The 144,179-nt window shown below is 37.5% G+C and overlaps 2 protein-coding genes across 2 annotated transcripts; one reads left to right on the top strand and one right to left on the bottom strand.

Moving 5' to 3' along the window:
• The first annotated feature begins 4,931 nt into the window (after positions 1 to 4,931).
• Positions 4,932 to 8,937, top strand: LOC149237372 (uncharacterized). The gene is made up of 3 exons (XM_089369252.1): positions 4,932 to 5,030; positions 5,770 to 7,145; positions 7,191 to 8,937. Exons 1-3 carry the CDS (start codon positions 4,932 to 4,934, stop codon positions 8,935 to 8,937), a joined length of 3,222 nt encoding a protein of 1,073 aa, XP_089225378.1.
• Positions 8,938 to 24,917: 15,980 nt separating this feature from the next.
• Positions 24,918 to 94,374, bottom strand: LOC149237371 (eukaryotic translation initiation factor 2 subunit beta-like). Its single transcript, XM_089372636.1, has 9 exons — positions 93,792 to 94,374; positions 73,562 to 73,670; positions 73,113 to 73,168; positions 72,936 to 72,990; positions 72,632 to 72,726; positions 62,286 to 62,431; positions 36,286 to 36,428; positions 26,086 to 26,171; positions 24,918 to 25,339 (listed from the first exon to the last, which is right to left on the bottom strand). The coding sequence occupies exons 1-9, from the start codon at positions 93,876 to 93,878 to the stop codon at positions 25,262 to 25,264; spliced, it is 855 nt and encodes a 284-aa protein (XP_089228762.1). The 5' UTR covers positions 93,879 to 94,374; the 3' UTR covers positions 24,918 to 25,261.
• Positions 94,375 to 144,179: the final 49,805 nt, after the last annotated feature.

The raw sequence follows: 144,179 nt of genomic DNA, 5'->3' as shown, positions 1-144,179 counted from the left end.
TGAGTACAAACAGTTGAGATCACTATGGATTTTGTTTCGAAAATAGTGAAAAAGGAGTAATTTCTTGTTTAATGTAGGCATCTTGGTTTTGTTTTCCTTCCTTGGCTAATTGACTTGCCACTTCTTCTAAGTGCTGGAGCAAATTAAGTTTTTGTTCTTCGTTTATAATTTATCTTATGAATTCAACCATAAGAAGGCTGGAATGGTAGTGTATTGCCTTGTTCATCTATCGTCATTCTTTCTTCTAATGAGAAAGACAATTCTTTCAAGCCATTCGCCTTCAAAAATGCAATATCAGATTTCATGGCCTTTTCCTCTTTTCCATTATGACCCAAGCCTTCATATTCATCTACAATGGGGCTTATGATTCCTTAACTTCTTTTGCCTAACTCTTCACCATAATATCCCATATGTCTTAATAGTTTAGAACCAATGCCTCTAGTATCTTTTTCAAAACCACCCAAGTGCTCTAGTGAAAGTTATATGGAAGGTAATCTTAACAAGGTTGTCTTATTCATGGTGTTTGCCCCAAGAGTAGAAATGGAAGGTGGCTTTGCTTCCTAATGCTCTTAGACAATCGCTTAGAGATTTATTGATTCCTCCTCCTCCTCTACAAAATCTTGTTGTAGTTAAGTCATCATCTAAGTAATCATTTCCTCCTATTAATTGTCTAATTACATGACCTTCTCTCCCATGGGTACAAATTAAATTGTTCTCTTGTCCTAATATACCATAACCACACTTAGGGAGTTTTGGAATTCAACAAATTTCTTATTTAGCAATGGCGGAAATCTTCATCTTGCTTCACCTCTTAGTCCTACACTTGACAGAATAGAATTCGCTCACCCTCCTCCACCGCATGATTCTCCAACACTTGGTCTTGTACCACATAGACCAGCATCCCCTCATCCTCCTCCACCACATGATTCTCCATCAACTAATCCTACACCAAACAACCCAAGTTTCCCTCATCCTCCACCACCACATGATTATCCACCACCTGGTCCTACACCAGACTCACCATCATCCCCTCATCCTCCTTCACTACATGATTCTCCACCACATGGTATTGCACCAAACCATTAGTATCCCCTCATCCTCCTACACATGCTTTTTTAGTTTGACCATACATCATTCCACCTCCTCCTCCTCTCATGTCTCACTAACTATACCATTTGTTGTTCCACCTCCTCCTCTTCTACATTTCATTGATCCACCCACTACTCCCATACCCCCGCCCCAAAAATCCTCTCCACGTCTACTACATATCTAACAATATATATTCATGATTTTTTATGGGATAAGGTCACATCGAGTGTTATACCTCCTAATGGATACTTACTTCATACTCTCTTTTCATTTACATCAATATTTTATATGGGTATAGATAGACTTACTATGTTTGATACCAAAGGCACTAATTTCTTTGGAGTTTGTGACATACCTAGCTCGTAGTTGTATTGCACATGTATATTGATTGCTACAATTCTAACTTAAGATGTATATATTACATGTTTATTGATTTTGATGAGATGTATATATTACATGTTTATTGATTTTGACGAGATGTATATTTGACATGTATATATGTATGTTGCTCATGTATATTATGTTTTTTCACATCATGGCAACATTGTTGTTGCTTAATTTAGTAGGCTAATGATTAGCATTGTTAATGATTTCTTCAATTTTAAATTAAATTTTAAATACATTGGTGATTTAAATTTATGATTGTCATTTAATGTTTAACTTCAGTTTTATGAAATTGTTTAATTAGTGGAGTTGTGATTGCAATAACTTATAACTATTAATGTCATATCATGTTTAACACTTCTTAAAGGTGAATTGTTTGTTGTACAATAAGATACAATATTATGATTGTCATATAATTTTTAACTTCAGTTTTATGAAATTGTTTAATTAGTGGAGTTGTGATTGCAATAACTTATAACCATTAATGTCATATCATGTTTAACACTTCTTAAAGGTGAATTATTTGTTGTACAATAAGATACAATATGTTCATTAAACATAATAAAATGATTCTATCAACGATTACACAATTTGATTAATTATTTAAATTATTTTTTCTATTAAATGTTATTTCATAAATTAACCCATATTTAAACTAGATTTTTTATTAATATTGATAAAATTAAATTGTATGATAATATAAAATATTTTCAAATGAATAAGAAATTATAATTTTAAACATTGAAAATACAAAGAAGCAAATAATTTCAATGTTAAATATTTTCTTTTAAGCAAATAATTCTAATGTTAAATTATAAATCTATGCACTATTTTGATTTATAAAAGGTTTTATGAGTAGGTAGATGATTAATATTATTATTTAATTATTTGTTTTTAAAATAAAATTGAAATGTATCACTCATTTAAATTTAGAGTTGTTGGAGCAGACTTCAAAGAGTAGAAAAAGATAGAGGAGAGAGGATGGATAGGGTTTGGAGGTGAGGGTTCCGGGCGGAACCGCGATCAGGGCACGGTTAGGGGGTTTACAGACAGTTTCCGTGCGCAGGAGCAGGTGTAGGAAAGACAATCTTGTTTTGACTGGCAGCTGGAGGTTGAGTTTTTCGCTTATGCGGTCAGCTGGGAGGTAACATATTCACAGGAGCTGCTAGATTAACCTTTTTCTGTTTGCGACAGTATAGGTCAAGGGTTTGCGCTGGCACCTAGACTATTTCTGGTGCCATCCTCGGAACGGCATCCATAACCATGGTTAATCCAAACGAACTGGTTGATTTGGACCCAGAATTGTAGGACATTTTATCAGTTTGGGGGAAGGAACCTACAGCCCAAAATGTTGAACGGTATTTCGGGGGTTACGAGCTATCAAGGCTAGAACAGCCTCCTCAGGTATCTCTGGAGACTAAACCCTCTTTCATGCAGCTCAGTAAGGAAACTGACAGAAATGCTCTCAGGATTCGAAACCAGACATCCTTCCAGCAGCCGGTCAGAGAGGACGCGGCGGAGAGGGCGTCAAATGTTGCTCATTTTCTTGGTAACAGGGGAAAATCTGTTTCGGGCCGGAACTTTCTCTCATGGGGCATCGAAGATATAGTAAATTTAGGGATTGCTTTAGGGCTTGGCAAAGCAAGGGGCTCTGGAAAGGATTCTTCGTTTTCTAGGGTTTCTCTTTCAAGAGACCCTCCCTTTCCTAAAGAAAGCATAGCAGGAGGTTTCGAAGGCCATATCGACAGTCAAGCGGGTGAGCCGGGAGGAATTGATGGTTCGCTGGTCGGTCAACAAACAGCAGAAGACCCCTTCCTCGATTCCTCAGTCCCAGTTCAGTCTCGGCCGGAGTTAGAAATCCCTTCGGTTCCGACCCAGGAAGAACCAGAATGGAACAGTGCTTTCGAGGAAGTCAGGGTCTCTGCCGAAGGAATTAGGAAAAAAGGAGAGAAAAGAAAAACCCAAAGACCGATTGGATCTCAGGAGTTGGAAGGAAATTTGGTCCTAGGTATGGAGGTCTCAATTGAAGAAACCCTAGGAGTAGCAGAATGCACCCTGGTCGGCAGGGCGAGAGGCAAGAAACTCTCGTCAGGGTTTTTGCAAGCATGGGGAGAACAACAGTTTGTTTCTCACAAACCCCTAGGTTTTGAGGCATCCTGTTTAGCTAAGGGATGGTTTATGCTCTGGTTCTAGGATATGGAGGCAGCTGAATGGGTGCTTGAAAGAAATTGGACCATCGGGAACATCCCGGTTCTATTGAAAAAATGGAGCCCCCTCTTTGACGCTATTAGAGAGAAAATCGACGTTTTTCCAGTCTGGGTAAGGGCCCCTGGCCTTCCTTCGTTCCTCTGGACTGAAGCAGTGTTTAAAGCCATTGGAAATAGATTGGGCTCTTTCCTGGAAGCCGACATGTCATTTCTGGAGACAAAGAACAGAGCAATGGCCCGCATTCTGGTGAGCCTAAACCCTAACAGAGGTCTTGCCCAAAAAATAAATTTGCAGTATAAAGATTATGTATTTGAGAAGATTTTGGACTACGAGCACTTGCCCTTTCGGTGCCATAGGTGCCATGAGTATGGGCACCTTGCCAAGGACTGTCCACTGTCCAGGAGAAGGAGGCGGTTTCAGAGGACCTCAGCTTTCCGGGAGCAGGATTTCTTTCACGCACATGTTCCTCAGGAGAAGGAAGGCTTGGTGGAGCAGATAGTTGAAGAAATGGAGACAGAGGGGACTTAGAAAGAGCCATCGCCCGAAGATCCTCAGCTCCGAGAACCGGCCAAGGTTATAGAATTGCAACCTGCGGAAGCACAGGAGGAGACCGTAAGGGATTCAATCGCTGATCAAAATCCTGCCAAAGAACCTGAAAAGGGTATGGGTTCAGATCTACCTCCTTCTCCTCTTCAATTTCCAGAACATAATTTTGAATCTCTGCATAAAATGCCCTCTCTTTCTCACAATCAAAAGGAAGGCTTAAATGAGAACAAAGACACTTCAATGGGTGAACCTGATATTGAAACTATTTCGGCTGCCATGCCTTCCCTCGATTTGAATTGTGAAGATGTTTGGCCTCCTCTTGTTCCCCCGGTACCTCACACCCCCTGCCCCTATAACCTTAGATCCTTGGGAGGAAAGCCTGGGTCGTCAGGATCAGTTGGAGGTTTAGGGCAGTTGGTCCCTCAAGGTTTCTCCAAAAATAAGAGAGGAAGAAAATCAGATTTATCTAAGGCCAAATTAAAAGCAAAATTGGATGTAGCTGATGGAAAACAACACTCAATTCCTGGGGTTCTTAGAGCGGTGCAGACCCCTGAATCCGTTATCAAATGATTCTGTCTTCTTGGAATTGTAGGGGTTTGGCCAGTAAACCTAAAAAATTGGCCCTTAGAGATTGGATCCAAAACTCTAAATCTGAAATTCTTTTTCTCCAAGAGACTCTTGGAAAAGGAACTGAAGTGGAAACAATGCTAAGTGCTCTCCTGCCAGGGTGGAAATTCTCAGCAGTGGATTCATCGGGCCATTCTGGAGGTCTTGCAATTGGGTATAAAGAAGGGAGAATAAAGGTAATAAATCAATGGGGGACGAAGCATGTAATGGGCTTGGAGATTATTTCCCCCGACCTCGCTCTTCCCATTTCAATTGTAAATATTTATGGCCCCTGTCAAGGAAGGGAGATATTCTGGAATGACTTGATGGCCAAATCCTTGATGAAGTCTTCTTTGTTGATTGTGGGAGGCGACCTAAATTTCTCAATAGGGAGAGCAGAGGCTTGGGGTCCATCGGCCAGGGAAGACCCCTTGTCGGACTTTTTCCTCAATCTCCTCTCAGAAAACAATCTCATTGACCCCTCCCCGATCAAACTCAAGCCAACCTGGAGGAACAGAAGAGCAGGGGAGGCTCAAGTAGCCAAAAGATTGGATCGTTTTCTTTTATCTGAAGATTTAATTTCAAAGGTCCCTATTCTCAGACAGTGGGTTGATGAGATAGGTAACTCTGATCATTTCCCTATTTTTTTGGATCTCTCCTTCCCCCCCCCCAAAGCCTCCTGCCCCCTTTAAATTCAATTCCTCTTGGTTACAAGATCCTTCCTTCAATAAGCTCTTCAAGGAAACTTGGATTCATCCGGATAGAAGCGCAAGAGAGGACAAAAGTTTCCTGTTTATGGAAAATCTTAAGAGATTGAAGAAAGCAACTATCTCCTGGGCAAAGGACAGGAAGGTTAAATAGAATGAAGAGCTGATCAGGATCAGGGAGGAACTAAAGAAATTGGAGAGTACTAAGGAGGATGGATATATTTCGTAGGCTTCTAAGGATAGAATCCTCCATCTGGAAAAACTTCAGAACCAAATCCTCTTGGACAAGGAAGAGGAATGGAGGCTCAAGAGCAGGGCAATATGGCTAAAAGCGGGTGATGAAAACACCAGTTTTTTTCATAATTATGCCAAAGGAAGAAAATCAGCAAACACCATCTGGAGTCTTAAAGACGAAGAAGGAAGGGAGGTCAGTACTTTTTCAGGCCTCTCTGGTTTAGGACAAAGACATTTCCAGAGATTATTCTCAGATTCGGGAGAGGCCACCATAGCAGAGGTTATTAGAACTGCGCAATGCTTTCCAAGATTTGTCGAAGAGGGAGAAGTAGAAGAATTATCAAACCCCGTATCCAAGGAGGAGGTTGAAGCTGCTATGAAAATTATGGCCAAGGATAAAAGCCCCGGGCCTGACGGGTGGACTATAGAACTCTTCCTCTTTTTCTTCGATTTAATTGGTTCTGAAATCACTGATGTAGTAGAAGAATCAAGACAGAAAGGAGAAGTCTACAGCCCTTTCAATTCAACTTTTCTAGCTCTCATTCCAAAGAAGGACGATCCGGAGAATTTTGAAGACTTCAGGCCGATCTCCTTATGCAACTGTATATATAAGATTATTGCAAAGGTGATAGCTATTAGAATAGTTCCTATTCTGTCAAGAAACATCTCAATGGAACAATTTGGGTTTTTAAATGGAAGACAAATACACGAAGCCATTGGAGTAGCACAGGAGGTATTACACAATGTCAGACAAAAGAAAAAGAAGGGTGTGGTTCTTAAAATAGATCTCTCCAAAGCCTATGATCGAATCAATTGGATTTATCTCCGGTTGCTTCTAACTCATCTGGGCTTCAAATATTCTTTCATCAATTGGATTATGGGTTGCATCTCCAATGTCAGTTATGCAGTTCTTATCAATGGAGCAGCTTCACCTTTTTTCAGAGGTCAAAGAGGCTTAAGGCAAGGTTGCCCTTTATCTCCTCTTCTATTTCTTCTAGTGGCAGAAGGGTTAAGCAGGTTGATTCATAAAGCTAGAAGAGAGGAGAAGGTAAAAGGTATCGAGGTAGCAATAAATCTTTTCATCACTCATCTCCTTTTCGTTGATGACATTTTGATTTTCTCAAATGGATCGTATAATGAACTTAAGGAACTAAAATGCATATTAGATCTTTTTCTGAAAGCTACTGGCATGCAGATAAATTCCAGGAAGTCTCAGGTTTCTGTGGCAGATATTGACAGAAGGGAAAGAACCACGTTGCTTAATCTATTTCCTTTCCAATATCAACCTCTGGATTCCCCCCTCAAATATTTGGGGTTTTGGTTAAAACCGGAAGCATACAAGAAAGAGGATTGGAACTGGCTTATAGCCAAGTTAGAAGCCAGAATTTCTCATTAGAGTTTCAAATGGCTTTCCAGAGCTGGTAGACTGACCCTCATCAAATCTGTACTGTTAGCCATTCCAGTATACTGGGCAGCCTTAACCTGGGTTCCTAAAGGAGCGTTGGAGAAAATCAGAAGGATATGTTGTAGATTCTTGTGGGCAGGCTCAAAAGAAAGTTCAATTCTTCCCTGGGTGGCATGGGATAAGTTGGCTAGGCCAAAAGAATGGGGAGGTTGGGGGTTAAAAAGGCTCCCTGAGTTTAGTCTCTCTCTGGCAGCTAAATCAGGATGGAGATTAATCTCATTGGAGAACTTATGGACAAGGGTGGTCAAAAGAAAATACATAGACCCAGTCTCTTTGGAAGATTGGATAAGGAGCCAGGAAAAGATAAAGAAGAATGTCTCAGTCATTTGGAAAGCCACGGTGGAGGCATTCTCAGTGATTGAACAAGGGCTGGCGTGGAAGATAGGAGACGGAAGACAAATAAGGATTGGCAGGGATCCCTGGGTAGGTTGTAATGAAGCCTTTGCCTTATCCCCAGGCTTACTCAGACATTTAGGAAGTAAGGGCATTTTAACTCTAAATCAGGTGGAGAAAACAGGCCATTCTACTATATGGGGACAGGCTTGGAAAAATGATGAAGAGCTAGGAATAAACATCAGGTGGAAGAATGAATGGTGCTCTTTCATTCCAGAACTCCATCTCTCCAATGTTAGGCTTAAAAATGAACCATACTTGCTGATTTGGGCTCAGGGGGAAACAGGTGAATACTCCCCAAAAGACGGATATAATTTCTTAATGCAAAAGAAAGGTTGGGGAAACCCTGAATGGTGGTCAAAACACATTTGGAAGTTAAAATGCCCAGCAAAGGCCAGGATCTTCTTTTGGTGTATGCTAAAAAGGAAAGTTCCAACTTGGGACATTTTGCGAGCCAGATACTTGGTTGGGCCAGGGAGGTGCCCCTTGTGTAAGATAGAAGAGGAATCAATAAGTCATATCTTTATATCCTGTGCAGAATCAAAAAATATCTGGGGGGAGTTAATCAGATTGCTCAACTTTAAGGCACAGTGGGGGATTGAACCCTTGGAAGAAGCTTGGAGTAGATGGTGGCAGAACTACCCGGAGGGGAACATGAGAAACCTCCCTCTTATCTTCTTTTGGGGGGTGTGGATAGCGAGGAATAAAAGTCTGTTTCAATACAAAGACACTCCAACATCTGTCGCAGCTATTAACTGTGCAGCCATTTACTCTGCCATCCCTATCCCTGAAGCAAAAAATCCCCACTCACATCACAAGCCTGTTATTATCCAGGAGGGCATGCCCTGGGCTTTTTTCGACGGAGCATCTCAAAATAACAAGGCCGGTGCAGGATTGTGCATTCATCTGAATCCTGATCACTCTCTAAAAGCATCTGTAGGTCTAGGTTCTGGCACTAACAACTTTGCTGAGCTGTTCGCCTTGCGCCTTCTTCTTTGCTGGCTTCTTCAAAGAAACATCTTCACAATTCAAATTTTCGGAGACTCTTTGAATGTCATAAACTGGGTTAATGGGAGTGCTATATGTCAAAATCAAATTCTGAAGATCATTTTAGAAGAAATATTGCATTTAAAGTCATCATTTAACAGTTTTATCATCTGCCATGTCTACAGGGATAAAAACGAGGAAGCAGACCAGCTTTCTAAGACTGGTTTACAGCAAGCTCTGGGAAGCTGGTCAATAGTTGAATTAAGACAGGGGCAGTCCTTTACCTCTGTTCGGCCTCCTTTTGCTCCTCCACAGTGATCGCGGCTCTATATTTCTTTTTGTTTCTGGTTCATGGGCACCACTGTTTATACTTCCAGCATCTTTTTCTGTTATATTTCGAGTATTGCAATCAGAAAACTCTCTTTATACTTTTCATAACAGCATGATTTTGTGAACTTACAGCCATGTAAGGGGTTGTTTTCCTTCTCTGAAGGAGACCCTAAAATATTTCTGTTAACTGTTCTAAGCCTCCTGAAGGGAGGAAGACATGATAGTTATTATCAGACTTCTATTACAGCAGTATAGGATATATTTCAAACTTCTCAATCAGTCAAGAAAGACTGAGATTTTTTGTGTTTTTAAAGAATGACAAATCAGCAAGCATCTGAATCATCAGAAATGCTAAAAGCATATGCAATGTAACTTTTTATTTTCTTAATAAAAATTTCGCTCTTTTCTTCGGGAAAAAAATAAATAAATAAATAAAGTTGTCATAAAATGTTTATTTTTAATTTCATGAAATCATTTAATCAATTAAGTTGTGATTGCAAAAACCTATAATCATTAATGTCATATAATGTTTAACTCTTTTTCAAGTAGAATTTTGTGTTGTGCAGTAAGATACAATATGTTAATTAAATATAATTAAATGGTTCTATCAATGGTTGTACAATTTTTACCCGACTGAGGTATTGAAAACAAAACCAATGGACAAGGGGGTAAGCCTGCCACCCTGCCACCTTACTTACATTAAAGAGGGGAGGATGGCATGGCCCTAACACCCCATGCACTCGCACGTTCCAACAAACTCAACATCCCATCACATTAAGATGTCATCCTCCACTTCCACTAGGCACTCTTGCCTTCATTGTCATTACTTTGTGTTTTTCTACTACATATGTGATGACTCCTAACAGTGGGCGGGATGCCTCCACCATGATGTTGGATTTTTTCGTCAAATGGTTTATGGAGGCCCAGACCCCCTTGGCTCGGAACCTCACTACACCCATCTTTTGATAAGTTTTTGAGTCTAGAGCAAGGGAATGGCCGCAGGCATTTCCAGTTTGGGAATTTGCAATGTCCAGAGGAGCAAGGTGTGTCGATAATAGCACTCCAAAACCCAACAGGGCATCAACACAAAGGTAAATCATCCTATGTCCAATCTTTGCAAGTTTTCCATCTTGATTTTCCCTGCATGGTGGAAGTATGTTTATGGTTTGTGGGGTGTCTTAGTGGCATTGAAACCTTTTGGTTTGTTCTAGTTAATTTGGTTTGTTGCCCTCACATAGAGATATGCCCCAAACCAGCCTCCTATGTTACTTATGCCTCATCTTGTCCCCCTAGTCAACTTAAACACAAGCCATATATCTACTTATGGTTTTGCCTTGGTTTAGTTTGGCTAGTTTTGTTGATCTAAACCTCCTCTAGGGGTTTTCCAACCTTGTGCCCTGTCTTCTTCTAAACATTATGCCTTACCAGCGTATGTGCTCTCACTGATGATTTGAAGGTCATTGCCCCTCAGGTAGAACTTGTGCTCAAACCCAATCCTAGTCAGTGGCTGTTATATTTCATTCTACTACACTTGAAATCTAGACAGAAATCCAATAGATGGTAGCTTTAGCCTCTACTGGCCATAGGAATTTTCTGATTTTGAGATTCAAATTGAAGTTTTTAGCTAGTTTCCAAACCTTGGCCACACCAGGGGACATTGCAACCAATATCTTAATTCCATCACCCTCCACTGGAAAATGAAGATGCTCCTAGGTTGAGTGGTCAAAGAAAAATACAAGGATGGTAATGAAATCATTGCATGCCTAAATAAAATCTAAAGAGTCCAACTCCACAAATGCCCCTACTTGGTTAGCCTTGATGTTTGCCTAGAACATATAGAAGGTTACCTTTAATGTGGCCCCAATAACATATTTTGGAAAATGATGCTCGTTTAGTCTTCCTAGCTCATGTTTTGGTTTCAACAATTTATTTTCTTGTACAATTTAATGTATGGCCACTTGTAACTGGCAGATGACATGTAGTATTTTTTATACTATTTTTAGACAATTTCTTAGTTAGAGATTTTTTATGTTTTGGATACAAGTTAGTTGCCCTCGTCGTTCTCGGTCTAGTTTCCCTTGTGGAATATTACAACAATGAGTAGGCAAAACTATGAATTATGTATGACAGTAATTTTGAGGCAATAGAAGATGAATCTTCCTTTAGATTCAAAATGTTGATCATATATGAACAAACACTATGGGTTATCATCGGAATTCTCAACCTACGTCAAATGTTACATATTTTTGTATAAGCAAATAATTCTAATGTTGAATAATAAATATATGCACTATTTAAAAATATATATATACAAAAATACAAAAATAAAACAACTTTAATGTCAAACAATTTTCCTAACAATAATATAATTATAAAAACAAACAATGTAAACTATCAAATGGGAACCGTACCAAGTACTCATTTTTTTGAGGTAGGAAAAATTCATTTAATTTTGAAAAGTGTGATTTAGAACACACCTTTTTTAACATATTTTTGACACTTGAATTTTTTTATGTATCAAGTATAAACATTTTTTTAAATATCAGTGATTTTGAAAAGTGTTGATGCAGCATCAACCGCTTTTTTTAAAGGATTTATTTTTTACATTTTAATGTATTAACTGTGAATATTTTTTTTTAAATGTTGGTGATTTTCATGCAGATTTTGAAAAGCATTAACATTTTTTATTAAAGCATATTTTTGACACTTTAAATTTTCTACGTCCGAAGTATGCACATTTTTTTTAAATGTTTATTATTTAACCATTTTTCAAATTGTGTTATTCCTCTTCTTTTTTTCATCCTAACATGTTTGTTTTTTAAGGGTTTTCCAAACATGTGTTTTTTGTTTTTTTTTGCAATGTTTTTTTACAATAAAAAAATCATAATTTTTGTGCAAATTTAAAAAAATAATAATAATAATAACATTAATATTTTGAGATTAGGATTTGTTATATATCGTTAATTAATATTTCAATACACATAAAATAATTGTCACTAAAAAATAATAATTTTAAACACTTGACAAAAATACACATTTTACACACACATATATTACATATTTCAAGATCTTTTTGCTAAAAAAGACATCTTAAATAAAATATTTTTATAAAAAAATTCAATAAAAAAGTTGGACAAATAACAAATTTTAATAAAAAATTATGAATTTTCTATTCAAAGATTAGACATTTGAAGTTTTTTTTCCCAAAAAAATCATTTAGATAAAATTTAAGTAAAAATAACCAAAAAAATGTTAAAAAAATAAAACACACAATTTTATAAATAAAATCCTTTAAAAAAACATTAAAAAAATGGAAAAATAAAATTATAACAAAAAAACAACATTAAAAAAAAAAAACAAAACAAAACAAAAAAAACAAGAAAAAAACACACACACACACATTAAAAACAATTTAAAATAAAAAAACACACATTAAAGAGTTTCAAGCTTGATCCAGATGACAAGCTTGTGAGCTTCGATGTGGTTTCCCTCTACACTAACATCCCTATCAACGAGGCCGTCGAAGTCATCAAGCGCATCACAGATCCTGATACGGCTTACTTAGTTGGTATCTGTCTTACTTCTACTTCCTTTTCATTTGAAGGGGAATTCTATGAACAAACTTGCGGTGTCACCATGGGTTCCGCCCTCTCCCCTTTGGTAGCTAATCTATCCATAGAGGATTTTGAATCAAAGGCCTTAGCTTCTTCTCGTCATCTACCTAAGAATTGGAAGAGGTTGTGGATGACACTTGTGTCATCTAGTCCCATGGTAAAAAATAGTTGGAACTATTTTTCCTCCATCTTAACAATCAATCTAGTTCCATAAAGTTCACTATGGAATTTGAATGTAATGGTAATCTGCCCTTCCTTGACGTGCTCCTCTCAAGGAATGATGTTGGCGCTTTTTCTCATCAGGTATTTCGTAAGAAAACTCATACAAAACAATATCTTCATGCTAATTCTCATCATTTCCCAACTCAAAAGCTTGGTGTTCTCAACACTTAGCGACTAGAGCTTTAAGAGTTTCTAATGACAACCATCTCAATGAAGAGAAAGCACATCTCCTAAGTGTTTTCTTTAATTATGGGTATAGTAGACACGAATGTAATAAGGCTTTCCTCATAGCTGAAAAAGATCCTAGTGCTAAAAAAGATACCAAGGATCCATTTTCTGGTGTTCATCTTCCTCTTGTCCAAGGGACCACTGACAAGATTATGAGGATCCTAAGGAAGCATAAGGTGGCTTCAACCTTTAGGCCTTTAAATACCATCTGGAGCTCCCTTAGATCTGTAAATGACCCAGTGGACCCCAAGAATATGAAGGGTGTTTACACTATCCCATGCTCTTGTGGGACTCCCTACATTGGTGAGATTGGTCCATCGATTAATCAAAGGATTCGTGAGCATGCCGCTAACATCAAGCATGGCAGGACCCGCTCCTTTGCTTTCACAGAGCATTCAGATAAACCTAAGCATCACATCTGCATTGAGGAGGCCCAAGTCGTTGCTAGGGTTAGTCATTTCCATCATCATAAATTGAGGGAGACCCTAGAAATTGAAAAAATACCCAATAATTTGAATAGAGATGATGGTTGGAAAATTAGTAGAAGTTGGGTCCCTGTCCTATCCTCCTAGTTTTTTAGGCTTTTTTTGAGGATTTATTTTATTTGTTTGTTTATCTATGTAGGTATTGGTGTCATTTTTATAGTATTTGTTCTTGATTTATTCTTCATTAGAGTTTATTTTCTTGATCCTTCGTATTTTTTATGTATTTTATCATCTTATTCGTTCTTAACTCCTTTTAGTATTTTTGTTATTTGTTTAATGAACCTCAACCCCATATTTTATTGTTGACCATGTTTTATTTATTGATTACTTTTCTTTGAATATATATATATATATATATATATATATATATATATATATATATATCTTTTGACTCATGTATATTTTTGTTTTATTTTATTTACTTTTCCATTAATTATTTTTAATTAAGTTTATTTTATTTCCATTAATTATTTTATTTATTAAATGATTTTGTCTCATTTATGGTCTTCACTCCTTTTTAAAAAATTTGACTTCCCTCCTTGTTTACAGTTTGACTCTTTCTTTCTTTTTTAATTTAAATATTATTTTTCAAATACTAGCGATTTAATATAGTGGTTACTTATTAATATTTGTTTTTAATAAACTAATATCATAATTTAAATACTATTTTTCAAAAACTAGTAATATTCGGTTTTAATAAATTAATTTAAATATTATTTTTCAAAAATTAATCATTTAACATAGCAGTGACTTAATAATATATGTTTTTAATATATTAATAAATTGATATCATAATTTAAATATTATTGTTCAAATATAGTCGTTACTTTATATTATGTCTCTACATTGCTCTCTATTTAAGCCTTTGTCATGGTCTGTCTCTTCATCTGGTCCTGATGATGAACCACACTTGTTGGTTCGAAACGTGTTGGCCAAAAAATTCTCTTATGTGATTTCTACCGAAAGACTTTGCTTATATATATATATATATATAACAAAAAAAATGTAAAAGTAAAAAATAAAAAATAAAAAGCCCCATGGACCATGGGCAGCAGGCAAGGGTGATTCCGGGAATCGTCTACCCCGCCTAGTGCCCATGGGGCCGCTGCTCAAGGTGGAAAGAAGCTCGTGCAACTCCTCCCAGCCCAAATCAGCAGCCCATGCAACTCCTCTTTATGCACAAGCCAAGACTCGTGGGACCTCGATTATTTTATTTTATTTTATTAATTTATTTTAATTAATTTTTTATTTTTTATTGACATTTTAAAATGTTTTTAACCTATTTTTTTATTACTAATATTTTCCCAAAAAAATGTTTTAATGTTTTTCTTTTTTAATGTTCTTATTATTTTTTATGTTTTTAATTTTATTTAGGTACTATTTATTTCTTTATTTTAATGATTTTTGTTAATTATCCAATCACATACTATTTATTATTTGTTTGTTTTTTATTTATTTTTTTCAGTTTTTTTAATTTTTTTCTTAAACTATGTCTTTTGAAATATTTATTTATTTATTTTTATTTTATTTTTTTTGTCTTTTATAATTTAATTTTGTTTTTTAATTCCTAATCTTTTCCAAAAAAATGTTTTAATACGTTCTTATTATTTTTTATGTTTTTAATTTTATTATACTATTTATTATTTATTTGCTTTTTTATTTTTCAGTTTTTTTTTGTTTTTTTGCTTGAATTATGTTTTTTCCTTAAATCATGTTTTTTTTAATATTTTCTTCTTTATTTATTTATTTTAATTCATTTCCTTTTTTAACTTTTTTGTTTTTTTAACCATTTTTATGTTTATTTTTTTCCATATATATACTTTATGTTTTTAATTTTTTTATGTTTTAATATATATTTTTATTTACTTCTTATTTTATTTTATTGCAATTTTTTATTTTTTTTTTTTATTTTTCATTTTTATTTATTTATTATTTTCTTTTTTTCTATAGGTTTGTTGATCTAGCAACCCAGTCTCATTATGCGTCAATTTGATAGTTAATTTTAAAGTTAAAAAAAAAATTATGTTTTAATATATATTTTTATTTACTTCTTATTTTATTTTTTTGTGTTTTTTGTTTTATTTTTTGTTATGTTTTAATTTTTGTTTTCTTTTATATTTTTCGTTTTTATTTATTTATTATTTTCCTTTTTTCTATAGGTCTGTTGATCTAGCAACCCGATCTCATTATGCGTCAATTTGATAGTTAATTTTAAAGTTTTTGTTATAATGGATCGAGTTCACCCCCACAATGTCAATTTCATGGTTGGTCTTTGAGTTTTCATTACAATGGGTCGAGTTCGCCTACACTATGTATCAATTTGATTGTTAATTATAAAAAAATTGTTGCGATGTGTGAAGCTGTGTTAGGCTAAGATTTTCAAATCGCTATACTTCTAGCATTTAAAAAAGAAATTACTCTTGGTATAATGACTTTTTCATTCAGATGTTCATTTTTAAAGTTTTTTTAATCATAAAAAAATTTCATAATACCATGGTTGAAATATGTTGAGAACTTAATGTTTTTTTAGTCATGATCTTTGGGTTTAATTTCATGGTTGAAAATTTGTCAAAATCTTAAGGTTTTTCTAAATCATGATATATTATATTTAATGTTATGGTTGAAAACAATTACAAGTATTTTTTCTTTAACACCATGGCTGAAAATTGTTGGAATTTTAAGGCTTTTTAGAAACGTGATATTTTATCTTTAATGTCATGCCAAAAAATCATTGGAATTTTAAAGCTTTTAAGAGACGTGATATTTTATCTTTAATGTCATGCCTGAAAATTGTTAATTTTAAGGTTTTTCAGAGTCATGATATATTTTTTTTAATGTCATTTTAAAAAATGTTGAAAATTTACCCTGAAAAACAAAAAAGATGTTATTCGAGCATCAATCATTTTCATTTTCAAGGTGTTTTTTTACGCAAAAAATTGGGTTTAATTGGATTTTACTATAGTTTTTAAAAAATATTGAAAATTTACCCTTGGAAATAAATAAATAAAAAAGAACAGCAACAACAACAACAAAACATCAGTCCCATATTATGCTTTTTCGTGTTTTTTTGGGTTTTTGCCTAGAGTTCTCGTTTTGAGTTTACATTTCTTGTTTGATAGTTTACTTTGTTAACATTGAAACATGAACAATCAAACAAATATTCTAATGTCAAAAAAATTCTACCGATCAAAAAAATTAGTGGAATATTGAAAATTCAAAAAAAAAAATAGTTCTAGTTTCAAATATGCAAAAAAATTCTAATATCAAACATTGAAATCTCAAAATCCTAAAAACAATTTGAATGTTAAATCTTCAAACAAGAAAACTATGTTAATGTCAAACATTGAAAACATAAAGAAGATTAGATAAAATAAGATAATGCTATTAATGCCCATCGAATGAATAAAAGAGTCTGTCAATGACAATGAAGAATACAATATGGGAGTGCAAGTGCATATCCTAATGTCATACATTTAGAAAACAAAAACGATATTAATGGCATTTAATATTAAATGTATGTACTGTTTAAAGTACACAAATACAAGCAATTAATTACAATGTCAAACATTAAAAGAATAAGTGAATAATTCTGCTCCTAATGATTTCCAACAAACAAACAACACTAATATCAAAAATTAAAAAACACATACAAAAAACAATTCACATGTTATGATTTTCATAAACGAAAGCAGTTTTAAGGTCAAACATTGAAAACAAAAACATTCGACTAATGTTAAACATTTTCGATCAAATGATCAATTTTAATATAGAAAATTAAAAAGCACAAACAAGAAACAATTCACATTCTCAAACAGTAAAACATTTTGAATGTCAAACATTGAAAACAAAAAAATGATTTGACTAATGTCAAACATTTTCAAACTCTATCAATTTTAATGTTAATATTGAAAAACAAAAACAAGAAAACAATTATGTTGTCCCATATTTCCAAAACAAGCATTTAATGTCAAATATCTCCAAACAAGCAATGAAGTCTAATGTCAAGTAATAAATCTATACATGGTTCAAGTTACACAAACATGTAACCAATTCTAATATCAAAGAAATTTTCAAACAAGTAACAATTCTAATGACCAAACAATTTTAATGTCAAACATTAAGTCTAGTGTCACACCGATATTGCAAATAAGTCTTTCTTTTTCCTTCATCGTTTCCCTTTTGCATTCGACCTTAAGAAGGATGGAATGGAAGTCTATTGCATTGTTCCTCTATTGTCACTCTCTCTTCTAATGAGAAGGACATATTATCATGTCCTTTGTCTTCGCAAATGTGAACTTAGATTTTATGGCATTTTCCTCTTTTCCATTGTAACCTAAGCCCTCATATTTTGACTTGATATGCAACTACAATGGGGCTTATGATTCCTTGACTTCCTTTGCCTAGTCCTTCACCATTGTATCCCATTTGTCTTATGGTTTAGAACCAATGTATTCAGTATGTTTTCCAAAATCAACGAAACGCTCTTGAGAAATGCATATGGAATATTACCTTAACAAGGTTGTCTTGGTCATGGTGTTGGCCTCGGTAGTAACAATGGAAAGTGGCTCTGCTTTTTTATAATTTTTGACAATCACTTAGAGCTTTGTAAATTCCTCCTCATCCGCAAAATCTTGTAATAGCTAAGTCATCATCTAAGTAAACATATCCTAGTAATTGTCAATGAAATGACCTTATCTCCTAAGTATATAAATTGAACTTTGCTCTTGTCCCATTCTACCATAACAACACGTAGGGAGTCTTAACATTCAACAAAATCTTCATCCTGCGTCTCTACCACTTGTCTTGCACCAAACAAACTAGCATTCCCTCATCCTCCACCACTTGTTTTTACACCAGATCAACCAACATCTTCTTATCCTCCTCCACCACATGATTCTCCAACAATTAGTCTTGCCCCAAACCAACTAGCATCCCCTCATCATCCACCACCACATGATTCTCCACCACCTAGTCATGCACCAAACTCACCATCATCTTCACATTTTCCTCCATCGCATGGTTCTCCACCTCACAACTCTACACCGTACACATTGATATCCCTCATCTTCCTCCACATGCTTTTGTACCTAGACCATCCATCATTCCACCTCTTCCTTGAGTCTCACCAACTGGACCATTTGTTGATCCACACACTATTGTCGCCCTCCCCAACCATTGACCCACACCTCTCCACATCTATTACACCTCCAACACTTGATATTTAGGATTTTTTTTATAAGATATGGTCACATCAGGTGTTATACTTCATAACGGAAACTTATTTCATACTCTTTTTTCATTTGCATCTTTATTTGATAAAGGTAAGGATATACCACCTACATCCAGTACTAAAGGCATTCATGCCTCTAGCACTTACGACATACCTAGCTAGCACATGTATTGCACATGTATATTGATTGCTATATATATATAAGATGTATATTTGACATGTATATTGCTCATGCATGTTATGTTTTTTCACATGATGATGATCATGTTCTTTAATTTATAAAATGTATTATGAGTAGATTGATAATCGACATTGTTAATGATTCCCTTATTTTTAAATTAAAAATAAGATTTGTAACACTCTTAAAATTTAGAGTTGTCATATAATGTTTTAACTTCAATTTTATGAAATCATTTAATTGATTGATTTGCAATTGCAAAAACTTATAACTATTAATGCCATATAATGTTTTCTTTTTTTCAAATCTACAACTTTTTGCTATGTTATTATATTGTAAATAAACTCTAACTATTCTACATTGTCAACAAAATGCATGTGATTGGAGACTTATAATAATGCTTTTTGGTATGTTTTTCATCTTCATATTGATCACTTGCATTCAAACTAATAGCAAAGTGTCCACACTCAAAGAAGTTGGATCCAATGATGTAAACCAAGAAGTTTTTCATCATTGGGCAAGGTTTAATTCCCATGAGGACCTAGCCTTGAAGCCATGGCGACACCTTGAGATAATGGTTGAACATGTAGTTGCACACAGAAAAACCATATAAAAATGTTCTCATTACCCCTGCACATATCAATGAATCAAATCCCACCCCCGTGTCCTTTGCCCCTAAGGTGTGAATCAATTGAGAATAGGGTGCGCCATTAAGGCACTCCTTACAACGTTGTTGGTTCAAAGTTCAACTAGCTCATTACCATGTGTGGGATCATGTGGATGCACTTGGAGGTTATAGTGGTAGCGGTTGGAATTAACCAAGCCTCATGCAAGTACAAGCCCCACCTAGTTGTTGATTTCGCCAATCAAAACATAGTGATAATAACCATGTCATCTACCTACCATTCATTTTCATGTTGAGTCTACAAAGGTGGTTAACATTGCTCACAAGCTTCACAAACTGTGATGAAAATCAAGAAACTCACTCAATAACCATCAAGGTTGTGTCAATTCTTGTACTATAGAGTTGACAATATTGATCCATTAAACTTCATCCAAAAACCTAACTTCCATATCAAGTAATGATCATATGATGTTGAAGTTAAGGTTAGGGCTTTACCACTCAAATTCATGTCAAAAATAGCAATGTTTTATGCCTCATTATTATTTTACTAATTTTGAAACATTTAGTTACAAATTAATATATGTAAGCAATAGTTGATTTTCCCATCAGATTAATATTCCCAATCAAAATCTCTCAAGAAACCCAAGGGATGTTTCCCTATATTCATAAATTGTATCTTTATTAAAATCATTAATGTATATCAATGCACATAACTCAATGAAATTCGAACCAAAGACATGCTTGTGTGAAACTAGCCAAATACCCAACAACATTAGGGACTACTAGTTATGCTAACCCCTTAGGCTTCAACAAAACAATATATGTAAGTGATCACCATTTCCCCAACATAGTTTAAATTTTTAGGAATCATAATCATCTAAACTTTGCACCGTTGTCATGATTTGCAAATCGATAACAAGTTCCACCATTGCCATCATTTACAAGTGTTAATGTTAGGGTTCATGTTTGTAGGGGTGCAAAAGTCAAGGTATTGGTAGTGTTTTTATGATGATTCTAATTCAAAATTTGCAACAACATTGCCCTACAATATTGTTAAGGCAACATCCAACTGCTTGCAATTTTCTTCTTAAACCAATTTTGGAGCTTGCTCGCGTGAGCACTTGTTGGGGACAATTTTGTTCTCTGACTATGCTATCAAATTTGTCTACATAGGGTTCACAGCAAAATCACAACTCAAAATTGTGCCTTGCCTTGCCTTCTCTACTAGCAATTGTCAATGATCCTCCCAAACTACCACTAAACTTATTTCACTATTACAACCTCTACTACAATTTCTCGTCGCAATTAAACCTTTACTACAATTTCTCATCAAACTTATCGTTGCTTGCATCGTCATTAGACAACTCTACTTGACAATGCAAGCAACGATAAGTCCGCTTTAATAGAGCAAAGGATTCACTACTAGCAATGAACGGCTAAAAAAGGAGCTAACAAAATATAGCCTACATGATACAAATAGTATACAAACAACGAATTATATTTGACAGAAAACTTATGACCACTAAAATTTGCTCTATGGGATAAGTACTCCTTTTGTGCCTCGTAAAGATCATTTATAGTGATGCTTCATCAAGATCGTCTATAGCGATGTGGAAAATATATACAAGGAAACTTGAATAAGATAATAAAAATACTTATAAATTGCACATTGTAATCCACTTGGTTCTCACCCTATTGTGCAATTAGGGTTAATCTATCTATAAAAATGTTACAATATTGTATGAAATTGTAACTAGGATAGGGATTTGTTTATACACGTTATAATATTGTACTAAAGCATAACTTGGTTTGACTTGAAAAGTGCCTGATTTATGATTGTCAAATCCAAAACAAAGCATGTCCAAACCATTATTGTAAACCCATGTCCCATTTACATATCCATGCAAAAAAAAAAAATGTTGCACATGCATGTGAAACAATATTAAAAATTTACACTTCCTGAAGGGGGTGCTTTGCACAGCCCACGAAAAATACCAACCATCTCGTTGCCACCACCTATCCATGAACACAATTTGGGGACAAATGGCAAGAGTGGCAAGAGGAGATCGGTTGTAACATGCATGTTTGATGGCTTTGGTTCTACCTACCATTATGGATCTATCGTGGCTCACCTCAAGCTCACAATATTATTTCACTATGTCCCTACAGCTTCGTCCCGCCATAGTCTTATCAAAGATGGACAAGAAACTTGGGCATTTTTCTGGGCAATCTCCCCTTTCTAGTTCATCTCTCTACCTTTTTATGTGCATGATATTTGACAATAATATTTTTCTATGGCTTTTAGTAAGAATCTGGTGTCGAAAGCCCTCTCTCTAGAGCCTTCACCTATCTTCCCCCAATCCTAAATTCTTATTTACCCCCTACTTTGTCAACTCTCACTCTTTGCTCAAGCTTTCTCTCGATGGCATCCAAGGAGAAGTCTGCTTTTCTATCAACCTAAGATCCCTCGCTCACCCCTCTATTACCTCCGTCATTGGTCATTCAAGATCTAGCTCCAATGTACAAGGACACAGGGGTCAACATGGCCACCCAGTCTCTCATGTCGTAGAGGCTTCAGCGGTGGTTTATTGGAAGCACACCCCACTAACGACTTGTGCTGAAATAAATATCATTGGAGCTAAAACCAATGAAGCTACCTCTGTGATGACGACATTGAGTCTCTCATGTTGTAGAGGCTTCAGCGGTGGTTTATTAAAAGCACACCCCACTAACGACTTATGTTGAAATAAATATCATTGGAGCTAAAACCAATGAAGCTACCTCTATGATGACGACATTGGGAAAAATGAGGGACATGTACTCCCATATACAAGCAATGCAATGCAAGATGTAGAAACACCAAATCCCTACAAATTGTGGACCTATATTGATAAGTCAATACCATTATCAGAAAGTTCCGGTAGAAAGATGCACAACAAAAAGTTTTGTTGTGTCTGCATGTTCTCCAATTGCGGGTTGAGAAACTAGATCCCAAAGTTTAACGAAAAAAATTGTTGGGCCGAAGTTTGCAGACGCAAAGGAGAATGCTAACATCGCTAACCCAATACTTGTTGACTCACCCTCTGCTTGATATGCACAAGTTCTTACTATTTTTGTTTATGTATATGAACAACACTATTGCTTTCATATATATATATATATATATATATATATATATATATATATAGGAAGTAAGTCTATCAAACACCTCTAGTGTTTTTATATGGCTTTCTAGTTTAAAAGATATTGTTTAGCTTTATCCATAAAAGACTTGTACTAAAGCTGCTAGTCTGGTTTCCCTAGTAACAGCCCAGCAACATATAGTTTTTAACAATGCCTTCCTCAATCTAATAAGCTATATATATATATATATATATATGACAGTTCGAGATCATATATATATATGCAAAAAAAAAGACGACACTTCGAGATCATTGTGTCCCCTCTTCATGTATTTCATATATCCCACTTTAAACAATCCACCAAGCCCAAAATACATCACTGACCTTTGGCATTTAAACCAATTTCATATATATATATATATATATGGGTGTTAATATTCTTTGTTGCCAAGCAAATAATAACTTAAATGAAGTTTAACTATTCATTAGGTCAATAATAAGATATGTAATATTGTATAATTGTAAAATGGTGCACTGCTATTATAGTAGAAATTGGATATAAACTCTTACAATCTAAATGTGCAAAACATTTGGATCACCTCTACACCGAAGAAAATGACAAACAAAAACATGGAATTACTACTTTAGTAGAAATTGGCTATAAAATTATAAACAATTACGATCTAAATATGCAAAACATCTGGATCACCTCTACACCGAAGTGCATGGCCAACTAAAACTTGGAATTACTAAAAGAAGTGCTCGTATAAGCTTACACACAACATTCCATGTGGTCTTATAAGCTTACTTACCGATTGTTTACATGCAAAATAAGAAAGTGCTCTTATAAGTTTACATACGCTAATTTTCAAAAATTAACTTTTTTTCAAACCTTTTTAACCGCATTTGACATATAAGTTTGAAGTACATAATACTTCAGCCAACTCACTAAGTTCAAATATATATAGATAAAAAATTTCATATCAAAGAAAAATCCCTTAAACAGACATATTAATTGATCAACCATGACGCTAAAGTCCATCAAGTCATTTGCCCCGAATATCATATTTTGTCAAACATGGTAAAAGATAAGCCGCCACATCTTTATAACTACCAACAATGCAAGTTTTGCATGACTTGCCCCGAATATCATATTTTGTCAAACATGGTAAAAGATAAGCCGCCACATCTTTATAACTACCAACAATGCAAGTTTTGCATGACTTGCCCCGAATATCATATTTTGTCAAACATGGTAAAAGATAAGCCGCCACATCTTTATAACTACCAACAATGCAAGTTTTGCGACATTATTCAAATTTATTACATCAGTGACCTGAAATGAGCACGACTGTTGAACTCCTTGCCACAAAAGCCACGAGTACCCTCATTGCTTTAATTTAGTTACTTCAATAATACACTTGCCCAATAACAAAAGCATGTTGCTCCCAATATCTATGATGATGCTCGCATATATAAACTTATCCATTACGTAGAATATTAAGGCTCGTGCTTAAATTTATCTCGTAAAAGCAAAGTTCTAGATAAACTTATATCAGTAAGTTCCACCATAGAATGAAAACAGGTTCGTAAAGTTCTAAGCTATTGTTCACACAAAAAGGTTGTCAAGCAACTGTAAAGTCTATAAGGCGATAGGTGGTATAACATATTCAACAAACACTTGAGAAATGCTAAAAAAATGACACCCATGAGCGCACAACAAAAGCTGGATTTCCATCTGCAGAGTAACTTCACATGGCAAATGATGATAAATCCAAAACAGATTTTCTTCTGAGCAAAAATAAACACCGTCAAAAGTCCTGTCAAACCCGATCATCAAGCAAAAAAATAAAAATATTCCTTTCCAAGACCTGCAAAGCCAAAAAATGAATTCCAATAACCAGACAATATGAACTCATACTCGAGGAAAAATAACGAAAGAATAAAAGAAAAAAATATAATCAGAAGATTAATGTGTCTGTGCACGATTTTGTTGGTTTCCAACATGAGGTCCATTTCCATAGTCCAAAAGAAAGATTTCGTTAAAACGTTAAATTAACTGGCACTGTCCAAATTTGAGCACAACGTTGAACTTGCTACTAAAGGGTTAAAACTTGTCAGTGAAGATTTTTCATCCAATGCAACCTCAAAATGAAAGTTCTCAGTGAACATCTTACTAGTTTCACACTCTAGTAAGATAATTCTTGTTATCATGTTACAGAAAAATCCACACAAATGAACTAGTATCATGTGGAAAAGCATACTAACTGTTTAACTGAGTTTTTCACACACAGGCTTTATTAGGTAAACAACCGCATTAATGAAAAACATGAATTCATCCAAAAACTTTCAAGAAAGTCCACTGCTTTCCCCAAAAGATTATTCTTTTTACATTTTCTCAACATTCAATGGAAAATTACCACTTAGAATTCTTTTTAACTCAATTGAACTGCTATAAAAGAACATGCAGAAGTACCAAATTCTAATGCAAACAATTACCAAGGACAGATTTTCAAAATTATAATGCAAGCCAGTTCTCGATTTAGGTACAAGGATAAAGTGCATATAGTGACACTGCAACAATCTTTTCAACCTTTAAACTTCAGGTTTATGTGCCAGTTTTACGGCGTGCAACACGAGCAACAAAACCAGCCTTGATAGGTGCCACAGAGCGTGAACATCCACACTGCATAGTCAAGAAAACATTAGAAGTCACAATCTGAGGTCTGCAACAACAGTCCTATCTGACCCTTCATCTTTCTATTTGATCCTTTCTGCTATATAAAAAATAAATAAATAAATACTGCAATATATAAAAGTTTAAAACTAGGAATATAAACTAACAGGTGCAAATCAAAGTTTCACACTATGAAATGTGCACTCCAATAGGAAAAGATTGCCACAACTGGAGTGGATGTGCCACGTGCAATACTTCCATTGTTTATGATTTGCCATTTATTGCATTTTTAGCTTGTTCTTCAATATTATACATACTATGGGAATTAAAATAATGACACAAAAGCATGCTTTTTATTGACATGACAGAAAAGCACGGAAAAATAAAAGCAAACGAGAAAAAAACTTGGCTTTTAATCATTTGTATTTCAAAAGAAGAAGAAAAACCTATTCAATAATAGATGTCAGAGAGAATGTGGTGTTGACACCAGAGGTACTTGGAGGCAAGTTGAAATGTCACCATATAAGAATTGGAAATTCCCAAAATCATGTACCCAAACTTGATCATAAACGTGAATGTAAATTTTAAAAAGCATATTGAAAGAACACCGAACTTAATCATAAACGTGAATGTAAATTTTAAAAATCATATTGAAAGAATACATTAAACATATTCCTCGCATATAGTTTTTTGAGTCAATGTTCAAACTGATTGCACAAGAAACATCCAATAAGCATTCTGGTAGCCAAGGTTACCTGTTCACAACGAAGGAAGAAAAGCCGATTCTCCTTTGAAAGGATAGTATCTGGACTCTTACAACCATTGCATATCACATACTCATCTGTGTTACATAAACAATCAAATCTTGTTAACAAAAACAATAGAAAGGGAACCCATAGGAACACATAGGACTTTCAATAGCATAACTTTATCGTCAACAGACTAAACAAAGAGATAATATTATACAAGATTCAAGAAAGGAAGACCAGAGTAATACAATACAAAAATATCATGGCTGATCACTGACTTATATGATATGTATAACTGAAAATAATTTTATGCTTTAAACTGGATATTTCATGCCTCTCTAAGCAATGCCCTCTAAAATGTTAACACCATAACCAAATTAAGAGGTGCATGTTGTCCTCTTAAAAATTCTTTGCTCGGCAATTGAATCGAGTCCATCTATTTATGGCCATCTTGCCTTTTTCTCATCCTACAGTCATACCATTTATTTTCCCCAACAAATTAGTCTTCAGCCTAAATATTTCTGTCATTTTTAAGCCACTAATAGTTATTGAAAACTGACACCCAAAAAAGTCCAAAACGCATGTCCTTGACAACCTTCTATAGGAATGTGTGATGCACAAAAATATGCAAAGTTTGCCACTAGGTTTTTCATGGAGTTCAGGATTTGAAATTTGTATTTCATTGTTTACAGAGTTGTTCACTTCAAAGAGTGCAAGCCTACAGAACAAGAGCAATAAACTCTTGGATGTTTGTCAGTCAATGAAGGCCTGTAATAGTTTCAATGAAAAGTTTATACTGTCTAGTTTTTCAAACGGCCCACAATATCTAAATGGTAGTGCTAGCTTGGCAAAACACCCAACTTTCAAGGAGCTCATTTTTGGTTTTACCCTAAAGTCCCAACATTAAATTGCCAATAATTTTTTACTAATCTACATAGTATTTCCAAGTATCTTGAGCTACTCTCAAAATTTGTTTAATTTTTGCAACATGCTCTTCCATTTCTTGGAGCAATTCTGGTCCATATGTAATTCTATCTGTGGGATTATCCCAACATATTGGAGTATCGCATTTTCTACCATATAGAACTTCAAATGGCCTCATGCATGAGGCCCCTTGTGTGAAAACTTCCAAACTCGACCAAGTGAAGATAATCTTCTCACTTTGATGGTTTATCCATCACATACATGTGAAGCATAACCACAAATCCCCAGTTTACCCTTTCAGTCTGCCCATCAAACTGTGGATCGTATGTTGTGATGAAAATCAGCCATGCGCCCAATTCCTCAAAGAAACTCTTTCAAAACTTTGAGGTGAAGTTCAAATCCCCATCACAAATAAGCCTTGGATATCACGCACAATCTGGCTACATCTTTTACAAAGATATATGCTTTGTCAGCTGCTTTATGTGTGGATCTATCTAGAATGAAATGAGCAACTTTAGTTAATTTGTCAACTACCAGTGATAAAATCCAGAATTAACACTACCCATTTTGTTTTGGAAGGGATATCAGCCGCAACAACCCAATTAAATGTTGATGTTCAACCCTGAATTGTACTCAGCAACAAATTTCTTCATCCCCGGCCAATAGTGTTGCTTTAGCATTGTTGAATTGTTTTTTGATAGCCTAGATGGCTGGAGTATGGTACATTATGCATCACATGCATAATGATCTTCCTCAAGTCTAGAGGCTTGGGAACATATGTTTTATCCATGCAAAGGGCAATACAATCATTTCCTATATGATATCCCTCAATTTTTGTTGTAAATTTTATTGGTTCAACCCCTCCTTTACCCGAAGATAATACCAATCTGTTGTGATTTGTGAGGGATTTAACAATTATCTTCCTCAAATCGAATTTGCATATGCTGATTGTTGATATTTACATTGCATGCATGTTTCGATTCTGCAACCTTATTATCTTTCTGTTTTATACGTTTGAACTTTGATATCAAGATCAAAATCAAAAAAAGAATGATAGCCATGTTGCTTGCCTTCCATTCAAATATGGTTGATCAAATCATTATGATCTATTCTTAGCTCAAAATCTTTCAACCATCGAGCAGTACCTCCACATCTTCAAAGTGTGACTGCATAATTTATCTTGTGCTTATTTAATTCTAAGATTGATGGTATACAACATGACCATTCTATGTAAGAATTCCACCAATTCCTTCTATACAAGGATCTATGCATACAGAAAAGTCTTCATTTGGATCAGCTATTTTCAATATCGGTGCACTTGTTAGAAAGTTCTCTAATAGTTGAAAACTTGCCCCACATTGTTGTGCCCATTCAAGCTTCCTCCCCTTTTTCCAAGGGAGGTGATTGGATATGCAACTCAGTAAAATATTTAAATGAACCCTCGGTAGTACTCCGCAAGACACATAAATGATCTTATTTCAGAAATATTCTATAGAGTGGACCAATCCATTAAACTGGTAGATCCCAATCCGCAAATAACACCACCATGTGTCTCTACAGGAACAGTCCACTCAATCCATCAAAAATAAATTTCCATAAAGTCTTCCAGAAAACCCACTGAAGGGGCCCACAAGAGTTTAGAACCCTACAATAATGATAATCCAGAAACCCCCTCCTGAAAACCATTCAGATTCCCCACCTAAAACTTCAGATTTGTTCAGATTAGAGGTTAAAAAAGTGCTCGTGCAAAAGTACCAGCATGAAACAGCCACAAGAACCCTAAAACATCCATGAAATAGGGCTAAAGAGAACCATCGAAAAGAATAGTCCAGAAAGAAAACCAGTATAGCAGCCTGCAGGTGCTTCCTACCACCCAAAAATGTTTCTGAATCAGTAGAAAGCAAATCTGAAATATATCAGGAAGAAAGCCCTAATGTTGGGAATCCAAAACTGTGCAGAAATTCTCAAATCAGTAGATAAAAAGGGCCAAAACAACCCTAAATCTAAGTCACCTGACACGGGGATTTGTAGGATTCGAGATTCGTAGTGGTGTCAGATTCGGACACGTTGACCCCCCGGAACAGGACACGTAGGATTCATTATATATTATTTTATTAAAAAAATATATATATATATATATATATATTAAAAATTAGATATTTCTTACACAAATTTTAATTAATGATACAAATTTATTGATTTCAAACATAAATCTTCATCTATAGCATGCATAGTACATGCAAAATTCAAATATATGTCAGTGGTACTGGTCACATAAATCATGATTCATAATTCATAACTGAAAGACAACTTACAACTACAAGATAGTAAGATAAACACACTGACAACACATTTCTGTTTAAAGCAAAGTGATAAATATCTCGAGGCATTGAAATCTAATATTGGTGGAGAGTACAGCACTAATGAGATTGACTCGTTTTGCAGAGAGCATGGTATCAAGTGGAAATTCACAATCTATGAGAATGTGATTGTGGAGGCATTAGGTCGATTTTGTTTATGTTTCTAATCAATGACCTGGGATAAAAGGATTTAAATTACCCCAGATTTTGCAATGTGGGGCAAGCCTCAATAGCATGTTATTTCACATAAAAGTTGTAAACCATACACATGCCCAGAAAAGATATGGAAACAAGAAAACCAAGTCCAATCAAAGAGAATGTGAAACATTCTATTGAAAATCTGGATGATACATGTAGAAAAGGAAAAATAGAAACCACCATTATTGACTTACAAATAAAACGGCTATCTTGTGATCCTATAGTTGAAAGATTCCTCAATCAAAACTTCTTGTTCAGATAACTTACTTGATTGACATCATCATGAACAAAACCTTAATAAGTACATCCTGAATATTTACTCAAATCCGACTTCCACTATACATTTAGGATTTCTAGTATACATCTAATTGTGTTACACTATATCTTGCTAGAAATAAAGGGAATGCAACCAGCAAATATCTTCCAAAAGATGGTCCGGACAAACACAAGTCACTTTTCCGCCAAACGAATCATGTACACGTTGTCAAAAATCGGGGCACGCTGGTGAATTTCATGACACACTTGGGATTCAACATGTCCTGATAGGATTCGATGTGTCATGTTTTTTGGACACGTTTTTCGGGCGAATCGTGTCCAACACGCCGGATTCGGACACGTGGCCCCTATATAACGAATCCGGTTACTTAGCCCTAAATGTGATGCCCTTCTCCAGCAACACCAAAACTCAGTAGGTTAAGCACAATATTCCACTGTAAATTCTCATACTTGCAAGAGGGAAACCAATAACCTGAAATAAGTGAAGATAACAGCCCTAGGATAACACTCTTCTTATAAAGGGAAAAAACCCTAAAATAAGTCTACTAGAGAGTGAAATCAGCCCAAGTTTGGAGAGACAGTAATTGTGTAAGGAAGTGGAAGTCCACAGCAACTCAGTAAAATATTTGTATGAACCCTCAGTAGTACTCCACAAGACAGATAAACAATGTTGCATGAGTTTCTAGAACGTGGGAACATTGGGAACTTGGGTACGGGTGTCGGGAACAGCTAGAGGTTTCCCCAAAATTTACAGGAAACAACTAATTAGGAGCGGTAATATTATATAATAATAAAAAATTAAAAATATAGAAATATAAAATATTTTTTTAATTATATAATTTATATAATGATCAAAATTAATATTGAATCAAAATATTCAAATATTAAAATCAATTTAAATATATAATCTCTCATATATAAATATATTCTCTAATGTCTCTCTCCCTGAGTCTCCCTTTTATATATATAAAATATTAAAATGTCAAGTTCATTATCAATTATTTGACACATGACCAGTTTTTGAAACAATCTGGCTTAAAAATACAAAGGAACAGTTTTACATATGTTTCTCTAGTTATTCTTAAGAAAAAAAGTAAAGCAACTCTAATGTTTAAGCATTGACTGCCACATACAATATGTTAGAAAATTATATATTACGGAGCAATGGAACACATAAAAGATTGCAGAAATATAAACACAGAAAACGCATAAAACAAGAGAGACACAGATATACGTGGTTCACCCAGTTTGGGCTACATTCATGGAGAAACAGCCAGTCCTTCTTTTATTATATTATCCAGCAAACTGAAGAGATATAACCTACAGCAGATCTGCTGTAACACCCTCTTCACTCTCAATCTTCTCTCTCTTCCTCAATCAAAATACAGAGATACATAGACGCAATACAATTCCCTCATATATAGTGAGGGGTTGCCTTCTAGGGAAAAAACCCTAAACTAAACATAACTTCTACCGTCAAATCATCCGCCTAATGAACGGCCCAGATTGACTAAAAATTACTAGACTTTTACAAGGCAACTTCTCATCTATTTTTGGCGGGTGTACAATCTTCCTAGGGTATACATCCGGTTGAAACCTTTGAATACAGAAGATAATCAGGCTCCACACCCAACAATCTCCCACTTGGAGACTGATTATAGCAACTCCACCGCTGCTTCATTTGCTAGACAATGACTCCACTTTGGACTTGGCTATTTCTCATCTTCATCATACTTGAAGACCAATTGAAACTGAGCAGATTCTCAATTTCTCCCTGGTTACAACTTTTGTTAACATATCTGCAGGATTCTGGCTAGTGTGTATCTTTTCCAGCTTCAACTGTCCATCTTCCAATGCTAACCGTATGAAATGGTACTTGAGCTGTATATGTTTAGTCTTGGAATGAAATGCAGAGTTCTTTGCAAGATGTATGGCACTCTGGCTGTTACTGTATAACCTGCCCAACTCCTGTTTCTTGCCCAATTCTCCAAAAACCTTTGTAACCAAATCATTTCTTGACTAGCCTCTGTAGCAGCAACATACTCTACTTCTGTTGTTGAAAGTGCAACAACACTTTGGATTTTTGAAACCCAACTGACAGTTGTTCCACCTACAGTAAATACATATCTTGTAGTACTCCTCTTGTTATCTCTGTCACCTGCCATATCTGCATCAACATATCCCTGTAGAGCAATGTTTGAACCACCAAAGCATAATGCTTGATTTGTGGTACCTCTCAAAGACCTGAGATTCCACTTCACTGCCATCCAATGTTCTTTTTCTGGATTGTTCATGTACCTGCTTACAACTCCCACTGCATGTGCAATATCAGGCCTTGTGCAGACCATTGCATACATTAAGCTTACAACTGCTTGATGCATATGGAACTTTAGACATATGAGCCATTTCTTCCTGAGCCTTGGGACACGCCTCCTTACGTAATTTGAAATGGCTAGCCAAAGGTATACTAACTGGTTTTGCATTCTGCATATTAAACCTTTTCAACACCTTTTCTATGTACTCACTTTGAGACAATATTAATTTGTGATTCTTCCTGTCTCTGGTTATTCTCATACCAAGGATTTGTTTTGCAGCACCCAAATCCTTCATTGCAAATGAGTTTGCCAATTTTCTTTTGAGCACATTTATCTCCTGCATGTTAGAACCTGCAACAAGCATGTCATCTACATACAATAACAATATAATATAGTTGCCATCATTTTGCCTTTTGAGATAAACACAATGATCAGAGTGACACCTAGTATAACCTTGTTCAGACATAAACCTGTCAAATTTTAGATACCACTGCCTTGGAGCATATTTTAAGCCATACAAGCTCTTCTTCAACCTGCACACTAGTTTCTCCTTCCCTTTTACCTCATATCCTTGTGGTTGCTGCCTATATATCTCTTCCTCCAAATCCCCATGGAGAAAGGTTGTCTTTACATCTAACTGCTCAAGATGCAAATCTTCAACTGCTACTAGACTTAAAATAGTTCTGATTGAAGTCATTTCAACAACAGGAGAAAATATTTCATCAAAATCAATACCTTTCTTCTGTGCAAACCCCTTCACTACAAGTCTAGCTTTGTACCTTTGTTTTCCTCCATCTTCTTCCTTCAGCGTGTAAACCCATGTATTCTGCAACTGGCACTCGTTCTTAGGTTATAAGGTAACTTTGAGCCCCCTGTGTTGGAAATTCTCAGTAGTCAGAGTTGTGAGGGAAGGTCTGATATAATTGGTTTCCTATCCGTGGTCTTCAGTGGTAACTTGAGCTATTTTCCTTTTGTCACCCCATGGAAGTATTTGGTTCAGAGCTATGTCACAAGGTTCGTCGAACTTTAACCTTGAGGTTCGAATTTTGGCGAACCTTAAAAAAAAATTGAGGTTCAACGAACCTCATAGTCATTGACCAAATCGATAGATCAAAACTCATAACTTCCTATCGCAACTCAAGCTTGTAATTTATCCTTGTAGTTTCCATGTCTGTGATAGAATTTTTGATGTTTATTGATGTTGATTTCTTACTATTTTATCGTATAATTCATTTTAAATTAATATATATATAGACGAACCTAATGACGAACCTCATCAAAACATTCAAACTCAAACCGAACCTAATCATTGTTGAACCCGAACTCAAACCCGAACCATGTGACATTGGTTCAGAGAAATTTCAAATTCAAAGTGTATCTATGGCATTGTCTATGCACTAGGTATTGGGGAAGAAGCTCTTTTGTTTAGTTTGGCATCTCTCACATCGGGAATCTATCATTAGTAATCTGGATGTGGCTCCTTGTCCCTTCATTCTACACTAGTCTGTTATTTGTTGCACTCTGTGGATTTGGGTTGGCTAGGTTTACCTCTGCACAAAGACTATTGTGGTTATTTTATCAGCCTTTTCTACATCATGAACTCCTCTTCATCCTCTAATTCCTCGTCTGGGGATTGCACTTGCTCCCAGTGTTTATTAGCCCATGAAGCTCTACAAAGGGCTGACGATGAACTACAAGTAAAATTCTGTCAAATGTATCATGCTCGGGTTGAACAAGAAAATCGTATTTTTGCTCTTCAGCAACATATTTTAAGGTTGGAAGATGAGGCGAACGCACTCAGGTTAATCATTTCTGTTAATTTTTGGTATGTTCTATGCTTAGAGAAATTTACTTCAATTTTTCATATTAGCCCCATGACAATATTCAGATTAGCAATCACATCAGCATGATAGTAAAGTGTAGATAGAACATAAACATAACCAATAGAAGACAAGCCAAGACAAGAGGACACAAGATGTAGCACCAGCCAAGGACAAACCCCAATGTGGGGCAACCGTTGATTAATTCTTCTTATATTCTTCAATAGTTCAGCAGAGAGAAAGAGATAGAGTACAATGATTTGAAGTCAATACTTGACTTGCCAAATAGGAGATCAAATATCTTCTCCGTGACGATGACACAATGAGGTTGCAATTCTGATATCAAGGGCTGAAGATATGCAGCAGATGATAGGCCTAGAACAGCTCAACCAATTACCCAAAATACTGAGGCTTTCCTTCAATAAGACTCTCCTTCCTTCGTTGCTTCACTGATCATGACAAGGCTGCTAATATGGCACCCTTCATATGCTGCAAGGACTGGTGCATTTCATGGCAGACCTGGTCACTAGTTAGGGCACAAGCTCTCAGTGCCACAGCACCTTAAACAGACCCCACAGTCCACCTTTTGACTGCGGCTAGCCTTCATACAGTCCCTCCAACCATACGCTGCCTTATAGGGCTGCTTACCTTCTGAATGTAGTTCCTAAAAGGCCTCCAACTGCTGGCTATGGCCTGCGGCCTAGCCCAGCAGTGGACTGTAGCTTAGGTCCCTTCAATCAGTGTTCCAATCAGCCCTTAAACAATGGTCCCTTGCTCCTCCTTTAAGCGGCTTCTACTGCCCTGCAAATCGAGCTCAAGACCAACCTTATCATGCCCAAACAACCTTGCATTAGACCACGCTGTCACCTACAGCAATGTGGCTTTAACACTGATCCTTCACGCTGTTGAGATACTCCTTTTTGCTGCGGCTAGGTCCACTCTTCTTGTTGCGTCTTAGGGTCCCTTTCAAGCTAAGATTAGGGCTCTTCTAACTGCGGTTTGAGGCCTTCTTATGCTGCTGATTAGGGCCTCACAAACTGCAGCTAGGTGAGCTGTGTATAAGGCCTTTTCATGACAGCGAATAGCAGCCTTTCTAGACTGCGTATGTGACCCTCTTGACAGCAGATTAGGGCTGCTGATTAGGCCTCTTGTTGCTGTGGAATAAGGCCTGCGGTCAGGACATTAGGGCACCTCCAAGACAGCAGCTATACATTCTTTGTGACTGCGGCTAGGGCATGGCTAGATCTCCTTTTAGAAGAGCAGCTAGACTTCCTCCATCAACTGCGTATAGAACCCTTCGTCCACTGCGTCTAGGGCTTCTCCCTCTTGATCTCTCTAGCCACCAAACCCAAACGAGTGGAGAGAGATCTTAGGAGAAGTGTGTATGTGTAAAATGACTTGAAGACCTCTTCTATTTATAATGAAACGTTGAGGATAAGTTGGGGTAATTTGGCTGCTGACCGACCTTGACAAATTGTCAAACAACATAAATAAATTTTGACAAATTGTCAAATAACATAAATAAATTCATATCTCCATGAATACATGTCGGAATCGGATGATCTTTAGATCAATCCTACACCTCTCGACGAGAGGAATCCAAGAAAAATATCAGCCACCATAAATAAGATAACCCATATGGAGTTTGGCCCTAGTTGCCAATTTTAACAATTTCAGACCTCAAGCTTGCCAAAGGACCTTCCACTATGCAAGGTCAGCCTCTGGAACCTGCATACAAGTCAGTTATAGACCTTAACATGCCAGCTCTTGAATCTGATTGATCTTTATGCAAGGAAGTTTTGGTTTTCTTTTCCAGACAGCTTATATGAAAGTTCCTCTCTGTATCAATTTTGCTGTAATAGTATTGATAGGAAGTATCTATGTTGTAAGGAGTCTGTAGCTAGTAGGCAACAGATGAAATTTGGATTCTGAACCGATGTACTCCCCATGTATTTGCTGTGACCGGGCGCAGATTTAATCTAAATGTTACTCATCTATTATCAAAAAAAAAATTACTATACATTTATCTGGCATACCCAAACATGATTATATTAGGGACATGACCCCCATTCTACTGAAAAAGTACCCATACCTAGCAAGTGAAAGAGGGAAAATAAGGTATTTCATGTTTTTTCCAAATTGCAACAAAATATGCTCATGACAGGCAGAATAAGAAAAGTCAATGAAACCCAAAACCAGCATTAACTTCTTTAATTATGAATACGTGAAAAAAATTTTACTTTACTTTTCTTTAGGCATCCAAATCTTAAATTTTCCGCTCAATACAAGATGGCATAAGTCAAGGACACTTACTGATATATCTTCTTAAAATACCCTCAAAATTTTTAGGGGCGAATCTTCCCTTAATAACCAACCGTTGTTGTCCGTCAAGAGAACCGCTTGTTCCCATTTCTGCAAGCAAGAATGTCATCACATGTTCTGGCTGTCTGTGCATCCTGAAAATCAATAAAACAGGAGTCCAGATGATATTAGGAGGGTAAAATTTAATTGCTAGGCAAAAATGTCATGAAATAGAAAGTTGAATTATAGGATGAAGCATGAAAACACTTGCACACATTACACCTCAAGCACATGAAATAGATGAATGGCACTTCAAGCAAAAATATGTAATTCACAAAATTCGATAAATTAATTAAGCTATAAAATTAGATAAATTGATTAAGCTCTGGAATGGTATCATTGTTTCATATGGCATATTATATTTAGCATAGAAGAGAATTATTTTTTTAAGTCATGCAATGCTAAACAAGCTACAGTGAGAACATAGGTGGCCAACAAGCATGAAGTATTTTCAAGCCCTGAGCCTCACCAACTCGAAATTGAAAAAAGCAACACCCCTCTTCATCGCTTTGAAGATTGTTTCTTACCAGTAATAATGCACCAGATCAAACAAATATATATTCCTGCTTAAAACCAAAATATAGAGTTTCCACATATTTCAACATAACATCCCAGAATCCTCAGTTGCTTTCTGACATAGATGCATCTTAAGACAGCAGAAAGTCTCTAGTTTGGAAAAGTAAACAAACAACGTAACATGACAATATCCAACCAAAAAAAGATCAAATATTTCTTGGAAATGTGCTATTCCTCTAAAATAGAAATGAAAATATGTCTATTTCCTCGAAGGCATGCATCCATGAAATTGACAGGAATCATGTCATCTCCAGGAAAGCTTTGATATCAAATCCCTCTCAAGGTACATTACCACCCTTATGTGCTTAGGAGTATGAGTAATCACAGAGAATGTAGCTTTATAGTATCTAGGACAAAAGAACTAGACTGAGTGACTTTAGCAGGCATAACTGAATAAACAAAGAAAAAGAAAACAGAAACTCTACCGGGATCCCAAAACCCTGTCCAACATCATCTGAATAGAGCATTATAACATGACAAATGAATATACCTCTGTTACACAGGAACCGCTCCCAAGAGTTGGGAAACCCGTTCCAATGGTTCCCGCGTTCCCGGGAGCCTTGGAACCATATGGGAATGTTCCCTTTTCAGCAGGAGCTGCTATGGGAGATTGGGAAAGTTCCGAGAGCTTTGAAGACTGTTTTTTTTGGAGTTCCCGCGTTCCCTGGTGTTGGGGAATACAAAGCCTGTAGAGAAATATGCTGAACTGCCCACAAAACATGAGCCTAAGTTGAAACCTTCACAAGAAGAAATGCCAAAGATATCTTTAACATTGATATCCTTAATTGAGAAACTGGAGCAATCTCTTGATGGGTTAAGGAAGTGTGTGGCACCTCGATGTAAGGGCGATATCTGGGATGTCATGTTGATGAGTATTTCTTTTGTTGTTTATTTATATATATGGCAGAAGAGTGTGTGTGCACATTGTATGTGGCAGTCAATGATTAAACATTAAGAGTTTCTTTACCTTTTTCTCTTAAGAATAACTAGAAAAATATATGTAAAATTGTTCATTTGTATTTTTAAGCCAAAATGTTTCAAAGACTCGTCATGTGTCATAATGAACTTAACATTTTAATATTTTATATATATAAAAGGGAGAGACTCAGGGAAAGAAACACCCAAAGAATATATTTATATATAAGAGATATTATATATTTAATATTTGAATATTTAAATTTAATTTAATATTTGAATATTTAGATTTAATATTAATTTTGATTATTATATAAATTATATAATTTAAATATATATATATATATATATTTTTAATTTTTTTATTATATGATATTACTGCTCCTGATTAGCCGTTTTCTGTAAATTTTGGGGAAACCTCTAGCCATTCCTGACACTCGTACCCAAGTTCCCAACGTTCCCACATTCCAAAAACTCATGCAACATAGGAATATATACATCATTCATAGTGGAAGCATCACAATAAGCTTGCTTTCAAAAGCTATTATCATAGAGCCTTCAATTTTTGATGTATAGATATTAATAAATAGAAATTTGTCTATAACTATTTCTCGTGGATCAAAGACAAAAATATCGCAAAGATATATATCCATTGACCTGCATTGTTTTCTTTCAAGAGAGGAGAAGAAACTGACAGGTAAGATAACATAAGATATTTTATTAATGGCCAACAAATGATGACAAAGGTAGGTCAAACGAACCAAGGCTGCTTGGAAGCAGGAGCAGGAGCAACAATTTTCGGAAGCTTCAGGGTCAAGAGTGATTTTGGGAGCATTTTTTATATAATATATATTTTTATATATTTTGATGTACGTAGAATGATGAATTAGTTATAAAAAAACATAAAAACATGGATTAAACCATATAACATCAATCATCTAGTTGTTATAATCTTCATCAACCACAGATCCACAAGAAACAACATCTCGAATCTCATTAACCTTAAAAGTTTCAAAATTCAATATATAATAGTTGTCATCACTAAAGTTGTACTTGTAAGTTTCTAACAATTACCAAACTATAACAAAGAATATCTAACATGAAATGAAACGTTTCAACTTTCCGGAAGCATCATATTCATAATTCATTACCAATGAGTTATAATCGTCAACTTCAAACTTCAAACTTAGAATGTCATATGTTGTTTACGAAAAATACCATAATAAATATGAAAGAGTCAATAGTTATAAAAAGTACTAAAAACTTGAAAAGACAAGTAAATCTACTATCTACTAAAATTTCTAAAATTTCTTCTTGCCACGAGAAACTTCTATTTTTTTTTCTCGTGATCTATGAACAATGGGAGCCTCCTCCCACATAGTCAGACAACCAGGTCCAGAACTAGAAGGCACATGACCTCCACGCAATGTTGCAGATGGAGGTGGCAGCAAAGCTAGCGCAATGCGAGCATTGCTAGTGGATGATGGGGGTGGCATGGCTGTTTAGACTGTTGTTGTTGCTCCATCCTCGTCATCCAAAAGTTCTCCTTCCAATTGTTCTAAATGTAAGGCTCCATCCTCCAAATTATCCTCCTCTGAGTTGTTGTCCCAAGTGATATATGCTCTATCAAATTGAGCCCGCTCACAATAATCTGACAACAACCTCAAGTTGTAGTGTACATAAACCAAGCTTTCTACCCAGCTTTCTTTGAGGCAGTTTCTTTTGACATTGTGGATGAAGCTATAAGTGCTCCAACACCTCTCTACAGAAGAGTATTAACCACCTGAGATGCACTTTAACTGCCAATTTTTCCAAAGGTACCCCGAAGCCATACATGTTCCACCCTTCAACAAGATCCAATCTATCTCTATCATCAATTGCATGTAAAGAACAAAACACTCAAGTTTGACTAAAGTATGTGCTTAATTCTCCACGTTGTCTAGCATACTCCTCCCTATCAGGGACCAACTTGTCTAATGCTAGAATATACCCATTTTGTACCTCTGGATCTGTATGGGGTTTTCTCCTAACCCAACCCCTAGTTGCAAGTTTGGCCAACCAATATGGAGAGTAGTATTTTGGGATAAGGACATACACCAAGGCATGGAGTGGAACATTAAGATTATCCCACATTTTGACCACATGTTCGTGAATATAATCATAAGAGATCGAATCTTTCAGTTCAACAATATTTTTTATTTGCCCTATCATGCTATCCATCTGCTCATACACCTCCCCAATCACCAGTGCATTTTTATCTACAAAACAAACCATGTTATAGATGGGCTTGGTGAACTGCAAAACATTCTTAACACCTGCCCAAAACTAACCATCAAGAATGGTGTCCTCCACCTGTTGAAAATATTCCCTGTCAGATGTAGTTGCAACCCTATCCTTTAATACAGGCCATGATTCACTTGATACCATGCAAGCCAATGCTTCTCTTACCTTCAAAAGGTGCCTAAAGGTGAGGTAATAGCTAGCAAATCTAGTCATTGCAATCTTCAATGGCTCCAACCTTGAGTGACTGCGAAAAAGGCCATGGGCATTGCTATGATTGGTAATATATCTTATCATTTTCTTGCCTTTCTTGTACAATGAACAATCCATTTGTATTGAGGTTCCTTTAGCTTAATAATGTCATGCGTCAAAAGGTTCAATGTTTGAACCAAACACCCAAACCAAAAATTAGAAGCATTATCAGTAATGACCTTGACATTGTATGGACCAATAATTTCAATTGTTTGAATTAATGGTTCTGCAATGTTGATGTCAGTCTTGAACTTCCCTAAGTAGTCCTTAGATGAAAGGAAGAATACACCAGACGCAGGCACACCAAGAACACTTATCAATGGCTTGCCTTTTACATTTGTCAAACCATCAAATACAATGGATACCCCATATTCATTCCAAGCATTTGTGAATTTACCCAAAGGATTTTTTTATTTTGGCCTTTTCCCAATCAAGTCCCACAGTTCTAGCTCTGTCATATCCAAGGCTCTTGCATCCTTTAAGGGCATCATTATGTTGAAATTTGGTACCGGAGGACAGGTGGTTCCCTTAGGCTTTGATCTTTGGCCTAGGGAAAAGTGTCCAAAAGAATTTAATTTTTCTCCTAAAGTGACTTTATAATTTTATAAAGTTAAATCTAATTTAAAAGTGACTTTAAGTGATAAAGTTACTAAGTCTAATTTTAAAGTGACTTTTATAAAGTCAATGAAAAATTAGAAAGGAAAAGTGACTTTGGAAATAAATGACTAAGTGGGTCTTTATTAAAGTGGGGTGAATTAAAAAATAGAAAGTGAGATTTAAATGAGCATTTAATCTCAGCCATTGATCTAAATCTATTTCAGCCACTGGATTTAGAGATCACCCAAAAGTCACTTGGATCACCCAAAAGTCACTTGGGGTTATATTAAGGGAGGAAAAGGAGGAAAAGATCATTCAATTCAATTCTTTCATGAGCAGATTGAGAAAAGGAGAGCAAGAGAGCAAGGGAGATTTCTGGACAGTGAGTTGCGGAGTATCAGCAGCGGTGTATCAGCAGCTGAGTTGCAGCAGCCGTGTTTCAGCAACGGTGTTTCAGCAGCGGTGTATCAGCAGCTGAGTTGCAGCAGTCGTGTTTTAGCAACCGTGTTTCAGCAGCGGTGTATCAGTAGCTGAGTTGCAGCAGCGGTGTTTCAGCAACGGTGTAATAGCAGCGTGTTTCAGCAGCGGTGTAACAGCAACGTGTTTCAGCAGCGGTGTAACAGCAACGTGTTTCAGCTGCGGTGTATCAGCAACGGTGTAACAGCAGCGATGTTTCAGCAGCGGTGTGACAGCAGCGGTGTGACAGCTGCGGTGTATCAGCAGCAGTGTGACAGCTGCGGTGTATCAGCAGCGGTGTAACAGCTGCGTGTTTCAACAGCGGTGTATCAGCAACGGTGTAACAGCAGCGTGTTTCAGCAGCGGTGTATCAGCAGCATGTTTCAGCTGCGGTGTTTCAGCGGCGGTGTAACAGCTGCGGTGTTTCGGCAGCGGTGTAACAACTGCGGTGTTTCAGCAGCGGTGTGACAGCTGTGGTGTAACAGCCGGGGAGTTTCAGCAAGGCTGAGATAAGTTGTAAAAGTTTGCTTGCTGATTTTTGCTGAATATTTCTCTTATTGTAAAAAGGCATTTTCCAGAAATAAAGAAGAGCTCTCAAACTGGTTTTCCCCAAGAGTTGTAGGGGGTTTTTCCAGGGTCACATTGACCAAAAATCTCAGTGTTTAAATGTGTTTTAATGAATGTTTATTACTGTTGATTTTTATTTCTGCAATTTTCAGCATTCTGTAAAATTTCCAGAATTTGTGTTTTCAGCATATTTATTTTTTCCAGCTTGTTAAATGTATGGTTATAGGAAAGGGCATTTAACTATATGGGAGAAATAAAGAGAAACTGAAAACCGGGGAAATGAGAAATTTCTACATGGTATCAGAGCTTGAGCGCTGAAGGACAGTTTGGGACAGCAAAAGGAAAAATTACAGCTGCTGATTTTTCACTCAGAAAATTCCAGCAAGCTGATTTTTTTCATAAACCACAGTTTTACCTTTACTACAGCAGTGCTATTTTTCAGTTTTAGGACAGCAAGATGTCATTGGGATTGAGGGTGGAGGATAGGTTGGATGGGCATACAAATTACAGCGTTTGGAAGGAGAGAATGCAGAGTATCTTTGAGGAGGCAGAAGTCTGGGATATCATGGTGCATACCACTCAGAACCCTGTTGTTGTGCCTACTGATGCTACTCAGTTGACAGCTTATAATAAGAAGAACAATAAGGGTAAGAGGTTGATTCTAGACGGAATCAAAGACCATTGCATTCCTCATGTGAGAGGAAAGAGCAATGCCCATGAGATGTGGACAGCATTGTCCAATCTCTACCAGAGTACCAATGAGAACCGGAAGATGGTCCTGAAGGAGAAGCTGAAGAACATCAAGATGGGTAATGATAGTGCAGCTGGATATCTCACAAAGATTACTAATGTGAGAGATGAGTTGGCAGTGATTGGAGAGGCCATTCCACCCACTGAGTTGGTGCGGATTGCAGTGAATGGCCTCCCACGTTCATGGATGAACTTTGCTGATGGGGTTTATGCACGTGAGACCCTTCCCACATGGGAGAGGTTTTGGGATGATTGCATTCAGACAGAGATCAGGAAAGGTCAGCTTGGGGCAGCCAAGCCAGTTGAGCAGGATGAGGATGTAGCACTAGTGGCAGGAGGCAAGAAAGGCAAAGGGAAGAAGCAGGCTTCCACAAGCAGTGGTGGGGGCAAAGGCAAAGGTAAAGGTAAACAGGGGAACACACAGAAGGACTATTCCAAGGTGAAGTGTTGGAATTGTCAAAAGATGGGACACTATGCAGTTGTGTGTCCGGAGAAAAAGAAGAAGAAGGGGAAGAACCAGGACGTGGCAGCTTCAGCAGAGATTGAGGACTTTGCAGGTCGTTTTGACCGGGAGTTTGCGTTCACTACGTGTGAGTCCTCTAGTGCGGGATCACTTGCCACACAGGTTCAAAGGGAGCATGCTTTTCTCTCGATTAGCAGAGCATCTTCGGGTATCTGGTATGTGGACAGTGGGGCTTCACGTCACATGACAGGAGTCCGTGTGTACTTCTCAGAGCTTTCAGAGAGTGGCACTGATATTGAGGTAGTACTCGATGATGACAGAGTTGTTAGAGCAGTCGGGGTGGGGACAGTGACATTTCAGAGGGAGTCCAAACCTCCCTTGAAAGTGTTAGATGTTCTTTATGTGCCAAGGATGAGGAAGAACCTCATATCTGTCTCAGCTTTGGAGGACAAAGGTTATGAGGTGCTGTTCAGGGGAGGACAGGTGTCGATGTATCCCAGGGGCACTCCAGCTGATTCAGCTAGAGTGATAGGTGTACGCCATGCAAAGGTGTACAAGTTTGCATTCCAGCCCCTTTTGGCATTGAGCAGTAGTACCGACAACAGATCTAGCAGTTCTGAGCTGTGTGAGATTTGGCACCGCAGGATGGGACATATGTATCATGGAGCCTTGAGGACATTGCGGGAGATCAATACAAGTGTGCCAGATTTCAGTACTGATCACTTTGATACTTGCAGAGGTTGTGCGATGGGCAAGTTTTCCAAATCCCCTTTTCCCAGCAGTGACAGCAGAGCGACTGGGATACTTGATTTGATTCATTCCGATGTGAGCGGTCGGATGTCTCATGTTTCCTTGAGTGGATATGAGTACTATGTTTTATTCATAGATGATCACTCCAGGAGGACCTGGATTTATTTCTTGAAGACCAAGAGTGAGGTCTTCAAGAGGTTTCAGGAGTTCAGAGCTCTTGTGGAGACACAAACAGGTCGAAAGATCAAGTCCCTGAGGTCGGACAATGGAGGAGAGTACACCCTTGGATAGTTTGTTGACTATTGTGCGAAGGCAGGCATTAGGAGGGAGTTCATTGTTCCTTACAACCCCCAGCAAAACGGGGTTGCAGAGAGGAAGAACAGATCCATCATAGGGGCTGCCAAAGCCATGTTACATGATCAGGGGTTGCCATTGTTCTTGTGGGCAGAGGCCTGCAACATAGTTGTTTACTTGCAGAACAGGAGTCTGCATCGTGCCTTGGGGCAGATGACTCCGGAGGAGGCTTTCTCTGGGAAGAAGCCTGATATTGGTCATCTTCATATCTTTGGGTGCATCACATACTCCTATATACCCAAGGAGAAGAGGACCAAACTAGAGCCCACCACAGAGAAGGGTATCTTTGTGGGCTACAGTGAGACCTCAAAGGCCTTTCAGATTTACATTCCTGCACAGAGGAGAGTTGTTGTCAGACGGGATGTGAAGTTCGAGGAGGACAGGGCCTTTAGGAGGTCACAGGAGTTAGAGTATCTGGATCAGCCAGACCCTCAGCAGCAGTTGAGTCAATCGCAGGGATCCAGTGGGCAGGGATCAGGAAGATCAGGAGGTACATCTATGAGGATGTCAGGTCCGTCAGTGAGCAGTGGCTCACCGAGCCAAAGGGGTGGTGCTCCGGGCAGCATGCAAAGCAGTTCACTAGGGAGTCCACTGATGGACAGTTCACACGGTACCTCAGCTTCTACAGGTTCAGGGGCAGGCAAGAGGACAGCAGACAGACAGTCAGGAGTTCAGGCTCCTGATGATGATGAGGAGGAGGAGTTTCATTCTCCGGTGGGAGAAATGCGCTCAGGGAAGAGGAAGCCCAAGTGGCTTCAGGACACCTTGAGAGATGCCACATCTGTTGCTGAGCCGAAGAGGCCGGTCGGAGAGAGTAGACCACCTGAGAGGTTTTGTAGCTATATGGCGATGGTTACCAGCATCTTTGACTCTGAGCCTTCTAGCTATGAGGAGGCAGCTAGCCAGCAGGTCTGGAGAGAGGCCATGCAGGAGGAGTATTCTTCTATCATGAAGAATGATGTTTGGGAGGTGGTGTCGAGGCCTGAGGGAAAATCCGTGGTTACTTCCAGATGGCTTTACAAGGTAAAGCATGCTGCAGATGGCAGCATTGAGAAATTCAAAGCGAGGTTTGTGGCTAGAGGGTTCTCCAAGGTAGAGGGAGTTGATTATGAGGAGACCTTCGCTCCCGTGGCTCGATATACTTCGATCCGCTCCATTATATCGATAGCAACAGAGATGGGTTGGAAGATCCACTAGATGGATGTGAAGACCGCATTTCTCAATGGCTTCATACAGGAGGAGGTGTACATTGAGCAGCCACAGGGCTTTAAGGTGCATGGGAAGGAGTCCCATGTGTGCAGACTGAAGAAGGCCTTTTATGGCCTGAAGCAAGCTCCCAGAGCTTGGTACTCCAGGATAGATACATATTTGCAGGGGAAGGGTTTCACAAAGAGTGAGGCAGATCCGAACCTTTACTTTATTGTGATTGGTCAGGAGCCTCTCATTCTGGTGTTGTATGTGGATGACTTGGTCATTACAGGTGCAGAGAGACTCATAGAGCACTGCAAGAGAGATCTTGCGACGGAGTTTGAGATGAAGGACATCGGCTTGATGCATTGCTTTTTGGGTTTGGAGGTGTGGCAGGAGGAGGGGCATTTCTTCCTGGGGAAGGGGAAGTATATTGTGGACATCCTTAGCAGATTCCACATGGAGGATTGTAGACCCATGTCGACACCAATGATCACCAACTGGAAGAAAATTCATGCTTCGGATTCCGAGTTGGTGGATCCCACATTGTACAGGCAGCTGATTGGTTCCTTGATGTATTTGGTCAACACTAGACCAGACATCTGTTTTTCAGTCAACACGATGAGTCAGTTTATGTGTGAGCCTAGGAAGGTTCACTGGGTGGCTGCAAAACACATTTTGCGGTACTTGCAGGGGACAGTGGATTATGGCCTGGACTACAGGCAGGGAGATGGAGTGAGATTTGCAAGATACACTGATTCTGATTGGGCAGGTTGTGCTTCTAATAGGAAGAGCACTTCAGGGTGCTGTTTTGGGTTGGGTTCAGCAGTAGTGTCATGGTTCAGCCGGAAGCAGCAGTCAGTAGCACTGAGTTCAGCAGAAGCAGAGTATATGGCAGCCAGTCTAGCTAGTTGTGAGGCTATCTGGTTTCGCAAGATGTTGTTTGGCTTATTTGGTCAGCCGTTGAAACCTTCAATGATTTACTGTGATAATCAGAGTTGCATTAAACTCACAGAGAATCCAGTATTTCATGACAGGTCAAAGCATATCGGAATCAGATATCATTTCATCAGAGACTATGTTCAGAAGGGAGCTGTGAAGCTTGAGTATATTTCCACTAATGAGCAGGTTGCAGATATTCTTACCAAAGCCTTACCACGGGGCAAGCATGTCTACTTCAGAGACAAGATGGGTGTGGTGAGGAACACCTTCCTCGGTAAGAGGGAGTGTTGAAATTTGGTACCGGAGGACAGGTGGTTCCCTTAGGCTTTGATCTTTGGCCTAGGGAAAAGTGTCCAAAGGAATTTAATTGTTCTCCTAAAGTGACTTTATAATTTTATAAAATTAAATCTAATTTAAAAGTGACTTTAAGTGATAAAGTTACTAAGTCTAATTTTAAAGTGACTTTTATAAAGTCAATGAAAAATTAGAAAGGAAAAGTGACTTTGGAAATAAATGACTAAGTGGGTCTTTATTAAAGTGGGGTGAATTAAAAAATAGAAAGTGAGATTTAAATGAGAATTTAATCTCAGCCATTGATCTAAATCTATTTCAGCCATTGGATTTAGAGATCACCCAAAAGTCACTTGGATCACCCAAAAGTCACTTGGGGTTATATTAAGGGAGGAAAAGGAGGAAAAGATCATTCGATTCAATTCTTTCATGAGCAGATTGAGAGAAGGAGAGCAAGAGAGCAAGGGAGATTTCTGGACAGTGAGTTGCGGAGTATCAGCAGCGGTGTATCAGCAGCTGAGTTGCAGCAGCCGTGTTTCAGCAACGGTGTTTCAGCAACGGTGTATCAGCAGCTGAGTTGCAGCAGCCGTGTTTCAGCAACCGTGTTTCAGCGGCGGTGTATCAGCAGTTGAGTTGCAGCAACGGTGTTTCAGCAACGGTGTAACAGCAGCGTGTTTCAGCAGCGGTGTAACAGCAGCGTGTTTCAGCTGCGGTGTATCAGCAGTGGTGTTTCAGCTGCGGTGTAACAGTTGCGGTGTTTCAGCAGCAGTGTGACAGTTGCGGTGTATCAGCAGCGATGTAACAGCAGCGTGTTTCAGCAGCGGTGTATCAGCAGCAGTGTAACAGCAGCGTGTTTCAGCAGCGGTGTAACAGCAGCATGTTTCAGCTGCGGTGTATCAGCAGCGGTGTAACAGCTGCGGTGTTTCAGCAGCGGTGTAACAGCTGCGGTGTTTCAGCAGCGGTGTAACAACTGTGGTGTAACAGCAGCGGAGTTTCAGCAAGGCTGAGATAAGTTGTAAAAGTTTGCTTGCTGATTTTTACTGAATATTTCTCTTACTGTAAAAAGGTATTTTCCAGAAATAAAGAAGAGCTCTCAAACTGGTTTTCCCCAAGAGTTGTAGGGGGTTTTCCTAGGGTCACATTGACCAAAAATCTCAGTGTTTAAATGTGTTTTAATGGCTGTTTATTACTGCTGATTTTTATTTCTGCAATTTTCAGCATTCTGTAAAATTTCCAGAATTTGTGTTTTCAGCATATTTATTTTTTCCAGCTTGTTAAATGTATGGTTATGGGAAAGGGCATTTAACTATATGGGAGAAATAAGGAGAAACTGAAAATCGGGGTGGGAAATGAGAAATTTCTACACATTAATGGCAACAACCATTTCACGCCAATATGGTGAGCGGATAACATTGAATGGTATTCCACATGCAAAGAGAAATCGAAAAATTATTGCATCCACGTCATCCACACAACCTTGATCAAGGAAATATGATATTGTTCTACGCCTCAAAGCGATGTTTGTGCTTGTGGATGCAAATCCACTACCATGGGTGGATGTTGATGGAGTTCTTGCCCTATGTGTGCTAGTGGTGTCATGTTCAACCTTTGATCTTTTTTATTTGTAATGTGTTTCCTCCTCTCCCCTTATATATTTGGCCCTTTGTTGTGTTGGCACACTTGTACAAGTTTTGATTCCTATTTACTTATTTCCATCCCATGGAATTTTCCCACATATATGCTTTCTGGCATATATGTGCCCTATCTCCAATTTCACCCTTATAAATGCCTCCTCAGGAGTCTTGTCCCCGAATATCTGGTGAGGACTCCTATTTTGCACATTCACTATTGTGTTACACGCCTCTACCCAAAGAAACATAGAGAGCTCCTAGTCATGTAGCATAACCTTAGCAAAACCAATAATGGACAAATTCTCTCTCTGCAACCCCATTCTACTAACGGTTGTATGAGACTATCATCCCCCTCTTGATCCCTACCTCATTACAAAAATCCTTGAAGTCATTAGAGGTGTACTCTCCCCCATTGTCTCACCTCAAGACCTTGATCCTCTTATCTATTTGGTTCTCTACCTAGGATTTGAACTCCCAAAACCGACTAAAGACTGCATCCTTTGTCTTCATGAAGAAGATCTAGGGTATACTAGAATAGTCATCAGTGAACGTGACAATATTGTGCTCCATGTATTGATGTCATTGACATCAGTTCACATACATGAGTGAATGAGATCGAAAATCCTCTTTAACCTACTTTGGCTACTCAGAAAAGCAGCTTTGGCATTCCTGCCAAGTGCACACCCTCTACACACGCCCTACAAGTTGAAATTTGGGAGGCCACTAACAATCTCCCTCATAATTGACAACGACATGTAGGGCAAGTTTCCCATTCTTCTATGCCATAGCTCACACAAGTTATCATTGCCATGTACCAATGCCCGAATAGGGTTTCCCGTCAACTTGCACAAATTGCTCTCGCTAACCTTAACGGCCATTGTTATGTCTAGGCTAGACTCTTTTGGACAAATGAGCACCTACCCATCTTAAACATAATTACATAGGCATTGTCTAACTATGCTACGCTTCGTAGTTTGTGGACAAAATACAATGAAATAAATTTTGGTCAAATCATGATTTTCTATTGTTTAACATGTGTTTTTAAATGCAAAAATGGATCCATCGCTCTGAAAAACCTTGGGTCACTCACATTGTGAAGAGTTCACAATTCAAACTTGTGATTCCAACACATCCCTATCGAATTTCGAGCAAATTCAACTGGAAAAGCTCCAAAACATAGAATAGATAGACCACAACTAACTACCAATCCTCTATCCTCAATCACTAAGATTGAGAGCAAGTTCTTCAATCTCGATAGAAATAGCACATCCTTGGCTTCCAACGTCTCTCCTAATCCTAGCTAGAACTTAATGGTTCCAAGTTCCAACCCCCTTCACTGCATACTTAACATCATTCCCAAGCTACATATGTAAATTAGAGTCACTCTTTGTCAAAACTGCGAAACTCCCATGCCTCTATTATATGATGAACCTATGTTGACATTGTTTCCTATTGCAACTTCCCCTTCCCCTTCCTCATACATTGTGATGCATAGTGCCCACTCTTGTGGAAAATGAAGCACTTGAGCTTGCTCAAATCCTCCTTCCCTTGCTGAAAGGTTTTGCCCTCAATTTTACCCTTGGAACCCTTCCCTTTGCCCTTCTTGGCCATGCTAACCAATGTCATGGTCTCTTCTCCATCTCCATGGTTCCTAGCCTTAGATGCCTCATAAGTATCTTCTTAGTCGCAGTGATCCCAAAGCCTCTCCCAATTAGGAACATGCTCTCAAGTGCAAATCCCCTTGACAAATGGTTCCCATTTCTTGGGAAAACTATGCAATGCCACATTTACGAGCTCTACGTACTTTATTTTCACCCCAATGGCTACAAGTTGATCCCATGTCTGGGTGATCTTCATTAAGTAAAATAATAACATTATCAAATCTTGACATCTGGATGGATCTGAGTTTGTTTCTCAAGATCGTCTTTTTGTTCATGTTGACACTTTAGAACAGGTCCACTTGATCCTTCAACATCTGCCTAGCCGACTTCTTTAATGTCCTTCTCACATAAGGCGCCTTATCTAGTGGATCTACTAGTTGAAAAACAACCTTCTCTACAAACTCCCAAAGGTCATTCTCCTTCAACAGCAAGGTAACCCTTGCGCCCATCTAACCGATCCTCAAATCCAAGACTAGATATTGCCATTTCTAAATCCGATAATTAAACCTTGTGCTAAGTCCATCTAGCACCCACAATAATAAAATTGTTGGTTTATAGATCTACTAAGATCTCCTTGTGGATTGTGTTTTTGTCATTTGAACACCCACAAAAATCAGTTTTTTGCCAAAACCCTGACTGGTATGGTCTCCCTCTCTCCCTATAAAGAGTGACCTTCATCAATCACTCTAGCTACAAATTGCCATTGTCCTTCATACCTGTTGCTTGTGAACTCTATGCGTCCCTGCTTCACTTGTGTTGGTTGTATTTGGTTGTATAACCGGACCTTCTCTAATGACTCCTATGCATCCTTTAGCTCCTCCAGCCACTGTACAAATGTGTACAGCCACTCCAATGCACACCCTTCCTTTGGCAACTCTAGCCCTTGTTTTGGTGGGGCTAGTTGGTCATATGGTTATGGCTACATTTTGCAGGTGCAAATATTAGCTACATTGTTCTGGCTACATGGTTCTGGCTACATTGTCCCCACATGGCTCCACATCATCAATTTTTCTATGCCTTGTCAGTTGCTTTAATTTTTGCACAGCTCTGCCGACTAGCCCCCACATGTGTCCTACTATGACCCACTCACTTATGCAAGCCCGCATCACCCCTTTGTTGTGCGGGCTACATTGTTCTATAGCCCTGACACCCTCTACAACTTTTTTCACAGTTGTTGAAGGCCATGTGTTGCTACTGCACCACTTACCTTGTTTCCTACAAACCGACTCTCTGCTTATCGACTAGCTTAGCAATTGGCCCTTTATAATTGGCCGTCTTTTTAATTTTTAAAAAAGAAATGTTTTGACTCTACGCTCGTGCATGCCATTTTTTTAATTTACTTGTTTATTGTCATGGTGTTGGCCCTTCCCCATAGACTTTTCAAACGAGTCCTTTATTGTCTCAGCCCTGCCACTATACAACGTATAGTCATGACATTGACTACATCTCTAAATTGGATGACTCAATCTCTACAACTCCCGGGACCTACCTATGTTCATTGATACGAGATCAGTTTTTGGAGTTCAAGCTCTAATACCATGTTAATTTTCTAACCCTAACAACTTAGCCAATTACCACCTACCATATTTCCTCGCTATAACAACTAATTATTATGCAGTTCTATTGAATAAAATACACAATTATAATAGCAAACGGAAAATTAAAGTATCAATCTTAATCACATACACGAGCTTTTGCCCTTCAAATCAATCCTTCATTTATTAGATTCAAAACTTACAAGGGCTTCGTTCATGGGAAAATGGCTCACTAAGGGAAACACATACAAGTGCAAGTTTGACCAACCAAGATGGAGAGTAGTATTTTGGTGTAAGGACATATGCCAAGGCATGGAGTGGAACATTAAAATTATCCCACCTTTTGACCACATATTTGTGAATATCATCGTATAAGATGGCATCTTTCGACTTAACAACATCTTTGATTTTCTCTAGCATGTTATCCATCTGCTTATACACCTCCCCACTCACCGACACATCTATATTTGCAAAATGAATCATGTTATAAATGGGCTTCGTGAACTACAAAACATACTTCACAATTGCCCAAAAATGACCATCAAGAACGGTGTCCTCCACCTCTTGAAAATCTTCCTTGTTAGATGTGGTTGCAACCTAAAGGTGATGTAATAGCTAGCAAATATAGTCTTTGCAATCTTTAATAGCTCCAACCTTGAGTGGCTACGGAAAAGGCCATGGGCATTTAATCTCATCATGTACTTGCCTTGTGTGTACAATGAACCAATCCATTTGTATTCAGGTTCCTTTATCTTAATAATGTCATGCATCAAAAGGTTCATTGTGTGAACCAAACACCCAGACCAAAATATGTTGGGGTATCTACCCTCAATGATTGCTCCTGCAACCTTACAATTAGAAGCATTAAAAGTAATGACTTAGATGACATTGTATGGCCCAATAGTTTCAATTGTTTGAATTAATGGTTTTGCAATGTTGATGTTGGTCTTGAACTTATCTAAGTAGTCATGAGATGAAAGGAAGACTGCACTAGTAGAAAACGCACAAAGAACACTTATCAATGACTTTCCTTTTACGTTTGTCCAACCATCAAATACAATGAATACCCCATATTCATTCCAAGCATTTGTGAATTTACCTAAAGCAATTTTTATATTGGCTTTTTCCCAATCAAGTCCCATGGTTCTAGTTTTGTCATACCCAAGGCTCTTGCATCCTTTAGGGGCATCATTGATGGCGGTAACCATTTCATGCCAATAAGGTGAGCGAAGAACATTGGATGGTATGCCACATGCAAAGAGAAACCAATAAAATTTTGCATTCACATCATCCCTACAACCTTGATCAAGGAGTTATGATATTGTTCTACACCTTAAAGGGATGTATGTGCCTGTGGCTATCAATCCACTACCATGGGTGGATGGAATTCCTATTCGACCACTGAATGCTCCAAGTTTGTCAGTGGCCTCATGTCCAGCCTTTGATTTGTTTTATTTGTATTGTGCTTCCACCTGTTCCCTTATATATTTGCCTCTTTGTTGTGTTGCACAATTACACAAGTGTTTATTCCTATTGGGTTATTTCCATCCCAAGGCCTTTTCCCACATAAATGCTTTCTCGCACAGGTATATGGACCTATGTGATTAGATTTGCAATGGGAGCATATAAATTCAGTAGTTCCACCCCCTTTCCCTCCTCCAAGCTTGTAACATATTTCCACAAGGGTGTTCGAACTATTTCGTTTTTCTTTCCATCATCATCTTCACTCCCATTATCATCCTTCTCCTCTTCCTCTTCGTACTCCTCTTTTCCACAGTATCCTAATCTACCACTACCCACTTCATCATTTTCATCACTTCTTCTTTTTCCCTACAACACCATCAATGATCATAGCCAAAAATGGAACCAACAAGATAAGGCTAAACCAAATAGCAATCATGTTTGTTGAAGCTTGAGATTCTTGCATGCAATAAAATGAGGGAGGAATGGTAAAGAGTAGGAGAAGAGAACATCAAGATTCTAGTAGCTAGTTTGTACTTCTAGATTTGACAGATTCATTCAACATATTAAAAAACACAAATGCTACATGGAAAAAAAAAACAAGAATGGGATTAGACCCTAACTCTTTGGCTCTCCAATTTTAGTGGCAGCCTTCAATCTCCCAAGCTCGCACAAATGGCAACCTTCAATCTCCCTTTGAAGCTCCCACAATCTTATCTTCTCAATCCTCTCAAATCTTTTCCTCAAGAATCAAACCCTCTCAATCTCTCTCACAAACTTATAGAATGATGTTAAGTGGGAGGGGAGGAGGCCTTTTATTCCCGTTGGCCTTTCCATTTCCCTCCAAAAACCAAAAAAAACCCAATTTGGGTCGCACGCAGACTAAAGGGTCAGGAACGTTTTTTTATTGCTGGAGAGCACGATCTAGGAGTGCCCTTAAGAATGTTTTGGACACTCCGGAAGCACATCTAGGAGCACCCCCGAGGGTATCTTGGCCACTCCGAGAGAAATGCTCCCTAAGCGCTCCCATGACCTCCAAGCAACATTTCTTAGGTTGCGAAAGTGCGCTCCCAAAAAACACTCCCAAATAAGAGTGTTCAAGGAGTGTGCTCTAAGAGCGAGTGCAAGGGGCGCTTCCCCACAGCGTTTGTGTGTTTAATCTTCTCCCTTAGCCTAGCCTTCATTTTATAAGTTTGAGTTATTGATTGAATCCACAACCCTAATCTCCAAAGTGATTAACAATTAAAGTTAGATCTCACCTCACTTGAGATTGATTGTTAATATTTCATCTTATTCACTAATTCAAGAAACCTTTGCATTTCATTAGATTAATTTTCTTTTTATTATAAAAGTCAATTATTTTAGTACTTAAGGCAATTGGAAAGGTTAAACGTCAATTACGTGATTTCCACATGCCTAAACACTTAGGCCTGTGTAGATGTACCTACCAGAGCTACAAAAATCAACACTCTTCCCTAATCTAAACATCCTAATGTAAAAAATACTTACAATCCAATCCCAAGGAATTAGACATCCTTCAACTTTGGCTACTTAGTCCTATCCTATCTGCCTCTCCTAAACAACCCCTGCCACCTTCTCCAGCATCCTTGTAGGTTTGGTTCCCCCCAGGCTTCCTAAAACTCAACTTTGATGGGGCCTCTAAAGGCAACCTTAGGGTTGCTTGCTTTTACAAGGTTATAAGGGATGATCAAGAAACCTTCATTCATATTTATGATGGCTAATTGGGCTTCAATAGTAGCAACGTAATCTAACTTTTTACTCTCAAATTTGACCTCCAAACTGCAATCAACAAGAACTTCTCGAAGCTAATTCTAGAAGGTCACTCTCAGATTGTAATCTCGATGCACAAAAAATTCTTACATGGTTCTCATCCTACCAACATTGTGTTAGCAACACCTAGAAAGAATCTCGAGCCATATCTCAAACCTCCCAAAAATAATCTTGATTCTCTAAGCCTCTCATGTTTGCAAAAGGGCAAACAAAGTGCAGATAGGCTTGCTAATGAAGGATGTAGTATGCGCTCTCTTAGGAGATCCTCTAAATCTGCCCTAGGAAGATCTCTCCTTGTCCTTGCTTAAAGAGGATTGCACTGCTCTTGCTCGCACAAACATTACTTCCCCAGATGAGGTGGCAAGGGACATAAGCATGTGGAGGGAGGTGAAGCCATTGCCACACCAAGCAATCAATGGTGAGGACATGCCACATCATCCCTCCACTACATGACAAGGCTACCATAGCCCACGTGTAAGGTATGTTCAATGGTTTTCAATAATCGCACTACCTCCTCCCTTGTGTGAGCTCAACACCATATCCCAACCCCAACCTATATCATAATGGGTCTTGGTACATCATTGGTTCTCACTCTGACGGGATTTTTCTCTTTTAGTCAATGTTATCAAAACTGCACTAGTGATCAAACCAAAAAACCATGTGGACCAGGAATCAGAATGGAACCGATTATAACTAAATTTTAAAAAAAGAAAAAAAATGGTTTACCAAAAACACATAAAATATTCATATTTTAAAGGAAAAACATATATATTCATGTGCATCTATATGAATCCAAACCATTTATACACAAATATGAAAAAGTTCTCATTTATATAACAAGTAATAGTGCATATAACCAAAAAATACTTAGTGCAAAATATCATTGAACCAAAAAAGTTAAAAACATCAAGAAGCAAGCTCTAAAAGGCCTTTATAGTCCAAAATAACATGATTGTATGATACTACAGTCTACAATACTACAGCTACAGCCTACAAGTGCTAATTGTCAATGTCATCAATCATCATCAAAATCATCATCCTGAACATCCTCCTCATCCTCATTTGAAGAATGAGTAGCATGCAAGTCTGCAATGGGATTATGGCTTGATTCCCCTAGCCCTAAAGCTGTTACTGGTGCTTTTGATATATCTACCTCTACAACCTATGGAGGTGATTCCATGTCCAACCAACAAAGGTCTTCATTGTCAACTGTTGGTGCTTGACTCTCCACAACCCATTCTGATGTTGGATCAAATTCAGCCAAGATAATGTTGCTTGATTTGGGGGTTTTATTCAGCAATTGCTTGCGCTTCAACCTAAAGTTGACTAAACAAAAACCATGCCATTCAACCGCTTTTGCTCCAAACGGTTCCTCTTCTTAGTGGTATACGCTCAACACAATCCAATTCCGCTCACACCCTGAAGCACTACATGTCTAGCTCAATATTCGAAATGCAATTTTTTGCAATTGAGGGCATTCACTAACAAATTGTTGCCACTAATAGGCTGCAAAAAGGGTGGAAGGCAAAGAAGTATTAGCAAATGAATTTGAAAGTTGAAACTTGGACTCAACAATTGCAAATTGAAATGAGTAATATAAGAATTTGAAAATTTTCACAGTTTTTACACGGGGGATACTTTGCTCTATTTCTTACAACCACAGAAATGTCAAAGGTATCGATATTCTCACTAAAATTCAAGAGCTTGTTATGAATTTGATCTTGAGTCTTGGAATCTGGGACCATGCGCTCAATGCATTTATACAATTCCCCTAATACCTCCCCATCAACCTCAAAATTTGTAATGTAATGGTACTTTCAAAGTTCAGAAAACAAAAACATATTCATCAAGTCAACAAAAGTTAAAAGTTAAAACTTATAAGCAACAAGCATTGAAATCCAAAATTACATACTTTGCATGTAAAGGTCTATGGAGTTGTTTGTTTCATCTTTCATCAATAATTTTCCATAGAGGAATGCACTTATGTCTTTTATGCCCATATGTTGCCTTTATTTGTTCCTTGGCATGATCCATGGCCTCATAAACAAAACCATGGCAGGTTTATCACTATCCACCATTTGCAAAACTCTAACAAGAGGCTCACTAAATAGCACAATTTCCTCTGCCTTTAACCAAAATCTTTTCTCAAATAATTGGTCAACCATTTGTTTCTCTTTAGCCTTTTTGCTCCATTGATATGAATTCCATTCATCACATGAAAACATCTTCCTCAAGTTCATTTTTTGTTGAACAAGGGATTACAACGAAAAAAAGTTGGTTGCAAATCATGTGATGGATGATTGAACAAGCTCTTTACCCCCACTATGCTTTCTCATAAGATTCAAAACCCATGAGTGGTTGTATAACTGGTTATGGATTTTGCATCATCCACACATTTCTACACCAACTCAATTTTGCCAATATCCTCAAGCATGAGATCCAAACAATGGGCTGCCCATGGAGACCACCAAATGGTGGGGTTTTTCCTCCAACATCTTTCCAGCTGCAACATGGTTAGAGACATTATTTGTGATCACTTGTACAACATTTTCAACCCCTGCTTCCATAACTACTTCATCCAAAAGACGAAATAGCAATTGTGCATCCTTCACCTAATCAGATGCATCAATAGATTTGAGAAACACAGTACCTTTTAGACAAGCAATTAAGAAATTTAATATGGTGCGAGATCTACCAACAATTCATCCATCAAACATAATTGTGCATCCTGTTTTGGTCCATGATTGCTTGAACTCTGTAAGGTACTCTTGTATTCTTTGTACCTCATTTTGTAAAAGTGGCCCCTTGATATCTTGAAAGCTAGGGCCTTTGAAGCCTGTTCCACATGAAGCTATAGCATCAATCATGAGCTGATAATATGCAGAATTGGTAGCATTAAAAAGTATGTCTGCATCATACCACCATCTAGCAATGCATTCATATGTAGCATCCTTCTCTATCTTCTTCCATTTAGCATCAAGGGTTGGTTGAGAACCAGGGGTAGTGCGGGGTACAAAGGAGGAGTCAATCCCCTTACAGGTTGTTGTCCTCTTCAAGTTCAAAGCACTTGAACTAGCGCCAGAAGTACCCTCTCCAACTCTAACAGGGAAACTAGAGGAATCTTCAAAACTAGGCATATATTCTTCAAAATCAGGGTCACTAAGCATAGCATCATCCTTTTGACTTTTGCCTATATCTTTTTTAATTCTCTTATTTTTTCCCTTTTTTCATTGTAAGTTTCAATTAGACTTTGCATCTCTGTTTTAAGATCATCAAAAACATTGTCACAAGGTTTTACTTGCCCTCTCCAATGTGCTAGGTGTTCTTTAATTCTATGGATCCTCCCAACCCTTAACTTTCTTCCCACAATAGTTGCAGACTTTTATCCCTTGTTCATTTAAATGGCAGTGAACCCAAGTTGGATCATTCTTGTTTTAGGGGGTCATGACAATTTCTATAGGAAGAAATGAAAATTTGCATAAAAAACCCTAAGGATTTTAAAATTCTATAGTAATTTTTTTTAGAGAAAAATAAAAGGGGAATAGAAACCATGAAATACCTAGAGAAGATATGTAAATTTTGACAAGAGAAGAAGCCCCACAAATCAAAAAATAAACTCTTCAATCAGCTCCAAAATCTCCCTCACAAATTTGCCAACAAAATCTCTCAAAATAACCTTGCAATTTCAACAATTATTGAGAAAAAATAGAAGAAAACAACGGCCACAAATTTTTTTGCAAATAAAAATTACAAATCTGAATTCTGCATAAAAACACTAGGGTTTTTTAAATTTTAGGGAAAAAAGAACAGATTTTTGGAGACAAAGAGAACAATAATGGATGGAAAAAAATACCTTAATTTGCCCTCTAAATTTTCTCAAGAAAATAATCTTCCAAAATCCTCCCAAATCAGCTTTGTGGCAACCCCTACAAATTTGCATAAAAATACTAGGGATTTTAAATTTTGGGGGAAAAGTGAACAAATTTTTGGAGAAAAATAGAACAATAATGGATGGCAAAAATTACCTTGACTTACCCTCTAAATTTTCTAGAGAAAATCAGTGCCAAAATCCCCTCTCAAATCATCTCTATAGCAGCCCCCACAAAATAAAAATAAAAAAATCCCTTCAACCAACTCCAAAAACCACTCAACAAACCCCAAAGATCTTTGGGGAAAAATCCTTGAAGCAACTCGAAAATCTCCTTTAGTAACCAACCCAACAGCGCTCCAAGACTTCAATCAGCTCTTCAAATCTGCAAAAAATCTCCCTCAAAACAACCCTACAAAAAACTCTTTGAATTCTCTTCACCAAACTCAACTCAATAATTGCAAGAGACTCGAATGAATAGTGTGAGTGAAATAGAGAGGGTGGGTATGTTTAAATAAGTTTAGGGGGGACTAGGTTAGAATTAGAAATTAGATAATAATAATAATAAAATAAAAATAAAAACTTTCCCTGTGTCTCGCGGTCGCGATAATACCGACCGTCGGAACCAGCTAGTTTGGTACTGAATTGGCCTATTCTGGTTCAGACCGGAAATGGCCCCAAAACAGCTGGACCAATCGGTTCTACCGGTTTCAATCTAGTTCCGATAACATTGCTTTTAGTTCACTTCCTCCTCACAAAGAAGACACTCTCTACTCTTCTACTCATGAATTCAGTTGTTTCTCTACCCTCCTTAGCTTGCTTCACTGTGTTCTAGATAAGCCTCTGGCATCTCCTTCCGGCCCCCTCCTCGAGCTGACTAGCGAGGTACTCCTGCCTTTCCTTCAAGGGTTCCCTCTACCTACCTTCCTCTACTTTGTTTTCTTCTTTGTGCTTGTCTAGTTCCTTTCGCTCCAGTTGCTCCTCCCCCATTTGGATCTCTTTCCAACTCTTCTCCAACAAGGTAGAATCTTCAACCCGGTACTTCCACAACCAAATTCCTTGGTAAGTCCAACAAGAGATTTAAGAGGCTAAAACAAAAGTTGCTCGGGAACAAAAATGTCTTTCTGATTCAGAACTTTTAGTTGATGTTGCAGCGTGGGTTCCAAATGTGGGGTATACTCGAAAATGCCAGTCCCAATATCTCCACATCATCGACCTCTACTGGCAAACAAAAATGGTAATTGTCAAGGTTCTCTTGGAAAGAAATGAAGCCAAGAAGGAAATTCTCCTAATGTTGGATGAAATGAAGTTACAAATGAAGAACATGGACACTCAGATGGAGCACATGGGAGCCCGCTTAGCCCATATCCCAATTCGAGGAGCAAGTAGCAAATTTGTTATATATCCAATATAGGTGGAAACATATACTTCTTAGTTTTTATGATAGCTTTGAAGCCTATTATTTTCTGGTTTTCTAATATGCATAGACATCCTCTGTTTTGTTTGTCAGTCTTAGTATTTTAAGCCACTAGCTTCCACTAGGTTTTGGTTGAAGAACATAGCAACAGCCAGCATTGTTTTTCTCTTTAAAAATATGATGATAAAAAGCCGTCTGCATTCCCACTGGTCTGGTTTCCCAAGTGGCAAACCAGTGGCTTTCTGTGAACTCTCTGTTATGCAATCTGGTTGTTAACAAATAGAATTAACTTATAAAACAAAAAAGAGGCAATACTATTCTCTTGTAATAATGGGTCCCTGGGTCCCTTTTGTTTTCAGAGTTTAACTAAAAGTGCCCTTTGTGTTTGTGATACTTAATAACAATGTATTTTGCTATCTTAAGTCCATTCATCTTATGGATATCAAGAGTGTCTTTCTACCCGAAGATTTAGAAGGGGAAGTGCACAAGCAGCAGTCCCAATGTTCCATGAAGTAGTGGAATGAGCACATTATTGGCAAAACTAGAAAGGCATTGTACAAACTCAAAAAATCACCTAGAGCTTGGTACATGAAAATAGATTGACCAATTCAGGGCAAATGGGTTCAAGGGAAGTCCACAATATTCTCATATATCAAATTTCGGGACAAATTATGTACTGTGAATAGGTATTTTTGTGCAACACAATTTGAACAAGTTCTGGTGTAAAAATATTATCTTCTCATGCATTTGCTTTGTAAATGCAATATTGATGAGATGAGGGAAACATTGGCCATGTCTGGTCAAGCAGCAGCATTTGCATAGCTTATGAAAATATTGCTACCTGACAATGTTCTAGTGCTAGCAATTATTCTCAATAAGGCAATAAAAGAATCTACCAACACATAAGTGTACTCACTGGTGAAATTAGAGTTTTGAATGGCAAGATAGAGTAGCAAGCAGACAGCCAAAGTATGTAAGTACTGTAAAGCAGGGCGCTCTAGAGTGGGTCCCAGGCTCCTAGCCAGTATTCCCAATTTACAGAAACTACATTGAAAATCTAGAAAGCACAAGTAGTGTAAGAAATCTGGCAAGTGCTGCCTCCTTAAGAGCCCTCCAAACAAGACATGAAAAGGACCTCTATGAGATATGGGTGGGAGCACAGAGTATAGAAGATGACTAGATTGGTGTCAAATAACACTCAGCAGATTGCTTAATGTGGATTCCTAACAATACCCTGTTACTTAATATGAGAAAGAGACTAACAAGATAATGTTTTATGAGTGATGAGGCAAAGAAGAGCCAGTGGTCAGATCCTGCAGGTAAAATGAAACAGAATGCATTTTCAATTATTTCCTTGATTAGTGGCAAGTGCATGGACCTGTCTAATTAGTTTCAATACCAAAATAATATTGGTCTAAACTTCATTCTTGAAATTATATAAGCTTTTTAACAATGCCATTCTGTTAACTGGGAATAAAATTACATAGGAAACTAATGAGATAGACCAAGATAGATATCACTACTCTTCTAGGAAAACAAGATTTCTTTCAAAAATTTCACCTTTTGTTCAGAAGCCAGTGCTCTACAATCTTTCATACATGTTTCTGATTCGCCATAAGAGGATATAATTAAAAAAATTCAGGTACATATTTTTCCTAAGTATTTTCCATGTTTCTGCATAATTTTTTCAATGCCCTTCCCTTAATGTTCTAATTCTCCAACATGCTTGATGATGTAAACTGCTTTTTGCATTTCCAATGTATAAAGGCAGAAGTCCTTGAGTAAAGGACATTTTAATATAAACCACATACTCTTAGTTTTCACACCATCCCAAAATAGAGACTCAGTTACTATATGTTTTATTTACAAGGTACTCATAAGGCTTCAATTCTTGTCATTCTGATTGTGTGATGTTATGAGCTAAGAGCTTATTTACAAGTTACTCATAATGCTTCAATTCTTGTCACTATACTTGTGTAATGTTATGAGCTAAGAGCTGTAACACAAAAAAATTCACGCCATTAACGCTTACTCTATATCAAAATCTGAAGACCATTTTCTTGTTAAGCTTTCTATCCTTCAATGCTACTGAGTAACAAGAACTAAGATCCTACTCCCCAAAAATATTGGACAACCTTAGCTTCAAAGAAAAATATAGAGGGATGTATATCCATCATAACTATACATCATCACAAGATTGAGCTTACGTTTTGCAGAGATCCATAAAATTGACAAATACAGTCTTTTTGGTACCCTCGCGAAGGACTTGAGGTGGCCTCATAACAGTTCTACGCTTTTCACCAGCAAGTTCTGGATTGTTCTCACGCAAAATATTGAACACTCTGTCAAGCAGCTGAATCAGCACAAAAGAAATCATTTGAGTACAAAACACTAACATAAAAATTGATTTGTTTCAATATCATCCCCACAAAACAAATAATATTTACATGTATGAAGTAGCGTACTTGTCAAAAACATAATTCAAAAAATTAAATGGTAACCTACAAACAAGAAGGTGAACCAGGGCAGCCATTCTAGAAATCATGAGTGAATATAAAGAAAAAAATTGTATTCTATATAATTAATATCCCTGAATCATTATATAGAAATCTAAGGCTAGAATTCACATGGCAAAATATTGATTTGGACTGTGTACTGTCACATTTCCTAGTTTTCACTTCAAATGCCACAAATTTGGGCATATTGCACATGACTGCAGCATGAAATGGTTACCTAAGCAAACCCAGGAAGAAAAGTTTTCTATCAGGGTAAGGGAAATCTTACAAAGGTTTGGAAAAGAAAACAAGAAGAACCAGAAAAGCTGGCTTAGAATGCTCATCGCACAAATCTGAACTTTTAGACAAAGCTTGCAGCCTGCAGACTCACAGTTACCTCCATTTTGTTTGAGAAATGCGTTTTAGAAAGCACATTTTAGCAGACAGTTGGCATTGCACTTGAATGCAGAAAGCTTGATAAGTTGGAAAAGGCAATTATGAAGAGTGATAATGTTTCTGGAATGTTGTCTTAATATATCAATGTCTTCAAACAATTGTTCATAAAAGAGACTACTGGCGTGAAGTTCTTCTTTTCTTTGCTAAAATTTATCAAAGTTTACCTATGCCTGTCTATCTTGGCATCCACTAACGTTTTGTGTTATTAGATGACCCTGGAAGTGTCCGTAAGAATTTTGGAGAACCTGTGGGACTCCAGGAAGCACAAGTGAGTATGTAATTTAAAATGTTCTTCAGGTGGAGGAATACTTTTGATAGCTTTATGATGCTTGTTAAAAATAATTGGATTGCTGGATCATTAGCATGGGTTGCTGAATTTGAAATTGAAGAAAAGAAACATGGAAATGCATCCTACAAAACTATGTTTTAGATGGCACTGCTGAATAACCAAGGATCATCGAGTGCTACTCTTTTCTCAGACTCGGAAAGTGCTTAATATTATTCATAAGGAAAAGATCACAATTTTTTTCAGATTAATGGCACAACAAAGGCATGTGATAAAGTGAAATTTGTAGATAAATTTCATTTGTATGACAAAATTCCTATATTTCCTTTGACATCACAAGTGATCTAGGGATTACAATTACTGGAGCTGATCAAGTGGTCATTGTATATCCTGTTTGGAACCCAAGCAATGATAATCAAAGTGTTGATCGTGCATATTGCATAGGGCAGCCAAGATATGTTCTTGTACATGGGACTATTGAAGAAAAATCTTATTGATCATAGGTATTCAAAGGAGGCCTGTTCAAAACTGCAACAAAACAATCTCAAAAAACTCAGCATCTTAGTTAACAGGAACTTCATGAACTTTTCTGCATACCAGAAAGTGGTTTTAATATTTCCCTGACTCAGCAACAACTACATGAGGAGCATGACAGTCAACATGAAAATAACGCTTTGTTAAGGCATCTCATTGGGTTCCTAGAAGGCCAAGGAATTGCTGGAATTTGTCATCATATCTTGCTACGTTCTAAGACAGAATTAGTGTGATCTCCACCACCTGAAGAGTTTGAAATTTCTCCCTGCTGTGGATGTTGTCAAGTTAGGTTGTGTGTGCACAAAATTTAGGTCTTTTTCTGAGATTAATAGACCAGAAGAAGGCTCCTGGATGCTCAAATATAGAAAGATGTTTTGATGCATTGGATCTCACGAGAACAACAGCAAAGGAACTCTTTACAAAATTTGGATAAGATGACAGTACTGCAGATTTCATCGGGCATGCATTTGCATTTTATCAAGATGACCGCTATTTTTGTGAACCTGCCTTATAAACAGTGAAGAAGATAAAAAGCCAAAGCACAAGACCAGGGAGAGCAGTCTTCAGAGCCAGATATCAGAAGAGAGAATGCAGTCGGGGTGACTCCCCACTTGCCATTGATGTCAAAAGGGGAGAGATTGCCAACAGGGGAGAAATGGTAGAAGTGTTGCCATCTATGACAAAGGAGGAGATTGTTAAGTGTTGTAAAAGCAAAGCCAGAAGTGTTGAAGTGTTGTCAAAGCAAAGCCAAAGCAAGGGGGAGTCAAGAAGCCCCTCAGAAGATTCAAAAAGAAAGGTTGTCAAGGTCAGTGCAAATGCAAGGAAGACTCTCACCATCAGATGGCCCTCTCTAAGACCTTTCGAATGGTAGGTGGCTCATTGGCTAACTCTTCACAGTGGAAACGAAATGATTTTTTGAATGATTACATATGTATTCTATCCCTTAGCAGATGTTGGCACCTAGTGCAATACAAGATTTAAAAATGATTATGAATTCATGTTCATGTAGGCCCCCATTCAAAAGCATTTTCAAAAACATATTTTAAGGAAAAAGACAAGGTTAAGTCGGCTCCAAAAAAACCCCACTCATCTACTATTTATTGCCCATGTGTGAGGGCAGTTTGTACACACACTCATTCGCTGATCTAGACAGAAGATTTCTGTGGTAGCCTCAGGGCCAAGCTAGGGAAGATGAGCTGAGATTTTAAGGCCAGTCTTAGGGCTAAACAGATAATAAACCAACACCGAGGTGAGACAGCCTCAAGGCAGATTTAAGGAGCAATTGTAGGATGTATATTGGACAGCCTTCTGTGGTATTTACTGTGGCATCTCTGTGCCATCTGATGTGTGGTATCCTCCCTTTATTGGAGTAGGTCATGCCTTAAGGGCTGACTGGTGTTCCCCACTTTTAAATGCCAAGACAGTGAGGTATAAATCTGTGCATGAAGGCCAAGATTTTGAGACAATCTCTGAGGCATACATCCGTGCATACACCTGTGCAAAAGCTGAGTTCTTTTGAAGACCATTTCTGTGGCATGAAACTCTGCAAGGCCGAGATTTTAAAAATCATTTCTGTGGCTTTTCTGTGGCAGGGTTGAGGTGAACGGTTTTCCCTGTGATTCTCTTAGCTTCCTATTTAATGGAGGAATGAATAAGCTGCTCTGTGTTTTTACTATGGAAGAACCTAGCTCTTAATGGAGTTTATCTGCAGTGGTATCTTCTCTGTAACAGAGGTATCTTCCTGTGTGTGACAGACCTATGGTAAGGATCGTGGATACAACAGAGTGTACCTGCAACTAAGAAGAGTATATTCGCTAGTATACAAGCAGAGAAGAAGAGTATATTTGCTGGTATGAAGCAGGCCTATCAAAGCAGAGTGAAGATCATCAATGTATTGTATGCTACTACACTCCATATCCAAGGGAGATGAAAAATGTTAATTCAAAAGACAAGATTCTTACTTGATGTCTCACACCCTAAGTCACCTGACATGATGACAAACAACATGGCAACCCCAGAAACAAGACACAGAGTACACCATATATATATATATTATTTGTTACAAATTAGTGAATTATTAGACAGAAAAAAAATTAAAAGCAGAAAAAGATTAAAATCTTTTCAGAATTTAGAAACTGAAACATTTCCAAATTTACATGATGATGATACAAATTCATTTATACAACTGATGGATATACCCAAAATAGCACCATGTGCAATCCATCCCTAAACCAAAAATACATCAACAAAGAGGATCTAAATGGCCTCTAGAGGCCAAAAAAATCATGCTACAACAAATAACTATTACTACATATCAAAATTATTTCCTATATTGGGATCCTCATCATCAATATGACCCTCCAAGCATTAAAATAAATTAGAAAAAGCTTAACATGTCAAATCGAGATTTTGTTTGAGTGAATAGGTACATTTTTACTGGGGTCATGATGTTGGAAAATCAAAGTAATTTAAGGTCAAGGGTGATTTTCCTAAGCTTGATAATTACTTGTGAATTTGTTGTCCTTTTATTGATTATTTTACTTCTCTTTCATCAAGCCATTACCAAAAAATGAAATACAAAAGACAAAAGACACCATATGTAGGCTTCACACCAAGGCAAAACCCCACTACTTGGGGTAAACCCAAACAATCTCCTTATAGAATTAGATCAAAGATGAGACTTCTCAAGGCCCAATGACAAAGTCAAATCATCTTGTCTTACTGGGGTCATGATGTTGGAAAATCAAAGTAATTTAAGGTCAAGGGTGATTTTCCTAAGCTTGATAATTACTTGTGAATTTGTTGTCCTTTTATTGATTATTTTACTTCTCTTTCATCAAGCCATTACCAAAAAATGAAATACAAGAGACAAAAGACACCATATGTAGGCTTCACGCCAGGGCAAAACCCCACTACTTGGGGAAAACCCAAACAATCTCCTTATAGAATTAGATCAAAGATGAGACTTCTCAAGGCCCAATGACGAAGTCAAATCATCTTGTCTTATAGTCTCAAGTAATCACCAAATAATGTATGGTGACCATGCAAACAGGTTTAGACATCATCCCTAAATATTGGTCACCAAGCACAAGAGAATGTGTGATTAGTTGTTGACTCTAGATATGTTAGTAGCAGCATTGATGGCAATGGCCAATGATAAGTCCTCTAGACATGACAGAATCTCATGCACGTTTCAGAAGGCCACATAGGATTTTGTTGGGCTCAACCTACTGCTAGCTTACAAATAGGCAGTACATAACCAATCATTAGGAAAGCATATCAACAAGGGCCTAATTATAATAATTCTAAAGATATGGGACCCAAAATTGATCACCAATTCAATCAGCCTAATGAACAAATCTTACAAATTCTCGCCAAAGACTTGATATTGCACCTCAAGTACATCCTACCAAAGATTACCAAGAATAAACAAATGAAATTTATCATAGGCCACTTTATTATTAAAAACAGAGTTTTTGTCTAAGAAGGAATGTAATGGATCAAGTGCCTGGGAGTGGATGCCATGTCTATCAAGATTCGCTTTGAAAAGGCACATGTTCAAGTGGAACGGCTCTTGGATTAGGTCAGTTCTCTCTACTTGCCAAAACAGTATGGAATAACCCCAAGTCTTAAATGAAACCACTAGCTCCGAGTTGTAGTTGGTGAAAACACAATGTGTCAAGCAATGCCAAAAGAAGGTCTCTAAGTGGCTTGCTACTCAAGGATGGGCTTGGCTATAGCTATCCCGAGTTTTTAATTTTGGGGAATCCCCCTTGCCTTCCAAGCATGCCACAAGGTGCTATAGAAGATTGTTATTCTATGAGTGGCGAAGAAGATTGATAAATCGATAGCAAGACCATGTCACTAGCAGCTAGACTCTAGATTTGCATAGAATTTTCGCCACAACTCAGGTTTATTGCTCCTATTACATAGTTACCATATAAAATCCTTGAATAATTCAGTTAGAAAGGTTTTCATAGTCTTTGCTGCCTTCCCAAGAATAGGGGAGAGTGTGCATCCTTGGTTCTCACAACTAGGCACAAGCCTTATGTGCAAGTTAGATTTTCAAATCAGTGGAAGGAAACAAGGAACAAAAAACTATCCTTGGAAATTTTATTATTGAAGGCTACCCGTTCTCACAACTAGGCACACGCCTTATGTGCAAGTTAGATTTTCAAATCAGTGGAAGGAAACAAGGAACAAAAAACTATCCTTGGAAATTTTATTATTGAAGGCTACACTCTTGGCAAAAATGCTTGAAGCAATTTGAATATTCAAATCTTACTACTCACGCAAGTTCACAGAAGGCTTGGGAGACCATCAAGCCTAAGTTTGGAAAAGTAATAAACCTCACTCTAGATTTCCTTTTGATGACTACTACATATAGTGGTCACTTAATGTGAACTATTGGCCCTCATCAAAACCCCTAGCTCTCATAGGCTAAATGTCGATCCAAGCACATAATCATGAAGGTCAATGAGATGTATGACACCGAAATCAGGGATTGGCAGCATTGGTTGAATTTCATCTTACCAACCTTGGTAACCTAATTTTGGAGCAAAGTAATGTCTCGTTCCCATTATAACTTGTTTTTGAAGCTTGAAGTGCAAGCTCTCACCACATCGTTAACAAATTCAAGATGGAACTACACTTGAGGGGAATGGTCCCCTAGTAATTTTTCCTTTGACACATCCCGGACATACACCTTCATGCTCTACTTTGAACTCGGGCATACCTATCACCATCTGTCTCACATCGGGTAGGGCCTTGTAATGAAGATGGGCGAACCTCTGGTGCCATAGTTCAGATTGTAGATATGTGTCGCAAGACATGGCTCCCAATGGACTTCCTCCAACTTGATATAAAGTGTCAAACTTGAACCCAAGAGTAAAAGCATCTTTAAAATTTCTTTTCCAAAGACGTACCTTTCCATCGATAAAAACCACCTTGAATCCTTTATCTTCCATTCTCGAAATGGGCACCAAGTGCTTCTTGAGGTCAGGTACATATAATACTTTTTGCAAATGAATAGTTTTACCTTGATTCAATTGAAGGGTAACATTCCCTACTCCCTTCACGGGATAGGTGGCATCGTCTCCAATGATGATCTCCAAGTTTGTCTCCTTTTCTATCAGATTAGGGAGGGCTTCCTTGTATCCAATGAAGTGCCTTGAGGCACCACTATCAATCAACCAATTTCCCAAAGTGTACATATAGTACTCTTTTTGCTTATTGTTAACAACATTGGATTCTTCATACCTGGAGTTCCTTGATTTCTTGGAGGGCCGACCATTTCCTTGATGTCTCGCATTCCTTTTTACCTTGCCATTGGACCTGCCATTCCTTCGATCATTGTTGTTGAAGTTGCCCCTAGAGTTGTTATGGTGGTCATCATCTCGAGGTGTATCCCTTCTATTAGGGCACTCCCTTACATAGTGGCCAAACTTATTGCAAACAAAGCATCTTCTCTTCCTTCCATTTCTGAATCCCGGTCTTCCTTGACTTTGCTTCTTTGAACCTGCATTGTTCTTCCTCTTGCCATGAGCGGAGAATGCAATGGGGTTGCTTCTATTAGAAGGCATTTCTTGCTCCACTATTCTTGTTTCTTCTTGAATGCATCTCAACATCAATTCTTCAAACCCTGGAATTCGATCATTGTTGAGTATAGTGGTTCTAAATACATACCACTCAGGTGGGAGTCCTCCAAGGGTGGTGAGAGTAAGTTCCCTGTCAGGAATGACTTCTCCAATCGAGAGTAGATCATTCTTGATCTCAGTAATCCTCAAGAAATAGGATTGAATGTCCTCGTCCTTGCCCTTCTTAATATCCTTCAACTTATTCTTGAGAAATAGAATTTGATTAGCATTACTAACCTTGAACATGCCGACCAACTTGTCGTAGATCTCCTTGGAGGTCTTCAATTCGAAGATATAGGCCACCAGATGCTTGTCAATGGAATCCCTGATAATCTTCTTCGCTTTGACTTCAGCCCTATTGTACTTGGTCTTTGCAGCAGCCGATGCATTTGAAGGAGGTTCAGGGATTTTACCCTGCACATAATCCATCACTTCTTTCTCTTCCAAAGTCAAATCAAGAGACATCTTCCATCCATGATAGTCAGATTTATCATGGAGCTTGTCTTCAGCCGAGAAGTAGGATGAGGAACCCATTGAGTGTTTTGTCCTTGTCCAATTGTCTTTGGTGATTGCTCTTTCAGTCTTGCTTAGGCTTTGTCTTCACGTCAGCTTTGATACCATGTTAATTTTAGACAACAATGGTATGTTCTATGCTTTAGAGCAATTTTACTTCAATTTCTTTATTAGCCCAATATCAATATTCAGTTTAGCAATCACATCAACATGATAGTAAAATGCAGATAGAACATAAACATAAACAGTAGAAGACAAGGCAAGACAAGAGGACACAAGATGTGGCACCAACGAGGGACAAACCCCAATGTGGGGAAACCCTTGATCAATTCTTCTTATAGTCTTCAATAGTTCAGATACAGTGATATGGGGTTTAACGGTAAGTTTCGCTAGGTGAAACCCACGAGATGAGGGTTCAAATCTCATTGAGTATATATATGACCTGTTGTGTCTTGGCTAGAAGAGTAGGCGACCCCATAGCAGACGTCTCGACTCTTGTTGGGGCTTAAGTTTCCTGCTATTGTGCGGCTTGCAAGCGGTTGCACGTAGCCTAGGTTTATAGTGGCAGCCAGTTAGATTTGATCCTGGGTCTGTTCAGGATAACTCTCACCAGTTACCGATTATCCTAGATTTAAATTTAGACAAACCAATATAAAAAAAACAACAACAAATTAAAATAAGAACAAAAAAAAAATAGTTCAGCAGAGAGAGAGTACAATTTACAAATCTGATAATTTATAACAGTAGCAAAATAGCCCTAACCAGAAAAGTCAACAAGGCAGATTTGACCCTCAACAATTCGGTCAACTTCAGTCAACTTTGGCCTCCAAACAGCAAGATGAATCAGCCCTTAAAACAGTCAAATTCAACCCAGTCAAAGTCTGGTCAAACAGTCAACCTGTGGTCAGGCCTAACCACAGTCAACGTTGGTCAAACAGTCAACAGATTGCCTCGATTTCTGTGCCCAGAAATGCTGCCTGCCCAAACAGAAATTTCGCACACAAAACTGCAATCAAAGATGGTCAACACATGGTCAATGCAGCACAAAACAGCCTTCTGCAAATTCGGTCAAACCTGGTCAACGCTGAAACAAAAAACTTTCCTTCCTTTCCTTCGCATGTGTGGAGAGAGAGACTGCCCAGAAATCCGTACCCAATCAATGAGGAGGGAGAGAGATGTGTGAAGATGAGTGTGTCCAAATGAGGATCAGGCATCATGTATTTATAGCAAACGTTGAGGATGAATAGACGTCACTGTTGGGCTTCTGGGCCTACATGAGTTTGTTGGCCGACCTTGACAATTTGTCCATAATCAAAATAAATTCATAACTTCATTTGTACATGTCAGAATCAGATAATCTCTAGATCAATCCTACACCTCTCGGGGAGAGGAATCCAAGAAAAATATCAGCTGTCATAAATAAGATGACCCATGTGGAGTTTAGCCCTAGTATCCAATTTTTACAAAAATTGATAAATGGGAACAACTCATTGCATACTAGGTACACAAAACAGTTGGTAAGGCATCTCCAATCTAAGTTAATATCAAAGATAAACATTATGATAAAGATTCAACATATTGATACAACTTTTGACCATCAACTTTGATCTACAACATACTCTAATATCTTTTACCAATGGTGTTATAGTTCATTGCTGAGGATGACAGAGGAACAAGACATCCACTAATGTTCCATTCTCATCAGGGCCTGCTCCATCCAATTGGTATGCTATGATAATGGGATAAAGCCAGGTGTGAATCCCAGGTGAACTTTTGCAGAACAGATCCCCCTCAGACCTAACCACTAAGCTAAAGGAAGTTTGTATCATGTGCTTCTGTCCCTGCAGACACATTTCAAGAAGGAAATTCCACCTTTCAAAAAAAATCTAAAATCTTGTAACTACTGAAGTTGAAAAAGACTCTGTTTCAAGCTGCAGTCCGGACATTAAGCAAGCTTTTAAAATATGACATGATGTGCTAAAGAAATACACAAATCGTTCTCGAGAAAAAGATTCCTTCAAAAGCTGCCATGCTTTATTACAATATGACAGGCTTTGCACTCCTTTAAACCTATAAACTGAATCATTCTTATCGAATGATGTTTTTATATACATCACCATATAGCTAACATAAAACCTGTGATTCAAATGTCCAGAGAGTAAAATACTTCAATACAGTATCAAATAAAAGAGATATATGCAACATGCAAAAGAATTTAAATATTGTGTTTCCAATGTACAAAAACATCATTTTCTAACATACACATGATTGTCTTTTCATAAAAGATAGCTCGGTGAGTTAGCTCAAGTGGTTGAGATCTGTGAATATGAAGTATGTAAGTGGAACTCAGTTGATGTCCCTGGTGGATCAGCATATAATAGTCTATGCAGCCCACTTTACATTAGGAACCATCCTCAGAATGAGGAGACAAGCTCAAGGGTTTCCTAGGCCTGTATTTTCCAATGGAAAACAAAAAACGATTTTCATGAAAGATCCACTGCAAGTTTTAAGACGTGCTAGCAAAGGTTGTGTACAAAATTAATTAGAAAATACAGCAATGTGCATGTACTTTAATATAGAGATGATGATAATCAACTAAAGTAGCTTTCCAATACTGCAACTCAAATGATTACCTCTTCATATTTGTAATCACGATCAGTTCCGTCCCAGGGATATCGAGCTTGCAAAATAATACCCTCCCCTTCTCCATCCTCAGCCCCAAAATTATCTGTGTATCGTCACAAGCACACTATAAATATTTGACAGAAATATCAGAACTCCATTGCTACTGAATTTGTTTGGAGTGACTTTAAGGCTTAACAAACAATGAAAAATAATGAAAATTTGAGAATGATCAACACATTAAAAGCTCCTCATAGTGTCCACACTAACTAAAGAAAGAGTGCACTTTAAAGATAGAAATTTGGCTATTCTCACCAATAGCATCTTCTGTGCTATCAACATTATCATCATCTTGAAAACTGCCTTCCACCTGTGAAACATCGTCATAGGTAAAATACAGAGTTCAGATCTGAAATTAAAAACTTTATGCAAATCACTTTAAATGATTCACAAAACATAAAAAAAGATGGTTATGAGCTAATGTCTGCTTACAGGCTTCTTCTTCTTTCTCCTCATCCCAGTGAATGCAGAGTCAATACCATCAGTAACTGCAGAATTGAATTAAACTAAAGATCAGTCAATACATACCAGATAAATTATATAATATCCAGATGATAGGTTGATGATTTTGATTATCCAATGCTCGACTGAAAATTTCATTTGTTCAATGGACTGATCAGATTTTGGCAAATTTTGATCGTTGAAGGGAAATTTTAATATGCCTTACTATGACCTTATGGTGGTAGCCATTTATTGTTAGCACGCCTTTTTGTAAAATACTAATTGTATGTACTGTTACAAACTTACATCATATGAAATATAAGAGCCATTATTACCTTTTTCTAAATGATCACAATAATCTGCCCTGATTATCATTACTGGATGACTTACACAAAAACTGTATTAATATTTTCTAAAAGCGATAATATATGTTATCATACCTGAAAGATTCTCCATCTTCTCAGTCACTTTCTCTGTTGCTTCGTCTGCGGCATCTTGCACCAAAACTTTCTTCTTCTTCTTTTTCTTGGTAGGATCAAATGGAGCAAGCTATAAAGCACAAGATCCCAGTAAATACATAAGTCAAAAGAAGGTAATAAAAGCTTTAAAATTTGCACTTTGCACTTGGATAAAACTAAAATGACATTGACTTTCTTTACAGAACTGATTCCAGCCACTAGAGTTAGAAAGACATTTAATTAAGCAGTTTTATGTAGTTAGAAGAAAAGCTTGATAAAATATACAAAACACAGATCACACTTACTTCCCGAACTAGTCCTGCAGGCATACACTTACCATTACACTACACATACAGTTCTCTAAGTGTTGATATTTAGATGTTTCCCATATAATATTTAAGAAAAATTAACAAGCATGCTTCAAGTTCTCAAGAGGCTACCAAACTGAAACAAACTGCTATCGTGAACAGACATGTAGAATTTCTTTGAAATTCTGAAACTGCTAAAATGAACAATCTGAAAACTAGTTTCTTTCCATCAAGACAGAATTTCACTACTTGTTTGCAGTGGAATAGTAACAGAAACAAACAGTCACATAATGACAAAAACACAATATTTTCCTAGGGAACCCAACTGGGAAAGCCCTCTGCTTGTTTGAGAATTTTATTGATAGAATTTTGAGGAATAGATCTCTTACAATACAACCTTGTTTCAGTAGAAAACAGTCGTGTTCCCCCTACTTGTCCTAAGCTGAAACACATTGCAATAACCCTGATCCTCCTTCCCTATTTCCTTGCGCACTTCTGGAGCCCCTATTTCCAGTGCACTTCTCCTAAATCCTTGCTCATAGGGAGCTCCTATTCTTTAGGGAATTCTCCCTAATTCCTAGCACAAATCCCAAGGAAATTCTCCTCTATCAGCTGCGCACAGGTTTCTCCTTAGCATGCCCTTCCCACACACAAACTCGTGCTCTCTATTGTCTTGTCTCGCCAACTTGTGCTCACAAAACAATGATCCAATTCTGTGCCTTAGCCCTTAAGCTGAAACACCTTGCAAGAACCCTGATCCTCCTTCCCTATTTCCAGCGCACTTCTCCTAAATCCTCGGGCTTAGGGAGCTCCTACTCTTTAGGGAATTCTCCCTAATTCCTAGCACAAATCCCAAGGAAATTCTCCTCTATCAGTTGCGCACAGGTTTCCCCTTTGCATGCCCTTCCCACACACAAGCTTCTGCACACAAACTCGTGCTCTCTATTGTCTTGTCTCACCCATTCGTGCTCACAAAACAATGATCCAATTCTGTGCCTTAGCCCTCGTCATAAGCAATTCGAATAGGGTAAATCTGGCAAGTTTTATTTTTGGAAGTCAAACTTGTGATTTATGAGTTAACCGAGTCAAACTGACCAGTGACTCTTGTAACTCGTCTAGTCTCAATTTAGAACTGAGACTCAATTACTTGTCTTTACCAATTCTAACTTGCACTAGAAGACAAACAAAATGAGCCTTCCACTCCTGCACATCAGCAAACTGCTTCATGAACTGTCCTGATTTATAGGAACTCATGCATGCTAAGGAAAAAGTGGTTGTGGTCTCTTTGAATAAGGCACAAGTCAAAAAAGGACCTTACTCGCTACTATTTTCAACAAGACACTACAGGCAGAAGTCTCACCAGTTTCAGGAAAAGAGGCAAAATAAGCACAAGCATTCTTCCATTTGCAGTAATCAACAGCACATTCAAGTTAGTGGCATAATTTTGAGGAGTTGAATTAATGTTAACTAGGGAAACAGATTAATGCTTCAAACTACCAAAGTCCTTCAGTCACAGGAAGAGTTATGTTAAGGGGATTCATTATATTTCTAAATGAGCTAAGGTGACAAACCAGTACCAATTGAAGCTTTCAATTATTAATGTTATATGTGCAATATGGGTTTATCACTAGGTATAGCATATACAAAACAAAATGGCATTTACTTAACGAATCACTAGGTACAGCATTAATGAAGGCAACTGCCTTTTTTTTATTTCCTTTAGACAGGCTTCAAGATTCTATTATATGAACAGTATGTTACAAAGCATATTACAAAACAAGGCAGCAAAGTGTGTGACACCAAGGGCCAACAAAATCTTAAGACAATTGAACTTACAGTGGAGTATGAAGTCCACAATAGCAAAATAGCAAGGTTGGAGGGCCACATACACGACAAAGATATTGAAACAGTTTTAATACCAAGGGTTAGAAACCACTTGTTGAATTATGTAGCTATGGTCAGTCTTCATAATTTATATTTTTGCACTTGAAATGTATAATGTATTTGTAAGACGTTCTTCATGTCAATTCCATTGATTAGCCCTTGAAAGACTTATCATAAGACATGTTCTTCATGTCAGATTTAACAGAGAAAATTTCAAAATTTGAATTTTGAATTTTTGGCTCCAACTTGTCAAGTTGGCCCAGTGAAAATTCACACCCATTCGGACAGGCAGATCACTATATATAGAGCATTTGGCCTCCTCCACAAGGCACCATTCCACCTCACACAAGACAAGACAGTTTATGTATATCCAAGTGAAGGAGAAGGATGAACGAAGTAGGACAAGAAGGATGAATTCATCTCTAGCACTTCTCTTTCTCTCTCTCTCTTGACTTCACACGTGTGACCTTCTGGACAGTTTCTGGTCAACAGTGCAAATTTTTAGGCAACATATTCTGGGCAGATTGTTCTGGGAAGCAGGGCCAAGATTATGGGCATATTCTAAGAGGCCGAAATTCGGCCTAGGCAAATCAAAGAAGGCTGAAGTTGAAGGGCAGAAGTTTGACTTGACAAGAGGGATGCTTGACCAGGTTTGACCATAGCATTGTTAGTCAGTTTGACCTCATAGTTGACTAGCTGCATTAGATGTCTCTCTCGAGTCTCATTGAACTGAAAATTTTCTCTAAGGAAAAGATTGCTAGGTTTTTCCCCCGAGTGGGTTTTCTCAGGGTAAATTTTGTGTTCTCTTTGTGCATTGTGATCTCTATTGTCCTTAGGGTTTTATAGTTGAATTTCTAAAGCGTAATTGCTTAATGATAAACTGGAATTGTTAAAAGAAGATCTACATCATTTGAAGTAATTATCAATGCTTAAGAAATTTGTGCTTGTACCTATTGCACTTGACAAATCAACATGGTTTCAAAGCTTTGGTAACAGAAAGGACATTGAGATCACTCTTGAAGATGCTTTTGATAAAAGATCACTCTTGAAGAAGACCTGCATCTACAATCTATTTGCTTATATGTGATCATCGGTTCCTCCATGAAGCCTGAGATCAAATTGGAAGGAGCTACAAATTTCAGAGCTTGAAAGACCAGGACTGACTTCATTCTTGCAAAGAATATCTCTTGGGTATTGTGAAAGGGCATGGTCATTGAACCTTCAGATGCTGAAGGAAAAAGAAAATATAAGAAGGATGCCATCATAGCTATGAGCATCATTGTAGACTCTATCAAAGATCATTTGATTCCTTATGTTGCAAGTCTTGAATCTTCAAAGCAGATGTATGATGCCCTAATTGGATTATACACTATCAACAACATTGGTCAAGCAATGAGTTTGAAGAATGAGCTTTGTGATGTTAGAATGACAAGAAATGACACCATAGCCTCATATTTCATGAGGATTTCTCAATTAAGAGATCAACTTCAAGCAATTGATGAAGTCATTTCTAAAAGAAAACTAGTAACTACAGCACTTAATGGTTAACCTGACTCTTGGGACTCATTTGCATCAGGTATATGTGCCAGAAAAGAAGCTCCAAAAATCGAAAAACTATGCACTGCATGTACTCAAGAAGAATCTAGGCTCATGTCAAAAGGAAAGATTCAGAGATCTAAAGAAGGCGACTCTCAAGCATTTGCAACATGTTTCAAGAAGGCTAGAGGAAGAAAGAAGTTTGGTTTCCAAAGAAGAAATGAAGGAAGAAGACTTGAAGGAAGGAGACCTGAAAGAAGATCTGTTCCTCAAGGAAAGAGAGATATGTCAAGAGTCCAATGCTATCATTGTCACAAATTTGGTCACTATAGACATGATTGTCCTGAAAGATCAAATGATAGAAAGAGAAAGGGAAAGCAGCATGCCACCGCAACAAACTTTGAAGAACTTCTAAAGAGACCCAAGAATGAAGATTCATGTGACAAAGATTTCTTTTATTTTTCTGCTCTTACAAGTTCTATTGCAAATGGCGATGACTTGTGGTTAGTAGACAGTGGTGCCTCAAGACACATGATAGGAGATCATGACAACCTCGCAAATGTAATGGAAAGAAGATTATCTCAAAAGGTAGAACTTGGAGACAACAACAATTATGCAGTAAAGGCGTTGGTAAGACCTCTATTGAGCTGGAATTAGGTGAAAGTGTTCATCTTAGCAACATACTATATGTACCAAGTTTGAAAAAGAATTTGGTTTCCATTTCATGCTTGGAAGATAACGGAGACAGAGCAGCATTTGTTGATGGCAATGTTCTTGTATGGCCCAAAGGCTCTGGTATAGATTCCGCTAGAGTAATTGGAGTTCGTGAAGGATGGTTGTATAGACTCTTGAAACAACTTGCTCAAGCATTAGTACATAATGGCATTAATCCATGTGAGCTTTGGCATAGAAGATATGCACACCTTCACTATAGAGCTTTGTCTGCTTTAAAACAAATGGTTTCAGGTGTTCCAGATTTGCAAGTAGAACATGAAGAAGTTTGTAAAGGATGTGCGCTTGGGAAGAATGTCAATAAGCCCTTTCCAAGCAACGAAAGTAGGTTCAAGGAAATTGTGGATCTAGTTCATTCTGATGTTTGTAGTCCAAGCCAGTAAAATCTCTTGGATCTCTTTATACTATGTAACAGTTATTGATGACTTCCCTCGCAACACATGGATTTACTTCATGAAAACAAAGAATGATGTTTTCGGCAAGTTTCAGGACTTTAAGGTTGAAGTGGAAAACTTGAAGGGAGAGAAAATCAAGATTTTGAGATCTGATAATGGAGGAGAATATACTTCCAAAGAGCTTGTTGCCTTTTGTAAAGAAGTTGGCATTACGAGTGAAATGATAGTCCCTTACAATCCACAACAAAATGGAGTTGTTGAAATAAAGAACCGAACCATTGAAGAATTTGTTAAAACGATGATGCATGATCAAGACTTACCTATGTTCCTATTGAGTGAAGCATCGATGACAATTGTTTATATCCAAAATAGAATTCCTCATCGAATTTTGGAAAATAAGACTCATGAAGAAGCGTTCACCGAACAGAAACCTCAGGTTGGACATTTGAGAATATTTTGTTGTCCAATTTATATCCATATACCCAAAGATAAGAGAAAGAAGCTAGATCCTTCAGGAAAGAAAGGAATATTTGTCGGATACAGTGAGTCGTCAAAGGCTTATAGAATCTCTGTTCCGGGAAATAGACAAGTTGAAGTTAGCAAGGACATGACTTTTGATGAGAATGTTACATATTGTAAATCTAAAGTTCCAATGGATTTTGATGAGGACAAAGAACATGAAGCTCCCAAGGAAGAAGGTTTTGGTCCATCCAATTCTTCATAACATCCCGTAGATCATAACGAAGAGCTAGAAGGGCCTAGTGAACCAATGGATTTGATTGTTGTTCTTAGGATCACGAAGAAGCCAACTTGGCTTAGGTCTACCTTCCAGGAAGCAGAAGGACATGTAGCAACACTTGGTGCCTTCAAGGAAAGCAAGAGACCAAAGAGGTATTTTGGATAGAAGCATTAATGACAAATTTCATTCATTCTGAACCTTCCACCTTTCAAGAAGCAGCTAGCTAGCAAGTTTGGAAGGATGCAATGCTAGAAGAATACCAATCAATCATGAAGAATGATGTATGGGAGATTGTGGCAATACCTGAAGGGAAGTCCGTGATCACCTCCAAATGGGTACACAAGGTCAAGCATACAGTGGATGGCAGTATTGACAAATACAAGGTGAGATTTGTGGGTAGAGGTGTTAAGTTATGGTATGTTCTATGCTTAGAGAAATTTACTTTTATTTCTTATTAATATTCATAGATTAGCAATCACATGTGCATAAGTAAAGTGCAGATAGAACATTAAACGATCAACAGAAAACAAGCCAAGACAAGAGACACAAGATGTGGCGACTAGCCAAGGACAAACCCCACAATGTGTGGAGAAACCCTTCGATAAAATCTTATTTTATCTTCAATAATTCAGCAGAGAGAAATAGTACAATAAATCTGATTTATATCAGCAGTAGCAAACCCTAGATCAGCAGCATCAGCATTAGCGGCTTCATCATCAAAACTAGGGCAGTAGATCTCTCGCAAACTGACCATCGGATCGATTTGATTCCACCACCAAAAAATGTGGCCTTCAGAGGAGGTCCAGATGGACCTACAGCGCAATTCAGAGGAGGAGATCTGATGATCAACGTTGGTGAAACTTTGGATCTATAGTTGCAGCTTCAGGTTCAGCAGCTTCCTTCCACATGTGTGAGAGAGAGTCTCTTTTCTGCGCACTAAAGAGGAGCCTCTTTTCTGCACGGGAGAGAGAGAGAAATGTGATGAGATGAGTGAGTGCAAATGAGGAAAAGTCCTCCTGTATTTATACACAACTATTGATGTTTGAATAGATGCGACTATTGGGCTTCTGAGACTACAGTTGTAGGTCGGCTTGATAATTATTCCATAATCAAAATAAATTCATATCTCCATAAATACTTATCAGAATTGGATGATCTTTAGATCAATCCTACACCTCTCGACGAGAGGAGTCTAATAAAAATATTATCAGCCATGAATAAGATGACCCACATGGAGTTTGGCCCTAGTTGCCAATTTTAACACTCCCTCTCAACTAGAGAGAACTCCATCTGCAATTTGTCTGTCGATCACTACTATTCATCCATCAAATGCACTGGCCTGTGCAGCCTCACCCTTGACCTGCTCTGCTCTATTCTCCCTGTTCCGCTTTGTCTTGTTCTGCCATGTACTGATCTGTACTGCTCTGCTCTATTCTGCTCTGCTCTGCTTTTGTCCGAATTATGAAGAAGAAGAAATGATCAAGGATGCATCATACTAACTCAAAGTCCGTCTCAAAGTATGTACCACTGGTCCCAGACCAGTCACAACCAACCCGAAGTCAGCGTCATAGTGAGTACAACTCCTACCACTGGTCCTAGACCAGTATCATCCTCCACTAACTCAAAGTCAATCTCAAAGTGCGTACCATTGGTCCGAGGACCAGTCCCAACCGACCCGAACTCAGCGTCATAGTATGTACCACTCCTACCACTGGTCCCAGATCAGTATCGCAGTCTCAGAGAATGTACCACTGATCCCAGACGAGTCTCAACCGACCCGAAGTCAGCGTCATAGTATGTACCACTCTCATTGGTCCCAGACCAGTATCATTGATCCCAGATCAATGAAGGTCATCCTAGAGTAGGGAGTACAGTAGATACAGCGATGCGTCCATCGATACTACTATGGTCCCTAACTTCATTTCCCTGCTCATTGATCAAATGAGAGGTACTTCCCATGAGTCCTTGACTGCATGGGTAGGATGCCTTGACAAGAGAACTTAATCAATCCCGTCTTCACAGGAGAACTAATCATCCTGCTACATAATCGCCATGGAGAACACATCATCCAGGCCTCAAAGGAGAACTAATCATCCTGCTACTTAGTTGTCATAGAGAACACATCATCCAGACCTCACAGGAGAACCAATCATCCTGCTACATAGTCGCCACGGGGTGTATATGTACACCACCAGGGGATAGTGAATCACCCTGTGGTCATATGTCGCTCCAAGAAGTACCCCGCACCACCCCCCCCCACAGAGCTCCCAGCGCTCAATGCATCATACAGGACCCTCATCGGAGGGTCCTTGAATGACACCAAGTCGTTCTCGAAAAGTCGAAAATTTGACCTTTCCTAGGGGCTTTGTCAAAATGCCGGCGACCTGTTCATCTGTACCGATATGTTGGAGCCTTATAGCTCCCCGCTGCACCATATCTCGAATAAAATGGTACCTGATATCGATATGCTTGGAGCAATCATGAAATACGGGATTCTCTGATAGACGAATCCCACTCTGGTTGTCACATAGGATCACGGTGGTATCCAATGTAAATCCAAACAGCTTACTAAAGATCTTTCGCAACCACACTGCCTCACAGGAGGCCATGCTAGCAGCAATATACTCTGCTTCGGCAGTGCTCAAAGCCACTGACTTCTGCTTCCTGCTCATCCAGGATATCGAAGTAGATCCCAAGGAGAAACAGCACCTGGAAGTGCTCTTACGGTCCTCCACATTGCCTGCCCAATCAGCATCAGTGTATCCAAGTAGTCTCACATCTCCGGCAATGTATCTTAACCCATAAGTGATTGTGCCATGAAGATATCTCAACAAATTCTTGGCATCAATCCAATGTATGTGGTGAGGTTCAACCATATGTTGACTCAATGTGTTGACTACAAAGCATACGACTGGACGGGAGTTCACCAAGAACATTAATGCTCCGATGAGTTGACAATACTCGGTGGCATTTCATAAAACAGGTCTAGCAGCACTACCGCTTAACTTTTTAAAGTCAAGCTCCATCGGGGTAGTTATGGGCTTGCAGACCACCATACTAAATCTTTCCAAAATCTTCACCACATTTTCCTTGAGATAGGAAAATTTACCCTAGCCTCTGCCAAACTTCAAGTCCTAGGAAATAGTGCATCAGTCCTAGGTCCTTCATTTCAAATTCAGAAGCCAACTCCCTCTCACATTTGTGAATGAGAGGGTCTGCACCTATTAGGAAGAGGTCATCCACATACAACACCAGTATGAGAGGTTTGTCATCTTCAACCTTAAAGTAAAGGTTAGGATCGGCTTCACTCCTAGTGAATCCCAACATCATCAAGTAGCTATCGATCCTCTCATACCATGCTCGGGGTGCTTGCTTAAGCCCATAGAGAGCTTTCTTCAACCTGCATACATGAGATTTTCGATGATAAATCTCAAATCCTTCGAGTTGCTCCATGTAGACCTCTTCTTTGATCGAACCATGCAAGAACGCAATCTTGACATCCATTTGATGCAGGTTCCATCCTTGTGAAGCCGCAAGGGCTATGATCGAGTGGATGGTCGCATATCTGGCAACAGGTGCAAATATCTCATCATAGTCTATACCTTCCTTCTGGGAGAAACCACGAGCAACAAAACGTGCCTTATACTTTTCCGTACTTCCATCTATAGCATGCTTTATCTTGTAAAGCCATTTAGAAGTAACAACTGTCTTGTCCTGGGGTCTGGGAACTACGTCCCAAACATCATTCTTCATAATAGACTCATATTCTTCGGTCATAGCATCCTTCCATACTTGATGCTTAATGGCATCTGAGAATGATGAAGGCTCGTTTTGTATGATCGTGCTCATGATGGTCAAGTATCCCTGACACCTGTTAGGTTTCTTACTTTCACAGAAGGTTCCTCGGGGTGCAGCGTGTCCTTTAGCATCATCAAGTAGCCCCCTAAGCCATGAAGGCCTCTTCCTAGAAGAGGAAGGCTCAGGTGGATAAATAGGATCCATGGGTTCCTCCACATCAAGGATTGTTACATCATCTACCCATAGAAACTTCAGAAGTCTTTGGTCATGGAGCATGGCACGGACAGCTTCCACAATCGTACAGTTCTTCCTTTCCGCCACACCATTATGCTCAGGCCCCAGGGGTATATGGTGTAGTAGTCTCCCTCTTAATGCCAGCCTCAGATATGCCTGAGTGAACCAACTGTAATATATCGGAGGTCTTGCTTTGGCTTGAGGGGAATGGTCCCCTTTTGAGCTTTCCTTCGGCACATCCTAGACATACACCTTCTTTCTCTACTTGGAATTCAGGCATCCCTGTCACCATTTGTCTTACATTGGGTAGAGCTTTATAATGAAGGTGGGCAAACCTCCGATGCCAAAGTTTGGACTGAAGAGATGTGTCATAAGACATGACACCTAGCAGACTTCCATCGACCTGATATAATGAATCAACACGAAACCCAAGAGTAAAGGCATCTTTAACATTATTTTTCCATATACGTACCTTGCCATTGCTGAAGGTTACCTTGTAGCCTTTGTCTTCCATTGCCGAGATGGATACTAGATTCTTTTTAGGTCAGGTAAATATAATACATTCTGTAAGTGGATCGTATTACCTTGATTCAATTTAAGAGAGACATTGCCTACACCTTTCACGGGATATTTCATATTATCTCCAAGGACAATTTCCAGGTTAGTTTCTTTCTCTATCAGATTGTGGAGAACTTCTTTGTAACTAGTGAAGTGCCTTGAGGCACCACTATCAATGAGCCAAATTCCCATTGAGTCCGAAGGAGCAGAGGTAGATAGAGCAGCCGTTAGATAATATTCATCCTGCTTATTTTCAACAATGTTGGATTCATACCTGGAATTTATAGCCTTCTTGAATGGTTGTCCTCTTCCTTTATTCCAAGCACTCCTTTTACCTTTGCTATTGAATTTCCCATTCCTTTGATTGCCATGAGAGGGATTTTGATCATCGTCCCGATGTGAGTCCTTTCTATCAGGGCACTCCCTTGCATAGTGACCTGCTTTATCGCAAATGTAACATCGTCCTTTTCTTCCACCCTTAGGTCCAGCCTTTTCTTTTTTATTTAGTCCTGGAAGTGTTTCTTTTCTTAGCATGAGAAGAAAAGGCAACAGGAGGACCTTTAGGCATGGGCATTTCTTGCTCTTCTACCCTTGTTTCTTCCTAGATGCATCTAGCCATTAATTCCTCGAAACCAGGAATTACATTATTGTTCAGAAGAGCAGTCCTTAACAAGTACCATTCGGATAGTAATCCTCCAAGAGTCGTGAGTGCCATTTCCCTATCGGTAATAGTCTCCCCAATAGAGAGGAGATCGTTCCTGATCTCTGTGATTCTTAAGAAGTATGCTTGCATACTCTTATCTTTATCCTTCTTAATTTCCTTCAGCTTATTTCTAAGAAACAAAACTTGATTTGCATCACTAACTTTAAATAAACTCACTAGTCTATAGTATTTCCTTAGAGGTGTTCAAGTCGGAGATGTAGGCCACCAAGCGCTTGTCAATAGAGTCCCTGATGATCTTCTTTGCTTTGACTTCTTCGGTTTTCCATTTGTTCTTAACAGCAATGAATGCATTTGATGGAGGCTCAACAATATTACATTTCACATGATCCAACACTCCTTGATCTTCTAAGGTAAAGATCGATAGACATCTTCCATCCGTGATAGTCAGCTTTCTCATGGAGCTTGTCTTCGACAGGAAAGAGTGTTGAAGACCCCATAGTTCTTGTAGGATAGCCTGCCAATCTTCTCTTCGGTGATTGCTCTTGCTCTTGCTCGGGCTTTATCTTCACCTCAGCTCTGATACCATGTTAAGTTATGGTATGTTCTATGCTTAGAGCAATTTACTTTTCTTTCTTATTAATATTCATAGATTAGCAATCACATGTGCATAAGTAAAGTGCAGATAGAACATTAAACGATCAACAAAAAACAAGCCAAGACAAGAGACACAAAATGTGGCGGCTAGCCAGGGACAAACCCCACAATGTGTGGGGAAACCCTTTGATCAAATCTTCTTTTATCTTCAATAATTCAGCAAAGAGAAATAGTACAATAAATCTGATTTATATCAACAGTAGCAAACCCTAGATCAGCAACATCAGCATTAGCGGCTTCATCATCAAAACTAGGGCAGTCAATATCTCACAAATCGACTGTCGGATCGGCTTGATTCCACCACCAAAAAATGTGGCCTTCAAAGGAGGTCCAGATGGACCTACAGTGCAATTGAGAGGAGAAGATCTGATGGTCAACGTTGGTGAAACTTTGGATCTATAGTTGCAGCTTCAGGTTCAACAACTTTTTTCCACATGTGTGAGAGAGTCTCTTTTCTGCGCAGTAGAGAAGAGCCTCTTTTCTGCGCAAGAGAGAGAGATGTGATGAGATGAGTGAGTGCAAATGAGGAAAAGTTCTCCTGTATTTATACACAACTGTTGATGTTTGAATAGATGCGACTGTTGGGTTTCTGCGCCTACATGAGTTGTAGGTCGGCTTGATAATTATTCCATAATCAAAATAAATTCATATCTCCATAAATACTTATCAGAATCAAATGATCTTTAGATCAATCCTACACCTCTCGACGAGAGGAGTCTAATAAAAATATTATCAGCCATGAATAAGATGACCCACATGGAGTTTGGCCCTAGTTGCCAATTTTAACAAGAGGGTTCTCCCAAAAAGAGGGAGAAGACTATGATGAGACTTTTGCTCCAGTTTTTAAGTACACTACCATTACATCTATTATTTCTATTGCTTCTTCTATGGATTGGAATTTATATCAGATGGATGTAAAGACTACTTTCCTCAATGGTGTGATTGAGGAAGAAGTGTACATAGAACAACAACCTCAAGGCTTTGCGGTTCATGGAAGAGAGTCTCATGTCTGTAGGTTGAAGAAAGCCTTATATGGACTTAAACAAGCACCTACAGCCTAGTACTCTCGAATTGACAGTTACCTGACAAGACTTGGTTTCTCCAAAAGTGATGTTGATCCAAACCTGTATTTCAAGGTCGAGAAGAATGAACCTATGATTCTATTATTATATGTTGATGACTTAATTCTAATAGGTGTGGAGCATCTCATTATTCGAAGTTAGAAGGAGTTGGCTTCTGAATTCGATATGAAGGATCTTGGGTTGATGCACACTATTATTTGGGGCTAGAAGTATGGTCAAAGCCTAGTGAAATCTTCCTTGGTCAAGGAAAGTTTGTTATCAAGATCTTGCAGAAGTTTGGGATGATGGACTATAAATCGATGGCAGCTCCCATGGTGACAAAACTGAGAAAGTTAAGAGACACTGAATCAGATTTGGTAGATCCATCCATGTATCAAAAGTTAATTGGCTCACTAATGTATTTAGTTAATACCAGGTCGAACATTTGCTTTGCAGTGAATACTCTAAGCCAGTTCCAAGTGGAACCTAGACATGATCATTGGATTGCAGCAAAGCATGTATTGAGATATTTGAGTGGTACAGTTGACTATTATTTGAGATAAGTCTCAAACAGTGATATACAGTTGTAGGGATATACAGATGCAAATTGGGCAAGGAGTGTTGAAGGCAGAAAGAGTACATCTGAAGGTTGCTTCATTTTGGGCTCCGCTATGATTGCATGGATGAGCAGGAAGCAAACATTTGTTGCACTCAATACTGCTGAAGCGGAATATATTGCAGCCAATTTAGCGAGTTGTGAAGCAGTGTGGCTTCAAAAGTTACTCGCAGGTTTATTTGATCATGTGCTCAAGCTGACAGTGATATATTGTGATAATCAAAGTTGTGTTACGCTAACAGAGAATCTAGTTTTCCATGATAGGTCAAAGCACATTGAGATCAGGTATCACTTCATCCATGCCATGGTATAGAAGGGAGCAGTCAAGCTTCAGTATGTCTCTATTGATAAGCAAATCGCTAATATTCTTACAAAGCCTTTGTCAAGGGCAAAGTTTGTATACTTCAGGGACAAGCATGGACTTGTTGAGAATGCCTCTTTCATTGAGAGGGAGTCTTCATGAGATAGCATCATGGACTAACATTCTCCCTATGTCAAAGTATATTGACTCGAATTAGGGAGAATGGTCCAATATACAGCTGACATTCTTCTTATGTCTAGTATGTTGACACGAAGGAGGAAGAATGGTCCTAGAGCATCAGGTTTGTTTAGCATCAGGGCTTGAATTACTCAGTGAGAGTGTGGCCCTTAGAGATTCACCATGTGTTAAAGATATTGACTCGAATGATGGTGGGCCAAGACTAGTCTGGATGCCATGTGTCAGGTACCGACCCAAATTATGGTGACTAGTTGATGCTAAATAATGTACCGTGTGGTTGAAGTACTAACCCAAATTATGGTGAGGAGATACCATAGGTCTAAAGCATGTGTCTAAAGTACCGACCCGAAGTATGGTGAGGATATGCCATTGATCTGAGGTACTGAGCCGAATTATGGTAACTTGTTGATGTTGTTGATTTACCATGTGTCAAAGATGTTTGACCCAATTATGGTAGTTGGTTGATGTTATTGTTTTACCATGTGTCACACTTGTAACTCGATTATGATAATGATTTGTTATAACCCTTTCTTAGAGAAATTTGTCAACAAAAAAACATTTGTCTAGTCATTATGAATACCTCCCTAGATAAGAGGGAGTGTTGAATTTTTTAGCTATGGTCAGTCTTCATAATTTATATCTTTGCCCTTGAAATGTATAATGTATTTGTAAGACATGTTCTTCGTGTCAATTTCATTGATTAGCCCTTGAAGAATTATTATAAGACATGTTCTTCAAGTCAGATTTAAAAGAGAATTTTGAATTTTTGGCTCCAGACTTGTTAAGTCGGCCCTCCCTCGAGTCAAGTCGGCCCCGGTGAAGAGTCACACCCATTCAAATAGCACAATCACTATATATAGAGGATTTGACCTCCTCCACAAGGCACCATTTGACCTCACAAAAGACAACACAGTGTCTGGGTATCCAAGTGAAGGAGAAGGACGAAGAAGGACAAGAAGAACCAATTCATCTCTAACATTTATCTCTCTATCTCTTGACTTCGCAAGTGTGGCTTTTTGGGCAATTTATGAGTGACAATGTGAATTTATGAGCAGCATATTCTGAGCAGGACGAAATCATGAGCAGATTGTCCTAGGCAACAGGGCCAAGTTTCTGGGCATATTCTAGAAGGCCGAAGTTGAAGGGAAGAAGTTTGACTTGACATGAGGGTTGCTTGACCAGGTTTGACCATAGCATCATTGGTCAGTTTGACCTCATAGTTGTCTATCTGCATTAGATGTATCTCTTGTTGAACTAAAGAATTTCTCTAAGGAAAAGGTTGTTGGGTTTTCCCCCAAGTAGGTTTTTCCAAGGTAAATCTTGTGTTCTCTTTGTTCATTGTGATCTCTATTGTCCTTATGGTTTTATGATTGAATTTCTGAAGTGTAATTGCTTAATGATAAACATGAATTGTTAAAAGAAGATCTACATAATTTGAAGTGATTATCAATGTTACAAAAATTTGTGTTTGTATCTATTGCACTTGAAAAATCAACACCACTAACCATATTAACTAATATAAAATCACTCGCTACACTAACTAGGCACCAAATGCGCATTTGGCAAGGGAAAAGTCTAATGATCATCATTTTTTGAAAGAGGTTCCCAATTGTCATGCCATAGCTCATCAATTGGCAAATTTGTGGTCCATCCCACTTCTACCACCAGACAAAGGCTTTCATCCTGCCAGAGTACGAGTAGGAGATTTGGGAACTTGTTATTTTATCAAGGAGAAGGCATTTCATTATACTATAGTAAGCACTAGCTATGCTTTCTTTCTTGATAGCCTCTACTACCCCCTTGATTCATACACTACCGCAAAGACTCTTACCAATGCATAGAGATTAATATTTTACAAAGTTTTCAAGACACTGGGATGCAAGAAAATGGAAACACATCGATGGGACATGTGAAAGCACCCCCCAAAATTTAGGGAATTTGTCATATCAATGTACCCAACATAGGGAACCCTACCTAAAATACTAAAAAAACAAATTAAACATATGAAAAACATACATGTAAATGCAACTGTTAAGTTTCGAATAACAATGGTATGTTTTATGCTTAGAGCAATTTTACTTCAATTTTCTTTATTAGCTCAATATCATATCCAATATAGCAATCACATTAACATGACAGTAAAATGCAGATAGAACATAAACAATAACAGTAGAAGACAAGCCAACACAAGCGGACACAAGATATGGCACCAGCCAAGGACAAACCCCAATGTGGGGAAACCATTGATCAATTCTTCTTATAATTCTTCAAAAGTTCAGCAAAGAGAGAGAGTACAATTTACAATATTCACTTGCCCAAACTGATCAGTCAAAACAATAGAAACAAAAAGCCCTAACCAGAAAGTCAATGTTGGTCAACAAGGTTGAATTTGACCTCCAAAACAGCTCGGTCAACCTTGGTCAACTCAACCTCCAACAGCAAGATAATGTAGCCCAAAACAGACTAAAAATAACCAATCAAATCAAGTCAACAAAAGTCAACACAACAATTTGAATTAAGGCAATCAACACTGGTCAATGCAGGGGCCAAACTGCCTCTTTTTTTGTGCCCAAAATAGATGTCTGCCCACACAGAAGTCTCCCTCAAAAAACCTAAGTCAAACAAGGTCAACACTGGTCAAAGTCAACCTCCTGAAATTTCAGTAAAATCCGGTCAACGCAGCAGCTAGAAAAGACAGTCTTCCTTTCGCACGTGTGGGGAGACACAGGCCCATAAATCCGTACCCAATCAAGATGAGAGAGAGAAAGATGAATGAGATGTGATGCCAAAATGAGGAGGAGGCACCTTGTATTCATATGGAATGTTGAAAGTTGGAGGAGGCTAATTTGATGGTTGGCCGACCTTGACAATTTGTCCATAATCAAAATAAATTCATAACTTCATTTGTACATGTCAAATGGGATGATCTTTAGATCAATCCTACACCTCTCAGAAAGAGGAATCCAAGAAAAATATCAATTGCTTCATAAGAATTGTCCAAAGTGATGTTTGGCCCTAGTTGCCAAATTTAACAATCCCTCTCAACGAACATCACCTGCCAAACTGTTTAACAATCTGTACCATCCCTATCACTGCAGTGCTTTGATAAACCATGAAGAAAGAAGAAATTATCGAGAATGTATCATACCATTCTCCATTGACATGAAGTCAGTCTCCAACAACAGTGTGTGTCATACCACTCTTAACTGACCCATAGTCAATTTCCATTGATCCCAAATCAATATCAACATCTTAGCATAAGGAGTGCGGTAGTACACAATGCGTCCATCGATAGTACTATGGTCCCTATCCTCATTTCTCTACTCATTGTCCAAATGAGAGGTACTTCCCATGAGTCCTAGACTGCATGGGTAAGATGTGCCAGCAAGAGAAGGTGAACCATTCATTCTGCTCATATGCCATAAGGGAGGATGAACCACTCGGCCTATGCATATGCCCCCATGGGGTATCACGAGGGAAGGTGAACCATTCACCCTGTACACAGCACACCACTAGGGGAGGGTGAGTCACCCTATGGTCGCTCATCGCTCCAAGAAATACCCTAAGCCCCCCGGAGCTCCCAGAGCTCACTATCCATCTCACACAAGACCCTCATAAGGTTAAGAATTTGATCTTCCCAAGGGGCTTCGTAAGAATATCGGCGACTTGCTCATCAGTCCCAATATGATGGAACCTTATTGCTCCCCATTGTACCATATCCCAGATAAAGTGGTACCTTATATCAATATGCTTGGAGCGATCATGAAACATGTGATTCTCATAATTGAATCCCACTCTGGTTGTCACAGAAGATCACAGTGGTATCCAGCACATGTCCAAACAGCTCACTAAAGAGCTTCCTCAACCAGACAGCTTCACAAGAGGCCAAACTAGTAGCAATGTATTCAGCCTCAGCAGTGCTTAAAGCAACTAACTTTTGCTTCCTGCTCATCCATGATATTGAAGCAAAACCTAGAGAGAAGCAACATCTTGATGTGCTTTTGCGATCCACCACACTGCCAGCCCAGTCTGCATCAGAGTAACCATGGAGCCTCACATTCCTGACAGTGTATCTTAGTCCATAAGTGATTGTGCCCCAGAGATATCTCAAGAGATTCTTGGCAGCAATCCAATGTATATGATGAGGCTCGACCATAAACTAACTCAATGTGTTCACTACAAAACATATGTCCGGATGGGAGTTCACCAAGAACATCAGGGCCCCTATGAGTTGACGATACTCAGAAGGATTTCCCAAATCGGGCCCGCAGCACTTTCGCATAACTTCTTGAAGTTAAGTTCCATCGGAGTAGTCACGGACTTGCAGTCCACCATCCCAAATCTTTCAAGTAGCTTCACAACATATTTTCCTTGAGAAAGGAAAATCTCCCCTGGCTTTTGCCAGACCTCCAACCCTAGGAAGTAATGCATCAGTCCTAGGTCCTTCATATCAAATTCGGAAGCCAACTCTCTCTTACATTGATGAATAAGAGGGTCTACACCTGTCAAAAAAGATCGTCCACATAGAGTACCAAGATGAGGGGTCTATCGTTCTCAACCTTAAAGTAAAGGTTTGGATCAGCTTCACTTCTCAACCTTAACGCTGGTGCATTTGAAGGAGGTTCCAAAATCTTTCCTTGCACATAATCCATGACATCTTGCTCTTCTAAAGTCAAATCAAGAGACATCTTCCATGCATGATAATTAGACTTATCATGAAATTTATCATCAGACTTGAAGTAGGATGTGGAGGCCATTGAGACTTGTTCTTGCTCAATGATTGCTCCTCTTAGTGATTTCTCTTCACTCTTGCTTGGGTCTTCACCTCACCTTTGATACCATGTTAATTTTAGGATAGGAATGGTATGTTCTATGCTTAGAGCAATTTTACTTCAATTTTCTTTATTAGCCCAATATCATATCCAGTATAGCAATCACATCAACATGATAGTAAAATGCAGATAGAACATAAACAATAACAATAGAAGACAAGCCAACACAAGAGGACACAAGATATGGCACCAGCCAGGGACAAACTCCAATGTAGGGAAACCCTTGATCAATTCTTCTTATAATTCTTCAAAAGTTTAGTGAAGAGAGAGAGTACAATTTACAACATTCACTTGCCCAAACTGATCAGTGAAAACAGCAAAAACAGAAAGCCCTAACTAGACAGTCAACGTTGGTCAACAGGGTTGAAATTGACCTCCAAAACAGCTCAATCAACCTTGGTCAACTCAGCCTCCAACAGCAAGATAATGCAGCCCAAAACAATTCGAAAATAACCAGTCAAATCTAGTCAACAAAAGTCAACGCAACAAACTGAATTAGGGTAGTCAACGCAGGGGTCAAACTGCCTCTATTTTTGTGCCCAAAACAACATCCTACCCAAACAGAAGTCTCCCTCACAAAACCGAAGTCAAACAGGGTCAACGTTGGTCAAAGTCAACCTCCTGAAATTTTGGCCTCCTGAAATTTCTGTCAAATATGGTCAACGCAGCAGCTAGAAAAGACAATCTTCCTTTCACACATGTGGAGAGAGAGAGGCCCAGAAATCTATACCCAATCAAGATGAGAGAGAGAAAGATGAATGATATGTGTTGCCAAAATGAGGAGGAGGCACCTTGTATTTATATACAATGTTGAAGGCTGGAGGGCTAATTTGATGGTTGGCCAACCTTGACAGTTTGTCCATAATCAGAGTAAATTCATAACTTCATTTGTACATGTCGGAATGGGTTGATATTTAGATCAATCCTACACCTCTCGGAAAGAGGAATCTAGGAAAAATATCAATTGCCTCGTAAGAGTTGTCCAAAGTGATGTTTGGCCCTAGTTGTCGAATTTAACAGGGTGAGTGTAGAGGAGTTTATACAAACTGTAATTCTGCTTTAAAGGGTAAAGCTCAAGACTTGGGGCTTTTTTTATCTAATTTAGAATATTTTTTTCTCAATGGCACATTTTGTTGGGAAGGGAGCTTCTAGAAGTTCCCTCTTCCCAAGTTACAAGTCAGTGTTTCCTAGCATCCCCCAAAAAAGGTACTTAAAGAATCACCCCCGTCGGAGTAGCCACATTGCCCACATCCTAGGATCATAGGAAATGTGGGGAGTGCATTCCCTATGTTGAATGCATCCCCAAATAACATTCATAGAAATTCATATAAGAAGAATGTAGATACATTGTAACATGTGAGAGAATGGGTAAGATTAGAGGCCCTTCGTAGGCAGATGTATTCCTTGTATTTGTTGCAAGAAGAATAATTTGTTCTATAACAAAATTTGTCTTGGTTATTATTCTTGTTGACCACACTTATGTCAACACCCCAAGAAGTAGAGTACACATCAGCAGATAAAAAAAATTTAAGATCATCTTCATCATTTTATTTATGATTTTTTATTTTTTTGCTTTGAATTTCAAATCGTGGGGATTTCAATTCTACCAAAAATTAGGCGTTTTACTCTCAGTCTGCCTGAAATCACTCCTCTACAGATTAAAGCTTATCAGAATGCCCCTAAATAAATATAAAACACAAACCTCGGTGACTTCTTCTTTCAATTCCGGCGGAGCTTCATCTTCGGCCATCTTCACAGACAGATTCAGGGGAGCTTCATCTTCGGCCATCTTCACAGACAGATTCAGGCAGATGGATGATATCTGCCTTCAACCCCAACTTGCGAAGAAATGTAGAGAATAGATGAACAATGTAATGGTCTATAATGTTGTTAAACCCTTTGCCAAGCTCGTTGGATAGACCTGCTCCTAAGTGTTGGGACCAACAATTTTAGGTCCGCTAGCTTAGGATCTCATTGACCCAGATAACCTCCACAACCCTCCCTACCAAACTTAAACACGAGGAAGCCGTTGCCTGGTACGTGATCGGTCATCTATGAATGATATAGCTTAGGTTTACCATATACTTTTTCAATAACCAACTTGATATTTTTCCTTATATGTGTGAATTTTTGGTAGAGAATAACTCTACAAGATAAACTTGTTAACAACCATGGAGATTAAAAAACTTGTTCAGAGGATTTAAAAACTCAAACAAAGTTTCCCAGGTAAATTAATTTGTAGCAAACCCTACAAGACAACAAATCAATTGGACATATTTTGCATAGGTCGTATTGTGCTTATATAGAGGTGAGAAGAGGCCCAAATGATACATCACATAAAATTGTTCTTGTCAAAAAAATTTACCAAAAATAGGCAATTGTCCCAGAAAAGATCAGTTTCAGAAGAAATCATTTGGCTTGGTAAAAAACAATGGCTTCGTACAAAAATTAGGTTTGATAGATACCAAGCCTAAAAACACATCTCAAAAAATCGTGTTAACAAATTTAAATTAACCAAAGCTATATAAGGCAAAATTAATTAAAAAATATGCAAATAAAATCCATATTTAGCAAACCAATAGTCATTCCTAGTTGATTTCATTGTTCTAGATCCAATGGTGAAGTCAATTTAAAAAAAAAGGTTTTGTAATGAAAATTCCTAGATCTAAGTAGAAGCCTTAATGACTACTATATCTGATGAAAACTTAAAAAAAAATCGTTGTTACAATTTTTATTTATTGAAGGAAGTAGAAAATAATACACTACTCTGATATCATGTTAGTATATTGAAAATATCCAGAAACATATGGCAATATAAGACATAATATAAGTTTACTAATCTAACCTCGTATGCATAATAACAACATTTTATTAATAGAAAGAAAGGATACAAAAGGAAATGACACACTAGATTTATGTAGTAAAACACCAATTGGGGAAACATCCACTGGAAATCAATAAGGACTTTACTATATTCATAATTATCCAATCTTACAAAGAGCTCCACCATAAATACTCTACCACTTTACAATAATAATACTATCATATACTTTTCTACATGACTTATGGGAATACCTAACCTCTATTACATACCAAGAGGTATTGAGAAATTACATGCTTTTGTATTGACAATAACATCATCAGTGTTGTCATACAAAAGATAAAGTTTTCCACACCTCAACTAGATTACTTTCAACTGCTATATGTTCCTATAAACTGTCTAAGATAGTTGGCCCAATGAGTCCTATAGCCTATTTACATTGTTCTTCCCATATAGCCAAGTCATAAGAATCAATGGGTTCTTTGTGTTCACCATCGACCAACCACCATAGGTTCTTACTCTTGAGAACATCAACAATATTTATCTTCCATGGAAGATAGTTGGTACCTATTAATTCTGATATCAAAACAAATTCTAAAGTCATGATGAATGTGTTGAAAATGGTAACCAGGTTTGGTCTTCATAATGATGTGTAATTGTGATTTTATGTAAGTGATGTAAAGAAGAAAAATAAAATTATTTTTGTAATGCTTGTCTCATGGGTTTCATGAGCAAGGAATTTTATTTTTAGTTAAGGCTCCCATTGTGAGCTCTTAGGATTAGTCATAAAGTCAAATTGAGTAAATGTCATGTATGAAGGACCCTTCTTGGGAATGTTAAATATGTATGTGAGTCATTGAAAGAGTCAAAAGACCCTCGAAAACCAAGCTCAAGCACCTCTACCAAGTCAACCTTAAGATGAAGTAATGAAACTACACTAAATGACATGTCGGCCTAGGACTCTCTCAAGTCGGCTTAGTTACTTGGGAAAATCACTATAAATAGGCAGCTTAGCCTTCATTTGTAAACAAGAATTTTTGTCAAGGTCTGAAGTAAGAAGCAAGTGTGAGAATCATACAAGAGAAGCCTCCATTCAAGCGAAGAAGAAGGGACTAGAATCTGACTTATTTTTGGATATGTTTTCGGCCTATTATCTCACACATACGAAGAGGAGAGGCATCATCTGTTGCAGGAGAAGCCAAGAGTATCACTCTCATCTCAACGAACCGAATTAGGGAAGAGGACAAGTAAAAAAATGAAGTCGAGTTTAAGTAAAAGAAGTTTCCATCTAAAGCTAAGGAAACAAGGGGAAATCTAGGTGGTGACGGTTCCCACTTGTTGCAACTAGTTCTTCTGAAATAAGCCAAGAATTGCAGAAAGCCTAAATTTGAAGGGTGGCCAAGAAGGAGAGAGAAGTTAGCAGTTGGACAATCGTTGAATCGAAGAAGAAGAGTTTAAGCTAAGAAGCCTTGTGACTTGCTCTTGGAGAGGTAAATAGGTCAAGGGTCTTGGTCTTGGTATTCATAAATTAAAATCTCTATAAGAATAAGAATTTGTTTGGGTTTTCCTCTCAAGTGGGAGAGATTTCCACCCTGGCTGATCGCATATATTCCATGTCTCTTGTCTCCTTATTGTTTATGATTTGGTAGTTGTTTGATGAAGAAGAATACTATAGTAATATAACTAAATAGATTATCCTAATCTAAATTAGTAAAAAACATTCACAAGCAATTATCATTAGAAGAGAAATCACCTAATTGCTATGCCCTAGATTTCTCAACATGGGATCAAAGCTAAGGTGACAAATCAAGGAAAGGGAATCTCATAAAGGATCAAATCAAAGCAAAGTTAAGATCTACAAAGAATTGTCAAGACCCTAGATCGAAGAAGAAGTCTACACCAGAAGAAGTCTTGGGATCCTCAAAAGGCCACAAAGACCCTACTCAAGTTGAAGGGACATATAAATCAAGTTTCTTGAAGACTACTCATCCTAGAGAAGCAAGGTCAAAGGACGTTGTCATCATCTTCAAAATTTCTAAGGTAATTTACCCTTGTTGAAATAAGGACCTTACCATTGTATAAGATCATCCAAGAAGCATCAAGAAGTCATCATTGATCATCATCAAAAGGGCATCACCTTCAAAAGATCTAAAGTGATCTCCCTCTTTGTAGGGTAAATGATCATTCTCTAAGAGAACTATCTTCATCAAGGAGAAGCTCTCTATGAACTATATCATCATCAAAATTCAAGGAGGCAACAAGTGGAAGAAGCATCTTCACAAGTATGTATATTTATGTCTAAATTTGTCAAAATGTCATTTTTCAAGGAAAACAAGAGATTGGTTGGGAATGTAACATTTTCTGTACAAATCAGCTAGCTCACTGATATCATGTAGAAATTTCACCTGCAGATCCAACTGATATATGTAATCTACTAAAGCATAATACTAGATCTACATTTACCATAAACTTTGTGGAAGCTAATCAACCATGAGCAACATCAAGCATGAACACATATAACTGATAAGAAGGAATCAATCACACATAACACAGAATATATCACTGGGGAAAGCACCAGCATAAAACCCCAACACTGTATTATCAATCAAGTGGATATCTTCAACAACATACAAAAAGAATCAGCTCAATAGCTATCCCGCTCTCTCTGTAATTAGAAGATGTAAATCATGGACTACCTAGGCCTCAATATATAGGCTATAAATTGGCCTAATCATACCTGTTGTCACCTCAGGTCCAACTACATAGTCATAGAAGAACTGGATTCGGATAGAGAAACCTTCTCCTTCCCCTTCTTTGCGTTACTCGCTAAGGCACAATTCTCCTCATCCTCCATGGATGAAGAACCGTCTCTAGTGCTCTGTCTAATCTCCTCCTACATCAAATCCGACCATAGTCGTTCCCAATCTGGCAGTTTCTCCCTTCCATTAACCGAGTCCTGGTAGCTATGCCAGCTCTTAGGAAGGCCAAGGAGTGCTAGATTTACCATATCATCATCAGCTGTCACGACCCCTACACTTGCAAGCTCGTCCCTGCGTGTGATGAGCTTGGTCAGATACATAGAGATTGTCTCATCCTTTTCACACTTGATCTTTCGAAGTTTGTCCTTCAGTTCCAGCTTCTTCTGATCACTGCTATTTTGATATAAATCTTTCAATGTTTTCCACATTTGGTGCGGAGTCTCCTTCCCATGGAGGCTCGAGACAATGCGATCTCGCACTCCCTCTAAGAGAATTCTCCTAGCTCTAGCCACACACTTCTTCCATTCCACCAGTTGAGTAGCATTAGTAGGCTTAGGGACTTCTTGATCAATGAAGTCCTTAAGGCCGTTATCTTCCAATACTACCTCCATGCGATCCTTATAAGCTATATAGTTTGAGCTGCCATCAAGGGCATACTCAAGCCTCAAACCATAGAATGCCATCGGTGAAATAGATGTGATAAGAACTTGAGATCTATATCCTAAATAATAAACTTCGAATTCCTTCTTCTATATTGTTCTTTCTTGATCACTTGTGCTCTGATACCATGTAGAATTTTCTCTACAAATAAGCTAGCTCACTGATATCATGTAGAAATTTCACCTGCATATCCAACTGATATATGCAATGTATTAAAGTATAATACTAGATCTACATCTACCATAAACTTTGTGGAAGCTAATCAACCATGAGCAACATCAAGCATGAACACATATAACTGATAAGAAGGAATCAATCACACATAACACAGAATATATCACCGGGGAAAGCACCAGCATAAAACCCCAACACCGTATTATCAATCAAGTGGAGATCTTCAACAACATAAAAAAAGAATCAACTCAATAGCTATCCTGCTCTCTCTGTAATCAGAAGATGTAAATCATGGACTACCTAGGTCTCAATATATAGGTTGTAAATTGGCCTAATCATACCTGTTGTCACCTCAGGTCCAACTACGTAGTCATAGAATAAAATAGATTCCTTCATCATGCAAGGAATACTTACTATAAATATCCTAGCATTTGAAGTACACTGTCCCACATCTGATCTCAACTGGGTCTCTGACAGAACTGACATGCATCAGTTATCCATGAGTGAATACATAGTTATGTGAAAATAATAGTTGTCACATGCATGCAAGCATCAACAAACTATATTCCATTAATTTAGCAACTTGTTAACTTGACTAAGTTAAACTAAGTCAACTGATCCTTTCAATATAGAATTCATCCTTAATTCCTCAATCACTAGAGCAAATCAAAGACACATTCCCCAATTAGTGGAGAAATAATTGCATGTTCTTACAAAGACTTCAAGTTTGCTTTTCCTTAACTAATTAACTCAAAATTAATTAATTAATTAATATTCCAAACTATTGGTAAGACAAAATTCGTTTTTACTTCCTATAGTTAGACTAGGGACTGCTAAAAATAGGAAGGGACCCAGAAATGTTATTTTTAGAAGTTTCTATTTTTAGCAGTTCCACCTCTCACCCAAGGTGGCCAAACTGCTATTTTTGGACATGCTATTTTTAGCAAATCTATTTTTAGCACTTTTTAAATTTAGCATTTCTTGTTGCACATTTTTCAACAGGGGATTCAAACTATCTTGCATGGAAGAAGAGAACAAGTCTCAATATTAGTTAAAATGAGGTGATGGATCATATCAAAGGATCTATCGCCAAACCATCGAAAGAAGATGCTCAAGCACTTGAAAAGTTTATGAGAGGGGAAGTGAGGGCTCAAAGGATTCTCATGGAATCCATTAAGGATCCCCTCATTCCATGTGTATCTAAACTCGACACATCAGAAGAAATATATGACAAATTGGTAGAGTTGTTTTTTGTTATTACAGGAGAAGTTATCTCTCTAAGGCAAGAACTATGCAAGCTAAGTATATCGAAAGAAGAAGGGATAGCCTCATAATTTATGAGGATATCTGAAATAAGGGATCAAATTCAAGATCTGGGAGAAATAACATCTAACAAGGAGATAACCATTGCAGTACTTGTAGTTTTAACCCCGTACAAAAATTACCTCCATACGAATTCTAAAAAATAGAAAATAAACAATGGCGAGAGAATAAAACATAAAACATAAAAGAAATATACACAAAGAGTACTGGGACTACCATATTGATTCTTCATTATATTCCTTTCAATATTACAATACATATATATACATGCCGAAGAATCCATTAACCTTGGATTAGAACATAACCATAGTTCCCTTGACCAGATCTACAAAATACCATGGACAAAACCATCATGCCCAAAACCATGTGCGAAATCGATGCACAAAACCATAGGTAGGTCCACCCACCTAATATAGGGTGAATTTTTTTTTTCCCGGGGTGCTGCCCCAGACCCCATGCAACGGGGCTACTGCTCGCCTGCAAAACCCCCAACAAGGGGGCTTTCGCCCCCCCATGACCCCCCTGCTGCACCTGGTGCAACGTACAGGGTGGTCTACCGCCCCCCTGTTGGGCTGCTAATATGTCATTATTATTATTTTCACTTTTTAACACCTATTTCATCCATTTCTACCCTTCTTTATCACGTCATTTATCATGATTTATCATATAATTCCATTTTATAATTATTTATGCTCTTATGGATAAATATTATTTATTCTCCTTTATTTTTAATAAATTGATGATTATTATGCATGATTTTACCAATGATGGTTTATTAATAAATTTTTTGTAACATCACTCACCATTTTAGCCTCCAAGATATTTTCTAGATTGCAGATTTGATCTCCAGCTCATCATTAAATATTCTAACTCAAAAATTCACTGGAACAAGAAGAGACAATTTTTCATTGAACGTTTCGGGCAAATGGAGAAGAATCTGGAAAATCTGAAACATGGGTTTTGTTCAGAACGGACCAAATTAGTTTTGTGAAGAGCAGTTTTCCCAAATTCGGTCCGTATTAAGAGAAACAGAAGGTTCTCTGAAGATGTTTTTATCAGATTCGTTGTTGCGACCAGTTTCCAAATTATCTCAGTTGCAATACCAAATTCGACCTGTTCCTGTTGAATGCTGATGGAAAGATATTTCAGATATGATCTTGTTGATCAATTTGTTGTGAACAATCCAATTTTTTTATGGGAATATATTTTTAATCATATCTGTTTTAACTTCCCTCTGCTCTCTGTATATTTAAATGAGAATATAGATCAAAGAGGGGGATAAATTATTAGAGATAGATTATTAGAGAGGGATCATTAGAGATAGGATATGATAGGATAGGAGGAGAGGGGATAATGGAGAGATTTTGATATATACATGTAATCACTGTTGAATTATAGGCAGACTATGTTATATTATTTTCATTCAATGAAAGAGTGTTGATTTCCCTTGACGCGTGCAGATCGAATCGAATGAGACGTGTTGATTAAGCCAGAGTGGTTTTTAATTCTCTGGTTACTATAAGTTCTTTCCTCCCAGAAGTGGCAAGGGCCCACCACAACTGGGAGATCTAGCTAGATTAGCACCAACGCTGTAGATTTCCATTACCGGTTGCATTTCAATTCTGTCAATTATGTAGGTTGTGAGTGTTAATTTCATTGTAGAGCATGTGTTAATTTCATTACAGAGTGTTTAATTTCTAGCATAAGTGTGAGTTATTTTTACACAGGCAGGCGTGAATTAGAGCATTGATTTCATTTTCTTTCGTTTACAACATTGCAGAATAGGGCATACGTGAGAGTGTGGTTATTATAGAATCAACTAGAAGAGATTGGTTAATGCTACTGAACTCTCGGTTGACATCATTTCCATTTGAATTGCTTAATTGAGATTGAGTGTGATTTAGATAGAATCAATTATAAGAGATTGGTTAATGCTACTATGCTCTCGGTTGATGCTATTTTTAATTGAATTGCTTGCTTTAGATTTGATTATGGTTTTGTTTGAGATTAAGTCCTGATGCTTAGATGTATTATTTCCTTTAAAAGTTACAACTTGAGATTTATGATTGCATCCAGTTACTCTTGTATTAAGTTTTATAGTTCAACTTAAAAAGCATTACTCTCTGGATTTATAGCTTGCACATATTGTGTACACTCTGGAAACAAAAAGACTTACCGAGGTTGATAATTAATGTGAGGCAATTAGGAGTTTTAAAAGACACCTTTTAGCACCCAACACCCCCCTGTGACCCCCCCACACGTGGGGTAGTTGTGGAAAGAATATAACACACACCCAACATTCTCCCCCTTGTTGTTTTCTTTCCACAAGGGGCCACAAGATAGCTTAGCTATTGGTCCAACCCTGCAACGCTCATTGTTTCTCTACACCAAGAGAAATTGTTAGTGCTCACATACTTTGTCAATGCATCTGCAATATTCTTCAAAGTGTCCACCTTTACCAGAAACACCTTTTTTTCTTCAACCTTATCCCTCACAAAGTAATACTAAACATCAACATGCTTTTTCTTTGAATGATAAGTAGGGTTCTTTGCCAAGAAAATTACACTTTGGCTATCATAGTCTATCCTTATATTTTGTTGTGCTAACCCCGTACTTGAACAAAATCTCTACAACCAAATTGCTTCCTTGCTTGCATGAGTGGATGCCATGTATTCTGCCTTTGTAGTCACTATATACTACCTCTTACTCATCTATTTGACTGCACCTCCAAATAGGTTAAACACATACCCACTTGTAGATCTTCTCTGATGCAGATCTCCAACCCAGTCTGCATCAACAAAGCCACGTATTGCAAAAAATTTGTCCAAACTTGGTCTTCCTTGATAGCACAAACCATAATCACTAGTGCCACGCAAGTACCTTAAAACTTGCTTCACTGTTGTTTAATGCTCCTTTCCTAGTTTTGACATAAACCTGCTCAATAATCCCACTGCATGTGCAATGTCTGGTACAGTACAAGCCATTGAATACATCAGGCTATCGACTACACTTGCATATGAAACACAAGACATGTCCTCTTCCTATTCTTGTGTCTTGGGACACTATTCAATAGATAACTTTACACTTACAGGAATAGGAACCTTCATCGGTTTACTATCCTGCATATTAAAACTTTGGAGTATTTTCTCGACATACTTCCTATGGTTTAACCAAAGCTTCCTCTTTGCCCATTCTCATTTAATTTCCATCCCCAAAATATAGTTTGCAGCACCAAGATCTTTCATGTCGAATTTGGAGGACAATTGGGTCTTCAAATCATGGATAATTTATTTGTCATTTCCAACGAGAAACATATCATCCACATACAAGACCAAATAAATAACATGATCACCAATTAATTTAAAATACACACAATGATCTACTTTTCTTCTAGTGAAGCCAAGTCCCCGTATATATGTATCAAATTCGGATACCACATCCTTGGTGACTGTTTTAACCCATACAAAGACTTTTTTAACTTGCATACCATTTCTTTCTTACCCTTTACCACAAAGCCTTTAGGTTGCTTCATGTAGATATCTTCTTCCAAATCCCTGTGAAGAAATGTTGTCTTCACATCCATATGTTCTACCTCAAAATCAAAAGCAACAACAACAAATAAAAGTAATCTAATAGAAGCTACCTTGGCAACATGAGAAAAAATATCACCAAAATCTATTCCTTGGCACTTGGGAATAACCTTTTTCTATCAATCGAGATTTGCATTTCTCCACCTTGCCTTCTGCATTCATCTTCTTCTTAAACACCCATTTGATACCAATGGGTTTCCTTCCAGCCGACAACTCCACTAGGTCCCAAGCCTCATTTTTGTGCAAAGATGCCATTTCATCAACCATGGCCTCTTTCAAGGCTTTTCCATCCTATGAATTCACTGCTTCCCTCACAATTATGGGATCATCATCAGTAATAGATAAAGCAAAATTTGAATAGAAAATAGATGGAATATACCTTTCTGGCTGCCTTCTCTCTCGAACTAATCTTCTCATAGCTGGAGTTTATGGCTCTTCATCTTCTGATTCCTTTTCTGCGGTAGAGTCTGATTCTTCCTCCTTTAGCTAAAACTCTATCTTCTCAGGTTCCTTTGGTAGGACTTCATGTTTAATAACATCTTTCACCTCTGTAAACACCACATCTCACTTGTACACAACCTTCCTTGTTTCCGGGTTCCAAAGCTTATAACCTTTTAAACCATCCTTATACCAAATAAAGATGCACCTTTCAGATTTACTATCCAGCTTTGTTCTTTTCTCCTTTGGAACATGTACATATGCATCACATCCAAATACCCTCAGATGTGAAAGAGAAGATTCCTTACCAGCCCATACCTCTTGTGGAGTCTTATCCTCTAATGATGATGAAGGTGATCTGTTGACCAAGTAACATGCAGTCTCCACCGCCTCTTCCTAGAATTCTTGACCTAACCCAACACCACTAAGCATGCTTCTTGCCTTTTCCATCAATGTCCTATACATTCTTTCTGCAACTCCATTTTTTTGAGGTATGTATGGATTAGTCTTCTGTCGTGATATACCACACTTTTTATAGAACTCTTCAAATTCCTTCTAGCAAAACTCTCCACCGTTATTTGTCCTCAACACCTTTATTTTCTTCTCTGTCTGGTTTTCCATCAGAGCCTTAAATTCTTTAAACCTATCAATGACTTCAGGTTTCTTCATGAGGAAATATATTCATGTATTCCTTGGAACCGACATAGGTCCAAACACATCACTGTGCATAATATCTAATATATGTTGATGAGCCCCAAAAATGGACAATTATTTGGGCTCATTCAACCTCCTAATTTGACTTAATCCACCATTCTCATTAGTTTATTGCATGTTTTTGATTATATTTATGTTAATAGAGTGAATTTGGTTAGTCATTATGCCAACAAGTCTAATGGGTGCTTTGTGTAGCCTTTTTGGTCAACTTGGAGACAAAATTGAAGGTCTTAATGAGCACTTGGCAACCAAATTCGTGGGAGAACAAGCTAGAGGATTTGTAGGAAGGTGTCCCCTTCATTTATGGGCCCTTACCTCGAATTCTCCACCATCAGCTCGGAGTTCAAGGGCCACCGAATCAATCAGCACAAGGGCAGCCAAGCAAGTCAAGTAGGACTGCTGTTAACTACAAGTCTTGGGCAGCCGAGTCCCTAAATTTTAGGAGGACTGTTGGGTCCTCAAATTGTATAAATAAGAAGGCTTAGGGCCTCATTTGGGTTAGCCAGTTAGTCATTTTGTTAGCCAATGGATGTTAGCTAGTTAGCCAGTAGATAGTAGCTGGTAGTTAGTCATTTCATAGCCTTGTTGTAGTCATTTTGTAATTCGATTTGTATGCAATAGATTAGCTTTGCTTTCAGCTCATTCTCAAGCTCTCCTTGTGGACAGTTTTGATGTAACTCTTCATTCTTGATTAATAAAGATGGATCCAGCTTTGCACTAGCTCTAAATCTCTCTTGGGAGGCTGTAGCTCTTGGGGTTGGGCCCATCTCAAGCGCCCAGTACCTCCCTTGTTTATCTTTATGTGTGTTTGCTGCGTTCTTAAAATAAAATATGCTCTTTAGATCTTGCTTTGTTATTTTGGTTGTTTTTGTTGGTTAAAGTAGCTTTTTATGTTTGGGAATCGATTGGTAGGAGTTTGTCATGCATTTAGATCTTTCGGAATGTTCTTGCTCACGTCATGTACATGGTTCTCTTTCCAAACGAGGCTGTTGTTTATTCATTTCATTGACAGTTAGATTAAGTTAGCTAGGACTTAGTTTGTTTGCAAGAATTCATTGATTCGGTTGAATGTGCATTGTGCAGGGCATCTCTATCACTCACTCACATGGTCAAGCTTCATCAGAGCCATCTGATTCATCCCATATCTAGGCTTCTCGCTTCACACCCATCCTCTTGCCCACGTAACCCTACCTTCTTCTCCATTGTTGTCTCAACTACCTTAAAGCCAAATCAGCCTTCCACATATCATCTCACCACTCCATCCATCAGTTCCTGGGTCACTTCAGACCCCCATCCTACCTCCATAACCATCCATGCATCTTCCATCAATCACCCATCCTCAAAAATCCCATTTCGAAACATCCTGTAGAAGAATTACAGAACATCTTGTAGAAACCCCTGCAGACTTCCTGTAGAAGTTCATAAACACGGTTGCATGGTATCCAGACTTTGTGAAACTCTCAGAAAGAATGTTAGGGATCCCTTAGACCCTCTCTGTACCATCCCAACCTTTCCCAAAGCATTTCATCCCTTGATCCATCCCTGCACAGTGGAAAACTAGTTAGAAGCACATGCATGATAATTTCAACAACTTAAGCAAAAATACAAAAAGATGTTTTCTTCAGATAGTGATAACTTATACACTTGCATTTTACCTTCCTAGAAGTAATGGCATCTCTTTTCGTAGTTTGCATTCTTTCCTTTGCATCAGTAGGACTAGTTGGTAGAATTAGGGTTTTCTAGGGTTTGTGTTTCTTTTTGGCTTTCAGTTTCTTTCCGCAAGTAGATTAGCTTCCTTTGAGTTAGCTTTCATCCATCAGTTAAAAAGCTTCTTCTAAGAGCTCATAGAAGTTGGCTTGAGCCCCTAGCGGACTTGTGCCAGCTGACCAAGTGACAGCTGCGGCAAGAGCTAGTACTTGTGCATACAGCACCGTCGCTTCCAAGTTTGTTACGAACTACCGAGTTGATAAAATTAAAGAAGGGAGTTCCAGGAGTTGTAGCATTATTGCTACAATACTGGGGCCCACCATCTTTTTGGCGCCGTTGCTGGGGAAGCGTCAGAGTATTGGTGATTGTCGCTTTTCTTCTATTTTCCACTACAATCTTCTACTGAGTAGTTTATTTCATTTCCATTATGCAATTTCGTTTATGCAAAAGTAGATTAGCATTTCCTGCTTTCATAGATTAGCATTTCTCGCTTTCATAGATTAGCATTTCAATTCTGCAATTTCATTTCTGCAAGCGTAGATTAGCATTTCAATTCTGCAAGCGTGGACTAGCATTTCATTCCTGCAATTTCATTTGAGCAAAATAGATTAGTCCTTTCCTGCTTTCATTTCAATTCCGCACTTTCATTTTAGCAAGATAGTTGGTTGCAGTTCAATCTATTTCATTTTTGCAGGTAGAAGTAGAAAAAAGAAAAAATCACCCAAAAAGATTTCATTTCATGCCTTGTAGGAGTAGAGATAAGTTAGAAAAATGATTGCACAACACCCCCACTGCTTCACACAGCCAACCTTTTCTCTTCTTCGATGGCTGTGACTAAGAAGAACCCCTGGGTGGACATCAAGGCATATTTAAAGAACCTCTAGGGGAGAAGAAAGAGAAAACATTCCTCTGGAGCAAATGGCTACAAGCAGAAATGTTGGGAGCAACATCTTGTCCAAAGATGAATTTGAAAATCAGATCAAAGATTTCAAGAGTGATATGAGGCAGTTTCTTGCCATGCAACTGGATACCTTGCAGATCCAACAGAAGCAAGAGGAAGCCAAGAGGGCTTTGGTCATTTTTTGTCCTAGGTGCACTAGAAATCATCCTAGGAACGAATGTCCATTGTACTCCATAGAAGTGTGTTTTGTCTGTGAAGAATACCATCCTACAGATCAGTACCCTTCCTTACCCAGATTCAAAGCTGCATATCAGAGAGCCAAAGGAGCCACTGAATCACTCTATTACATGAACCAAAGTTGGCCGCATGGACCTAGATCTTACCAGCAGGAACTGCAAGGGACACCCGAGACCTATTATGACCCCTATCAAGCCACTTTCATGCCTTCTTGGGGTCCCCCTGCTCATCCTTCCTGATCTACACCTCCTCCTTGGTCATATTCTCCTTGTTCCTTCACAGATCCATATTATGCCCAACCAGTTGCTCATTCATTTCACTCTTATGCTCAGCCACAGCCTCAGTGGAATGCACCTTATCAAGAGTGGAGGCCCCAGTACAACTCTCATCCCGCTCATTTTCCTCCACCACCTGCTCATCCACAACCATCGCCTCTTCCTCCACCGAGGCAACCCGAAATGCCTACCCAACCACAATGCCATCCATCTCCATCTCAATTTCACACCTCCACTCAACTACCCGTACCATTTCCAAAGCCATACAATGGAGCAGCTCAACCCCATTGCAAATCTGAGGCACAACATATGCAAACAACTCCTCTTGAGCTCAATGGTCTTCACCATAGCTCAGGAAGAGTGTTGCAAAGCAGAGACTATGTTGCAAGCATTGAAGGACCACATCCAGCAAAAGAAGATTCAAAAGAGGAGATCAAAGAACCATGGGCTGCACTTGATGAAGAGAAGAGATCAGAATCAAAGATTGAGAGAGTTTCCTCATGGTTACCATCAAATATTCCATGTGCTCAAGAGAAAGATTAGCAAAAACAGGAAGATGAGGAAGTCATGTTAGAAGGTGACATGAAGCATGATCCAGATCAGCAAAAGGACCATGGATATCAAAGCTATATTGAGAGATAGTTTCTGAACGTCACTAAGTTGCAGCGGTACTCTCTTCCTCAGCTATGTTTGATCCCTTCAAAGTCAGATCATTTGGTCTCTAAAGTTCGAATAGTTGTCCAAGCATGCATTTCGAGCCTTCACATCATTTTTTCTCTAATCTCGATGTGCAGATGGCTCCATTGGAAGTATTCTTATACTTGAAAATGATTTTGTTTTTCAAGTAGGGTAGGGTAGAAAAAAAGAGAAAAAAAAAGGAGAAAAAAAAAAGAAAAAAGAAAAAGAAAAAAAATGAAAAAAAGAAGAAAATAAAAATCTAAGGTGAAAACCTCCTCAGAGGCGCCTTAGATTGGCTCATTGATTGAAAACCTCCATGAGGCGGTCAATGGGTTGGAAAAAAAAAAGAGGAAAGAGAATAAGATCTTTGGGTGAAAACCTCCCTTGGAGACGCCCAAGGCAGGCAATTAGGGTGAAAACCTCCATGAGGCGCCCTAGTTGTTTTCAAAAAAAAGAGAAAAAGAAAAAGAAAAATAAAACTAATTTCCATTGGCTAATTGCAGGTTGCAAGAAGGACGTTTCATAACAGGAGGAGCACTCAAATCAAGATCAAAGGAATTTTTCTTGTGCCTTCTACAGGAAGCTCTGTATTTCTACAGGAAACATCCTGTAGAACCTTTGGACGAACCAAATTCAAGTTTAAAATGGAATCTGATGGTGGGAGTCTGTTGATTAGGCCTACAAGCACTTGTGTGTCCATCTCTTGCCTTTCTCCATCATTTTTTCCACCTCATTGTGCTTCTCATTGTGCTCCTACAGGAACTTCCTGTAGAAATTGTGGGAAACTAGGCATGCATTTCAAAAAGTGGTTTGGCGAACATGGTAACTTCCTCAAGGGTTCAGAAGCCCTCATGCAATCTTCCAACTCCTCCTCCATCATCTCCATACCTGCATCACAGCCCAAGCTCAGTTTTCCCTTCCATGCAAACACTTGCAAAATGCCTTGAAGAAAAAACACATGGAACAAAATTTGTTTTTGCCATAACTTGAAAACCATGCATCCATTTGACAAACCGTTTTATGGGGAATTGTACAAGGGTGATGACAACATGCCTGAGCAGTTTCATGCCGTTCCGGTGCACGGTTTCCAAGAAATCAACCTCCATCACCATCAGCCATTTTTGCATTTTCTCCATATCCGTGCATCCGTTTCAAAACTTGTTTCATGGGGATATGCATATGAGTGATGGTAACCTACCCAAGCAGTTTCAGCCGATTCCGATGCACGGTTTCCGAGAAATCGATCTCTGAAATCTTCAGCCATTTTCCATTTTTCTCGAAATCCGTGCATCCATTGATCACGATTTTGCTATGGGAGATGCATAATGATGATAGGAACATGCTCACCAAGTTTCAGATCAATCCGGTTTACCGTTTGAGAGTAATGGTGAAAACAAGTTCTGGTTTTGTGACCATGCAGCAACAGCAGCTTGAAGGTGCAGATCTGAACGTGGAAACAATGGCATGCAGCTCAGATCCGGCCAGAGGACACCTGCACAAGGAAAAGAAATCAAAAACCATCAGCCAAGCCCTCATGCAATCAAAGGATCCAAGCATGCAGTAGCAGAATCAGAGCATGCAGCAGCAAAAAGCTTCACAAGCAGCCGTTCGACTTCCAGGTACGTGACTGAAACTAATTCCTTTGTTGCATGAATGTAATTTGAGAACTGCGTGAACAATGAGATGGTTGTGATTAAAAAAATCGGTGGCCAGCTAACTGGCCACCCTCATCCAGTTCAAACAGCGCTCGGTGGGTGACTACGACACGTGTGCTCAGCCATCTCAGGAAGAAAACTGGAAACAGGTAGTAAAACTCCAGCGTGATTGATGGACGTGACTACAGGAAGAGAACAAACATTCTGGTGAACGTGATGGACGTGATTAGTGGTGGTTGTTTAAACGGTCTGCATGGGGCCAACGTGCACTTGGCCAGCTCACCCTCCATCAACGGAAGTCTCCATAAACAGCCAATCAAACTCTCACCTCCGTTGTTTCCAGTTTATCATCGTCCTTGCAACTGCAACAAGCTCCATACCACCTCCATAGTAGCAAACCGATCTTTCTCGGCCATTTTTCAGAACCCTCCTGCTTATCGGCATTCTACAGGGAGCACTGTTTCGTTCTACAGGAAATGAGAGCCGCCTACAGGAAGGCGTCTACAGGAAAGGCAGAGAACATCTCTGCGGAAGGAAAACCCAGAATTTTCGTTGAATTTGGAGCTCCAAACGAGGTAGGCTCGAAAAAAACTCCTCTATGCATGGTTTGTTTGTGCAAGGTGGTGAATTAAACATGGCATCGGATTGGATAACCAGTGAAAATCTGCCTGTGTATTGGAAATAGAAAGTTTTCCTGTGTGTTGCACTGAGTTTCTCAGTTGTGTCTGCATCAAGATTCTTCTCCACGTTTCCTGTTTCTAAAATTCTCTTATAAGGAAGGCATATGCAGCTGTGAGAGCCATCCTGTGGATGAAAATTTTAAAATTTGCATATCTGAATGTGCCTTGAGAAGAAAACTTGGTCTCTGTCCTCTGTCTGTAGAAGAAAAACTCTTCCTTTCATAACCAGATCGCTGAGAGCTGAGTCACAACAGTCTTGAAACCAGCATTCCCTATGCAGTCATTGGGTGAATGCGGGACAAAAATGAATGAAGGGATTCCAGACCAGATGGCCCATCATGGGCTCATCAAATTATTAGTAGAAGATGCCCTGCACACCTACATTGTCCCCATATCATGGGAAATCTTCCAAAACATGTCTAGGGATGACAATATCAGAGTTTTGGCCAAAGATATCACCCCATCCAGTAGTGAGGAAGAAGAACACATTGAAAAAGGTGAGAAAATCGATGGTGAAAAACCACAAGACATCCAGGCACAGCAAGAACAAAGAGGAAAAGGAGAAATGGGCCAGATTGCTAAGCCTAAAACAGGGGAAGAAACAACAGCAAAAACACAAGGGAAAAGAGGATGCAGCGCAGAACAAAGAAGGCCAAGAAAGTCCAACTGAAGAATGTCACAGCCAAAGAAACCACACAAAAACAAAAGGAGAAAACACAGTCAGCAAAACAGGCAAAAACAGGCACAGGGATTTCTACAGGAAGCGGGGAAAAAGAGCAGCAAGAGGAGAAATCACCCGAGATATTGGCTAGGGAGGTAGCAACTGTGCTTGCTGCCCTAAGCACATCTCCAAAGCAAAAAGGGAGGCGAAAAAGGGGAACATCCATGTACTTTAAAGCAAGAAGGAGCACACGGATAAAAGTGGGCAGACCCCAACCACAGTCAAAAGAGCCAATTATCATTGAGGACGCCACAACTAAACAAAAGGAGGAGTCTCCCCCAAAGATATCCATCACCTATGAACGACGGAGCCCGAAAACATCCACCTGGAGAGAAAGGATTGAAAGGATGGACTCAAAGACAGCTCTACAGGAAGCTAGGATGGTTCTACAGGAAACTCTGGCTAAGCTGAAAGAGACAAAGTACAGGAGGAGAATGAGCTGCTGAAACAGTAGTTACAGCTATAGGGAAGTCATAACAAAGATAGGCCCTCCATTTTGGGAGAACAACAGCAGCAAGAAGGGCCTCCAGCAGACAAGGAAACATCTGATGAACAGCAGAGAGAGGACAAGCAGGCTAAGACAGTGCCGACTGTTTCTACAGGAAGACAGAGAACTGTTAGCAGACTGTTTCTACAGGAAGCTAGCAGATTGTTTCTACAGGAAGCCAGCGAACTGTTTCTACAGGAAGTTTGAAAAGAGGGAAGCCAAAGGAGAAATCAACCGAGATGTTAGCCAAAGAAGCCACCAGGGCCATCAAAGACGAGGAGAGAGATTGGTTGCTCAGAGGATGAGCAACACTTTCAGTAGGGGGGTGATGATGAGCCCCAAAAATGGACAATTATTTGGGCTCATTCAACCTCCTAATTTGGCTTAATCCACCATTCTCATTAGTTTATTGCATGTTTTTTATTATATTTATGTTAATAGAGTGAATTTGGTTAGTCATTATGCCAACAAGTCTAATGGGTGCTTTGTGTAGCCTTTTTGGTCAACTTGGAGACAAAATTGAAGGTCTTAATGAGCACTTGGCAGCGAAATTCGTGGGAGAACAAGCTAGAGGATTTGTAGGAAGGTGTCCCCTTCATTTATGGGCCCTTACCTCGAATTCTCCACCATCAGCTCGGAGTTCAAGGGCCACCGAATCAATCAGCACAAGGGCAGCCAAGCAAGTCAAGTAGGACTGCTGTTAACTACAAGTCTTGGGCAGCCAAGTCCCTAAATTTTAGGAGGACTGTTGGGTCCTCAAATTGTATAAATAAGAAGGCTTAGGGCCTCATTTGGGTTAGCCAGTTAGTCATTTTGTTAGCCAATGGATGTTAGCTAGTTAGCCAGTAGATAGTAGCTGGTAGTTAGTCATTTCATAGCCTTGTTGTAGTCATTTGTAATTCGATTTGTATGCAATAGATTAGCTTTTCTTTCAGCTCATTCCCAAGCTCTCCTTGTGGACAATTTTGATGTAACTCTTCATTCTTGATTAATAAAGATGGATCCAGCTTTGCACCAGCTCTAAATCTCTTTGGGAGGCTGTAGCTCTTGGGGTTGGGCCCATCTCAAGCGCCCAGTACCTCCCTTGTTTATCTTTATGTGTGTTTGTTGCGTTCTTAAAATAAAATCTGCTCTTTAGATCTTGCTTTGTTATTTTGGTTGTTTTTGTTGGTTAAAGTAGCTTTTTATGTTTGGGAATCAATTAGTAGGAGTTTGTCATGCATTTAGATCTTTCAGAATGTTCTTGCTCACGTGATGTACATGGTTCTCTTTCCAAACGAGGCTGCTGTTTATTCATTTCATTGACAGTTAGATTAAGTTAGCTAGGACTTAGTTTGTTTGCAAGAATTCATTGATTCGGTTGAATGTGCATTGTGCAGGGCATCTCTATCACTCACTCACATGGTCAAGCTTCATCAGAGCCATCTGATTCATCCCATATCTAGGCTTCTCGCTTCACACCCATCCTCTTGCCCACGTAACCCTACCTTCTTCTCCATTGTTGTCTCAACTACCTTCAAGCCAAATCAGCCTTCCACATATCATCTCACCACTCCATCCATCAGTTCCTGGGTTACTTCAGACCCCCATCCTACCTCCATAACCATCCATGCATCTTCCATCAATCACCCATCCTCAAAAATCCCATTTCGAAACATCCTGTAGAAGAATTACAAAACATCCTGTAGAAACCCCTGCAGACTTCCTGTAGAAGTTCATAAACACGGTTGCATGGCATCCAGACTTTGTGAAAATCTCAGAAAGAATGTTAGGGATCCCTTAGACCCTCTCTGTACCATCCCAACCTTTCCCAAAGCATTTCATCCCTGCACAGTGGAAAACTAGTTACAAGCACATGCATGATAATTTCAACAACTTAAGCAAAAATACAAAAAGATGTTTTCTTCAGATAGTGATAACTTAGACACTTGCATTTTACCTTCCTAGAAGTAATGGCATCTCTTTTCGTAGTTTGCATTCTTTCCTTTGCATCAGTAGGACTAGTTGGTAGAATTAGGGTTTTCTAGGGTTTGCGTTTCTTTTTGGCTTTCAGTTTCTTTCCGCAAGTAGATTAGCTTCCTTTGAGTTAGCTTTCGTCCATCAGTTAAAAAGATTCTTCTAAGAGCTCATAGAAGTTGGCTTGAGCCTCTAGCGGACTTGTGCCAGCTGACCAAGTGATAGCTGCGGCAAGAGCTAGTACTTGTGCATACAGCACCGTCGCTTCCAAGTTTGTTACGAACTACCGGGTTGATAAAATTAAAGAAGGGAGTTCCAGGAGTTGTAGCATTATTGCTACAATACTGGGGCCCACCATATGTTTCGCCCTCTTAGCACCAAAGGGGAAACTCACCCAATTCTGCTTCCCATATACACAATTTTCATAGAAATCAAAATACAGAGAGAAGTTAGACATACCTTCTATCATACCATTACCATGAAGTATTGAAGGCCCTTCTATCCAATATGTCCAAGCCTTTGATTCCATAGCATGGTCTTTTCTCGCGAGACCACTAGATTTTCTACTCCACTTTCAAGAGCCACAAAACTGTTGCACCCATCAATAATAATGTTACCTTGAAGCTTGTACAAAGTTCCAATCCGAACTCCCCGCATCAATACCAGTTCTCCCTGAACCATCTTGTAGATATCTTTCTCGAACACTATTTTTACACCTGCATTATCCAACTTGCTTACAAAAATCAGATTTCTGGCCAATATAGGAATATGCAAAACAACCAGAAGTGTTCTAATCCTTCCACCTTGCAAATTCAACTTGACTTTTCTGTGACTGAAGATTCTAGCCTTCCTTTCAGCCCCTAAAAAGACATCACTACCATCATATTTCTCATACTTGCAGTACCAGTCCCTATGGGGAGCGTGTTGGGAATAATATTGAGAGGGCGGGGAGGGGGGGGGGGATCAGTATTTACAAGTTAATAATTCTTTCATTTCATAAACAGATTTATATATGCTATTTTAGTGAAGGTAACTTGCGTGTACACACAACTGTTCTTAGGGAAACCAATGTATATCCAGTGAACTTATGATTCAGTTAATTCATCATATGTTGATCTTTAATCAGTGCATCAATACTTTATTAACCATGTAAATAGTAACCATGTGCAGTAATAAAAAAATAAACCATCACACATAAGAAACACACATAAACACCAATATTTAAGGTGGAAACCCAATGTAGGAGAAAATCCAACTACTGTTGTTGTCTCTGTCTTCTTTTAATATAAGAAAAAACTGTTTACAATCTTGTACTGGTGCAGACTCATACTAGTACGCAGACACCTGCCTGCAGAAATCTACAACCTTCTCTCATTCTCCAGTTTCTACTGGAAGGGAGCTACAACCCCCTAGCACTTATACTCGCTAATATTTTTACTAGTATGTAGGCGCCGGTCTATAGAAGCTCCAACCTTCACTCATTTTCCAGTTGCTATTAGAAGGGAGCTCCAACTCCCTGGCTCTTTTATTGGCCTATATGTTTACTAGTACGTAGGCGCTGACTTACAGAAGGCTACGACCTTCTCTTTTCCTCTAGGGACCATGTTTCACTATTTTTCAGATTGGATACTCCAGGTACACAACAACACGATATGAAGGCCACATTTCATCTGATTTTCATACTGGAACCATCAACACCATTTAAGCTAAAAATCAATCACCACTACAATACAACCAATCACTTAAAACCCATCAACGCTAAAGCAAATCATAATCAATTGACCTGAACAATTAGATCACTGTCACCAGAGCATAGAGCAGAACCCATAACTTTGCATCAACAACTAGAACCAACTGCAACTTCAAACATAATATTTCATAATGTATACCCTACTTCGAAGTGCCAAACCAACGTGTATACGTGCCTTCACCAAGGTGAACCAACGTATAGATCTACAAATACTAACTTAACACTTCACAACTATTCTAGACTTCAGCCATACCCAGATCAGAATATTTACAGAATAAAACATGCGTTAGCTTTCAGATCTAGACTATCCATGATCATACCACATAATGATAACTCATTTCAGGTCTTATGATCCTGATCCATCATTAGATCTCATCCATTATCAATCCCTTAGGTGCATCTTTTGTTCAGATCAAGCAAAGCACCAGAAACTCATAACATGCATATTTTATTTTGATCTAACTCTTCATAAGATATTCATTACTTGCATGCTTAGCCTTTTGATCTTCTCCTTCTTATATACTTAGATCATTTGTCAATACCTCAGACCAAAACCTCGGACCAATACCTCAGACCAAAACTTCGGACCAAAACCTTGGACCAAAACCTCGGACCAAAACCTCAAACCAATACCTCAGACCAAAACTTTGATTTTCCATCCCATACACACTTTTCCTTCTGTGAAAGTGTGTGCATACATATACGCTCCTTTTGTTCTGTTAACCCGCGTGTGTACGCTTCTTGGACAAAGTGAACTAGTGTATACTTCTTAAACCATTCTCTTTCTTCAATTTCTGGAGTCTGATTTGTAATCCTTTGCTATTAACTTGTTGCACTATGAATTGCTATCATTCATCATATATGTGAGTTTCCATTAAGGACAACACCTGTATCATAATGCCAACAATCTCCCCCTTTGGACTTGATGGCAACCATATTTGTGTTTTGTTATGTAACCAACTCAAGAAAAGATAGAAAAGATAAACCCACGCCTTAGAATTCAGCCTCTTCGAGGGGGCAACCTCCTTTACATTACATAAATGAACAATTATTGGATGATACAAATGGAAATACCTCATTTCTATATATAGGAGTCTAAGGGGTCATAACATAATCAGAGCCGACATAACAATAATAATGTAAGGGAACAATAATAACAATAGTGGGCTTCTATGGGGTACAAGAGTAACAATATGGGCACTACATGGTACATCAATATAATAAGTGGGTTGTACTAATAATAATAAGGGGTTACACTAGTAGTATAGGGGCCTAACATGCCCCTCTCCTTCAAAAAGTGTTGTCCTCAACGCTTGAGTAGTTCTTGATGCTTATGTATAAAATTCTTGTCCTCCCATGTGGAATCTTCAGTAGGTAAGTTCTTCCACTTGATGAGATACTCTGAAATTGATCGATTTCGTAGCTGTCAGGTTCTTGTTTTTGTGACTACTCCAGGTTCCAATATGATTTTTCCTTCCTCTTCAATTTCTGGCAATATTGTTTGAATTGGGATCTTTTGCAACTTTTGAATAAGTGGTCATACTTCTTTGTCCTTCTTCCATTCATCCCTTGCTTTGTTTATCCAATCTGGTTGGATAATAGAAATAGCACAAAAAAATGCTTCCACATCCTCATCCTTGAAGAGTATTCCCATTCGGTAAGGTTGCCATTTTTTAAGTGCATGTAGTATTGCCAATATTTCCTTCTCATAAAAAGCTTGCTTTAGATGTAGTAGTAAAAATACCCAATCACCTACATCAAAACATTTTTCACTATGATGTTGATCTACCTGTTGTTTCATTTGATTTTGCACCAAAGTGGCATTATCCTTTAAAAGTTGGAGAACTTGTTGTTGATGCTCAATGTGATCTTTCACTGCTTGAACCTTTTTCTTCTTGATATGTCCTTCTATCTTTAAATTTTGAGGAGTGGTAATTTCTTCCAATCCTTTTCAAGATATGGTCAGATTCATTTCTTGATGCTCGATGTGATCTTTCACTTATTGAACATTTTTCTTCTTGATATCTTGATAGTTTGAGGAGTGGTAATTTTGACCAATGAATTACAAGATATGGTTGGATTCATTTATTCTTTCTTGATGTGATCTTTCACTTCTTGCACCTTTTTCTTCTTGATATGTCCTTCTATCTTGAGAGTTTTGAGAAGTGATCATTCTTGCCAATAGTTTACAAGATATGGTTTGATTCATTTCTTCTTTCTCTGGGGTTGGGTCCTGGCATATATCCTCTTCTTTTGATGTTTCTTGATCCTTCTCTTCCTCCTCTTCATACTCTATGTAAAATAATTTCTTCTCAGCACACTTATGACCTTTAGTGCATTTTCTATCACAAATGTAACAAAGCCCTTTTTCTCTTTTTTATTCCAATTGTTGTGGTGTAATCCTTGTAGGTTGTGGAAGGCTAGGAGAAACAACACTTTTATCTTTATAGTTGTGAGGGGTATAATTCCTTATTGCCATAATTTTACTTTCAAATATGTCACAAAGCCCTTTTACTCTTTCCAATTGTTGTGGTGTTGCTGTAAAGAAGGTGTTGCTCTTTGTATCCTCATAATGTGCTATCATTTCCTCCGTGAGAATTGACCACATAACAAGTTGTTTACAAGAACAAAGCCCTTTATACCATAAAAATTGATCTAGTTCTAAATATGAAGATGCAATACATACCTTTTGTAATAGTGGTACGCCATGTAGATCAAAATATTTCTCCATCTGAAGTATCCAATTTACCAGATCCTTGCCATCAAACTTCCTCATCTTGCCTTTTCTTGATTTTAGGACCATGATCTTGAAACGACTGTAACGTTGTACTTTCAGCTATTTAAGTTCTAAAATTGCTACCTATAGTAGCCCTCTGTGTCCTCTTTCCAGTGCCACCAGTCTGATCCAAATTAGATTCTCCAAGAAAGTGTTATGCATAATCTCCCAAGATGACCTAATTATAGACCTTTCCAGAAGAGCGAACTTGTATGAAGTGACACGTGTAATTTTTTCAACCTTTGGCTTTGAAAAAGATAGAAAAGAAACTACATTCCATCCTCTTTCTTTACCTTCTTACGAAATTTCAATCTGATGCTCAGAGAGAAAGTTATGATGATTTTCCCCAGGTCACCTTTTTGGAATGTAATTCAGGAGTCTATAAAAAGACCAACTTCCTCAGATCATATCTCCGCAAATATAGTGAGAAAAGCTCTGAAATTCGGACCCAAGATGTAGTGCGATTTCTTCTCAAATGGGTTTTTTTTGCAACTTCTGAAACGTCGCAGAAAAAAAATTTATAACGAAAATGCCACGATGACCTGTTTGGAGCAACGAAACCCTAGAATCTATTGCTCTGATACCAAATGTTATGTAACCAGCTCAAGAAAAGATCTAGAAAAGATAAATCCACGCCTTATAATTCAGCCTCTTCGAGGGGGAAACCTCCTTTACATTACATAAATGAACAATTCTTGGATGATACAAATGAAAATACCTCCTTTCTATATATAGGAGTCTAAGGGGTCATAACATAATCAGAGCCGACATAACAATAATAATGTAAGGGCACAATAATAACAATAGTGGGCTTCTATGGGGCACAAGAATAACAATATGGGCACTACATGGGTACATCAATATAATAAGTGGGTTATACTAATAACAATAAGGGGTTACACTAGTAGTATAGGGGCCTAACATGTTTATTATGTCACGTTGTAGAACCTGATATATATATCAAACAACATCGAGATACTCTCCCCCTTTGACATCAAGGGTAAAGGGCGAACCAAGATATGCTCCCCCTTTGAGATACACTATGCCGTCCATGCTCCTCCTGAGTACATGCAGAGTCTGCAGAGATATGTTTCAAAAGAATAACATGACTCTATAACTCAACTAAGTGAGTATGACCTCCCTAAGACCAATGACTCATACATACATCAATCACCCAACCAAGTGGGGATACACCAAATTTGACTCATCCACCCAACTAAGTGGGGATATACCAAATGTTTATACATGACTGAAATAACAATTATTACATCATCCTTCCCATGCATAGTGGGGTTACAAATTAGGTATTTACATGACCTTTACATCAAATGATATACATGACATTTATAACAAGGACCAACGATCTAAACAAGACCATGATAGTCATCAACAACTATCATACACCATATATGATCTGTACCATAAGCATCTGTCAGCAACATCAAGATCAACAACCTGTATATGTCCATCATCAAAAGAGTCATCTGAATCAAAGAAACTATGTGAATCAAGAAGTATAAGTATCATCATGTATAATGCCAACAATGCATTATTAGAAGCATATGCTCCCCCTAGAACTGTGCCATCTGTTCACTGCCAAATCTAATCATTGCATTTTTCAGTAAGAATCATCAAGGCATCATCATCAACCAGTTATTCATCAAGTGATTAACAACTTATGAGGGCCAAAATCACTTCTACATATCATCAAAAGACTGTAATCATCATCATTCAAAACATAAAAGATAATTGATAATTGACTGAACCATATTAGACCCATTTTCTTGAGTCTGTTCCATGGCTTCTTCCTCAAAACACCATATACACGACTGTGCAGATTTTAAATCACGTATATACGCGACTTGTATTCATGATAACTGCGTATGAGAATTGGAATACTAAAGTTTCACACTTTCAGCTCCCCTTGAGTCTGTTATGTCTGTATCCTGAGCTATGCCACATCCTTATGACTATGCTTCCTTCTTCTTCCATACCTTGGAGTGTGATGATGTTTGCTCCTTTTGATATGTTCGTCGAAAATTGCTCTTGCACTCTTTTGCCATATGCCCAAACTTGTTACAAGCATAACATCTTATATGTTTCATGTTCCCTCTATAGCAGTCAATGTCTTTGTGACCAAACATATTGGAAGAAAAACAATATCCCTTAAAGTACTTGGAAACTGATGATCTTTCTATGTGATAGTTATTAGCTTGAATCATTCTACTTCTGCATCTTGCTGCAACATGTCCAAAATTATGACATATAAAACATTCAACATCATTCATTAGAGGAAAGAATCGATTATCACTTCCATGGTTAGGAGTAAATGATTGTCTTTGAAGACTTTCTTTCCTTGGTTGTTGATGGGGTTGACCTCTTATCTCCTTGTTGAGAATTTTAGATTTTGCATTAGAGTTCCTTGCTTCAGTTTGTGAGCTAGATTCACCTTTAACAGTTTCATGAAAACCAAGACTAGATTTGATGGCAAGAGACATTTGACTACTAAGAATGTTATCCATAATCTTAGTACTATTTTGAAATCATAAAAGTTTATCCTTTTCTTCTAATTTACATTTTAGGATATTTACCTCAACCTGATATTGCTCTTCCTTTTCAAGATATTACTTCTTCATGGTTTCTTCAACCTTTCTTCCTTCTTCCACTTGTTGCCTTAATTTGAGAATCTCATTTTCTTGTTCTTCATCTGCTTGAGGTAGTTCTTCATTATGCTTATTTGAATTTTCAGGATCTTCTTTTAGAGAGACGATCTTAGCTTCAAGACTTTCATAGTAACTGGATCTATCTTTAAGTCTCTTTATTGTTGTACTCTTTTCATTTACTTCATTTTTTAATGACGTTACTTCATCTTGCAGCTTTTGACATTGATCTTCCTTGTCCTTGTACTGATTCCTTACTTTGTTTCCTTCCAACTGAGCTTTTAATTTGGTAACTTCTTCTTTGAAGGCACACTCCCTTTTGTTAAATATATCTTGTTGATCTCTAATTTTATTTGTAAGTCTTTTAACTTTTTCATCTATATTTCTTTCACTATCACTTTCAATATCTTCAACATTGCATGAATAGAGAAAAGTATCACCAGAAGACCAAAAATTTGTACCTGATACTTCTTTTACTTGTTCATCTTGACTCTGAGGTGATTCTGAATATGAATACTTGCTTCCACCTAATGGCCAATTCTCTCTCCTACTGTCACTATTCCTTTGAGATGTCTTCTTAGTTTGAGGTGATTTCTTCTTTAGTTTCTTTCCCATTGTTTCTACGGATCTCCTTCAAGCGATCAAGCTTCTGTCAAAGGACTTGCTCCGATACCAATTGTTGGGAATAATACTGGGGGGGGGGGTTAATTAGTATTTACAAGTCAATAACTTTTTCATTTCATAAAAAAATTTATATACACTGCTTCAGCGAACGTAACTCGCGTGTACACACAACTGTTCTTAAGGAAACTTGCGTATACCCAATGAACTTATGATTCAGTTAATTCATCATATGTTGATCTTTAATCAGTGAATCTGTAATTTATTAACCATTTAAATAGTAACCATGTGCAGTAATAACCTAATAAACCTCCATGCATAAGAAACACACATGAACACTAGGATTTAAGGTGGAAACCCAATGCAGGAGAAAAATCACCTGCTGCTGTCGTCTCTATCTTCTTTTAATATAAGAAAAACCTGTTTACACTCTTGTACTGGTGCAGACTCATACCAGTACGTAGGAAACCACCTATAGAAGGCTACAACCTTCTCTTGTTCTCCAACTTCTACTAGAAGGGAGATACAACCCCCTAGCTCTTGTACTAGCCAATATGTTTACTAGTACGTAGGCACCAGCCTATAGAAGGCTCCAACCTTCACTCGTTTCTAGCTGCTACTAGAAGGGAGCTCCGATCCCCTGGCTCTTATACTAGTCGATATGTTTACCAGTACGTAGGCACTAACCTACAGAAGGCTACGACCTTCTCTCTTACTCCAGGGACCACGTTTCATTAATTTTCAGACTGGATACTCCTGGTACACAACAACATGATATGAAGGACACGTTTCATCCAATTTTCATACTGGACCCATCAACAACATTTAAGCTCAAAATCAATCATCACTGCAATAAAACCAATCACTGAAAACCCATCAACATTGAAGAAAATCACAATTAATCAATTTGAACAATCAGATCACTGTCACCAGAGCACAGAGCAGAACCCAGAACTCTACATCTACAATCAGAACCAATTGCAACTTCAAACATCATATTTCATAATGTATACACTACTTTGAAGTGCCAAACCAACATGTATACGTGCCTTCACCAAGGCGAACCAGTGTATAGATCTGCAAATACTAACTTAACACTTCACATCTATTCCAAACTTCAGTCATACACAAATCATAATATTTACAGAATAAAACATGCGTTAGCTTTGAGATCTAGACTATCCATGATTAGACCACATAATGATAATTCAGTTTAGGTCTTATGATCCTGATCCATCATTAGATCTCATCCATTATCAACCCCTTAGGTGCATCCTTAGTTTAGATCAATCAAAGAAACATAAACCCATAACATGCATATTTGCTTTTGATCCAACTCTTCATAAGATATTCATTACTTACACACTTGGCCTTTTGATCTTCTCTTTCTTATATACTTAGATCCATTGTCAATACCTCAGACCAAAACCTCAGACCAATACCTCGGACCAAAACCTTAAGTTTCCATCCCATACACTCTTTTCCTTCTGTGAAAGTGCATGCATACGCATATGCTCCTTTTGTTCTATTAACCCACATGTGTATGATGCTTGGACAAAGTGAACCATCGTATACTTCTTAAACCATTCTCTTTGTTCAATTTCTAGAGTTTGATCTGTAATCCTTTGGTGTTAACCTGTGTCATTGTGAACTGATATCATTCATCATATATGTGAGTTGCCATCAAGGACAAAACTTGTATCATAAAGCCAACAGAGTGAAGTGAAAGGATTCTCTTGAGTAAATCAACCATGCCTCATGATCTACAAGTGTACTTGAAGAAGAATCCAAGTACACATCCTTGCCTTCATCTAAGGTGGTTTTTGCCTCTGTAGAAGGAGCATCATCAGATCCCTTTCCTTTCTAAGGAGCTTTCGATTTACAGGCCCTTTTGAAGTACCCTTATTTTTTGCATTTCCAGTACACCTTTACAGGTTTTCCTAGAGATTTAGATCTCCCTCTAGATTTAGATCGCCCACTCGAGGAATTATTTTTGTTTCTATTTTAGGACTGTCCTCATACAAACAAGGCATCACCATTATGGCCCTCCATAATTTTTCAACTCATCTCCTCCGATAGCAAGGATGAGACTATTTCATCAAATTGCAAGGTAGTTACATTGATACCTATTGCAGCAACTAGACTATCTCACAAATCTGGTAGAGAACACAACAAACTGATGCACTTATCTTCATCTGAAATTTTAATATCAACAAATAATAGTTGGCTTACCATAGTTTTAAAGGCATTTAGATGCTCTGTCACCGAGTCTCCATCTTTCATCCTTAGGTTATACAACTTTTTTTGTAGGAACAATTTATTCACTAGAGACTTAGATTGGTACAAATTCCCTAACTTGTCCCACAAAGCCTTCACTGAAGCTTCCCTTGATAGATTCAACAATACTGAATCTAAGACACACAATCGTATTGTGCTCTTTGCCTTCCAATCCAACTTTTCCAAGTCTTTAGCTGACATTTCCGTTGGTTTAGTACTCAGATCTACCATGATCCACTGATCTTTATCCACCAACAGATCCTCCATATTGAGTTTCCACAACTCAAAACTTTGACCATTAAATTTTTCGATCTCTATCTTTCCACTATTCACCATCTTCTTTCACCACAAGAATCGATCCCACAGATCTCCCACTGAACAGGGTCTACCACAGGCCCAAGAAAAACCCCTCAACAACAAAGGCGTTCCCTTGAAGCTGAAACAACTCTCATACCAATTGTAGGTTTTAACCCCGTACATAAATTTCCTGCATACGAATTCTAAAAAACAAAAAAAAAAACAATGGCAAGAGCATGAAATATAAAAAAAAATATACACAAATATTTTCCCATGGATCCCAATATCGGAACTACCATATTGATTTTTCATTATATTCATTTCAATGTTACAATACATATATATACATGCCGAAGCATCCATAAACCCCAATCCATTAACTCTGGATTAGAACATAACCGTAGTTAACTTAACCAGATCTACAAAATACCATGGATATAAAACCATCATGCCCAAAACCATGTGCGAAACCCATGCACAAAACCATAGGTAGGTCCGCCCACCTAATATAGTGTCCAATTTTTTTTTCCCTAGGCGCTGCCCTAGACCCTGTACAGGGGGAATACCAGCCCCCTTCTGAACCCCTCGCGCATGGGGTAGTTGTGGAAAGAATATCGCACACCCAACAATACTAAATGCACTACCAAAAGAATGGGGTAACTTTAATTAAATATTCCAGGATAGATGGTCACTATGCAAGATTGAAGAAACCAGGCTGAAGGATAACACTAATGTGGGATCAACTAACAAAAAATATAACATATGCTACTATGACAAAGAGAAGAGGAAAGTCTGGGAAATTTGATCCTCAGAAAAAGAAGAAGAACCTAGTTAAGGTTCAATGCTATGGATGTCAAGAATATGGGCATTACAAAAGAGATTTTCCTAAGCTCAAGAAGGACAATAACAAAAGAGGAAGAGAAGAATCTCATATCACTGAAGAAGTGGAGGACGCTGAAAAGAAGAAGTCCAAGAAAGATGAAGTAAAAGATATATACTATGATTCAGATAGTCTTCCTCACCTAGTTATTGTCAAGTTCATGTTTTCAAGTTTTTATGTTGTAAGATATGGCTACTATGGTTCACTAAGGAAAATGATAGGATGCATCATGACATTATAGAAGCATTAAAAAGCAAGAGATCATGATCATAGAGAAAAATAGATAAAATAGAAGTCTATGGAAGTCACCCATGGAAGGATATAGCTCTTGGTAACCTCATTGGAAGCATAAGTGGTACTTAAGGGAAAAAGAAGAAAAGTCATATAGTACAAAGATAATCATACATCAGTCAAAAGGAAACATCTGCTGGATTAGGATACTCAAGATCCTCCATTGGAATCTTCATTGGAAGGTTCACCAATCAAAAGGAAGCAAGTGTTTCATTAAAAAATCCAACTTGTGGGAATTCATGGGATGATGGTATGATGAAAAAATAGGTGAAGCAGATCAAGGGATTGTAGTTATTTCAATCAAGGAAGCTGCTGAGAGAAGTCTAGATGACTTAAAGAAAAATGAGGTATGTATGCTTGTATTCAATATTGTAGATTCATGTCATATGGTTGCAGGTAACATGGATAAATGCGCTATCTCGAGAGAATGATCAAAATACATGATCTCCTACCTTGAAAGGATGCAGGAAGGCATGGGTCACACATTATCTAGATGAAATCAACATAATTTGTCCTCATATGAAATATGAGGTGGTTGAAAAAAATTGGAGGAACCATGACTAGAAGTTCCTAGAAGGAAATTTGTGAAGAAAGAAAGGAAGAGATCATGAAATATGAAACTATGGAAAATGAAATCAACATCCAAGGACTAAGATATTTGACTAAGATATCTCCATGAAAGATATGAATATTTTAATGAAGTTGGAAAAAGAAAGAGACCCTTGAAAATATATATATTTTAGAGATGTGTCAATGTGTATGTAGGATGTTGATGAGAACTAGAAGATGTCATGATGAAAGACCATCACAAAGGTAATTTTGATTTAATGTTCATTCCTTATTTTTGAATGATATCTGGATGGGATTATGCAGGGCTACAAAGGGAAGAGCTATGGATATCTTCCACCACTAATGTCCATGTAGTAGGATGAAATATCCTTAAGGAAACATGGCATGAAGGAAGGCCATATAGGAATTGATGGATCACTTTCTGATGAGAGGAATAATGACATGACTGATTCATGGATGAAACTGATGGATGGCCTTTGCCCTAAAAAAAATTCCCAAAACATGAAGACTCCTGAATAAAGAAAAGAAGTTCATGACATCGTGAGGAGGAGTTCTTCAAGCAGTTGGTTGTCCCATCATCTCCACCTACAGAGTTGTTGTAGGTCCCTAATTAAGAGGGATCTTGGAAACAAGTTTCTATCTTGGTAGAAACTTGGAAGAAAACTCCCAAGCCAAGAGGGAGATTAGGTACATTCCTTCATTGGGATAGATATATCCTCCCTAATTGAGAGGGACATATAGACACATCATTCTTTTCTTCACTGGGGAAGACAGAATGGAGGATTGGGTAAACATCTAACATCCTATACTCTTTGAGGATGAGTTAGGGCATCCAAGATAAGAGTAGTTGTAGAGGACTGATATTCTTTGAGGACTGGGAATCCAATATAAGAATAGTCCTGGTGGAACATACTCTGAGAGACCCGGGTGGGGTATGTTTCGAGAGAGACAATGATGAGGGTGTCTATACATCATATGTTTTGCCAACATTGTACTATGATATTATGGAGATATAGAGCGGTTAGTCAAGGCCTTGCTATGTGACAATGCTAGATGATATGATGCTACATAGATGGGTTACCAATTCGACACTTCTTATGAGAATTATTCAAATTGAGAATGTCCAAGTATCTTGTATGTATTATGAATACCTCCCTAGTTAAGAGGGAGTGTTGAAAAGTTTAACTAGGTTCGGTCTTCATAATGACATGTGTAATTGTGATTTTATGTAAGTGATTAAATAAGAAAAATAAAATTATTTTTGTAATGCTTGTCTCATGGGTTTCATGAGCAAGGAATTTTATTTTTAGTTAAGGCTCCCATTGTGAGCTCTTAGGATTGGTCATAAAGTAAAATTGAGTCAATGTCATGTATGAAGGACCCTTCTTGGGCATGGAACCTATGTACGTGAGTCATTGAAAGAGTCAAAAGACCCTCCATAACCGAGCTCAAGCACCTCCAGCAAGTCGGCCTTAAGATGGAGTAATAAACCTACACCAAATCACATGTCGGCCTAGGAATTTCTCAAGTCGACTTATTTACTTGGGAAAACCACTATAAGTAGGCAGCTCGGCCTTCATTTGTAAACAAGAATTTTGGTCAAGGTATGAAGTAAGAAAAAAGTGTAAGAATCATACAAGAGAAGCCTCCATTCAAGCGAAGAATAAGGGACTAGAAGCTGAGTTATTTTTGGATATGTTTTAGGGATATTATTTGTCACACGTGCAAAGAGTAGAGGCATCATCTATTGCAGGAGAAGCCGAGAGTATCATTGTCATATCAAGGAACTGAATTAGGGAAGAGGACAAGTCAAGAAGGAAGATGAGTTGAAGTAAAAGAAGTATCCATCTAAAGTGAAGGAAACAAAGGCACATCTAGGTGGTGGCACTTCCCACGTGCTGCAACTAGGGCTTCTGAAATAGGTTGAGAATTGCAGAAATCCTAAATCTGAAGGGTGGTCGAGAAGGAGAGAGAAGTTAGCAATTGGACAATTGTTGACTCAAAGTAGAAGAGGTTAAACTAAGAAGCCTTGTGACTTGGTCTTGGAGAGGTGAATAGGTCAAGGGTCTTGGTCTTGGTATTTGTCAATTGAAGTCTCTATAAGAAGAAGAATTTTTTTAGTTTTTCCTCTCAAGTGGGAGAGGTTTTTTCACTGGCCGATTGCCTATATTCAGTGTTTCTTGTCTCCATATTTTTTATAATTTGGTAATGGTTTGATGAAGAAGAATATTGTAATAATCTAACTAAAGAGAAGATCCTAATCTAAAGTAGTAAGAAGCATTCACAAGCAGTTATCATTAGAAGAGAAATCACCTAATTTCTATGCCCTAGATTTCTCAACAAAATAAACCAAGAAATTAAGAATTTAATGCAAAGAAGTAAAACAAAGAGGATTTGAAAGAATAAAATTATGATAACCTCGTTGCTAATCACCTGCAATAACAACCATTAGTACAAAAATCACAAGGAAATGTGAAAAGAGGCATTTGGACAAGAGGCAATAATAATTCCACACTATAAATCACCATACTTGGAAATAACTGCAACAAGTACTTGCAAAAAAAAAATCTCTCCTGCAACTTTGTGGATTGAAGTAAATACTACCAATAAAAATACTACGTATAGAGCAAAATTCCAAGGTTAGCATCCAAAATAAAACAACCAAAAAAATAAATTCAACTTTTATGCCAAAATCTCTATGTAGATCGACTATTCTTGAGCCTTACCACTCTATATTATCACTTTGGTAGGATAGAGTTCCTATATATATAATTTGAAAGAATACAACAATCTGTAAAAACCCTCAACGACCAAAATAAGACATCCATCCTTAGGTGATTGACTTTGTGAACGAAAAGTGGCTTGAAATTTGAGTTCCTCACAACAATGTAATGGTTTATAATGTTGTTCAACCCTTCACCAAGCTCCTAAGTGTTGGGATCAACAATTTTAGGTCCACTAGCTTAGGATCTCATTGACCTAGATAGCCTCCACAACCCTCCTTGCCAAACTTAAACATGAGGAAGCCGTTCCCTGGTCCGTGATTGTTGGCACCAAAACATGGCCCCTAATTTCCTTAGATGTTGTCGAACATCTATGAATGATATAGCTCAAGTTGACTATATACTTACTCAATAACCAACTTGGCATTTTTCCTTATATGTGTGAATTTTTGGTAGAGATTAACTCTACAAGATAAACTTGTTAACAACCATGGAGAAAAAAACTTGTCCAAAGGATTTAAAAACTCAAACGAAGTTTTCCAACTAAAATAATTTGTAGCAAACCCTACAAGACAACAAATCAACTGGACATATTTCGCATAGGTCGTATTGTGCTCAGATAGAGGTGAGAAGGGGCCCAAATGACAGATCACATAAAATCGATCTTGTCAAAATAATTCACCAAAAACAAACACTTGTCATAGAAAATATCAGCTTTAGAAGAAATCATTAGGCTTGGTAAAAAATAATGGCTTGGTACAAAAATTAGGATTGATAAATACCAAGCCTAAAAATGCATCTAAAAAAATTGTGTTAACAAATTTAAATTAACCAAAGCTAAATTACACAAAATTAATTAAAAAATATGCAAATAAAATCCATATTTAACAAACCAATAGTCATTCCTAATTGATTTCATTATTCCAGATCCAATGGGGAGATCAATTTAAAAAAACTATTTTTGTAACTTCATAGATATAAAGATAAGCCTTAATGATTGCTATATCTCATGACAAATTTACAAAATAATAAGTGTTCAAATTGAAAAAAATTGTTGTTACAATTTTTCTATTATTGAACGAAGTAGAAAATAATACACTGCTCTGGTACCATGTTAGAATATTGAAAATTTCCAAAAACATATAGAAATATAAGACATAATAGAACTTTACTAATCTAACCTCCTATGCATAATAACAACATTTAATTAATAGAAAGAAAGTATACAAAAGGAAAGGACACACGAGATTTACGTATTAAAACATAATAACAACATTTAATTAACAGAAAGAAAGTATACAAAAGGAGCACACGAGATTTACGTATTAGAACACCAATTGGGGAACATCCACTGGAAATAAATAATGAATTTACTATATTAAGAATTATCCAATCTTATAAAGAGCTCCACCACAAATACTTTTCCACTTTAAAATAATAATAATATCATATATTTTTCTACATGACTTATGGGAATCCCTAACCTCTATTACATACCAAGAGGTATTATGCCCATAATATATGTGGGATGATGTAATTTCACCTCTTTATATAATAAATTATTACAAGGATATTTTACTCCATGATGAATGTGGGATATGCTTATTTTACATAAGTTAAAGTTTCTTTTGACATAACCTAGTCATTATTACCTTCCAAAGGGACACATTCCAATAGAAGGAAAGACAAGAAGACTTTCTAACCCACAAGGAACTCATAGGCACATGGAGAGGAGTACATCATGTAGTCCTTGTAGTATCAACAAGAACATTTGCAACCAATACAAGTAGAGTGGACATTAAGAAGTGAAGTGTTAGCAACTTCATCTAGATATTCACTCTAGAAATCACACAACTAGTGGAAGACTGTGGAAAGTGAAGCCTAATAGAGACAAATAACTCAATATATCTCTAATTATAGTAGATGAAGTTGTCCAAGGAGCGATAACAACATACATTAGGGGCATTTTGAGGTAAAAAATGGAACTCAAACTGAAAAATGTACAACAAAACAAATTTTAAAAGAATCAATAGAATTCAAGATGCTGATGTCATTCCCAGGGGTAAATATTTTTGGAGGGAAAAGAAGAAAACTTCTTTTCATAATCATATTTTTGACTTATCTCCATATAGTTTTACTCGAATTTCATGTGTGGGAACTCGTTGGATGCAAAATTAGATTTTTCATCCAAGGAGTACCTACTCTACATATTTTTAGAAAACCCACACTGACAAAATTAAAAACATGTGAAAAATTTGTTGAAGAAAGATATTTTTTCATGTATTTTTAATTTTTTTTAGTGTGGGTCTAATCAAAAGTATGCATAGTGGTTATTCTTTAGATGAAAAATATAATTACACATCCAATGATAGCTCCATGATTGAAAGTCTAGTAAACTTATAAGGAGACAAGTCAAAAATACAATAAAACAGTTAATTTTTTTTTTCTTTTCCTTTAAAAATTCATCTCTTATTTTATTATTTTCTTTAGGAGGACCATTTCAGACCTCAATATTCCCTTAACGAGAAGTTTATCAGCATCATATATGACCATGGATTGATGCCAACAACCAAGATTTCACCATTTTGGTTGTTCCCTTTAATAGTTTAAAATAATCCCTTCTTGGAGATGTGCTAAAGAGTAAAGCATGAAGCTCAATGACCTTGGAGGGGACTTCTTGTAAACTTCATGACAAATACCACAAAAAACACAATTTTCAATGATAAATTGTGATTGCACAACAAGGATTTCATCCAAGTTGTGCTGATAAGCATATGTAGGCACCAAAGTGTTATTTATGTGCCATGCTTTGTGAGGATATAGTTGTTGAGATCTCATTAAAAAACATAGATTGGAATTTAACTTGGCTTCATTGATTAGCAAGATGGAGCATCTCCAAGTGTAACACTACCTCTCACCCCCTTGTGCTATTTTAGGTTGTAGAAGGTGTTACTTATGGATTAACCCGATCCCCAAGATTTGTTAAGAATACGGGCATAACAAAAACCTTTATGTTTACAGTTCTGTAGAATTAACTTATGATATCACTGTTGCAGTCAAATCATCAAGACATTTCCTTGATCCGATTCTTGGACCAAAAGTTACACTCATTTATAGCTCAACCTATAAAAAGAGGCCATGTCAACATTATGAATACACAGTGCCCATGTGGTCTCCATGTAGTCCTATCCAGTCAACTTGATGGGGCTTAACATATCGCTGCAACCATCATCGCCTATGGTGTTTGATCTTAAACATGGAAAAATTTAAGAAACACCCTAAATTTCTATGTATAATAAATGGGAGAATCCCCATGGTATAGATAAAAATGTATAGGCTATTTTTTCATTGATATAACATACATATATAAATTTTTGGCAAATATTTCAGTGAATTATAGATTTTGTAAATCTTGGCGATTTTTTCACTAGCATATATGGTATTGAAAATTATTGGCTAATCTTCTAAAAAAATAGAAAACATTGTAAAATATTGGTGATTCCTTGATAATGTATACAAATATATATAGTAATAAGAAAATTATTTAGTTAAATTATAATATACTAATTTTCCATGTTGGAAAAGAAAAATCACGAGTAATGTTGTTCTAGGTTGTTATTATACACTATTGAAAATCTTTTTTTCATGTTTTACCACAAAGGTCTTATTACATCCCAAGGGGAAACTAAATAAATTATTTTGCTCAAACTTGTTCGTGATGCATCTAGAAAAATAAATCATATTTAATGTAATTCATATTCTGTAGGCTTCCCATGAAAATAAGGTCTATGAATAGCTATATTAAAATCATGAATATTCACATCATATTCTTTTGTTTTCTCATACATCACTTTTCTAAAAGGTAGATACTCCTCCAATTCCTCGAGTTCAAAGAAACCAACAATTTTAAAATATGTTGCTTCCTCGTCATATGTAGGTTTTTCAACTAATTTCTAGATCATAACTATTGTAGTAGTTGTTGCACTTTATTCTATAGTTGACAACTCTAACAACGTTGAATTGGTAAACAATGATTTGAAATCAGACAAAATGAAAAATGAAAATGAATGGAAGATAAATATGTATCGAAACTTAATTTCCTACACGATGAAAAAAGAAATAAGGTAATAACACAAAATCATTAAAAGAATACATTTGGTGAGTTAAAAAATATAACACAAATATAAACAATAGACTTTGCATGTTCATTACTTCGAAAAATATGTCACAAAACAATCATCATCAAGGGATTTTTACTTCAAGAATGGTAGTGCACTAAATAGTCTATCGTTCTCATCTAATAACATCTGATGATTTTTTTATATTGGAACCAATGTATAATTGCATTAGATGAATGTCAGTCTCGTGATAATAGGACTCCTATGATGAACACATAGGACCCTAGTGCATAGAGCATTTTTCTCTTTAGTTAACTAAACAAATCTCATTTTCCTTTCTTAACAAACAATAAGTATTTTCAAAGAAAATATAAAATAAACATAGTAGATTCTAAAAGGAGAAGATTCTTTTGTGACACCACAAAGTGAAAGGAAAAAAAACTTTCCTTAAATAATCAAATATATAAAGAAAATAATTGATCTTTTATGGCTCAAATTTCTCATAATGTCTACATTATTCTTTATATTATTTGAAGTTATTTTCCATTCCTTGGAACCCATTTTCTTATTTCATGGTTAACTCCTTTCCGTTACCTTTATATTCTCTTTTCATTACTAAACTCACTTCATATTTTATTTCTTTCTTTTTACTTGATGATGGGTGGAGTGTCCACTTGAATATTGGGCATTTCAAATATTGACACACAATTTATTCCAAAAAAATACCAACACTGGTTGAAAATGTTGATGATGAAGTGACCTATGATAGAAAACCTTGTGAAAAGGATAAATATGATAGGATTCTTGTCAATAGGTTGATTAAGGGATCATGTGAGTTTCCACGAGACATCAATTGATCAAGTAACATTAGGAATGTTGAAGGAAACTATCCAAGTATGAAAATTAATCATGCCAACATATATGACTTGAAATGATTCCTTCAGGCATACTTTATATATTAATTTATTTGCTATCATGGAATGCATGTATGATAATGATACCTAGGTGGGATATAATTAAGGAAGAAGTTTTTCATATGGCAAGATTGTTATAATCCTTTTGATTCAACCATGAATTAATATCTCATGATTTAGTCACATGACAATGAGTGAATGGGTAACATAATCATGTTATGAATTTGTATAACAAATGAAAGTGAATGTGTGAGACCATGTTTTTGATGGATATTGAAGGATATAATAATGCACAAGTGTCCTTTTGTCTCCCTGCTTATATTAGTGTTGTAGAATTTAACCTTCTTGCAAATAGTGAGGAGCACCTATAGAGGAGAGGGTTCCTAAGGTAATATAGAGTAGAGAAGGGAAGTTCCTTGTAGTATTCCTAAGGTATAGATGGGAGGTGACTAGATGATGTGTTGAGGTGTTGGCTAGACCTTCCAACTAATGATGGTGGAATACATGGTATAGAAATGTAGTATTTTGATATCAATCAACAAAGATAGATTGAGTAGATGTGATCATGAGTATTGGAACATCGGTTTATTGGAATAAATATTTAGTTTCATCTTGTAATGATAGGTATGTTAAGTAACCCATGTACATTGAATCATAGTTCCATTTCATTGAGTATGATTAAAAACTAAAAATGATTGAATTATTAGTTTGTTAATATTATTTTGAGAACACCTCATGGATGGTAGTAAATATTGAAAGAAAGGATTATATGCATATATACTCACTTTTATATGGTTGATTAAAAATTTTAGGTTGTAGGTATAATGGTCTCAAATATGAAAATGAGTGTAATTCTCTAAGAAATATTAGGTGTTACAACACACAAGAGCCAAACAATATGAGAAGGAATATCATACTTATGAGATATGATATTCTTTATGAATTAGGCTTGGAATTTATAAGTTATATTATTATGAATATATCTATGGTAACTGTATGTATATGATACATGGTAGATGATGGATATTGGAGATGGAAACCCTCGAAGAAAGGCCATTGTTAGCACAAAGGAACTCTGTGATTGCCACACGTTATATACCACTATTGGATGTCTAGTCGTAAGTTAGTGCTCTCCTTACACAAGAAATCCATGACAAGATGGATCACCTAAGGGATTGTTTAGTAGAGAAGGGGACATCTAAGCCTAGAAGGTGAGTGTATCAAGGAGGAGGAAACTTAGAAGTTCATGTGGGATGGTGGCTAGAATCCTGTGGGTGAGTTAGAAAGGATAATGAAATTAATTATTTCCTATGGAAGCCATTATATGGGATATATGCATATCCGTAAAGATAAGTATTAAATAAAAAATAAATACATATATTTGAATAGATGCTTACATCATGGAATTGAGAAATATTGTGCATAAGATAAGTGTTTCTTGATAATTTCTATAATATGTATTCTTACTTGATTACTAATGTAGGCATATGTTGGAATGTTGAAGTTTGGTGGTATACCAAGATAGTGAATAGGATGACACTACAAATACAATTGAAGAATGAGGAAAAGAAGCATTATTAATGACAAGAGAATATTTATGATTGTGTCATTCAAAGAGGGATATGATAGAATGTCCTAGTATTGAATCCCATTGATCAACTATACTTAATAATGATTAGATGTTCAATTTTGTTTAGCATGTATATTTTAATTACCATGCTTTATTCACACCACAAGGAAGAAATTTTATGGCACATTGAATAATGTAAGTATTATCTTTCTTGAATTTAATAAAATAATAGAGATACCTGAGATAGGAGCACATAAAAAGGGGGTTATGATAGTAGGAGATGGGAAAGGTGAGAGGGTAGTAGTGGGTTCTACATGTTGAATAATCCTTAGTTTTCCATTTTTCACAACTTTAATTTGTTTCCTTCATCACCATATTCGTTACTAAAATTATAGAAACCTTAACTACCAATCAGGGAACACATGTGGTGGTTCACACCTTCCACAATTATGAAATCAAGGCGATAAGTACCTTCATCATGGGAGTTGTGAGAGGAGTGACCAAACCTAGATTTTATCACATTTTCTTTGAAAAAGATCATGTCCCCACAATAAGGGGGAAAATGAGGTCTCATGGGGTGTGGGGGACGAGGTGATTTTTTGATTCATTCATTCATCATTATACCCCCCACACATGTGGTTGATGACAAGGGAACAAAATCACGATTGGATGTAGGAAATTGACTGTAGAGAGGCAATGATTCATGTAGTATTAGAGGCATGTATGTGAATAGTTGTACGGAATAAGGAATGATTAATTATTGCTCATTATTGGACTAAGACAAGCAACATAGTACAATACAATGATCACCTAAATGCCACAATTAATTTTGGTTCTAAGTTGAATGGTGGAGGCAATTTCACATTCACATGAATGGTGTGTGACCATTATGAACTCATGTAAAGAATATTGAAGAGAGATGCATGGGGCTAGACACAATAGAGAAGGAAAATCATATGGAAGAGAAGTAGGTTATAAGAGAAACAAATAGAGGGAGAGGTAAATTCATTCTCTCTTGGTTGATGCTAACATCCATGAAAGTAGTTTTAGAGGTATTAATTCATACCACGAGGCTGATCAAGGAATGATAGAGACCATTTGAATTCATGTGATGAGAACTATAGAAGTATGTATAAATTATGAAAATGGATAAGGAAGAGATTCAAATGGTTAGAAGCTAATTCCTTAGAAAATAAGCGAATTCTAGAGAGGGAGAACATAGAGAGATTAAAAAATAGGGTTGGAAAGGGATCTAGGAAAGATATCAAGCTATGTGATGAAGAAGCCATGGATATAATCTAAGGAGGAAAGCATAGTGTGGGTTGAAGGACCAAGCAAGGAAGCCTTTAAAACTTGACAAGGGTCAAGAACTAAATAAATGTTGTTGGAGTTAATGGATAGTTTCTAGACCCTCTATGCACACATAGATGGAGATCTTAGAGACTTTTGAGGGAATATTGAGTATAGATAAGAAAGGTATTCTCCTTTTTCTATATAAGGAAAGCAATATGCCACCAAAATAGTTGTGTTTTTCTAAGAAACAAAAATAGTGGCGAGACAATGTGATAGGTAATTTTTTGTCCTAAGATATAATGATTTCCATAAAAATGTTCTAATTTTCCTTAGTGGCATCATAGCCTCAATCGGGGTGACCTAGTATAAAAAGAATAAGCGTAATAGAGTTTATGGTTGAGTGGAACATTTATATACCTAAGTTAATGTTGGCCTTCAAATTTCAAAAGGATAAGTTTTTCCTTTAGTTTGTTTATTCGATTGGTTAATACAATGCACTTTGTTGGAGTTTTTTAATATCTGAATGTTGAATGTTGAATATTGTTGTAGGTTTACTATTTCTTCATAATGGGAAATCAATGTTATATGTGTCAACATAGTTCTTGTAAATGGAATTTTATATGACGATATAACATTTTTACTAAGTATCATTATCTCTATTTATTTTTGGATGCCAGTGCTAGTAAACATCAATAACGTTATAACTTGTAATGAACATGCCATGTGAATCGATTTTATGGTTATAGGATACCATAAGGGAATAACAAACTATGGATGGAACATATTCTTTCTTTGATAATGTTATGCATGAAACTAGAGGTATATATTATGCCTTGTCTACTTAATCGTACTCATTTACCTTGTAATATTTATTGATTAAAATAAGAACTCACTTGTTAGGCACCAAACTAGAGGTAAAACAAATATAAACCATTTTCAATAATTTTGTTGATTAAAATTAATTCAACAAAAATTTAGATATAAAATATATTTGTGTAAGGGAAAATTCGAAAAGACATAATTCCTCTATACCCCAAGGTTTTGGAAACCATACTATCCATGAAGATTTTTCTTTCTCCAAGTGCTTCTTGATAATTTTAGATAAAAATCCATATGTACAATGCCTCAAATTCTTATTGAGAGTGATCATGGTGATTTTTTTGTTTGCATGTATGTTTTTGATCCATGGGATATGAGGATCAACTCTTTAATTAGAAACTTAACTGCAGTACTTGGAACTAACAACAAATTTGTGCACACATGATCAAATCATTGTACACGTACATGTTTGTGTTGGTTTAGATTTGATTTCAATCTTGGAGTGAGAGTAAATAGGACAGTGAAAATTTTGACTAAAATTGCACTGCATCTATGCGTATAAAATCGCTCAAAATATCTCCTCCATCTTCATCTTGCTAATGAAATTTATTTAAAGTAAATAGTTTCAAATCTATTATTCATTTTCTTAAATTCTTGTTTCAATCTTGAAAGTTTGGATGACAGTCCTTATTTTGATAATACGTATATTTTAAATATATTTGGTTATTTTTTTTTAATAAGATGTCTCCATTCAATTGTGTTCCAGTTGAATTGTTCAAACAACCAACACCTTACTATTCCAAGAATAACAACAACAACTACTTTATCAATTCCTAGTAGAAACATAATCGATAAAATTTAAACAATTTTGGCAAAATTTGATTTTTAATAGGGTGTCTTCCAACAAACAGTCTTCTAGTAGAGTTTTTCAAACTGCCAATAGATTGGTATTCAAACAGTAACAACTACTTTATCATTTCCTCATAGAAACATAATTTACATAGAGTGTACATTGAAGATAAAGGGTAAGAAACAAAATAAACAATGGAATTTGGGTTGTATTAATTTTGGAACGCAAGGGATTACATTTTTGGAATAGAGATTTCTAAATTTTTCAAAGATGTTGACTTAACGATGGGTGGAAGTTGAAAAGCAAGAATTAAACATCAATTATTTTAATGGGATTGAAAATTCAAAAAATCTATTAGCTAAATAAAATTTGAAAATGACAAGTATATATCAGAAAATTAATAATTATATATACCAAAATTCATTAAAGCGCAGACTTTCTTGAGGCGATTTGTAACAATGTACTATAATACAAAATATTCACCCAATAAAAATTTAAAACCCCTTAATTTCGCACAAGGGTGAAAATTCACCCCTAAATTTTTCCATGATCTTAAACATGGAATGATAGTAGTGGGAAGTGAGAGGTAAGGTGAAAACATTGTTCCAAGAGGGAACTTTGTCCATGTCTATTAACCTCCACCAACTCTCACACCCATTGTATCATGAAATGATTTTGGCAGCAAGTGGTGAGCAGTGGGCAGTGAAGCAGGGTCCACCCTCAAGGTTACGCTTGGTTCCACCCCTTCCCTTCCATAGTGGTTAAATGATGCTCGACCTTTATATCGACGTCCGACTCATTATGATTCCTAATCATAGCATCCAATGGCTAGTGTTTGTTCACACATGGAAAAATTCGGCCTGGGCACTGTTCTACCAGCTTCCACTCATTATCGACCTGCTAACATTCATATGCTTTTATACTTCATAGCTCATCAATTAATATAACACATCTTTCAATACAAAACATAAAAGTCATAGGGTAATGTATATGAAGGGGAGGATAACTACCTCACTCATGCCCAATAAATTATAGTTTGTAACACAAGCCTACCCTTAGGAGCTATGCCCTGAGGCATGAGCTCTCGACCTCTAAATTTAAGCAAAGTGACAAAAATGGAAACATATGGAACTATGCATTCATTTACATAGTATTAGAGTGCATCAACGTAACCCTAAACACATAAGTATACCTTCTTCATGATCATGAAAGTAAACAACACAATTTAAGCATACAACAAATCATGATTTTCTAGGACAACATTCTGTCATGGTCATATCAGTGAGCTTCACAACTTAGACAATCATTTATACACATAACACATTAAATATTGCATTATTAACAACATAATAGAATTCACCATAGTCCATAAGATATTCACATGAGTAATGTACACTTATCTGTTTGTTTAAATACATTTGGAAATTGAAGGAGGACTTCAACTCTCAACCCAACAATAGGCCAACCACACTGCAATTCTTTCATGTAGCCAAACACCCTTCAGCCAAATAAAAAGTTTCAGAAGATGAATGTTTAGGGAAATTCATACCCAAGGCTTAATCACACAACTAGGAGAAGGAGTCCACTATCCAGGTGGTTTTGCAGCCCCAAGGAAAGCACCACAAGGACTCACTTTCTCTCTGGTTAAAATGCAGGTCTTCACTCAAGAAAAAATGAGTTCTATCTTAATTCCAGGACATGGAATCACTAATTTTGGTGGTTGAGCAACCACATGTCATGGAAAACACCGAAAGGGTCTATAGTCCACTATCCAGGTTGTTTCATAGCCCAAAGGCAAGCACCCTAGTGGCCCAAATTGCCCTGTCTTGGTGGTTTAATAGTCGGGAAACAAGCACTAGATGGTTTCATAGAGGCAAGGCAAGCACCATAGTGATCGAGTTCATTAGAGAAATTTTGGGGTCTTAAATGGGTTGCCTAAGGAACATTATAAAATAATAGTGGAAATAATAAAATAATATTAGTTTACATCATCAAATTTTAGAGGTAAAAAGTAAAAAACTATTTTTTTTCAACTCATTTTCAACTTATCTCCCTACGGTTTTACTCAAATTTCAAGTGAGAGCACTCGTTGGATGAAAAATTTAGTTCCCCATCCAAGGAGTACCCATGTTGCATACTTTCGATTGACCCTGCTACACGAAAACTAAGAAATACATGAAAAAAGGTGACTACAATCACGTTTTTCATGAATTTCTCATTTTTTGTATAGCAGGGTCCATTGAAAGTATGCATCATGGGTACTCATTGGATGAGGAATTAAATTCTAGATCCAATGAGTGCTCCTGCTCGAAATTTGAGTAAAAATGTAGTGGGGTAAGTTGAAATTACGAGTTGAAAATGTAATTTTTTTTAATCTTTTTACTTTTTACTCCAAAAATGGTGAATCATCCCCTATGGTTGACATTATCATCTTGAATCCTATTGGTTCTTATAAATTTTATTTTGGTTGTACATTTTTGTTTTGAGGCCCATTTTTGACCTCAAAATTTCTCTAATGTCTCCGCCGTGCTCCTCATTGATCAATTAGGCTTAGAGACACTGTCCAATGGCCTCAACACGATTATAGGGAGCATATTCCCAATTCACAGAACATTGGTTCAATTCATTCCCATATTTACTCCTTCTGGATTCCACACATAGCTTCAAATAGAGTTCCTCTCTAGTGTCTTCGCCCAAAAATCCCTTGCTTCACAGTTCTTGGCACTCTAAGTGCTCTTTGTATAATAAACCTCTACGCAAATTTCTTTATGCCTTTTCTACACACTTCGACCACTCTCCTCTCCACAATTGTTAGAAAACTAAAGTAACTCGTCTCTCCACCATTCTTCCTTCACACTTGGGGCCTTTTTAGTCCATCTCCTTCTTTCTCTCTCTCCACATTTCATGAGAAGAGGGGACGATATGGCACCGTCCTCCACTCAGGCCACCCACTCCAACTTCAATGCTTGTCAGCGCAGGCTAGTCCATCATTAGGTGGATAATTATGAAAATTAAGTGTGGTTTGTATGGGCCTACTCACGACACGCCATAGGGAAACCAACCAACACACAAAAAGCGTGAACAACCATGCAACAACCCACCACAAGATTTCCCTCTAAGAACTTTGGATATATATGTCGCTCCATTCCGTCCAATCTTCAATATATCTATATATATATATATATATATATATATATATATATATATATATATATCATTTACATGAGTGGGTTTACATACATGGGGTGTTGTGGGAAAAAGGTTGTTCCAAATCCCATCCCCTTAAAGGAACACCATCCTTGGTGTTCTACACAAAGAACACAAAATAACGACTAAGCTTTATATTTACAACTCTTACATTTATTTACATAGTAAAAAAAATGGGTAATATACCTTCATTGGATTAGCCATTTCCCAAGTGGCTTTGTCCGGTTCAAAGTGCTTCCATTGCACCTTGGCCTGCTCAATTACTTGATTTTGTAGTGCAGTCTTCCTTCGTTCCAGAATGCACAATGGTTCTAGTTGGATCTCTCCCTTGGGTCCCACCTATATCAGAGACCAATCAACAATATGATTAGTGTCATGCACATCCCTCTTAAGCAAATAAATGTGAAAAACATCACGAGCTTTCATCGTGGGTGGTAAGCCCAATTTATAAGTGATTGGCTCCACTCTTTCCAAAATATTAAATGGTCCAAAAAATATGGGTGCGAACTTGGCACAAGATACCACTTTTAGTGAGATCCTCTCTTGTCTGATTCAGAGATACACATGCTCTCCTACTTGAAAATCCTTTTTCATTCTCTACTAATTCACATAAGTCTTTTTCTTATCTTATATTTCCTTCTATTTCTGCTTGATATGGAGGAATTCTTAGTCCATCTCTTTTAATATGTTTGGACCAAGGACCACCTTGTTCACAAGGTCATCCTAACTAATAGGAGTGTTTCACTTTCTTCCATACAAGGACTCGAAAGGGCTCATCTCTAGCGACTCTTGGTACCCGTTATTGTAGGAAAATTCAACTAGTGGCATATGCTCTTCCCACGTCTTCGATTGATGCATAACATACGTCGTGTGACATGTCCTCCAAAATTTTGTTCACTCTTTCGGTCTGTCCATGAGTTTGAGGATGATACATCATGTTGAAAGCTAGATGGGTTCCAAAACCAATGAATAATTACTTCCAAAAATTGGAAGTAAACTTGGCATCACGATCTGAAATGATCTTCTTGGGTATGCCATGAAATTTGAATATTTACTTTATGAAAATATGAGCTATTTCAATTTCCTTATGTGTGGACTTGAAAACTATAAAGTGGGTTGGCTTACTCAACTTATTATCCACCACCATAATGGCATCATGCTACTTGAATTTTGTTGGTAATCTCGTGATGAAGTCCATAAATATGGCTTCCTACTACCATTCAGGAATAGGGATTGGTTGTAGCAATCCTGTTGGATATCTGCATTCCACTTTAACTTGTTGACAATCTAAGCACTTGGCAATGTATTCAAGGACTTCCTTTTTAACACCCAACCAATAATACATCTTCTTCATGGTTGTTATCATTTTTTGATAACTAGGATGACCTGAGTAAGGTGTTTTATGGAAATCATCCATTATGAGCTTGTTGATGGCCAAAGTTATCCTCATCAACATTTGGGAGACCACCTGTTCAGAGCCCCAAGTTAGGCTCTTTTCTGTATGGATTATGATTCACACTAGTTTTAAATTGGGTCTAGTTGCCCGCATGGGAATTGCTCCAACAGATAGAGACTTAAGAGATGGGAAAGATATATGGAGAATATAAGAATGGCTTGATAATAATGAATGAAAACATTAAAATTAGTTGTAAGCTAAACTATAACATATGTTAATTAACCCAGGTGTTGATATACATATGTGAAAAAGAAAGGTAACTCATTACTAAAAATATAGATTCTCAAGCTATATTGTTAATTAAATCAGTATGAAGATGAATTAATTAATTCAATTAAATAGTTAATAGAATTAATTCATAAGAACATTCACATATAATTTCGTTTCAATTATACTTGGAATCAATAGAGAATAATATATCAAAAGTGACAATATTTCGATCAATCAATCATATGCATCGGTAACAATATATGAGAAAAAATTCCAATTATAAATTGAAGGAAAATACAACTGATTATTTTCCAAAAATGGTTGTAGCACTTGTTTTAGGCATTTTTGTTTCTTTCACTAGTTTATCTGACTTTGAAGTAATCTCTACAAATGCTTGCTAATCTTTGACGATATCGTTAAAAACTTGATTTTTCTGAAGTGGTTTGTTCTCAAGAATCCACAGAAGAAACCTGGAAAGGGGTGGTAATTTGGGGAGTGACCTGCTGTGTTGAAGAAATGGTAGCTTTTTTTGATGTACCTTCGCTTTCTGGAAATTTGAGAAAATGCAAAGGTAAGGTAGACCTTCTTGAGTCCCTATAAACTAAAAATACTGATAGTTGTCTAGGGACAATTGTTTAGTGTTATTGTAGACAGATAAATAAGAAGAATATCCACACAATAATTCATCATAATGATTGGTCTCATGAACATATTTCTTGATACTTGCATCAACAGTTAAATTTTCGACCAACTTGGTAGGATCATGTAGCTTTGCAGGAATACTAGCCAACTTCAACTCATATAAAGGTTGCAATTTGTTTTCAGAATGGGTGTAATTATGAAGAGTAAAAAGACCAATTTTCAAAGGGAATTCAAACCACAATTTCTTGGAAGCCTTCTTTAATTAAAGTGTTATTCCTATTCCAATTATTTGGTGGGAAAGTTCTCTACATAAGAGCTGATTAGGAACATAAAGGGGTAAAACATGTGGATTACCATTACTTCCCCAAACCCTAAATAGGTAAAAAGTTC

The sequence above is a fragment of the Pinus tabuliformis genome, chromosome 8 (genome assembly GCF_031772625.1).
Source record: "Pinus tabuliformis cultivar Carrire ecotype Pingquan chromosome 8, CPIR1, whole genome shotgun sequence".
NCBI classification, from domain to species: domain Eukaryota; kingdom Viridiplantae; phylum Streptophyta; class Pinopsida; order Pinales; family Pinaceae; genus Pinus; species Pinus tabuliformis.
The sequence above is the reverse complement of the archived record's forward strand: the minus strand, read 5'-3'. Positions and strand labels throughout refer to the sequence as shown.

Bases quoted from the DNA above. Each gene is read 5' to 3' on its own strand.
- LOC149237372 (XM_089369252.1), top strand. From the start codon at position 4,932: ATGCTAAGTGCTCTCCTGCCAGGGTGGAAATTCTCAGCAGTGGATTCA. The intron at 5,031-5,769 runs GTAATAAATCAA...TATATTTCGTAG, and splicing joins ATAAAGAAGGGAGAATAAAG to GCTTCTAAGGATAGAATCCT. The intron at 7,146-7,190 runs GTTAGAAGCCAG...ATGGCTTTCCAG, and splicing joins TGGAACTGGCTTATAGCCAA to AGCTGGTAGACTGACCCTCA.
- LOC149237371 (XM_089372636.1), bottom strand. From the start codon at position 93,878: ATGGCCGAAGATGAAGCTCCCCTGAATCTGTCTGTGAAGATGGCCGAA. The intron at 73,671-93,791 runs GTTTGTGTTTTA...TGTGCTTTATAG, and splicing joins TGAAAGAAGAAGTCACCGAG to CTTGCTCCATTTGATCCTAC. The intron at 36,429-62,285 runs GTAAGCTCAATC...ATTGATTTTCAG, and splicing joins TTTATGGATCTCTGCAAAAC to GATGCACAGACAGCCAGAAC.